This window comes from Schistocerca gregaria, chromosome 5, assembly GCF_023897955.1.
Source record: "Schistocerca gregaria isolate iqSchGreg1 chromosome 5, iqSchGreg1.2, whole genome shotgun sequence".
In the NCBI taxonomy this organism is placed as follows: Eukaryota; Metazoa; Arthropoda; class Insecta; order Orthoptera; family Acrididae; genus Schistocerca; species Schistocerca gregaria.
The window spans coordinates 533,858,390-534,002,568 of NC_064924.1; positions in this window are offsets into that span (position 1 = coordinate 533,858,390).

The window sequence follows — 144,179 nt, forward strand, 5'->3', positions numbered from 1 at the left end:
GAAATCGAAAATGAATTGATAGTCGGAAGGACTGACTCAGCACATTAGAAAGTCAAAAGAACCTTCGGTGATATTAAAAACAAGGGTGGTAACCTTCCGAGTTCAACCCGAATTCCATTGTTAAACGTAGAGGAGAGAACGGAATGGCGGGAAGAGTACATTGAACGTCGACATGAGGGGGAGGACTTCAAAAGCAGACTAGCAATGGCAAAATGGGGAACCTGGCCAAGAGAAGTCTACTAGTATCAAATAGAGGCGTTAATCTGAGGAAGAAATTTCTGAGAATATACGTCTGGAGCACAGCATTGTATGCCAGTGAAACATGAACTGTGGGAAAATTGGATCAGAAGAGAATCGAAGCGTTTGAGATGTGTTGCTAAAGACGAATATTGAAAATTGTGTTTACTGATAAGGTAAGGAATGAGGAGGTTCTTTGCAGACTCGGAGAAGAAGGGAATTTGTGGAAAACACTGACAGGGAGAAGGAACAGTATTATAGCGAATCTGTTAAGACATCAGAGTCTGACTTGAGTTAGCTGTAGATGGCAAAAAACTGGTGAAGAAGACAGAGATAGGAATACGTCCAGCATACAGTTGAGGACGTATGTTGCAAGTGCTACTCTGTGAGGAAGAAGTTATCACAGGACGGACGTTCGTGAAGGTGTGCATCAAACCAGACTGAGACTTAAAAATATATATATTAAACGGGATCACATGTCATCTTGTCACCATCTTGGGGCAGCGGCATCATTGACATGAGAGATGACATTACACAAACTCTACTAGCTATAACTGCCGGCGATCTCTTGTAGAGGGGTCGAATGTTAATGTGTTTCGAACTGTGACATTCGGAACAAAAACGAGGATAAATGTCTATGACATAATACGACGCAACCATCGGTACGTCAGTGCAATTCCATGAATTAGTAGCGTACAAGAACAATTCTTGTACAATAGTAAAGCTGTGGGACGTGGCACAACGACGAGAGAGTTGAAGCCACATTCTCAATGTTAAGTCCTGAGCCGCCTTTGTAACCGGCAATAGAAGGTTAAAGAAGCTTGTATTACGAAAACCATGGAAAAGAAATTCAAACTATCAGTGTATAGCAAAACTCTCTCTGTGTACAGAGGAGCATTAGTCTCTCTCTGACTACTGTAGTATACACAAATAAAACTAGTTACACTCAAGATCATGGTAGGAACATGCCAATTTAAAAGATCCTTAACGGATTAAGCGTTGGAATTGTTTATTAGGGAACTGGTGCTTTAAACCAATGTTTTGCGGTTCTGCTTGATCACAGACACTAGCCAGTAATTAACACACTCTACATCATTTTCGTGAGTTATTGTAATTTATCTTACTATATTTATATTCTTGTTGCGTGGCGTGAGCTGGAATATGAATATATGCACTGAGCCGTGCCGGGGTTGCTAGAGGCGCCTTCGAATTCCTGGCGCCTCTAGCTCTATATGTCGTGTGATGTCGCTCTCGTTTGAGGCCCCTAAGATCTTTGCTCGAGGTTGTTGATGGGGACGGCTCGTGTTGTGGGGAGGGGAGTTAGGGAGTGGTAACAGAAAGAGGAGGGCGGTGCGAGAGGTCCGCTCGGCGACTAAGGCGAGCGTCGTGGGCACGGAGTCCGGCGAGTGGCTGCTGGGCATATTTGTGGGCCGAATTGAACCCGTGGCTGCCTTCGAGTGCCGTCTTCATGAGTAGGCAGGAGAGCCAGCTCTGGGACGTGGCACAGCGATGAGAGAGTTGAAGGTTGAAGCCAGTTTCTGCTGAATTCTGGGGCCCCTTCGGGAACGGCAAGCTTCTGCTCCGATTCGTCAACTTAAGTTTTGGATTTTGAGGTCTTAACTGATATTTTCTTATTGATTCCTATAGGTCCATAGCGATCATTGCGATTGGTTTTCCTTTAGCTGTGGCTGTTGTTAGTTTTCCCTGAGTGGATACTGGCCTTAGTTATTTTTTGAAGTTGTTTGTTGAACGGGTATCTTAAACTGTGTGAGTCGATGGTGTTTCCTGAGCTAGAGCGATAACGTGTGTCTGCTATGCTGAAAGTGAAACTTTCATAATAGACGATCTAGAGTGACACTATTTTTCTGATTCTTTGATAAGAAAGAGAGAGTTCATTTACGTTAGAGCAAAGTTAGCTTCATATATAGCACCCTGCCAACAAATGCTGTGATTTGCGATGGGACGAGACAGGATCCACTCGAATATTAAGCCAACTGGGAATGATGTTCATCTACTGAAAGTGGAGAAACCATGCTACATTTCCCCATATGCCATACACGTCGTTACTCAGTCTGTCAAAATCGAAAAGCTTCTGTTGAACAAAACGCCTCACCCAACGCAGTGGACATGTCGTGATGGGTTACTGTTTGCTAACGTATGGCGGACACTGCACAACCAGTGTATTTGATCAATAAATAATCCACACATGAAAACAAGACAACATGCAAATACAGATAAGTAAGGGAACGAGAAAAAGCGAGTGGGTACTTTGCGACCTCTGCAAATGGTTACAAAGAAATTTTGTCCTTGATTTACTGAGAAAAAGTGATTCTAAAAATAGTAAAATAATTGCTGTTATCTAAAATGAGTGACAGTGACAAAATATCATTGCTTTCGAAACAAGTCTTTATGTAATATTTAAATAGCTCGAGAGAGACGAGCTTCTTACCAATGTTTTACAAAGTTAGTCTCCCCTTATTTGGCGCTGTTGGCGAATCGTCGACGTCCGCGTTGATGGTCCATAATCCTTGAGCATGCAGTCCGGTAATTACCATCGTCTTGCTGTTCGTCTTGATCGTTCCACCCATTGTGGAAGAAGTTGCATATCTTTGTAGAATTATTTGAGTTGTGACGAAAGTGTGATACGTTTCATTCAGTTAACGCATGACGTATGACGACGTCGTAAAGATTTCAAACCATCACTAGTCACTGCTTTGAATTTTCGATTCCCATTGGGTCGCGGCGCGGAAAATTTCAGACTACCTCCGCCCGCAAAAAAAACCTACCTTAATGTATTTGTCATTTAACTTAGCACTCCGCTCTCCTCGCCAAACAATCCGTACTGTGCACAATCGTAACAGTACACACACGTCAATTGCGTGATGTTTCACACACCATACGTATATTCAAAATTAATTTTTTGAGTATCCGTCCATGGCGTAGACACGGGTAACCATACTTCTTTTTAATTTCACGTTTGCGATATGCACTTAACAGTCCATGTGGTCTAAAATGAAAATCTTATACTTACATCATTCACGCAGCTTGGCGATCCACAAATCACAGTTTCTTGAGATTAATATGCCGAGTAGAAATTTCGACTAATACCAGTGCGTCTCGTCTGGTTATTTAGCTCATTATACGTGGTATATGCGCCGGGTTCAGGGGACATGGGTGTTTGGGGCACTGAGAGGGTGGTGGGGAGGGGCGTGGCCTTCACAGGGTCAATGAAATGTCGTGTCTTTGGTGCAGTTCTCCAGCTGGGTTGATGTCAGAATTCCAGGAGTATTGCTGTTGATGTCAGTGAAATATAACGAGTACCGTTCCCCGAGCACCAGATCCCACGACTTCGGAATTCCAGGAAAGCTAATGTTGATGTCAGCGATTTAGGACAGAACCGATGGTGATCCTATACTGCCAGGCTGTGTGTGGGTGGTGAAATATGAATTTGGATGATACCCTAATGACATGGCCAATTATAGTACTTAGCAGATGTTGGGGTATGTTGTCGCTTAGTTGAGAATGTGGAGTTTACCGTTTCATCCAGGTTAAGGGTCATGAAGGAGTTATCTACTAAACTGCTGTAATTAAGAAAACTGAATGGAATCCAAATTTGGTAAAAGACCACTTCATCTTTCAGTTTTGCAAAAGTAGTACATTCTCGGTTTGCCTTCATTTTGAAGTTCCTTTTGTGGCATCTCAATACAGGGGAAGAGAGGAGTGATATAGTTCAATTACCTCATGTGCTGCTGAGTTACAGGGAGCAGGAACAGCGATAGAGGCGATGTGCTGACATATAGATTGGGGCTGACTAACGTAATTAAGTAACAAGTAGAATTACAGTGAACTGTTGAGGTGAGAAAGTCATCCTATCGTTTGCTGCCGTCACACGTGAAGGTATTGAAAGGTCTAGTATGATTCATGTTGCTGCAGGGAGTTATTAGTCCTTCCAGATCACCTCATTCGTGTCTCATATTCACGGCGCCCAACCTATCTGGCAAATAGAGACTAGTAGCTGATTACAGAGAACTTAAGATGTAACCCATCCTTCCACACCATTCCCTGATTTGCCTGTCGATTACATCTGTTTCGTAGGCGCCTTTTTTCCACCACTTTACTTTCAGTCAGGCGTACTGTCATGTACCATTGTATGAATAATCGAAATGCTAAACGTCGTTTATCACTGATTCAACTTGTTTGATTTTAATATGGTTTGGGTTCGCCACAGGCACAGTAGTGATACCACAGCTCTCAAATATATTGTTCTCTGGTCTCAAGTTCAAATTTCTTGTACCGATATCTGTACAGTGCGGCAATTTGTAGTGAAACTCGACAGTAGTAATTTGAACACTTGAGGAAAGTGTTCACATGCTTTAGGAACGCGGGAATTGGGATCAGGCCTGTAAAGGTGAGGGTTGGGTGGCCTGACATCTCATTTCTGAGGCATATCATGTCCACGGAGAAAATCAATATTGTTAGTAAACGTACGAAGGTAATGAGGCAAGGTCCTCCACCCAGAAACGATTGGGAAACAGTAAGATTTGTGGGAAAATTAATTCTTTTTAGAATTTTTAGATAATTTCGCGCAATTGGTCAGTCCATTGAATGATTAATGGAAAAAGGGTCGCCAATTCGAGTGTGGTGAATTCCAACAAGCAGTATTCGGAGTCTTGAAGGAGTCGCTGGTGGATGTACCCTTTCTTGGCAGTGTTCGACTAAGGTAAAGAGTCATTTCATTCAAATTAATGTCTCAACCAATGGCATGGCACTTTATTGCCTGAAGAGTACATGGAAAGGAGTGGGCCGGGATCATATGCTTCTAGAGGACTAACACCTTTAAGGAAGTAGTACTCCACTTATGAACTTGAGACATTATCAGTTATGCTGAAGCTAGAAACATTTACTTCCTATCTAGAGCATAGTCCCTTCCTGTTTGAGACCGACAAGCAGGCGACGTGTTGAGTGATGGCAGTGTTATTGCAGATCGATTGACCTGCATGTTTGAAGGGCATTCTGAGGAATCTTAGATTATTGAGTTAGGACAGTATAGTAAGTTACAGAGAGTGAATCATCAGTTAGTGGGCTGAAACTCTGGAATGGATAAAGTGTCACTTTAATACAGCCACACATTAGATACCAAAGGACAGTCTGGTGGCATTAACGTTTGCGTTTAGAATCAACTCCCTTGCGGCTAAATTGTGGTTGATCGATGATTTGTTACACAGCAAGATATCACCTGAGGAGGTAAGGGAGAAGTGCATGGGGACTGGAAAAATGTGTGTGCGGATCATGAACAAGGGTTTCAGACTTGCAACAGGGGAAGGTGTTCGAATCCCTATAAAGTGGGAGATCGGGTATACATTAGGAACTTCGGAAAGCTGAGTAGAGCAGAGGCCTAGCTGATAGGAAAGCTCCCGCTATGGTTTGTGACCCCAGGCATGTTAACTGCGAATGTTTCTACTGCTAAGAAGTACAGATAATTATAATTAGTGACCATGTTATATCTATTCCTTTCTATGTTGCTACTATTACAACTGCAGTACCCTGTTCTGCCAACTGGTTGAGGAAACAAAATTATTGTGAGGCATCGTGAGTGGCATGTTTGTGCTGCCAGCCGCTAGAGAGCCGTGCTTGGTGTGGGGGTGTTGTGACAGCGCTGTGAGAGGATATGCCACACATATACGTTATTTCTGTGAGCATTGCTGGATCCAAGGCTGGTGTGCAGACACAAACAACCTTGTGATATGGTTGGTGTCTTCTCTTACCAAAGCATGGAGATTCCGGTTGAGATGAGGAAAGGGACTTCCGCATTTCAGTAGCACTACATAAATGCTTTAATTACCTGATGACTGCATCTTATTAGTTAAATGGTATAATATAGTGTACAGTGCAGAGTACAAGAGGTGCTGTGAGGTGGGAAGGAAGAAGTCATAGATCAATGTTTAGCTGCGTGAAGCGTGGTTCATGTTAATTAAGTCCAACAGTTGTCTTACACTGAGATGACAAGTATGGGATAGCGATAGGCACATACAGAGTCGGCGGTATTCTCCAGTACGCAAGATACAAAAGAGCAGTGCATGGCGGAGCTGTCATTTGTACTAAGGCGATTCATGTGAAAAGGCTTCGAACGCCGGGAAAAAGGAGGTCCACTCGATATTAAAAGGTATCCCATGACTTTTATCATCTCAGTATAGTGTTGTACACTTAACTGCAGAATCTGAATTTGTTGCCTTTTCTTGTTCCTTGGCAGGTGTCGTATATTGCAGTATATTGTAGCGGTCATGTAACTAGTTTTAGGTGTGCTATTAAGAAATATACTGAGTTGCAAATGAAGTTCTGTTCGATTATTATTTTTCTGTTGTATAGAAAATTTTATATTCAACAAAAGTTAAACCGAGTTCTCATTTCCACAACCGCAGCTTGAACCTCACTCTACCCAAATCCTATGTTACACACATTAGGCTGTAAGTCCGATCTGCTGTAGGACCCAGGTGTGTGTTTTGGAAGCTAATTTTATTTATTTAGATGAATTTAATGTGTGGCACAGAGATAAAATTGCGGTCATGTACTAATCCATAATTTATTTCATTAGCGTAAATAAGAGAGATACATAAGTTTTAATAAGATATACAAACAATTTAGAAGCGGAAATATTTACTTTGAAGGTCCATTGTGCTTGAAAAGTGTATTTTATGCTCATAAATCTAGAAATTTTGATTAGATGCAAGGTTTGATCTTACTATAACTGTAATTGCATTTGAGCGCAACATTTATATGTTTCTGGTACTCTAGCAGTCGTAAATAATTTTACTCTTAAGATATACTCTATTATCTTGTTTGCAGGTGTTAAATCTTTGTCATCTTTGGTCTTCTTGTGAGTAAACAAGGCAGGCGTTTCCAGTTTTAGTGACATTCTTCCTTCCTTCCCTCCTAAAATCGTGTTTCGTTACGTTGTATGCGTGGTGTTTCACATCGTGCATTTTTGTTATATGTTGGTGTTATTTAATAGTTGACTACAGTTTTGGAGAGTCGTTACTGTGACTTCAGGACGTTGTTTCGTGTGTATATCTACTATGCCTAGTTCAGAATCTGTATTAGGAATTGTTTATATTTTTCTAAAGATATATTATCTACAACCCTCCTAAAATAGTACTGAAAAATTTACAGAAACAACAGGTGATATCAGTTCATTCTATAAACTACCAATAACGTACCTCAGTTTCAAATGTCAATTCTATTTGCTTATTTTGATGCGATTGTAACGTTTTCAATAAATGATCTGGACAGCCAACTGTATTTTATTGTAGTAAGCGTTAAGCAAGCTTCAATATCACTAAGGGTATCAACTCACCTATAATGTTTTAAACGCATTATAAAATAAACATCTCAAATATTAATTACGTTACGAGAGTGAAATGGAGTACATGGAATAAAACTGGTTCATAAATTAAGAGATAAAACTCTCAAATTCTCCGTAGAAAACAGGAAACATTATTACACAGGTATAGCTTTTTATAAGAGCGGACGATGAACTAAAAGTGTGGCAGCTATTTACGAGGCCAAGGACACTTGGTACAGAGCGCGCAACCTGCTGGACGCTAGGAGCGTAATGAGCACACAGCCATATGAAATACGTAATTGAACCAGCAATAAATCAGTATAATACACATTTAGGTGTTTTGAACAGAAGAAACAGTGTTGTTGTTGTTGTGGTCTTCAGTCCTGAGACTGGTTTGATGCAGCTCTCCATGCTACTCTATCCTGTGCAAGCTTCTTCATCTCCCAGTACCTATTGCAACCTACATCCTTCTGTATCTACTTAGTGTATTCATCTCTTGGTCTCACTCTACGACTTTTACCCTCCACGCTACCCTCCAATACTAAACTGGTGATCCCTTGATGCCTCAGAACATGACCTACCAACCGATCCCTTCTTCTAGTCAAGTTGTGCCACAAACTTCTCTTCTCCCCAATCCTATTCAATACCTCCTCATTAGTTATGTGATCTACCCATCTAATCTTTAGCATTCTTCTGTAGCACCACATTTCGAAAGCTTCTATTCTCTTCTTGTACAAACAATTTATCGTCCATGTTTCACTTCCAGACATGGCTACAATCCATGCAAATGCTTTTAGAAACGACTTCCTGACACTTCAATCTACACTCGATGTTAACAAATTTCTCTTCTTCAGAAATGCTTTCCTTGCCATTGCCAGTCTACATTTTATATCCTGTCTACTTCGAACATCTTCAGTCATTTTGCTCCCCAAATAGCAAAACTCCTTTACTACTTTAAGTGTCTCGTATCCTAATCTAATTCCCTCGGCATCACCCGTCTTAATTCGACTACATTCCATTATCTTTGTTTTGCTTTTGTTGATGTTCATCTTATATACTCCTTTCAAGACACTATCCACTTCGTTCAACTGCTCTTGCAAGTTCTTTGCTGTCTCTGACAGAATTACAATGTCATCGGCAAACATCAAAGTTTTTATTTCTTCTCCATGGATTTTAATACCTACTCCGAATTTTTCTTTTGTTTCCTTCACTGCTTGCTCAATGTAAAGATTGAATAACATCGAGGAGAGGTTACAACCCTGTCTCACTCCCTTCACAACCACTGCTTGCCTTTCATGTCTCTCGACTCTTATAACTGCCATCTGGTTTCTGTACAAATTGTAAATAGCCCTTCGCTCCCTGTATTTTACCCCTGCCACTTTCAGAATTTGAAAGAGAGTATTCCAGTCAACACTGTCAAACGCTTTCTCTAAGCCTACAAATGCTAGGAACGTAGGTTTGCCCTTCCTTAATATGGCTTCTAAGATAAGTCGTAGGGTCAGTATTGACTCACGTGTTCCAACATTTCTACGGAATCCAAACTGATCTTCCCCGAGGTCAGCTTCTACCAGTTTTTCCATTCGTCTGTAAAGAATTCGTGTTAGTATTTTGCAGCTGTGACTTATTAAACTGACAGTTCGGTAATTTTCACATCTGTCAGCACCTGCTTTCTTTGGGATTGGAATTATTATATTCTTCTAGAAGTCAGAGAGTATTTCGCCTGTCTCATACATCTTGCTCACCAGATGGTAGAGTTTTGTCAGGACTGGCTTACCCAAGGCTGTCAGTAGTTCTAATGGAATGTTGTCTACTCCCCGAGCTTTGTTGCGACTCTGGTCATTCAGTGCTCTGTCAAACTCTTCATGCAGTATCATATCTCCCATTTCATCTTCTTCTACATCCTCTTCCATTTCCATAATATTGTCCTCAAGTACATCATCCTTGTATAGACCCTCTATTTACTCCTTCCACCTTTCTGCTTTCCCTTCTTTGCTCAGATATTCATACAAGTTGTTCTCTTTTCTCCAAAGGTCTCTTTAATTTTCGTGTTGGCAGTATCAATCTTACCCCTAGTGAGATAAGCTTCTACATCCTAACATTTGTCCCCTAGCCATCCCTGCTTAGCCATTTTGCACTTCCTGCCGATCTCATTTTTGAGACGTTTGTATTTCTTTTTGCCTGCTTCATTTACTGCATTTTTATGTTTTCTCCTTTCATCAATTAAATTCAATATTTCTTCTGTTACCCAAGGTTTTCTACTAGCCCTCTTCTTTTTACCTACTTGATCCTCTGCTGCCTTCATCACTTTATCCCTAAAAGCTACCCATTCTCCTTCTGCTGTATTTCTTTCCCCCATTCCTGCCAATTGTTCCCTTATGCTCTTCCTGAAACTCTGTAGTCAGTTTATCCAGGTCCCATCTTCTTAAATCCCCACCTTTTTGCTGTTTCTTAAGTTTTAATCTACGAAGAAATAGTACCCAGTGTAAAAGGAAGGGTATAATGAAGGAAGATTTACCAGAACAGTAAACCTTTCTACCTCCTTAGAACTCCTCGTATGCAGACTTTTCTAGTGACCTGAGTGCTAATTGGGTTCAGTTGGACTTCCCCTTGAGATACAAAATTCATCAAAAATGTCATCTCTGGAAAAGAAATTTTTACCTTCCGAAGTTGTAAGTTTAAACCTGCGTACGTAGTAGACTGAAGACCTCTCTTCCCAAATCGTACTAAAAGTGACTAATTTGTCTACGTAACGGCAGAGGTACTTAAACTAGATGTCAGAAAACAATAAATCACACAGCTTGGAAAGGACCACAGCACCCGTAGAAGGCCAAAAGGATCAAGATTGACTTCAAAAAGCTGAGAACCTGTGTCGAAATCAGTAATACGTTTGGACCCCTAATTCAGCAGAATTTGGTTGTATGCTTCGTTTAGATCCAACGTAATAAGAACCTGAGGGTAAAAAAACCAACCAAACCATGTGTGCAGATCAAGTAATGGTATGGACTGAAGGGCCACATTTTTGTTCATCTCTCGGTAACCCACCACTAGTCTAGACTTATCCAATGGTTTCAGTACCAGGAAAAGGTTACTAAATACGGCGAATGACAGCTTCACATAACATTTCATCTGTAATCTCCTTCAGTTCCTTCTTATGCTGTGGGCGCAACCGATAAGGTGACCATGTCACATGTTTGCCTATAATCGTATATTTACCCAAATTCATTAGCCTCAATCTCCTCATTAACATACCCTTAAATACGTTCCATTCAATTTTTCCTTCTGGTGTAGCGGCAACTGATCTAATTGTACTGTGCTGTTAACGTTTTCCTTTAGTTATGTGGATGCCACATGAGACATGATCGCGTGATGTTATTTCTCTAGTCACACTTATTTCTGAACGTAATATTATGTGTTCACTTAATTTGATGGAAAACATAAATTGTATAATAGGCTGTAAAATATTCTTCGGGGAATTAGCAATTTATTAATGCAGTTTACATCTAAATCCAGTTTCTGGTTCAGAGTTATGGAATTTACAATTGAGCAGCACAATGGAATTTTAGGAGGTGCAAAGCAAGCTCTTTACGAAATTGTTACGAAAGGAGACGATGAATGCCAACGAGAGGAAAGGAGGTTTCTAAAGTGGGCGGAAATCGTGACTTGGAGAGAGGAAAGAGTGGCGTCTGGAATGTTATAGGAGGTTGGCGTAGGGGTACTTCCGGGGAAACTAAAACGAAAGATGCAGTTTAAGGTGAGCGCCGACCTTTGACCTCATCAGAATGGACTCCTCCCTGTCTCTGCATTGGGGGTGACGCGAAATAGTCTGGGAGAAAAAATACTGTTTACATGAGAAATATACTCGGGCATTCTAAGAATAGTTGCGACGTGAGAGTGTAACCGATAGTCGCCGTTGCAGGCAGCAACAATATGTTAAATAAAAAAAGTAAAAACTATTTTAGGTATTTTTTCTTTTCTTTTTTTTAAGTGATGCATCTGTCACAGGTGGCGAACAGCTGACGAAAGAGGCGCCCAGGAGCAAAATGCAGTGAGTTTACCAGAACAACTTTTTCAGGTAATCCGAAAAGGTTCTTTCGTCCTACGCATATGGCTGATATTCTAAATTCGTTTTCCTCTTAGCTTTATTTTTACCTAAGGAGCCACAATTAATAAAATGTTCAGGGCTATTGTGTCGTGGTCGAATGTTTAAACTCAACGACAAACGTTGGGTTTAAATGTGAAATTCATTCGAGCACAGCATAATAGCCCAGAACATTTTATTAATTGTTACACTTCTAGATGCGAAACTTCTCATTTTACAGTTAGCAAACGAATATATTTCAAACAACCCCTGAAATATTCTGCTTTTCTTTCGTTAGTTATAGCCTAAAGTAACTTGGTTAAACAGAATTCTGCTTCTGTTCCCACGGATCTACAGTGTTTGCTTGTGTAGAAATGGATGAGGATACATTATCTTTACGTAACAGTAAAAAGGGACCTTAATGCTGATAAAAAGGAGCAAAGGAAACAGTTTAATAACTACAGTTGGCATTAAAATTATGAAAGTATTTAAAATGTCACAATCTTGCAAGTTCTGTTCCGTCCCGCCTAAATTACACCAGCAACTAATTATCCTCTGGATGAATTTTGGAGTACTCCTCTGCATTGTTCACAGCTGTTTAACAATCGATCATATTCTTGTCGAGAGCAAGATTTTCGTCTTCTTCCTAAGTCAGCTAGAAGTGTTCTTTGAGTAGGAAATTAATGTTATTCACTTTCTCTGCCTTTAATGCTCCTCCACCACTTCATGGATGGGTAGGCTTTGTCTCATCTACGTCTCCTTCTTTCATTAGCTTCCGTTCTACAGGCCACTTCACCTCTCACCCGTGCGTCCCCATGTTTACTCCTTGCGATCACAAGCCGTTTTATGTCGGTAAATATGAAGTGTGACTGACTAAGTGGCTTAACGACGTAGACAATTGCATCCTTCCATCACCGTGTGTCGACATCTATTCCTAACTGGAAAACTATTCTGTGCGCCTTGAACACTTCTTCGTTGTTCCGGCGTAGCGACGAGCGCCGGCACCAAGATAAAGAATGATACAGCAGAGAGGGCTGGGAGACGACGTCAGCCAATAGCACGCTGACTAGTCACCACGACAGGAGCGACATCTACACGGAAAGAATAAAAGGGAAGAGCCGCCTAGCCTAGGCCGCACGAGAAGCGACGCACTAAAAGAGCCGCAATGATACAGGGTGTTTCAAAAATGACCGGTACATTTGAAACGGCAATAAAAACTAAACGAGCAGCGATAGAAATACACCGTTTGTTGCAATATGCTTGGGACAACAGTACATTTTCAGGCGGACAAACTTTCGAAATTACAGTAGTTACAATTTTCAACAACAGATGGCGCTGCAAGTGATGTGAAAGATATAGAAGACAATGCAGTCTGTGGGTGCGCCATTCTGTACGTCGTCTTTCTGTTGTAAGCGTGTGCTGTTCACAACGTGCAAGTGTGCTGTGGACAACATGGTTTATTCCTGTTGGATTTTTCTGGTGTTGGAATTCCACCGCCTAGAACACAGTGTTGTTGCAACAAGATGAAGTTTTCAACGGAGGTTTAATGTAACCAAAGGACCGAAAAGCGATACAATAAAGGATATGTTTGAAAAATTTCAACGGACTGGGAACGTGACGGATGAACGTGCTGGAAAGGTAGGGCGACCGCGTACGGTAACCACAGAGGGCAACGCGCAGCTAGTGCAGCAGGTGATCCAACAGCGGCCTCGGGTTTCCATTCGCCGTATTGCAGCTGCGGTCCAAATGACGCCAATGTCCTCGTATCGTCTCATGCGCCAGAGTTTACACCTCTATCCATGCAAAATTCAAATGCGGCAACCCCTCAGCGCCGCTACCATTGCTGCACGAGAGACATTCGTTAACGATATAGTGCACAGGATTGATACGGCAATATGCATGTGGGCAGCATTTGGTTTACTGACGAAGCTTATTTTTACCTGGACGGCTTCGTCAATAAACAGAACTGGCGCATATGGAGAACCGAAAAGCCCCATGTTGCAGTCCCATCGTCCCTGCATCCTCAAAAAGTACTGGTCTGGGCCGCCATTTCTTCCAAAGGAATCATTGAGCCATTTTTCAGATCCGAAACGATTACTGTATCACGCTATCTGGACGTTCTTCGTGAATTTGTGGGGGTACAAACTGCCTTAGACGACACTGCGAACACCTCGTGGTTTATGCAAGATGGTGCCCTGCCACATCGCACAGCCGACGTCTTTACTTTCCTGAATGAATATTTCGATGATCGTGTGATTGCCTTGGGCTTTCTGAAACATACAGTTGGCGGCCTGGATTGGCCTCCCTATTCGCCAGACATGAACCCCTGTGACTTCTTTCTGTGGGGACACTTGAAAGACCAGGTGTACCGCCAGAATCCAGAAACAATTGAACAGCTGAAGCAGTACATCTCATCTGCATGTGAAGCCATTCCGCCAGACACGTTGTCAAAGGTTTCGGGTAATTTCCTTCAGAGACTACGCCATATTATTGCTACGCATGGTGGATATGTGGAAAATATCGTACTATAGAGTTTCCCAGACCGCAGCGCCATCTGTTGTTGACAATTGTAACTACTGTAATTTCGAAAGTTTGTCTGCCTGAAAATGTACTGTTGTCCCAAGCATATTGCAACAAACGGTGTATTTCTATCGCTGCTCGTTTAGTTTGTATTGCCGTTTAAAATATACCGGTCATTTTTGAAACACCCTGTATAAACGATAGCAGTGACTCATGAATAAATGATAATTAATTGAAATCCTCAGCTGCCGGTAGATGTTGTTGATATACTTCGACGGGGACAGCTGAAAATGTGTGCCCCGACCTTGACTCGAACCCAGGATCTCGTGCTTACATGGCAGACGCTCTATCCATCTGAGCCACCGAGGACACAGATGAACACCATGACTGCAGCGACTTATCCCTTGCACGCTTCCCGTGGGACGGACATTTCCATCTGTCCACAATCTACATACGTAATGTACTTAATAGATATTTGCCCATCCACTCATTACTGGCGCACACTAAGGTGACGATTCCTGTAAGAGTTCGGGCAACCTGGTCTTATATATAGTAACTGTTCCCGAAAGAACACAACCATTGATGACCGTGCAGCTTCTCCAGAATAAATGATTAAATGATAATTACTCTAGAGAAGCTGCATGGTAATCAATGCTATCTGTTCTTTCGAGAACAATTACTATCTTCATATATATAGTGACTCATGAAGTTGTGTGATTAGCTTGAATGGAAATTGTGTATACAAAGGACACTGATTATTTGCATGTTGCCAATTGCTTGCGACTCATCATGTATAAATCAAAGTTAAGTATTGTCAATTCAATTACTGTAATAAACTCAATTTATATGATTTGCTTGTATGTTGTCTAGCTATCCGAGGAAACAGTTTCCTAAGTACCCTATAAGGCACGAGTGGGCAGGATCCCACATTCGTAGTAACTAATTGTTAGTTTAGACCTGAAAATCTTCTCGATTCGCCTAAAAACGCTGGCCACAGAAGCGACCACCTCCACCCAGTCGACAACTGGTTTCAATAACTGGCGGCGGAACTTAGAAAAGCTGTCCAAATTGTCGGAATGCAACCCGCTGAAGATGTGGTCAGCTCCCGGCAGGCACTCTCTGCCACCCGCTCTGAGAAACGACTTCACCCATCATCATGGAGGTTAGGAAGAACTACAAAGGACTCCTGTAGCGCCTCAAAATGATGGATGAAACTCGTCTTTGAGGACTGTAGGAGACGACAATGTTGGAGTCCACCTGACAAACATCAAAGACTTCAGGAAGGTCACAAGTGAGGCAGCATACTTTATTTCTACACTGATGCTGTTTTCCCTGACAGACCCATCAAATCTATCTTAAGGGTGCGCAGACGTTGGTCTAAAAAAAGTCCAGGAGGACATTGCAGAAAGAATCACATCTACTCCTTGTGATCGCCTAGAGGAGATCGAAGAGAGTGACCTTCACCTAGGTCACTGCCGAACGTCTACGGAACAAGAAATGTTCGCCCCAGAGTTTCCACTGCCATGGGGTGGGACAAGTCACATGCAACTGAACCTTCAACGACGCATGCGTGATGTACACAGGCGAACACGTGAGCGCAATACGGCCCCTACTGAAGACGCGGTCTCCCATCTGCAAGAACAGTGAAGTTTCGCACTTCGCTAGCTACCATGGCTGAGAAGTATATAAGATGGTGGTAGGGAGCCAACGCAGAGTCACCCTCAGAAAGAAGGCCGATCGTGGGGATCCACATCTGCGCCCAGGCACACAGACCCCGGTCAGGTTGATCAACACCACCAGCAACGAACAGACGCCGGGCACCGATCCATCTGGGGCACCACTCTAGAGGAACAAGAACTCCTCAAGGGGAACATCTACCCCTCATGAACACACCATCACAGCGACAGGAATCAGCAGCTGAGCCGCTACCAACGCCGTCGGCGCCGATGCTCTGTCGATCCACGCCATTTGCCACCATCAATCAATACCTGGCCAACTTTCGTCTCCACGGTGATGCCGGCTGCCCAAGCATCACAGTGGACGGCACGATAAGGTGACTCCTGACGCAATATGCCTTGCTGGCAACGGTCATACTGCGCTGTCAGGTCGGCGTCCAGCTGCAAACGGCTCATAAAACCTGAAATCGAAACTCTGGGGGACAAACATAGTGAAGGCACACAAAAATGCCTTTCGCAGAATCTGAAGGTGAAGCACCATGCGTCAGTACTCAACAGCAAGCATGGGGTGGAAAGAATGTCCTGAACAACCTAACACACCACAGCATAAATTACTGTTTACAGATATGCTGATAAAGAAATTCATATTTTTTCCATGCAGTGAACAGTATCTTACCTCATGCGTTTTACTTTATGAATGTTTTGGTCAGAATGATTTGCTGATATTTTAAGGTCTTTCCCGTTTGGAACTAGTTGTAAGCGTATTTCACCATTAACGTCCACGATAACGGAGGAAATGATAAACCATTTATTTTTCAACAAATGCACCATAAATGCTCTACTTGCATTCATGAACAAGCAAAGCCAAGAAAAGTGTCCCAATATGACTAGGTAACATTGGTGTACCATTCTTTTTTATTTCACGGTATTGTCCAGTAGGGACAACTCGACGAAAATGGCACACATGGGTTCAAGACTAATGTTCATCAAGCAAAAAACTGGGAAAACAGCATTACTTATACAAAATACATAACATGTACAAAGCGAGTTTTGCATCTTCAAACCGTCTTAGATAACGGCGCTTGCTATGGATGCACCAAGTTCTGCTACCTTGTCGTGTAACGGATTCAATAGGTTTCGCTTTGCAACCAAAAGTGGAGAAACCTACTTTCCCATCCGTAGTCAGGTTTTTATGTACATTTTAGTGCAGACAAGGAATTTGGGTCGTGTCTGAAGCTTGTAATCGATAGACGATGGCATAGGGAACAAAATGGTGGCAACAACTTATTTTCGAGGAAACGTGAATTTACCACTGTTTGCTACTGCATGTTCCAAATAGGAGTAGTGTACCCTAGTTTGCGGCAGGTCGAGATGGTGGTTGTCTGAGAGCAGATTATGTTGCTGATGGTGGTCAAACTTGAGTCGTTCTTTAAGCTGAATTTGTGCTTTATCTGATGTTACATGGTAAAACCACGTATGATTTTGTATGACGTGACTTTTTCACTGACAGACCGAAGTTTTACTTTTAATGCTGACAATCATTACGGAATGTATTTCTTATATTTCCGTCAATGAACACAAAATTTTTGATCTTTACATTACAGTTTCGGTCAGCTATGACCATCTTCTTAAGTTTGTGTTCTGCCTTACGGCAGATCTGGTCATCGGGTAAGCCTCGTCAGAGAGGTCCAACGCGTGAGCGTCTAGGGAAGTGATTCCAGTTGTGGTATCCCGTTTCCTTCCACTGATGATGGTGATGAAATGATAATGAGGACTACACAACACCCAGTCCCTGAGCGGAGAAAATCTCCGACCCAGCCGGGAATCGAACTCGGGCCACTTGGCGTGACGGACCGCCGTGCTGACAACTCAGCTATCGGGGCATGACCATCCTCGGATCTGCAACAAAATATGAGAAATGAGAAACAAGTAGTGAACACAATATGTCTTAGAATAATAATGACATAACGAAAACGTGTTATTTCCATGGGTATGAAAACGGGCGTTTAAACTATGACTAGGTATACCTGTTTTATAACATCTGCTAATATAATAAAGCCATAGTGGCATCGGCACAAAATATACACAATATCAGCTTAACATGGTCCCATATATTTGAAATATGATGCAAACTAGGGCACAGTCCTGGCAGAGTCATCCTGTCTCTATCGCTGCTGTTCGTAACAAACTGCAGTAGAGTAGCTTTGTAATATTTTAATCGCATGTTTACACATTCTTGAAACTAATAATTTTTCGTTATCGCATATTTTATTGTTGTAAGACGTAATCTGTTCACTAGTTCTGTTTCATTTCCAAGGTTTTGCTCCAGACCTGAAGATCGTCGTTGCAGACCGAAATTGGTGGTATTGTGGCCAAAAGTTGTCTAATCATTGGGGGAAATGAAATAAATTCTTTCTACATTTCCTGTTCACTGTTTTCATCTGCGACAATGTCACAACTTGTCGGCCATTACAGACTCGGACGTGGTTAGCCGAAACGTATAAATGTTACGCAGACCCACTGCGTCATGTCTATCGCTGTAGTCGTAGGTAGTGCTACATTCACTAGCTTCCTGCTCAAACCTTCCTGCCATCATTACTGTTGGCCTTATCGTCGTAGCTCGGTGTGGAAACACGATAGTAGTGGAGAACATTTTGTGAGAGGTGCCAAGCAGTATTCACTGTCCTGGTCAAGAGTATAAAATCCCGCGCGGCATATTTTATGCAATAAAACGAACAGAAATGAAGCAGTTACTGGAAGACAATAATTACATGAGCTCATCGCGATTTGTACGGCTCCTCTGGGCAATGCAAAAGGCAGGGCGTACTTTTTTCATAATGGTTCAAATGGCTTTGAGGACTAAGAGACTGAACTTCTTAGGTCATTATTCCCCTAGAACTTAGAACTACTTAATCCTAACTAACCTAAGGAAATCACACACATCCATGTCCGAGGCAGGATTCGAACTTGCCACCGTAGCAGTCATCCGGTACGAGACTGTAGCGCCTAGAACAGCTCGGCCACCCCGGCCGGCTTTGGACCATCAAAACTGTCATGATCGATAACGTTCCCGCCTGTCGCTATGTCACGGTACGTCCAGAATCACTACAGAGAATAATCTAGACTAATCCATGAAGAGCACACGACTCAATCTCTCGTCCGTCCAGTGCCTGCGCTCTTGGCACAATCGCGAAATGTATCGCTGATGTAGGGGGTTCAACGGAAATTACACAGATATGAAAACAGGCAAAACACGGCGCTGCGGTCGGCAACGCCCATATGAGACTACAAGTGTCTGGCGTAATTGTGAGATCGGATACTTCTCCACAATGACACGTTAACAAGATTTAAGTGAGTTTGAACGTGGTGTTATAGACGGTGCTCGAGCGATGGGTCACAAAATCTTCGAGGTAGCCACTAAGTGAGGACTTTCCCGTGCGACCATTTCAAGAATGTACCGTGAATATCAGGAATCCGGGAATAAATAAAATCTCCGACATCGCTGCGGCCGGAAAAGGGTCCTGCAGAGATCAACGATGACTGAAGAGACTCACTCAACGTGACAGAAATGCAATCCCTCTTCAGATTGCTGCATATTTCAGTGCTCAGCCATCAACAAGTGTCAGCGCGCGAACCATTCAACAAAACATCATCGATACGGGCTTTTGGGGCCGAACGCCCACTCGTGTACTCTTGATCACTGCACGACAATAAGCCATACGCCTCGGCTGGGCCCATCAACACCGACATTGGGCTGTTGCTAACTGGAAATACACTCCTGGAAATTGAAATAAGAACACCGTGAATTCATTGTCCCAGGAAGGGGAAACTTTATTGACACATTCCTGGGATCAGATACATCACATGATCACACTGACAGAACCACAGGCACATAGACACAGGCAACAGAGCATGCACAATGTCGGCACTAGTACAGTGTATATCCACCTTTCGCAGCAATGCAGGCTGCTATTCTCCCATGGAGACGATCATAGAGATGCTGGATGTAGTCCTGTGGAACGCCCTGCCATGCCATTTCCACCTGGCGCCTCAGTTGGACCAGCGTTCGTACTGGACTTGCAGACGGCGTTAGACGACGCTTCATCCAGTCCCAAACATGCTCAATGGGGGACAGATCCGGAGATCTTGCTGGCCAGGGTAGTTGACTTACACTTTCTAGAGCACGTTGGGTGGCACGGGATACATGCGGACGTGCATTGTCCTGTTGGAACAGCAAGTTCCCTTGCCGGTCTAGGAATGGTAGAACGATGGGTTCGATGACGCTTTGGATGTACCGTGCACTATTCAGTGTCCCCTCGACGATCACCAGAGGTGTACGGCCAGTGTAGGAGATCGCTCCCCACACCATGATGCCGGGTGTTGGCCCTGTGTGCCTCGGTCGTATGCAGTCCTGATTGTGGCGCTCACCTGCACGGCGCCAAACACGCATACGACCATCATTGGCACCAAGGCAGAAGCGACTCTCATCATTGAAGACGACACGTCTCCATTCGTCCCTCCATTCACGCCTGTCGCGTCACCACTGGAGGCGGGCTGCACGATGTTGGGGCGTGAGCGGAAGACGGCCTAACGGTGTGCGGGACTGTAGACCAGCTTCATGGAGACGGTTGCGAATGGTCCTCGCCGATACCTCTGGAGCCACAGTGTCCCTAATTTGCTGGGAAGTGGCGGTGCGGTCCCCTACAGCACTGTATAGGATCCTACGGTCTTGGCGTGCATCCGTGCGTCGCTGCGGTCCGGTCCCAGGTCGACGGGCACGTGCACCTTCCGCCGACCACTGGCGACAACATCGATGTACTGTGGAGACCTGACGCCCCACGTGTTGAGCAATTCGGCAGTACGTCCACCCGGCTTCGCGCATGCCCACTATACGCCCTTGCTCAATGTCCGTCAACTGCACATACGGTTCACGTCCACGCTGTCGCGGCATGCTACCAGTGTTAAAGACTGCGATGGAGCTCCGTATGCCATGGCAAACTGGCTGACACTGACGGCGGCGGTGCACAAATGCTGCGCAGCTAGCGCCATTCGACGTCCAACACCGCGGTTCCTGGTGTGTCCGCTGTGCCGTGCGTGTGATCATTGCTTGTACAGCCCTCTCGCAGTGTCCGGAGCAAGTATGGTGGGTCTGACACACCGGTGTCAATGTGTTCTTTTTTTCCATTTCCAGGAGTGTTTGTTGCCTGGTCGGGCGAGTAGCGTTTCAAATTGTATCGGACGATGGACGTGTACGGGTATGGAGACCACCTCACGAATCCATGAACCCTGCATGTCAGCAGGTGGAGGATCTTTAACAGTGTGGGGCGTGTGCAGTTGGATTTATATGGGACCCCTGATACGTCTAGGTACTACTCTGACAGGTGGGACAGACGTAAGCGTCCTGTCTGATCACCTGCATCCATTCATCTCCGTTCTTCATTCCGACGGACATTGACAATTCCAGAAGGACAATGCGACTCCCTACAAATCCAGTTTTTCTAGTGTGGCTCCAGGAACATTCTTCAGAATTAAACACTTCAGTTGGCCGCCAAACATTATTGAGCGTATCTGGGATGCCTTGCAACGTGCTATTCAGAAGAGATCTCAAGCCCCTCATACTCTTACGGATTTATGGACAACCCTGCAGGATTCATGTTTCAATTCCCTCCAGAACTACGTCACACATTAGTCGAGTACATACCACGTCGTCGTCCATGCCCAGACGATATTTGACAGGGGTACCAGTTTCTTTGGCCATTTAATATAAGGGAGCACGTAAGAAGTAACACCCCTTTTTCACATATCGAAACGATGTTTTCGTCAAATGTTAGATCATATAGGGACGCGTATTATTTTGTTTGCTACATTTTTTGTGCTGGTATCTGCATGTACAGCGAAGCAAGTACTTTTTTTAATGGAATCGTATATTTTAATAACTTCTTTCGATAGGTATTGAGAAGATAATTATAATGACACAGCTTTCGTTAATGTCGAAGTTGAAACGTCTCGTAAAAAAGTTCTTGCAGTGTACTAAAATCTGGGAGCCCGATGGCCGGAATCGGCAGTAGCAGTGCAAACACAGCCAAGCAGAGCTCTCGTGCTACGCTGTGTCACTATGTCCCCGCATTTGCCTGTTTACTTGTCTGAACTGCAGGCCGCTCGTTTCTGCTCAACATTCGTAGAGTAGAAGTCGGTTATACTACTTTTACATAAAAACTGTTTTCTGTACCCTTGGTCTAGGGGTAGCGTTTCTGATTCATAATCAAAACGTCTTCGGTCCTGGGTTCGGTCCCCGCCACTGCCTAAATTTTGATAAATAATCAGCATTGGCGGCCGAAGACTTCCGGCATAAGAAGTCAGCTTCATTCTGCCAACGGCCTTGTCAAAAAGGGCAGAGGAGTGGATAGAGGTTTAGGGCACTCTTTTGTCCTAGGGGTGGGAAATTGCCCCTAAAGGCGGAAGAATCAGCAATGATCAACGACATGAGGATGCAGAAGGATATGGAAACCACTGCATTAAAGACACGTAACGTGTATCCACAGGACATGTGGCCTGTAGTTGAAGAAGTGTCATGATGATCTCTCCATTGGCCAAAGATTCCGGAATAGTCCCCCATTCGGATCTCCGGGTGGGGACTGCCAAGGGGGAGGATACCATGAGAAAAAGATTGAATAATCAACAATAGGATAATGTTCTACGAGTCGGGGCGTGGAATGTCAGAAGCTTGAACGTGGTAGGAAAACTAGAAAATCTGAAAATGGAAATGCAAAGACTCATACTAGATATAGTAGGGGTCAGTGAAGTGAAGTGGAAGGAAGACCAGGATTTCTGGTCGAATGAGTGTCGGGTAATATCAAAAAGTAGCAGAAAATGGTATAACAGGTGTAGGATTCGTTATGAATAGGAAGGTAGGGCAGAGGGTATGTTACTGTGAACAGTTCAGTGACTGGGTAGTTCTAATCAGAATCGACAGAAGACCAACACCGACAACGATATTACAGGTATACATGCCGACGTCGCAAGCTGAAGATGAACAGATAGAGAAAGTGTATGAGGATATTGAAAGGGTAATGCAGTATGTAAAGGGGAACGAAAATCTAATAGTCATGGGCGACTGGAATGCAGTTGTAGGGGAAGGAATAGAAGAAAAGGTTACAGTAGAATATGGGCTTGGGACAAGGAATGAAAGAGGAGAAAGACTAATTGAGTTCTGTAACAAGTTTCAGCTAGTAATAGCGAAGACCCTGTTCAAGACTCACAAGAGGAGGAGGTATACTTCGAAAAGGCCGGGAGATACGGGAAGATTTCAATTAGATTACATCATGGTCAGACAGAGATTCCGAAATCAGATTCTGGATTGTAAGGCGTACCTAGGAGCAGATATAGACTCAGATCACAATATAGTATTGATGAAGAGAAGGCTGAAGGTCAAGACATTAGTCAGGAAGAATCAATACGCTAATAAGTGGGATACGGAAGTTCTAACGAATGACGAGATACGTTTGAAGTTCTCTAACGCTATAGATACAGCAATAAGGAATAGCGCAGTAGGCAACACAGTTGAACAGGAATGGACGTCTCTAAAAAGGGCCATCACAGAAGTTGGGAAGGAAAACATAGGTACAAAGAAGGTAGCTGCGACGAAACCATGGGTAACAGAAGAAATACTTCAATTGATTGATGAAAGGAGAAAGTACAAACATGTTCCGGGAAAATCAGGAATACAGAAATAAAAGTCATTGAGGAATGAAATAAATAGGAAGTGCAGGGAAGCTAAGTCGAAATGGCTGCAGGAAAAATGTGAAGACATCGAAAAAGATATGATTGTCGGAAGGACCTCTTCTAGAAGAAGTACCACGGGATATTCTACAGTGTATGTGGATGCAACACGATGGTTGTCCAAGTCACATGTCCTATACCGCAGTTCAAATATTGAATTAGAACTTTCCAGGATGTTGGACAGGACGAAATTCTATTGTCAAATGGCCTGCGAGTTCACGTGATTTGACTTCTCTCGATATCTATCTTTGGGGAGCGCTAAAAGATTCAGCTTATTAGGAAGCCCTAACAACACCATGCAATGTGTGTCATCGAATCGTCATTACATGTTCTGCCATATCAGCACTGTAATTATATCTGTTCATCGTTCTTTTGCAGGCCGACTGCAAATATATGTTAGTCTATGGTCAACAGTTTGAACACACGCTTAAATAAAGGATAAAATACACTACTGGCCTTTAAAGTTGCTACACCACGAAGACGACGTGCCACAGACTCTAAATTTGACCGACAGGAAGACGATGCTGTGATATGAAAATGATTAGCTTTTCAGAGCACTCACACAAGGATGGCGCCAGTTGCGACACCTACAACGTGCTGACATGAGGAAAGTTTCCAACAGATATCTCATAAACAAACTGCAGTTGACCTGCGTTGCCTGGTGAAACGTTGTTGTGATGACACGTGTAAGGAGGAGAAATGCGTACCATTACGTTTCCGAGTTTGTTAAAGGTCGGATTGCAGCCTATAGTGATTTCGGTTCATCGTATCGCGACATTGCTGCTCGCGTTGGTCGAAATCCAATGACTGTTACCAGAATATGGAACCGGTGGGTTCAGGAGGGTAAATCGGAACGCCGTGCTGGATCCCAACAGCCTCGTATCACTAGCAGTCGAGATGACAGACATCTTATCCGCATAGGTGTAACGAATAGTGCAGCCACGTCTCGACCCCCGAGTCAACCATTTGCACGAATAGGTCGACGACGTTTGCAGCAGAATGGACTATCAGCTCGGAGACCATGGCTGTGGTTGCTCTTGACACAGCATCACAGACAGGAGTGCCTGCGATGGTGTACTCAACGACGAACCTGGGAGAAAGAATAGCAAAACGTCATTTTTTCGTATGAATCCAGGTTCTGTTTACAGCATCATGATGGTCGCATCCGTGTTTGGCGACATCGCGGTGAACGGTAATTGGAAGCGTGTATTCGTCATCGCCATACTGGCTCATCACCCGGCGTGATGGTATTGGGTGCCATTGGTTACACGTCTCGGTCACCTCTTGTTCTCATTGACGGAATTTTGAACAGTGGACGTTACATTTCAGGTGTTTCACGACTCGTGGATGTATCCTTCATTCGATCCCTGCGAAACCCTACATTTCTGCATGATAATGCACGACCGCATGTTGCAGGTCCTGTACGGACCCTTTTGGATACAGAAAATGTTCGACTACTGCCCTGGCCAGCAGATTCTCCAGATCTCTCACCAATTGAAAACGTCTGGTCAATGGTGGCCGAGCAACTGGTTCGTCAAAATACGCCAGTCACTACTCTTGATGAACTGTGGTATCGTGATGAAAGCTGCATGGGCAACTGTACCTGTACACACCATCGAAGCTCTGTTTGACTCAATACCCAGGCGTATCAAGGTTGTTATTACGGCCACAGGTGGTTGTTCTGGGTAGTGATTTCTCAGGATCTATGCACCCAAATTGCATGAAAATGTAATCTCATGTCAGTACTAGTATAATATATTTGTCCAATGAATACCAATTTATCATGTGCGTTTCTTCTTGGTGTAGCAATTTTAATGGCCAGTAGTGTAAATATTTTAGGAAGACAAAATTTAGCCCGCAGCTCGTGATTGGCGGTAGCGTTCTCACTTCCCACGCCCGGGTTCCCGTTTTCGATTCCCGGCGGGGTCAGGGATTTTCTCTGCCTCATGATGACTGGGTGTTGTGTGATGTCCTTAGGTTAGTTAGGTATAAGTAGTTCTAAGTTCTAGGGGAGTGATGACCATAGATGTTAAGTCCCAGAGTGCTCAGAGCCATTTGAACCTGAAACGTCCCCTTTGAAAAATTATACACGACTGTGGTTAAACTGACACACAATATTTTTAGCGCAACGCAATCTGACTTCCAAAAATCCCTACGAAAGAATGGCCCTGACTAACATGAACTTATACGTTTCACAAATCACTTACCTCACAAAAATCTTCGTTACTCAAGCTACTGCAATACAGCGAGCGCCACTACTGCCAGCTAAATAAAAATTCAAACTACTGAAGGCACTAACTACTGATAGGCATAGTTAGCAAATGAAAGATTTTAATACAGAACAAACAATGTATTTACCTTAATAGTCGTAATATATATATCAGTTCATGACACCAATTCTTACAAATTTCAAAACTCCGCCATCTCTATCCCCACGTCCACCACTGCTGGCAGCTCACCTCCAACTGCGCAACGCTACGCGCTGTTAGCATTCAGCTGCCGCTGCCCAACACTACAATGGCAGACAACAATACAAACCAGCCACAGATTGCACACGGCACAGCCAGTGATTTTTATACAGAGCGCTATGTGGCGGCGGCGTTACCAATAAAAAAACCTAAACAGCCTACTTACATAGCCCCCATGCTCCCCACAAAAAATTTACAAATTGTTTTGGGCAGTGGCCAATACAGATTTGAAATTTTTTTTCATAATTACAATGACAAAGAAATGAAATGCACACACTTATCGATACAATGTTGGTCAAAAGCTAAAATTTTCTCACAGTCCATAAAGACAGTCCTGATCATTCATCAAAGTAAAATTGCAGTGTTTATGTCAAAGTCTGAGTAGTAAAAGAAAATGCACACGGAAGTAGTGGGTTTCCGTGCAGTCTTGAAGAAGTAGTGTTGTCCTTCCAACGGAAAGACAGTGCTGACTCTTGACATGCAGACAGGTAATGGGCCACAACAGAGCAAACCCACAGCAGAGTCAGTCGAAGTTTTGAAGAATATTAGTAGGTAGGTCATCACAGAGTAGACCCCTTGTAGTCCTGGTAGAGATTACAGTATTGGTGGGCAACCAGAGATACCCACTGTAGACCTTGTAGAAATAATGGTATTGGTGGGTCATCAAAGGTGTAGACCCACTGTAGTCCTTGTAGAGATGGCCAGCAGCCATCTGTTTGACTGTGCAGGCGCACAATCACCATTGAAGAGTCTTGCGGATAATATAGCAAGTCCATAACCACCACTTGTGCACTCACAAAAATTGTTTTTGAAATGTCCTTAGAACCAGCAATGCTGTTATCCAGTCCCTTACTGAATTATTAACACACGTGCAAACACTATCAGTCCCTATGTCCCACATATTGTCCATATACTATGACCAACAGAAATGTGTGCAGTGAAACGTAATTTACAAATTACTTAATTTGATGAACAGATGTCAATTACAATTTTATAACATGAGAATACAATAACAAAGGTACAAAATATATCATTGAAGAACATTATAGTACAGATAACATTTGTAGTAGTACAGGCTTTACAAAAGAATCGAAATAGCAAATACATCAGTGTTACAAAAATTACGACATAAGTACATACATAAAAGATCAGAATAACTTTTGAAACATCTGCTTCACACATGAGCATTAGAACAAAACAGAATAAATAATGTGTAAACATCTTTACAAAGTAAATAACATGTTATTAACGCAAATTATATTTGAGGATAACAGTATTCCTCATCATAGTGAATGTAGCTTAGTATTAGAAAAATTCTACAACATAAGTCTTACCAGATAAACATATAAAGACAGGAAGAACATAAATACACAAGGGTACACAAACACATAGTGGGATAACAGAAGGAAAGGACAGGGTTTGTTTTCAGTGTAACATTTGGTACTGCAGTCCAACCCAAAACTTCATTCTGTAGATCTTTCGTCATATCTCAACATTTGTTTCCACCAAAAATATCCTATCCAAGCATGCTTTCTGTATTTTGTTCACATCCTCTATAAAAAATAGTTTTTCTCCACTGTACACTACTTTTTTGGCCAAATCATTTCTTATAGCTTCTAAATGCATTTCTTCCAATTCATCACAACTCGTTCTCTTTTATAACCTACCCCATCTTAAGCTAACTTAAAGCTACTGAGCTCAGATGCTAAACTAAGGGATGAGGCAATGCAGCAGCACAAAACAATTAATACAAACAGCACTAACAAAAAAATGGAAATTGGCAAAGGAAGCAGCAGTAAATGTAATAACTTATATGTAAACATGACAAACCCACAAGCAGAAAAAAATAGTACACTAAAGACAACAATGCAGATAAGGGAAAGTTATAATCACATCTTAATGTCTATGTAATTAAAGTGGTGCACCACAAAAAACTAATGCTACAACAAATTACCAAGTACTTGAAAAGAAAATTATATATACAGTTACTGTTATTAGTCGCTTCTTATTGCTCTTTCCATTCCAAGAGCTCCTTTTTCGAAGAATTTGATCATAAAATAATTATTTAATAGATCTGTTGACAGAAAGTGTTCACATTAGCAAATGCATTTAATTTAATTTTATAAAACCAATGATGCTACACAGCTGGAAAACAGATATCAAATGAAATAAGCAACTATGTACAAAGCATAAAAGTATCATTCAATAGTCATGTCACATTTCATAAGTTAGTAGAATTCTCTCAACTCTCGTAGAAAGACGTTTGTTATAATCAGGTGTTAGATGTAAGTGTCTTTCCAAGTAATGAGCGTGTCGTTTTTGCGATGCTTTCTACACAGGAATGTCAATAGCGAGAATAATGGCCTCTTTTTTTTTACCTGTGCCTCTGAAAGGCACACACTAATGGCTATTTTTCCCAGGCGACTGTCGCACAGTTGGGTGCCCACGACGCATTACGTGCAAGGGGTCACTTACCTGTCTTACTGAAAAAATTACGACAGCAGTTTCCGCTACAGTGACAGTCTCATATAAAAATATTTTCACAGGTTGAGAATTTGCGTTACAAATCTGTAGAAACAAAATCCTTTAAATATAATAGTGTCCAAAAAATTTTTGTCGGCATTGTAATACATTCACGCATTTACATATATTTCATAACTCTTAAAGTACGATTCTTGGTTTCCAACAACCTTTTTCACAAACCAGAGTCCCTAACCACTACTCATTATTCCTTACCTTATTCATCGACACTTCTTCAGTATTTCATCATAATAGATACGTAGCATAATCAAATAACTCATATAGCATCAGCTTATTGATCATAAATAATACCGCAACAGCATAATACACATAGTCATCGTAATAATAATATCATAACACCTCAGTCAGCTCTCAAAAACGTCATTGCTTTCTGCAATAATTTCAAAACCTAAAAAAAAATTCTCTGCTCATGTCAAAAGTGTCATCTACCTCAAACATACTAAAAAATCATGATCTCATACCAAATATGTCATTCAAAGCTCTTATAGTATCACAATGGTTCCAAAAAATTTGAACAGTTCACAAAGTACAGACAAAATACAATTTCATAAGTTTGAAGCTATTCAACTGTGAAATTGCGTAAATATCTGTCACTGACGTAGTAAAAAAAAGTTGGTTTCTCTGTTAAATAATCAGATAGCTGTGTAATTTATGTGTTAGAGAAATATGATACCGATGTGTAAAATTGTATAAGCAAGTACCATATTAGCTAGGGCTCCTTGTGCTTGCCAGACACATTGTACACAAAGTAAGCATGTACCCCCCCCCCCCCCCCCCCCCCCGAGGATTAATGTAATTATATCCTCAGGTGTTACAGATTACAGCAATGGAATGAAATGTATCACAGAAAACCTTTATATCATTGTACTTCCAATGTCTTTAAAAATAAATGTTTTAAGTACAAAATTAATCACTCAAATACATTTACTCTAGCGCTAAACTGTGCGTCTTGTTGTAAGATAATCTCTGTGGAAGTGTCGTAGTTATCCTCCTCCGAAAGCTAAGTTCTGCCGAAGTCAATGTACTTACCTCATGATAAACAAAAGTGAAATGCTTTGCGTATAGATATCGTAGTTACTACGCTTATTGCTGTGATGAAGTAAGTACTGTACTGTAACGTATTGTTGCGCTACAGAAAAGACTGTCTCATTGTAGCTATACCACAAAGTTACTACTAAAACATGTTTTCCTTTCCAGAAGAATTCAGAAAAACTGTGCAGATATAAAAAAAGATACACCGCAAAAGCACAATGTAAATTGTGTCACACATTAGTAGCGTCGTGATATAATCGTGTAGCTATCAAAGAAACCAAATGCTAAGTCATCTTTAATCTCACAGAAAGTACTTCAAATAAAAAATGTCTTTTCAACTAAACCAAAATGTTACATTAAAACCTCATTAACAGTATATGTTCTAAGTATGTAAGCCTTATAGTCGTTGCGTAATCGTGCAAGAATGTACACACACAGTAACACAGTGTCCTCTGTTCACTATAACAGTGCATTCGTAATTTCTGTTTAAGTATGTTCCCTTGGTTCTAGACTGGATAGTTAACTTCAAAGCATTGTTGCATGTTATCAGTTTCTCAGTGTGACAAAGCATACTAGAAATGTGAAGTGAAATGTTTTATGGCAAAGACAAAGTTAAAAAGCAGATTATATTTCAATAAACGGTTTTACATGTGAAATGTAGTACAATCCTTTACTCTTCCTAGTGCTCAGAGTTAACTTGAACGCAATTATCATGAGGTATACGTCGGTAAAGAATACTGGAATTTTGCTCAAGGTTAGCTTATATTATTTTTCTCTGAGCCAGCCGGCGCACGCGGCTGCCTGCGGTGCGAGTCATTGTCTGTTTCTTTGTTGGCGCGCGTCGTTATTGGGATTAGGAGACCTAACTTCTACAAATTCACCTTGTCGAGAGGGCCCAGCTCTGTTTGAATCCCGCCAGTTCTGATGAAATTCCAGTCTGTCGTTATGATTATATGGTTTGTCGTCATGTCGGTAGCTCCTGTAGTATCTTTCTTGTCGGTTAAGTGGTGGAGAATTTCTCCCTGAATTATCACTGCGCGGTGGACACTTGCGTCTGAAATGATTCTGTCTCCCGTGATAATAATAGTTCTGGTTGCCATATTGTCTCTTTCTATGATTGTCTGTGTTATATTCATTACTACGGAAATGCGATCTTTCTCTGAAACTATTATTACTCTGCCAGTGGTTGTCATACGGGTGGTGTCTGTTTTGGTCACGATTTGTGTTGTGAGAATAGCCTTGTCGTGTCCAGTTGTTATTTCTTTCATCGCGGAATTGCGACGGATATGACCTGTAATTATTGTGCTTCTGTTTTTGCGTTCCGTGATTGTCAGTGTCAATTTCCAGTTCTTGTAAGAGTCGCTGAAAAGCGTCAGTGTCGTCTTTGCAACGTCCTACCAAAATAATGTGTCGTAAATGTTCAGGCAATTTGATTAAGCACATGCGGATGAGTTCTGAGGGGCTGTATGGGTTAGAAAGATACTGATTCTTATGCAACATGTCTTCAAAATATTTCATAGGACTGGAAAATTCAGATTGTTCGAAATGTTTCATCATCATGATGCCATGTTTTACTCGATCTTGTGTGGCTCGGGACCAATATGCTGAGAGGAAGGCATGGTAAAATTCTCCTTCACTATGACAATCGTGAATAACCGATCGCATTCTTACAGCTGGTTCATTCTCCAAGTAGCCACACATAAATTCTAATCTGTGCTCTAATGACCAGTTGGGAGGAAAACAATGAGAGAATTGATGAAGCCACGCTTGTGGATGAATGTCGTTGCCAGAATTCTTAAATGTTTTGAATTTACGTGGAGTAATGAACAGCTTATAGTCAAAATCATCGTGTCGGCGGGTAGCATATCAGTCATTGTTACGTCGTGTCGGCGGTTCCATCTCAAAATTCAGTGCACCTTGCCAGTTTCTTTCATGATCTCCAAAGTGCCCTGTGTTACTATTTTGTGGCAGTTCCGTATTTTTATGTCCCTCTTCCCGTATTGGTGTGCGAGTGTCCTCTGAAATACGTAATTCTTGTATTACCTGTGTCAGCTGATCTTGTACTTCACCGATTTCTCTTTGGTGTTGAGTATTAATTTGATTCTAATTTTGTTTGAATTTCCTAATTTGTTCGAACTCTTCTGTGTCATTAAAGACTACCGGTTTTGTGTCATTCAGATTATCATCTACCTTCGTAGATAAATTATTTAGCTGATCCGAAAGTTCAACTACTTTCTCTGATAATGAACTAATGTCCTCCATGTGTCTTTCTGAACCAATTTTCAGAGTATCTACTGTGTCCTTTAAGTGCGCTTGAGTTTTTGCAAGTTGCGTAACCGAATCGGTAGATGCAACTGAGTCAATTTTAGCTTGCAAGGTCTCATGATTTTCATGAACAATAGTTTGCAGTTCTTTTATGGCTGCTTCGAGATTCTGTAATGCATTTTCATGCCGCGAAAATATAGGTTGGAAATGCTCACAAATTTGTGTTTTTACGTCATTACAGACTTTTTGACATTTCAATTCGATTTTATGTAATTCAGTAGTTAAATCTTCACGTGTTTGTTCAAGCGTATGTTCCACTGAGTCTAACTTTTGAAGCTTTTGTTCCATTGCGTTTAACTTTTGAAGATTTCGTTTCATTGTGTCTAACTTTTGAAGCTTTTGCTGTGTTTGTCTCTGATTTTGTTCCATTGTGTCTAACTTTTGAAGCTTTTGCTGTGTTTGTCTCTGATTTTGTTCCATTGTGTCTAACTTTTGAAGCTTTTGCTGTGTTTGTCTCTGATTTTGTTCCATTGTGTCTAACTTTTGAAGATTTTGCCCCATTTGTTTCTGATTTTGTTCCATTTGTTGCATTAATTGCAATAATAATGTATTAGTGTCTGGAATCTGTTTTTCTATGCTTTTTGGCAGTGCATTTTCACCGGCAACATTTACATTTTGACAGGCAGAAAATGTGTCTTGACTCATTTGAGGAAACGGTGAGGACCCATAACCTAAGTCTACAGTATTTGCAATATTGTGTTCTGTCATTTCGGATGCCTGAGGCTAGCTGTTGCCGACTGATCGATCGATAATTGTTCCCTGTTCACTACTTATTTCACTGTCTACACCATTGTTTGCAGCCCGCTCCATTTCCCTATGTACAATTACCAAATTACTACTTTGAACATTAGTTAATTCATTACTCGGTGGCGCTAACACACTGCTTTCGTCTTCACTCTCATTTCTCAGTTTACTTAGGAGCCTAGTATTACGTTTTTCACACGCCATTATTGTCACAATATTTCACACGACAACACAGAAAAAAAAAAAACAATTTGAAGAGCAAAAATAAGAGAATACATTAACATAGAAAATAATATCTAGTTAATTACAAGCGCAGCTGCGAAATACTTGGTGCAACTCTACATGCATGCTACAACTGTTGTACTGTACAACAATGAAAGACTACAACTACAAAGGAGATTCACTCTACAATTACGCGCTAGCAATAAACAAAATCTACATTAATTACACAAACTACAAGAAAAAATCAGAAGATTCCAGTGAGGTATCCGTTACCAATAAAAACACCTAAACAGCCTACTTACAAACCATTTCTTAGACAAAATTTATTTTTGGTGACTTGGGTGGTTAGGTTACCACATCATTATTAATAAATTGTTTATTTTATTTACGTGTGTACGAAAGTGAACTACAATGTCAAATGAGTGCACATCGTGTACTGTACTTAGCTGGTAAACCAGTCATTACGCGCTTAACGTTCCGCATGAAATGACGCTTCATTAAGAAGAATATTTATTTTCCGGTGTACAGTTGGTCACCAAAGTATTTTTAGTAAAATGTTTAGTTCAACGAGTGTATCCCATATGATATAATTTAGAGCAGTGTAGGCAGATACAATTGTCCTGCAGCGCGTGCTTTATTTCTATGAAGCACACAGCCACGTATAGGAAAAGAGAGGTCAAGTATTTCCTCTAATACTTAGATATTTAATACAAAAAGTGCTTTTTTAGCGTATAAGACTATTTTTGAGGAATTAGCACTTTATTTCTCAGTTTCTGCTTCGTAAGTGTGGGACGATACACAAATGTGAAGTAGTTTTCCTAAGATCTTTGTGATACGCTAGATCCTAGCCTATGTAGTATTTCTATATGCGACATTCGTAGGTGAACCGGCATCTTGGTAGTAAGTTGCTTCAAGTGGAAATAAAGCTTTATTCTCGTAGCGCAGACCTACTTTCCGGTATGCAATACGTAGCCTATCTTATGTATTGACATTCTGACACAGCATAGCACGAAATTCCATTTCCGTGCTCTCATGCACTAGGACATTTCTCTCCTTTTTTACGACGGGTTTCAACGTCAACGTGAACAAAGTGTGTATGACTGTACCTGTCTTCTCAAGAGCTATCGAACTGCAGTTATAAAAAATATACGGTTATCATTAAAGAAAGAAAAATTGTTACTTCACTATCTCAGTTGAAACCAATGCTGAAAACATTAACCAAGAAACACTACGTGTTCATTGTCGGTCTAACATTTGCCAATAACCGTGTTTCGATATGTGTAACCGTTCACGAAATAAAAAAAAGGTGTTACCTCTTACGTGACTCCCCCTAGTCCCATCTAACTCTGCTGCCTCATAAAATACAAACGTGAAAAATGCAGTTGGTCAGAAATGCAGCTAGGTCAGGGATTCACACAATGGACACAATGCACAATCCCAGTTTCAACAGAAAGTTAGGTTTTGTTTAAAACGCATGTGTATTTTTTTTACCGAAATGAAGACAAGAGGTACAATTAGTTTCGCAGACTTGGTTTCAGAGCTCTAAGCGTTATACCTTCCGGAATACATATACTTTCAATAAAAGAACCGGTGCCGCAGTTGGTACCGAAATGCTGTAATGCCTTGATGCTAGTTTCCTGCACTGTTCTGAATCCCTCTGTATGGAACCCATGCTCTGCACCTTACAGCAGGAATTTTTCCTTTAAGGCCTGCATATACCGGAAGGTATGAGGTTTAGGAAAATGAAAGCAAGTCTGCCATCGCTAATTGTACATCTGGTTTTCATTTCCGAAGAAAAAAGATGCATGTGTCACTTATCAATCGTAACGTTGCACTCAAAGTGTTTATATTTATCGACTGGCCATTGTGTGAGGTCTTGACATTGGTGCATCCCTGGCAAACAGAAAAAAATGGTTTAAATGGCTTTAAGCACTATGGGACTTAACATTTCAGTTACCAGTCCCCTAGACTTAGAACTACTTAAACCTTACTAATCTAAGGACATCACACACATCCATGCCCGAGGCAGGACTCGAACCTGCAACCGTAGCAGCAGCGCTGTTCCGGACTGAAGCGCCTAGAACCGCTCGGCCACAGTGGACGGCGGCAAATAGCATTTTTAACATTTTATTCGCTACTAAAATATGAGGTGGTAGGATTAAAGCAATCTCTCATACTTTCTTGGCACAGTTGATTAACACGCTGATTATGGGTTGTCTACTGAGATGGTGTTTAGGTTCTATGCATTATATTTTGCTACCAACCCAGTAGTCTTCTTCAATTGCTAGTTTTAAACAGCAACTCCTGTCAGCTCACTATTAACTGAATGTAGCGAAAAAAATCTACAATAAGAATAAAGTCGTTTAAAGTTCAAGTGAGAACATGTGGTACAGATGCGTATGGAATATTCGCTACACGGTCTGCTTCAGTGATAGTACCGCTATTTATAGCAAAAACAGTAGTAAATAAAGGCGGACAACGTTGTGTGAGTGGCTACGACGCCAACAATTCTCGAAATATTGAACACAAAAATGGAATCTGTGATCGAGGGTACACCCAGCAGTATACCGTGTAACAGTGTTTCTCGGTATTGATCTCTTTCTTTCTGAGACTGGAAGCTGATGTAAGAAATATTGACGGTTTGTTTCTGCTGTCGATTTCCTGACTCGGCGGAAAATCCACGCAACACACGATATTGAACACCGGGAGGAGAAAGCAATGTGAGTGCGCTCGGGCGGCCACTTTGATCTACGCAGACGGCGCGGTGTCGGACCCCCAGGGGTCCCCCTTATTCTCAGCGGTGTTTCCCGCGTCCGCCGCCGCTGGTTCTGAGCCTGACGGATTTGCAGCTCAGCCGTCGCAGCCGGGCCTGGCGTGACTCGCTGGCCGCTGCAGGGGCCTACCCTACCCTGCTCTCCTCTGCTATTGGATTTCTCCCGTGCGCTGCCTTGGTGTGTGCCGTGATTGCTTGAGTGAATCCAGCTGCTGGTGAAACGTGGCGTTCGTACCTTATTTTCCTTTTCCCTCCTGAATGCCACCGCTTGTGCTCTGCTGGCACATCGGTTGCTGGGAGGCTGCTTCCCTCCAGGCCCTACCTCTTGCTTGTAGCGTATCTTTTACAACGTATTTGTGAAGATTCCTTTTCGTCCAGTCCGGTAAACGGATTGTGAGAAAGAATATTTATTCAGAATACACGGCGGTGCGAGTGGGATAATTCCCACGCACTTTTTAAATAGTTCAATATTTCGTTGATAAATATATTTGGTGACTAAAGGTCTTGCGCTTATCTTGGGTTTTTATTTCCAAAAGCCCCATCGACATAGTTCCCAAGGTGTACTGGAGCATTTTCGTCATGAACTGCTCAAGCAGGTACACCTGCATATTGCGAGAAACGTCTCACTGGGGGTAAGAAGATATATCGATTAGTCCAGTTTCAGATTTATTTACGCAGGGAGCCTGTTCACTTATTTTCACGACGTTGCACGGTTTGTTGAATTTAAAAATTATGAATGGAGTATGAGTTTGTTCATTCACTTTTTCTAGCGAAAATCTTTTACACACTCTATGAACGTGTGTTATTTTGTCGCATCCAGGGAAAATTATTTGGAAGTATGTTATTCGAAACTCAATGCAGATAGAATAATTAATTATATCACTTTCAAACCCTTAAAATAGGTTTAAAGAAGTTCTTTTTATACTGGTAGTTGTAGCGCAGAATTCCCAGCGATAAGTTGTGAATTGCACTTAATTTCATAGCACTGAGACGTATTTGTGATTTCTCAGCAAATCGGTGGAAGGAAATTGTAGCTGTTTATGAAACAAATATTTTATGTGATGCAAAGTTAAAATGGACTAAAGCATCATTTTATTCTGGAATATTAGATTATCTTAAAATATTTGAACACGTGAGACTGAGAAATTTGGATGAAAATTGGCTATGTCAATGAGTGTGTTAAGTAAGCTTTAGTTATAATGCTTGTTTCCGATTATTTTGTCAGAAGTGTTAAACAGTGGTGCTATTTGAACGTAGTGCACACAGAAAATGATTATTCATTTTAAGGCGAGAACGAATAGGTTCCAATCACGACGACCAGAAGACTCTTCCATGTAATCCACCTGACAAACATTCCGAGGCAAACTCAGTGATATGGCATGTGTAATGATGTCAAGAACTGGGGAGGAAACCAAGAAAAATTCTATTCAAACCAGTGTGCACACCTATTATTCCACACTTTTTGTAGAATTTGTTTCCACTTGTCAAAAGCACACCAAAAACGTTCAGTCGTTGGCACTTTCAAATTCACGTCGACAAGAAGCTATAAATAACAATGACGTTGATGAAAAATGGCAGTGGTGAATTGCTATATCCTTAGAGAAACAGAGAAACACACACACACACACACACACACACACACACACACCAACACACACACTCCTGTAATTCTTATCATTAATACTCTTTCACCTATAATTTTAAATCACTACTGAACCTTCCCTTTATTCCCATTATTGCTGCTTCGATGTACAAATTGAACAGGAAGAGCAAAAGACTCTATCCCTGTCTTACACCCTTTTTAATCCGAACACTTCGTTCTTTGTCGTCCACTCTTATTATTCCCTCTTGACCCTTGAATAATTCTATATTACCCATCTCTCCCTCTATAGCTTACCTCTATTTTTCTCAGAATTTAGAACATCTTGGACCAGTTTACATTGTCGAAGGATTTTTCCAGGTAAACAAATCCTATGAAGATGTCTTGATTTTTCTTTTGTCTTGCTTCCATTATCAACCGCAACGTCAGAATTGCCTCCCTGGTGCCATTACCGTTCCTAAAGCCAAACTGATCGTCATCTAAGATATCCTCAAATTTCCATTCCATATTTCTGTACATTATTCTTGTCAGCAAGTTGGATGCATGAGCTGTTAAATTGATTGTACGATAATTCTCAAACTTCTCTGCTCTTACAGTTTCGGAATTGTGTGGATGATATTTATCCGACAGTCAGATGGTATATCGCCAGATTCATACAGTCTGAATACCAACGTGAATTGTCTGTTTGTTCCCACTTCCCCAATGATTTTAGAAATTCTGATGGAATCTTATCTATCCCTTCTGCCTTATTTGATCTTAAGTTCTCCAAAGCTACTTTGAATTGTGATTCAAATAGTGTATCACATCAGATAAATCTTATCCCTCATAGACTTCTTCAATGTACTCTTTCCACCTATCGCTACCTTCTCCTAACGCGATAGATCCTTTCAGTCATTCTGTCCGTTCCCTAGTCGGCTCATCTTATTGCAATGATTCCATACTAACAGACTTCCTCATAGATATCACTTCACTGCCGTGGTTCACGTCACAGCTGGAGTGTTATACAGTATGATGGTCTCACACTATTTCCACACTACAGCTCTCCAAAGCAACCACTGCTGTCTTTCGAGTGGGTGACTAATATTTCACCTTGGTAGCTTAGATCATAGAACAAATACTTCGTCTTTTGCACTTTTATTATTTTTAGAATCCATTGACTGTCGTGACTATTGCTTCAGTTTTGAAGTGATGTAGCAAAATATTCTTTGTACACTGTTTAAGTCCGCGCTTAGATTTGTCATGGAAACGACAGGATAAAACAATAACAAGCATTTCGTGTTAATGTGTAATTTAATAATCAAACTCCTTAACACAATGGTTCAGCAAGTTCGTTGAATGGTTACATAATAGATATATTACAAATCTGGACTATTGCTTACCGTTGTATGGCTGCGCCCGTTTTTTCATTTTCGTTTCAACGTTGCCGTAATTCACGCCGAACTGCAATTATCTGCTTGCAACTGAGTTTGGTTCCTACACTGTATCTCTCGTCTGTTATTGTGTAAATTATCACGGAGAACTCTAAATTAATTTTAGCTGGCGAGTATTTTGTGTATAGTGATCAAAAAATGAGCTTAAGTTTTCCATACGGCTCGGATGACTCTTAAGCTTGGTGACTCCGCCCCATTCGGTGAAGCTTTCAACGCAGCTTTACTGAATTTAATAAGGATATTTTCTGCCAGTATTTTAAATGGACATCGTAAGATCACTTTACCTTTCTTCGAGATTTATCTGCATGAATAGACATAATATAACATAGTTCTCTGATGTCGTCTACATCAATTGCTGACGTTAGAATAGAACCACTTTATTTATTCTTCGTTGGTCTTTTATTTAATACTTCTGTATATTTTGCTAATTCGCTATTCTGGCCAAGAGATAGATTATATGGCTGCAGACTCACAGCTACAGGGTGCTAATTGCAGCGAGTTAGCTTCTGGGCCTGAAAACAGACATGTGCGGCTCGACCCTACACCATTATTGAGCTACTCATCGTAAACAGAGCTACGCGTAGCCCAGTTACATGCGGTTCGAGCACCATCACGTAAAGTCGCAGTACGTTTGCTCGAATGGGATGCTTGTTAGGGAAGCTAGTTAGCGGCATATCCTTTAGGTAAAGTCGCAGAGTTTATTAAGAAATCGAAGCCCATAAGGAACCACGATGTTGTGATGAATCTTGCATGTTGAATAATCGCTATACTTCGAGGAGAAAATAATTGTTTTCGTAAAACTCCTTCCCATTGATTATGATTCGCTTGACTCTTTGTCTACGTGTATCCCATCACCTGTGATTAACGGAGATAGCAGTACTTGCTTGAGATATGTTGATTTAAATCATCCATAAAATCAGGGATAGTGCTGTCATTGTCAGATTCCAGGCTCATTTTCTGATAAATGATTTAGTCAGCTATCAGTGTTACCTTACTAACTTCAGGCAACATTGCACTCAGTGGAATTTACCAATACAGAGTCACTGCCTCTCTTGATAGAAAGCACAATAGCACCTACAGGTCCGTCTCATATGGGAAAAGATTTTATATTTATTTACATGTCAAGTTCCGTAGGAGCAAATTGAGGAGCAAATCTCCAAGGTCATGGAACGTGTCAGTACATGAACTTAGAACATAACAGTAATAACAGAAAAAAATAAATGTTCATGAACCTGAAAGAAAATCAATCCATAAGTTTAAGCAAACGCTATCAGCAATACAATGAAAATCAACTTAATTTTTGAAGGACCTCCTCGACAGAATAAAAGGAGTGACCCATGGGGAAAATCTTCAGTTTCTATTTGAAAGCGCGTGGATTACTGCTAAGATTTTTGAATTCGAGTGGCAGCTTATTGAAAATGCATGCAGCAGTATACTGCACACCTTTTTGCACAAGAGTTACGGAAGTCCGATCCAAATGGAAGTTTGATTTCTGCCGAGTATTAACCGAGTGAAAGCTGCTTATTGTTGGAATAAACTAATATTGGTAACAAGAAACGACAATAAGGAATATACATATTGAGAGGCCAATGTCAAAATACCCAGACTCGTGAAAAGAGGTCGACAAGAGGTTCGTGAACTCACACCACTTTTGCCCGAACCACCCGTTTCTGAGCCAAAAATATGCTTCTACAATGGGAAGAGTTACCGCAAAACATAAGATGTGGCGCAAATCTATAAAACTGCATAAGTTCAGCATTAAGGTTAAATCCAAAACAGTCAGGTAATAAAAATCCGAATGGGCGTCTTTTTAAACTCTTTTTCTGATATATGTTTTGTGGTGTCACCACCAGACACCACACTTGCTATGTGGTAGCCTTTAAATTGGCCGCTGTCCGGTAGTATACGTCGGACCCGCGTGTCGCCACTATCAGTCATTGCAGCCCGAGCGCCGCCACACGGCAGGTCTAGAGAGACTTCCTAGCACTCGGCCCAGTTGTACAGCCGACTTTGCTAGCGATGGTTCACTGACTAAATACGCTCTCATTTGCCGAGACGATAGTTACCATGGCCTTCAGCTACGATATTTGCTACGACCTAGCAAGGCGCAATTGTCAGTTAGTATTGATATTGTGAACTATGTACCGTCAAAACCGACGTTCATCATTAATGGATTAAAGTTAAGTATTCCACCAGCTACGTCCGTTGCTTCTAAATTCTAATTTCCTTGTCCTGTTCCAGACGTCAAGCCAGCCTGCGTGAGCTAAATCGCGTGCCTTCGGCCTCCTCTAGTAACACGTTGTTGGCTCTCCTGCTAACCACAAAATGTTTTACATCTACATCAATAGTCCGCATTCCAGCTGGCCGTGTGTGGTGCAGGGTACGTGTGGAACGACTAATCGATCCCCGTCCACTGTTCCAGTCGTGACTGGTGCATGGCTTTCGCGCCGACCAATCGATGCTGTGAGGACAAGCGCCGCTTTTCGTTTGATCTTCTCTGTGTCTTCTATCATTCATAGCAGGTAAAGGTCCCAGATTGGCGAACAGAAGAATCTGCCGACGAAGGGCCTTGTAAGCCACTTCTTTCTTGGGTTAGTTACTTTTCCTTAGGGTTCCACCAATGGATCTCAGTCTCGCATCTGTTTTTCCCACCTTTTGTTTCATGGACCTTGCCGTTGGTGGGGAGGCTTGCGCGCCTCAACGATACAGATAGCCGTACCGTAGGTGCAACCACAAAGCAGGGGTATCTGTTGAGAGGCCAGACAAACGTGTGGTTCCTGAAGAGGGACAGCAGCCTTTTCAGTAGTTGCAGGGACAACAGAGTGGATGATTCACTGATCTGGCCCTGTAACACTAACGAAAACGGCCTTGCTGTTGTGCTACTGCGAACGGCTGAAAGCAAGGGGAAACTACAGCCGTAATTTTTTCCCGAGGGCATGCAGCTTTACTGTATGATTAAATGATGATGGCGTCCGCTTGGGTAAAATATTCCGGAGGTAAAATAGTCCCCCATTCGGATCTCCGGGTGGGGACTACTCAAGAAAGAGGAAGCTGCCTGGTAGAATTTTACACAGAGCGTAACTTAATCATAGCTAACACTTGGTTCATGAATCATGAAAGAAGGTATATACATGGAAGAACCCTGGAGATACTAAAAGGTTTCAGATAGATTATATAATTGTAACACAGAGATTTAGCAATCAGGTTTTAAATTGTAAGACATTTCCAGGGGCAGATGTGGACTCTGACCACAATCTATTGGTTATGAACTATAGATTAAAGCTGAAGAAACTGCAAAAAGGTGGAAATTTAAGGAGATGGGACCTGTGTAAACCGAAAGAACCAGAGGTTGTACAGAGTTTCAGGGAGAGCATAAAAGAACAATTGCCGGGAATGAGGGACAGAAATACAGTAGGAGAAGAATGAGTAGCTTTGAGGAATGAAATAGTGAAGGCAGCAGAGGGTCAAGTAGTTAAAAGACGAGGGCTAGTAGAAATCCTTGGGGAACAGAAGAGATACTGAATTTAATTGATGAAAGGAGAAAATACAAAAATGCAGTAAGTAAAGAAGGCAAAAAGGAAAACAAACGTCTAAAAAATGAGATCGACAGGAAGAGCAAAAATGGATAAGGAGGGATGGCTAGAGGACAAACGTAAGGATATAGAGGCTTATCTCACGAGGGGTAAGATAGATACTGACTACAGGAAAATTAAAGAGACCTTTGGAGAAAAGAGAACCACTTGCATGAATATCAAGCGTTAAGATGGAAACCCAGTTCTAAGCAAAGTAGGGAAAGCAGAAAGGTGGAAGAGTATATAGAGGGTCTATACTGGGAAGATGTTCTTGAGGACAATATTATGGAAAAGGAACAGGATGTAGATGAAGATGAAATGGGAGATATGATACTGCGTGAAGAGTTTGACAGAGCACTGAAAGACCTAACTCCAAACAAGGCGCCGGGAGTAGAAAACATTACATTAGAACTACTGACAGTCTTCGGAGAGCCAGGCCTAATAAAACTCTACCAACTGATGAGCAGGATGTATGAGACCGGCGAATTTCCCTCAGACTTCAAGAAGAATATAGTAATTCCAATCCCAAAGAAAGATGTGAAAATTACCGAACTATCAGTTTAATAACTCACAGCTGCAAAACACTAACGCTAATTCTTTACAGACGAATAGAAAACTGGTAGAAGCCTACCTCGGGGAAGATCAGTTTGGAATCCGTAGAAATGTTGGAACATGTGAGGCAATAGTGACATTGCGACTTATCTTAAAAGATAGATTAAGGAAAGGCAAACTTACGTTTCTAACATTTGTAGACTTAGCGAAAGCTTTTGACAATGTCGATTGGAATACTCTCTTTCAAATTCTGAAGGTGGCAGGGGTAAAATACAGGGAGCGAAAGGCTACTTACAATTTGTACAGAAACCAGATAGCAGTTATAAAGTCGAGGGACATGAAAGGGAAGCAGTGGTTGGGAAGAGAGTGAGACAGGGTTGTAGCCTCTCCCCGATGCTATTCAATCTGTATATTGAGCAAGCAGTAAAGGGAACAAAAGAAAAGTTCCGAATAGGTATTAAAATCCATGGAGACGAAATAAAAACTTTGAGGTTCGCTGATGACATTGTAATTCTGTTAGAGACAGCAAAGGAGTTGGAAGAGCAGTTGAACGGCATGGACACTGTCTTGAAAGGAGGGTATAAGATGAACATCAACAAAAGCTAAGCGAGGATAATGTAATGTAGTCGAATTACATTGGGTGATGCTGAGGGAATTAGATTAGGAAATGAGACACTTAAAGTAGTAAAGGAGTTTTGCTATTTGATGAGGAAAATCACTGATGATGGTCGAAGTAGAGAAATATAGAATGTAGACTGGCAATGGCAACGGAAGTATTTGTGAAGAAGAGAGATTTGTTAACCACGAGTATTTATTTAAGTGTCAGAAGTCGTTCCTGAAAGTTTTTGTATGGAGTGTAGCCATGTATGTAATGAAACGTGGACGATATATAGTTTAGACAAGAAGAAAATAGAAGCTTTCGAAATGTGGTGCTAGAGAAGAATGCTAAAGATTAGATGGGTAGATCACATAACTAATGAGGAGGTATTGAATACAGTTGGGGAGAAGAGGAGTTTGTGGCACAACTTGACTAGAAGAAGGGATCGGTTGGAATGGCACGTTCTGAGGCATCAAGGGATAACCAATTTGGTACTGGAGGGCAGCGTGGAGGGTAAAAATCGTAGAGGGAAACCAAGACATGAATGCACTAACATTAAGCAGATTCAGAAGTATGTAGGCTGCAGTAGGTACTGGGAGATGAAGAAGCTTGCACAGGATAGAGTAGCATGGAGAGCTGCAGCAAACCAGTCTCAGGACTGAAGACCACAACAACAAAAACATAGTCATTACACCTAAGATCACTCGATGTACTGTTTCCAGTAATTTGTCGTACACAGTGTGGTCGTACAACAGGAAACTCTTTTTACATATGTGCATTGTCAACTGCCAGAGTCTGCATCATTTATTAGTCCTGTGTAGACCATTCTCCAAATCTACACCGCCTTCAGGCTTTACTATACACTTAATTGCATCATCTGCAAACAGTCTTAAAAACCTTCCGACGCTTTCTACTAAATCATTTATATACTTTGTAAATAGTAACGGTCCTATTGCGCTTCGTTGTGGTAATCTCGAAATTACCTTTACATCTGTCAATTTTTTCCGTTAAAATGGACGTGTTGAATTGTGTCTGCAAGGACGTATTAAAGCCAGACGCAAATCTGGTACGATACTCGGCAAGCTCGTATTTATTCCATTAACAGGTAGTTCGTAACAGTGTTAAATACGTTACTGATCAAGGAAGATGGCATCAACAAGAGTGCCGTTGGATACAGCACTATGGATCTCAAAGAGCGGGCTGAGGTTCGCTCGAAACAGCATATCCAGACACACCGGGATGATGATGGCATTGAAACAGAGGATGGCACGTGTAACGCTGAAATACTATACATCTTTTTCCAAAGCTGTTTCACAGAGGAAGACTGCACTGCAGTTCCTTCTCTAAATCCTCGCACAAACGAAAAAATGGCTGACATCGAAATAAGTGTTCAAGGATAGAAAAGCAACTGGAATCACTCAACAGAGGAAAGTCCACTGGACCTGACGGGATAACAATTCGATTCTATGCAGAGTACGTGAAAGAACTTGCCCCCCTTCTAACAGCCGTGTACCGCAAGTCTCTGGAGGAACGGAAGGTTCCAAATGATTGGAAAAGAGCACAGGTAGTCCCAGTCTTCAAGAGCGGTCACAGAACTATAGAGCTACATCTCTGACTTCGATCTGTTGTAGAATTTTAGAACATGTTTTGTGCTCGAGTAACATTTCATTTTTGGAAACCCAGAATCTACTCTGTAGGAATCAACATGGATTCCGGAAACAGCGATCGTGTGAGACCCAACTCGCTTTATTTGTTCGTGAAACGCAGAAAATATTAGATACAGGCTCCCAGGTAGATGCTATTTTCCTTGACTTCTGGAAGGCGTTCGATATAGTTCCGAACTATCGCCTGATAAACAAAGTAAGAGCATACGGAATGTCAGACCAGCTTTGTGGCTGGATTGAAGAGTTTTTAGCAAACAGAACACAGCATGTTGTTATGAATGGAGAGACGTCTACAGACATTAAAGTAACCTCTGGCGAACCACAGGGGAGTGTTACGGGACCATTGCTTTTCACAATATATAGTGTCGGATGATCCATGCGGCTTTTCGCGGATGATTCTGTAGTATACAGAGAAGTTGCAGCATTAGAAAATTGTGGTGAAATGCAGGAAAATCTGCAGCGAATAGGCACTTGGTGCAGGAAGGAGCAACTGACCCTTAACATAGACAAACGTAATTTATTGCGAATACATAGAAAGAAGGATCCTTTATTGTATGATTATATGATAGCGGAACAAACACTGGTAGCAGTTACTTCTGTAAAATATCTGGGAGTATGCGTGCGGAACGATTTGAAATGCAATGATCACATAAAATTAATTGTTGTAAGGCGGGTACCAGGTTGAGATTCATTGGGACAGTCCTTAGAAAATGTAGTCCATCAACAAAGGTGGTGGCTTACAAAACACTCGTTCGACCTATACTTGAGTATTGCTCATCAGTGTGGGATCCGTACCAGATCGGGTTGACGGAGGAAATAGAGAAGATCCAAAGAAGAGCGGTGCGTTTCGTCACAGGGTTATTTGGTAACCGTGATAGCGTAACGGAAATGTTCAGCAAACTCAAGTGGCAGACGCTGCAAGAGAGGCGCTCTTCATCGCGGTGTAGCTTGCTCGCCAGGTTTCGAGAGGATGCGTTTCTGGATGAGGTATCGAATATATTACTTCCCCCTACTTATACATCCCAAGCAGATCACGAATGTAAAATTAGAGAGATTCGATCGCGCACGGAGGCTTTCAGACAGTCGTTCTTCCCGCGAACCATACGCGACTGTAACAGAAAAGGGAGGTAATGACAGTGGCACTTAAAGTGCCTTCCGCCACACACCGTTGGGTGGCTTGCGGAGTATAAATATAGATGTAGATGTAGAAGATCTCCTTTTGCAGAATCCTCGTTGAATTCTATATAGGAGATTTTCGTTTTTCAAAACGTCATAATCCTTTAAAATAAAACGTGCTCTATAATTCCACGACAGATCGATGTTAACGACGTAGACCTACAATTTCGCACATCTGTCCTACGACACTTCTTTTAGGCGATAATGACCGCTCTTTATTGGAGTGGTTTGGTACCCTTTCTTGCTCCAGCGAACTACTATAAACTACTACAGTGTGGGACAAATGTAAGTGGCCCGGTGTACAGAGTTGCAGGGTACGAAGAAACACAGCAGAGGAAAAAAAAATTAATACTAACCTGAGTATAATAGATGTTGAAAGTGACTATCGTTCATCTCTTGGCACTTCTGGGCCCTGGTCACAAACTTGTTGAAGACAAGGTTTGCTGTACTTGCTACAGTCTCATTCGAAATGTTCTGCTGCATTTTCTGGTGACTGAGTGGTTTCTTACGGCACACCTTCGACTTCGCTTCGATAGTGTAGAGCGCTATCCAGAATCTTCACATTACAGTCCCGAATAGAATTGGTGAGAAGCTTCTCCAGCAGGTTAAGGAGCCTAATCTTATCGAGTGCTTCATCTATATCTATGAAGACGCGGAGGGTAGAGCTGGACCTGTTAAAATTATACTGAATAAATTTAATGTCCCGGATGAGCTGAAGTTGCGCAGACAAGTCTGGAAACCTACTGTTTTGGGCACATGATGTGACGTTGTTCCAGTTGAGTGGTGATCCTTTTAAGAAGAGCTCGTTAATGCACTTTCCCCATAATACCGAATAAGCTTATCGGGATATAGTTGTCTGGTTGAGAATGATCTTCCCCAGGGTTCGGAATTTGGGTAACGTGAACTGTGTTCCATGAGTACGGGAAGTACTCCAGTAAAAGACAGCTTTTAGTAATCTCGTCCAGCAGTACCAGCGACCAGCGGCTTTCGCGGGAGATGTTTGAGTTCAGCATTGCCGATTTCGCCCTGGCCAGGCGATCTGTTCGTAGTTTTGCGGATAGCTGTCTTGACTTCTTTAGGCGTTGTCTGGAGAGGACGACCCTGCGTCGACCACCATCGGAAGTCAGTGACTAGGTATAGCAGCCTGTTCGTTTGTTGCTGAGGCTGATGGAGAGGACTTACTGGTGGCTGCCGATCTGCCGGAGTCGGTGGGCGCCAAACTGGATCTTGGCCTAGTTTCCTCAAACCGAACCATCGTAGCTTTTGCTCACCTAGCTTAAATTCATCACTCCCAAAAGAGACACATTGTAAATAATGAGCATCTCAACAAGTGTTAATTGGCAGACGCACAGATGCCTTCGCATAACTGCATTTTGGTGCTTGAAAATTCTTCCATTTGTGAGCGCAACGACCCGAATTGCTGAAGTTAAAACTGCTTAAATCGTAAGCGTTGCGGAGTAACCAATTTTTTTCTTAATATTTGTTTCTCAGTACCACCCATCCTTCAACACCATTACGAGCCTGTCAGACGATTTCTGACCACCATGTATACAGGACAAGTCGCACAAATTACTGATTCAATATTCCCAGTAAGGACCGGTTGCAGCACAGTATCGAATATATTTGGCTTAGAACTGCAGCAACGATATTGACAGCTGTTGATAGTACAATACAAGACTTGCACTGCACTTACATTTTCTTGTCTCGTTCACCATCACACTAAAGTAACCAAATTTTTCGTTACCGGAATTTATACGTTAGCTATGTTGTGTTTGCAGAAGTATGTTTATCACTTCATCAAATTCCCGGTAGAGTGACCAGGCTGCTGCAGTTGCCGATGACCGCAACTGACTGAATACTCGAGAGCAATACAGACACGTGAATCTTTTTCTGCAGTTGCCTGAGATTGTTTACGTGCAACGTGGAAATTTGAAGGTTGTTGTTGTTGTCTTCAGTCCTGAGACAAGTTTGATGCAGCTCTCCATGCTACTCTATCCTGTGGAAGCTTCTTCATCTCCCAGTACCTACTGCAACCTACATCCTTCTCAATCTGCTTAGTGTACTCATCTCTCGGTCTCCCTCTACGATTTTTACCCTCCACGCTGCCCTCCAATACTAAACTGGTGATCCCTTGATGCCTCAAAACATGTCCTACCAACCGATCCTCTCTTCTAGTCCAGTTGTGGGCAAACTTCTTACCTCCTCATTAGTTACGTGATCTATCCACCTAATATTCAGTATTCTTCTGTAGAACTACATTTCGAAAGCTTCTATTCTCTTCTTGTCCAAACTAGTTATCGTCCATATTTCACTTCCATACATAGCTACACTCCAAACAAATACTTTCAGAAACGACTTCCTGATACATAAATCTATATTCGATGTTAACAAATTTATCTTCTTCAGAAACGCTTTCCTTGCCATTGCAAGTCTACATTTTATATCCTCTCTACTTCGACCATCATCAGTTATTTTACTTCCTAAATAGCAACACTCCTTTACTACTTTAAGTGTCTCATTTCCTAATCTAATTCCCTCAGCATCACCCGATTTAATTTGACTACATTCCATTATCCTCGTTTTGCTTTTGTTGTGTCCATTCCGTTCAACTGTTCTTCCACGTCCTTTGCCGTCTCTGACAGAATTACAATGTTATCGGCGAACCAGTTTTTACTTCTTCTCCATGAATTTTAATACCTACTCCAAATTTTTCTTTTGTTTCCTTTACTGCTTGCTCAATATACAGATTGAATAACATCGGGGGGAGGCTACAACCCTGTCTCACTCCTTTCCCAACCACTGCTTCCCTTTCATGCCCCTCGACTCTTATGACTGCCATCTGGTTTCTGTACAAATTGTAAATAGCCTTTCGCTCCCTGTAATTTACCCCTGCCACCTTTAGAATTTGAAAAAGAGTATTCCAGTCAACATAGTCAAAAGCTTTCTCTAAATCTACAAATGCTAGAAACGTACGTTTGCCTTTTCTTAATCTTGCTTCTAAGATAAGTCGTAAGGTCAGTATTGCCTCACGTGTTCCAACATTTCGACGGAATCCAAACTGATTCTCCCCGAGGTCCGCATCTACTAGTTTTTCCATTCGTCTGTAAAGAATTCGCGTTAGTATTTTGCAACTGTGACTTATTAAACTGATATTTCGGTAATTTTCACATCTGTCAGCACCTGCTTTCTTTGGGATTGGAATTATTATATTCTTCTTGAAGTCTGAGGGTATTTCGCCTGTTTCATACATCTTGCCACCGGCAGGTAGAGTTTTGTCATGACTAGCTCTCCCAAGGCCGTCAGTAGTTCTAATGGAATGTTGTCTACTCCGGGGCCTTGTTTCGACTCAGGTCTTTCAGTGCTCTGTCAAACTCTTCACGCAGTATCGTATCTCCCATTTCGTCTTCATCTACATCCTCTTCCATTTGCATAATATTGCCCTCAAGTACATCGCCCTTGTATAGACCCTCTATATACTCCTTCCACCTTTCTGCTTTCCCTTCTTTGCTCAGATATTCATACAAGTTGTTCTCTTTTCTCCAAAGGTCTCTTTAATTTTCCTGTAGGCAGTATTTGTCTTACCCCTAGTGAGATAAGCTTCTACATCCTTACATTTGTCCTCTAGCCATCCCTGCTTAGCCATTTTGCACTTCCTGTCGATCTCATTTTTGAGACGTTTGTATTCCTTTTTGCCTGCTTCATTTACTGCATTTTTATATTTTCTACTTTCATCAATTAAATTCAATATTTCTTCTGTTACCCAAGGATTTCTAGCAGCCCTCGTCTTTTTACCTACTTTATCCTCTGCTGTCTTCACTACTTCATCCCTCAGAGCTACCCATTCTTATTCTACTGTATATATTTCCCCTATTCCGGTCAATTGTTCCCTTATGCTCTCCTTGATACTCTGGACAACCTCTGGTTCTTTTAGTATATCCAGGTCCCATCTCCTTAATTTCCCACGTTTTTGCAGTTTCTTCAGTTTTAATCTACAGGTCATAACCAATAGATTGTGGTCAGAGTCCACATCTGCCCCTGAAAATGTCTTACAACTTAAAACTTGGTTCCTAAATCTCTGTCTTACCATTATATAATCTATCTGATACCTTTTCGTATCTCCAGGGTTCTTCCATGTATACAACCTCCTTTCATGATTCTTAAACCAAGTGTTAGCTATGATTAAGTTGTGCTCCGTGCAAAATTCTACTAGGCGGCTTCCTCTTTCATTTCTTAACCCCAATCCATATTCACGTACTATGTTTCCTTCTCTCCCTTTTCCTACACTCGAATTCCAGTCACCCATTACTATTAAATTTTCGTCTCCCTTCACTATCTGAATAATTTCTTTTATTTCATAGTACATTTCTTCAATTTCTTCGTCATCTGCAGAGCTAGTTGGCATATAAACTTGTACTACTGTAGTAGGTGTGAGCTTCGTATTTATCTTGGCCACAATAATGCGTTCACTATGCTGTTTGTAGTAGCTTACCCGCATTCCTATTTTCCTATTCATTATTAAACCTACTCCTGCATTACCCGTATTTGATTTTGTGTTTATAACCCTGTAGTGACCTGACCACAAGTCTTGATCCTCCTGCCACCTAACTTCACTAATTCCCACTATATCTAACTTTAACCTACCAATTTCCATTTTTCAATTTTCTAACCTACCTGCCCGATTAAGGGATCTGACATTCGACGCTCCGATCCGTAGAACGCCAGTTTTCTTTCTCCTGATAACGTCATCCTCTTGACTAGTCCCCGCCCGGAGATCCGAATGGGGGACTAGTTTACCTCCAGAACATTTTACCCAAGAGGACGCCATCATCATTTAATCATACAGTAAAGCTGCATGTCCTCGGGAAAACTTACGGTTGTAGTTTCCCCTTGCTTTCAGCCTTTCGCTGAAGGGGGATAATCAAATGCAACATTGAGCCTATTGATCTAGAATTCTTTCCCGTTTGTGGAGCATCTATGGTGCGCTTCAGGTTGTCCTACAGAGTGTGTTTCAAAAAGAGGAACAGTGAGAGCAGGAACAACGAAATATTACCTTTTCCGGGTTAATATGGACTAATTGCCTGTGAATATTAAAATAAAGTAAGTCCGCCGAAAAGTTTTTAACGACCTAACGAGGCGAGAGAGGATTTCGCATGTTCATTGCGTAATCAGCAAGAAGAAAAAATAAGGAAGGAGACTGGGAGTGACTATATATATTTGTAATGCGGGGTGCATTTGTGCCAGTGTGTGTGCTTGTGTCTGAATGAGAGAGAGAGAGAGAGAGAGAGAGAGAGAGAGAGAGGGACTAACAGACAAGACTAGAGAGTTAAAAAAAGAGAGAGAGACCCGAAAAACGTAAATCTAAAACGAAGAAGAGGCCGCTTCCATCACAGAGCTATCAACTTCTTTGATTACGATGGTGAGTCATCTCCGAGCAATGAGAAGTTGTAAATTTGTGGTAAGGTCTTTTGGGACAAAACTGCTGAGGTCATCGGTCCCTAAACTTACGCACTACTTAATCTAAATTCAGCTAACTTACCCTAAGGACAACATACACACCCATGCCCGAGGGAGGAGTCAAGCCACCAACCGGGGTAGTGGCGTGGGATGGGGGGTGGGGGTGGGGCGGGGGGGAAGCTGCGCGGACCTTCGTGACAAGGCGCCCCTGACCGCGCGGCTACCCGCGTTGCGATGTAAAGTTATTCATCGTGACAGATCTGCAGCGGGATGCACTGATAGATGTAATACTTTAAAGCGACTGTGTGGGAAGCTGACAACCGCCAGGAGAGCGGTGTGCTGACACCATGTACCTCCACAGCGATCAGGCTGGCGGCCTTCACTCGGTGATTCGTATCGCTCGTTCCCGGATGCCTGATCACGGAGACAGCTTTTAGAGTACTTTTAGAACAGAGTAAACGTTAGGTAACGACGCCATAATAGTATATTTTTTCAACACCCTATCAGTTATTTCACAAGCAAAGTCATATGAAATTGAAGGTACCAGTGTGTTCGAAAAGCAGCGTAAATGTACACTGAGGTGGCACAAGTCACCGAATACCCTCTAATATCGTGTCAGGCGTAGTTTAGCAGCTCGGCGTGGCTTGGGCTCAATAAATCATTGGAAGACTCTGCAGAAATAGTTAACCATGCTGTCTCTAAATCCGTCCATAGTTGTGAAAGGGTTACCTGTCCCAGGTTTTGAGCACCAATTGCCCTCTCGATTATGTCCCATACACGTTTGATGAGTGGCCAATTCGTTCACTTGAATTCTCCATAATGCTTTTCAAACCAGTCGCGAACAATTGTGGCCCCAATATATGAAGCATTGTCGTCCACAAAAATTGCAACCTTGTTTCGGAACGTGAGATCCATCAATGTTGGCAGATGGTCAACAAGTAGCCGAACATAACCATTTGCCGTCAATGATCGGTTCAACTGGACCAGAGGAACAGTCTGTTACATGTAAACACAGCCCACACCATTATTGAGCCACCATCATCTTTCACATTGCCTTGTTGACAACTTATGGCCATAGCTTCGTGGTGTATACTCCACACTAGAAACTCACCATCCGCGCTTACCAACTGACATCGGGACTCATTTGAGCAGTCATCGTCATTTCCGACGCCTAGGGTCCAAGCGATATGGTCACGAGACGGGAAGCGCTGCAGGCGATGACGCTCTGTGATCATAGTCACTCCTGTCGATCGTCTGCTGCTACAGCCCACTAACACAAAATTTCGCTGCACTGACCTAACGGATATGTTCGTCGTACGTCCCACTCTGTTTGAATACATAGTAAACTTTCTTGCGGCTAAGCAGCTTATGTCCACGAATCAGCATGATTTTAGAAAGCGTCGCTCGTGCGAAACTCAGCTTGCGGTTTTATCACGTGATGTACTGAGAACTATGGATGGAGGGCAACAGACAGATTCCATATTTCTAGATTTCTGGAAGCATCTGCCATGGTGCCCGAGGATAGCATTTGAAAATGCTATATATTTTCTTCAGTAAAGGATGTAGGCAAGGAACAAAACCAACGTTGTACTAGGAAACATATTAAACTCCTTTAGCACGATAAAAATAACGAAACAATCAGGAACGACTACATAGTTCGTAATAATGTTCTGTTTCACCGTTCTCGCCCTGACAGCATCCAAAAAGAGCTGGTTAATAAATTAATGTGGTATATGCATCTAAACTACGCTCATTATGGTTCCCGAAAATCTTTTGTTGTTGTCAGACAGAACTGTTATTTCAACAATATGGTGAAACGCATACGTCGAGTTTTGGCAACATGTAAGATATATCAAAAAGGAAAATCTTCCACTACATCTGATAATGCTCCACTGTATCCTACTGTTCCATTAAATTACACCATCAGGCCACTATTGATATTTTTAGATCCATTCCAAGGGATAGCAGAGGAATTTGTTATATTTTTGTTGCAGTTGAACTTCGTTGAAATTCGCTACCTTGACGCCACTACTCAAAGCAACCACCGAAATCGTAGCAGCAACATTTACTAAAGATTTTTTGATACATGTTAGTCACGTCCATAAGCTAATTTCTGATAACGGATTATAGTTTCGAACAGTGATTTGCACACACATGTTGAGAACTTGAAATATTTCTCCTATTTACTTTTGCCGATATCATGTATCATCCAACCCTTCAGAACTTTTAATAAAGGAAATGGTACACTTTGTAGCATTCATTGACACAAAGAAGATACCTACTGCATGAGATAAACACATTTCAACATTTCAAGATGTCATCAGTTCCACTCCTAATGAATCAACAATGTTACCTCCATATCTTATTTTGAAAAAATGTAGATCGAACGAAAAAATTAGAGAAGTAGTGTCATTCCAAAATCGTGCCTATTACGCCACCATGAAATGATTGACATTGCCCTCAACAACATTAAACGTGCAGCACAGCGCCGAAAGAAACTACAGAAACAGGTGAGTAATTTTTGCGACTTCCATGCCGGACAAAAAGTATAGGCACGCAAACTTCATTTGTCGAACAAAGGTAAAAGCGGATGTAGCAAGTTTAAACTTATTTATTCAGGCCCTTACAGGATGCATAGTTCACCATACCCAAATGTGGCTCATATTGGACGTTGCGGACAAGGAAGTCCAGAGGCAACCATCACGTTTCTAACATAAAAGAAATTCACTGAATAAACTGTCTTTTCTCCTTATAGTTAGCATATGTATCACAAATCGACATAAAATTTATTTCATTTACATAGATTTTCTACCTTAACATTTTTTTGCAGGATGTCTTATGCCATTAACGTGTATTATCCATTTTCTATGTCCTTTTGATATATTACTATGATCTTACTTACATTAAGATTAAGACCCTTTTTCACATTGTAATTTTTGTTATTACTGTACACTCATCTTCATCATTCTTGTTCAAGACTTTTATGTGCTATCTAATTATACCAACTGAGATATTACGTCTTTATTAAAATCGCGCATGGATCGTACGAAAATTAAAGTAAGTCAATAAGACATAAACGCAGAAATATAAAACAAACAAAATGGTGTACAAATAATTCCATTCACGAATTAATATTTTTTCTTCAGATCTCGCAAAGAAACAAAAAAAGTTTTCCCTCCTAAAAAAAATACAAAGCTAAAACACTACTCACTCCATAACTTTTCCTTTGCTTACTAACTGTTCCTTTCAGCTCCCCACATGAACTAAGCAAGTCTCCTTCAGGAATTCACTGTATACATTTGTATATTTAGATGCTTGATGCTATATGATGTAATGTTGTAAATAATACAAATATACTTTAATCATAAAGTTCTCACTCATTTGTTACAAGCTTAGCTATAAATATTTTCTTTGATTTCTATGGTAAATTATTCAGTCTTTAACTAACTAAGGGTTGTCAAACATTTTGTACTAAGTAACATTACTTAGGACTGTAATATTAACCATTAATTATTTATGATACAGGAGTTGTCTATGTTTCATACTAGTACAGCCTTGATTGTCCAAGTGGGTAACCCGACCCTGGAAATCTTTATCTTATCTACTGGTATCCTTGCCCATGCATCTGAAAACCCACCGAACGATATGGAAATCGATGACAGCCACTATGTGGTATGTCTGTGGGAGCTGCTGTCGCCAACACAAACGCCACTGCATGCCAAGCCTGCCTTACTGGCCTATTAGGGCTCGCGCTATCTCTTCAATGCCAGCAGCGTGGTTGCTTCATCCAACAGTTGCATTCTTGGTTTAGAATTCACTGCTTCTAGGTTTTAGGCCTGGTTTGCCCGTTTATCCAGCCGAGGTGTTTCCGTTGGCTGTTGCTCTCTCGTGTTGTGGTCTTGTTCTTTGGCGACTCGCTGTCCATGCTGTTGACCTGTCAACAAACCACCACTATTTATGAAATTTTTTCCAAACTTTCTTCATTCCAGTCACTATAAATCTACCGATAAGAAGCCCCTTATAACAGATCCTGGGCCGGGATTTGCACTGACAACCTACTGATTTCTCTTACAGATTTTCTTATCTACAGTTCTTTGAAGTACTATGGAGATTACGCCTTGATATTCCCAGACAAATCTTCAGAGAACCTCTTAGTTGCTTATCATTCCACCTAGTTTTCAGTGTGCTTCAATGTTCTTCTTTCTGGTGTTCCTACAGTCCACAGTCGTTTCAATACAACGTTGTGCTCCAGACGTACATTCTCAGAAATCTCATACTAATATTTGGCACTAGTATTTCTACTTCCCAGGATTGCCTTCTTTCCCTGTTCTAGGCCGATTGTTATGTCTTCCTTGCTATGTCCGGCATGTGTAATTTTGCTTACAAAATAGCAGAATTCCTTCACTTCTTTCACTTTGTGGTCCATAATTTTGATGTTTATCTCGGAAAGGCAGCAAGTTACACTCTCACGTTTTACTACTCAGTCGGTCAGATTAATATACATATTTTATGTTATGATCAACTGTTCCCCAGTACTACATTTGTCAAGTTTACTTTATGACTTTTTTATGTGAAGAAATTTTGAGCAGAATGTTCTTATAACTGCATCTGTAGCCATTAGAGAACTTGTACCCGAGGGACCGTACTAGAGGCGATGGAGAACAGGGAGAAAGACGGATTGTGGGCCCTAAATGTTGTGTCCGCAACTTAGCTGCTTTAGTGGTTCGAGGAAACAACGCTCAGTGAACTGTACACGACCTCGTGCTGTGATACTCCTCTCTTCCCACTTAGAATTGGAGCAGGGGATGCTGGTTCGCAAACATTTTACCTGGACCAGGCGACAGTCCATCATGAATGTGACCAGATAACGGAAAGTGTATGGGGGAAGCCATTTAAGAGAAACTACTGTATCTCAGCGAACGGTGGGACGATCATAAAACTAAGCATTCTCATGTTAGAACTTGGGACGATATGATCAGAGCAGCTGGTGCATGTGTTTAGTGGAGGAAAGACAACTCCTCTGACGCCAGGAACTTTTAGAGAGCAGAAAAACATATAATTCATGGGCATGGCTGTCTGGGAACTTAACAGCCTTATTTCAGAAATTGGGAGTGGTCTGTGTGGAAATACTAGGTCTCTTTGTAAACGTGAGACTATGGTCCCATCTAGGTACGCTTCTTTTGCCGAAACATGGCTATCCTTACAGTGAGAGCGACGCCTCCTTAGTCGATGGGCTACTTTTTTCGGACAAGACGGATTGTGGAATCGCTTCCCTCATGGTGCGCATGGCGAGGTTTGTTGTACCAATATTGACTGCCGGGTAGGATGGGGTGACCGGGTGGGAAGGGGGGCATTCGGTGAGCGCCATATACTTGGACTAGATTTGCTGCTAGAGAGTGCCGTGTTAAACAGGTTTAAAGTGGATATATATTGCGAGGTGCCATGTTTCGCCTTCGCGAGCGAATTGTTTACTCCTTGACTCCTCGTTGCTCCATGGCGAGTGAAGAAAATCGGAATATGACTGGACTTAGTTACGAGACTGGATAACGAGGGGACGTGTAGAAAGTGTGTCATTGTTGGCCGCCGTATTGGATAATTTGTGTTCCTTTGAGATTCACAAGCGTTATGTAATGTTGATGTGGATTTAATAACGTTCATAATACAGTCTGTGGCATTTCAAACGTAATTGCGAGTATTTAACTTTGATCAAAGGATTCTGTGACGAACTATTATGTAATATAAACTTGTATAAGACTTCGAACATTTCGTGGTTGATGTTCGCTGTAGAACCTGCTTTAATAACGCGGTCAAATGAATAGATAGCTTTCTCAGCTAAAAAGAACTCATTTCACTCGCAAATAATCATCGAATGACCAAATGAAAATGTCAGTGTCACAATTCGAGAAAATCCCATAGACGTTTTCTTTCTATTACATTTCAAGAATTTTGCGAATTGTACATATTGTATATTATCTATCTTTCCCTCTAAATAACACCTTTTTACATTGTCGAAAGTATTTTCTAGGTCCACAAATAGTATGAAAATGACTTTTTCTTTCTTAAATCTTGCTTCCATTCACAACCGCAACGTCAGAAATGCCTCTCCGGTTTATTTCTCAAGAAGCCAATCTGATCGTTGCCTAAGAGATCCTCCATTCTGTTTCCCATTCTCAACCAATATTATAAATGACAACAGTTAAATGTTTCAGCCATTAAGATGATTGTGCGATAGGTCCCACAGTTATTCGATTCATCTAAATTGTTTGGATATTAATTTTAGAAGGTCAATTGATCTGGTTCCATTCCCTTGGTTTCTATAAAAAAAACTAGATAAATGGTTAGTTTGCCATTTCCCCCAAAGATCTTAAGAAATCCTAGGGAGTGGCTGCATGAAACCAGACAGAAGATTGATCATAAAAGAGAGACAGAATCCTCTTTGTAACTGACTCCAGAAGCTGCGAAAGCAAGATGTTCGGTGAATGAGATGCTCGAGAAAGATACCAGAAGTGAAACATTTAATAATGTATATTCTGTTATTTAGTAATATTTCTGAAACTTTAAAAAATGAGGCATCGATGGTTAAGGCAATTGATTCACAATCTGGAGGGCTGAGGTCCAAATCCGGATTTTGATTTTACATGTCTTGTCATGAGCGTTCGGCCCAACGTTCTTTTACAAGCCTCTCTAAACTCTTCTTAGCTGCCACATAGTAAAGCATTTCGCCTGCTCCACTTCTCGCATCCTGCATCCTCTGATAGTGACATTGCCAGGTTACCACTTCTTTTCTATCGTGGGGCGGATTGATATCGTACCCTTCCTTTTACAAGTTACACTGGTTGTCTGTTCTATACTAAATAAAAATATCTGCACCATGCATTCGCGGAACGATTCCTGCTTTTTTTAGGTATCAGTAATAATTCTCTTTTTGTCCTGTCACCAACTGTTATTAAGTTAATGCAACTGGCAGGTTAAGTAGGGATCGGCCATGCTATACAAATCATTACGATACTAGGTTGCTACCTCTACTAATATCTGTGATGCTCTTGCATGCTTCTGGCTGGATGAAAAGAGTCAAAAATGGTTTCCTCTTCCTGCGAAAAAGTCAATTTGCAGATGTACGCCTCAGTGTTTGAGAACACTCTGATGTTCATTTGTGTGAAAGCAACTATTGATCCTCATTTAATATAACATGTGGAAGTAAACAGCCAGGAAAACAGTCATTCTCAAAACAATATTCCAAGGACAACAGTTCTGGTACAAGTGCTGTCTACGGTAAATGGAAACGAAAAGGAAGAAGCGAAGGAAGTATATGTCTCTCATGAGTACAGTTAATTAGAAAAGGAATATTTCAGATACTCAGAATGGGAAATTAAAACAAGAAGATCAAGCAAGAACATATACGGTAAGATGATTTTGTAAATATATTTACATTACGAAACACACTGTTATTGTAGCTGAGATTAAACATCTGTCGACATGAGTCCTTTGTCGAACGCCAAAGCACACCACTAAAGATTATCGCGAACAGCGATGCGCAAGATGATACTTGTACGCAATTCCCAAAGAACCCCCCCTGGCTGGGACAGTAGTGCGAAACGGCTTCGCTATCCGGCGCATCTGCATTGCTAATGGTCTGTAGCTGCGGAAACAGCGGGAGTCAGTGCTCTGTGGGGCGGCAGGATGCGACGGACTGGGGAGGGAGGGTGGGGGGGGTGGGGTGGGGGGGGGGGGTGTAGGCTGGCTCATCCAGCAGCCAAGTCCTGCAGCCATTTCGCAAAATTAGCCGCTGTTGGAGAGGCAGTCGCTCCCCGCTGGGCACTATCCGACTGTCTCTTTGACGTGAAGTCTACATCAACAGGACATGACATATAGCATCTACGCTTTCCAGCTACCAACTTTCCTTACCAGACTTCCTCAAGAGAACCAACATTATTATTTCAACACGAAGCTATTTGTTATGCTATACGTAAGTGACATTTATATACTGCCAGGAAAATATTAGAAAGCTTTGTAGAAAGAATGATTTCACAAGTTATTTAGTGTGAACACGACGTTAGTTCTCCATCTTTTGGGACCATTCATTGATAAGTCATACGAAAAATTACGTGACAGAGCTCCGCATAACATTGGATCCATAGCAGAACTTCTAGCATTGTAAATGTTGTTGTTGTTGTTGTAGTGGTCTTCAGTACTGAGACAGGTTTGATGCAGCTCTCCATGCTACTCTATCCTGCGCAAGCTTCTTCATCTCCCAGTACCTACTGCAACCTACATCCTTCTGAATCTGCTTAGTGTATTCATCTCTTGGTCTCCCTCTACGATTTTTACCCTCCACTCTGCCCTCCAATACTAAATTGGTGATCCCTTGATGTCTCAGAACATGACTTACCAACCGATCCCTTCTTCTAGTCAAGTTGTGCCACAAACTTCTCGCCAATCCTATTCAATACCTCTTCATTAGTTATGTGATCTACCCATCTAATCTTTAGCATTCTTCTGTAGCACCACACTTCGAAAGTTTCCATTCTCTTTATCGTCCATGTTTCACTTCCATACATGGCTACACTCCATACAAATACTTTCAGAAACGACTTCCTGACACTTCAATCTATATTCGATGTTAACAAATTTCTCTTCTTCAGAAACGCTTTCCTTGCCATTGCCAGTCTACATTTTATATCCTCTCTACTTCGACTATCATCAGTTATTTTACTCCCCAAATAGCAAAACTCCTTCACTACTTTAAGCGTCTCATTTCCTAATCTCATTCCCTCAGCATCACCCGACTTAATTCGACTACATACCATTATCCTCGTTTTGCTTTTGTTGATGTTCATCTTATATCCTCCCATCAAGACATGTAATATTAACCATAGTCTGAAGTAAGCTTCTTGTTGGTGTCAGTTCATTTCACGAAATCAGTTTCATCGACGGTATCTACTATAGTATAAAAGTAGTAGCCTTTTATGTGCATGTACAGATACCACCGATGATGGGCAAGGAATGAAACTGGTCCGGTAAAGTAAAGTAGTACTAACAAGCAACTTTCGTCAATCAAATAATAATAGGACATATTTCAATTTCTGGAAGCTATCTAATGTTTTCGTGTGTTTTATAACATTATAAATAAGTAACCTTTCCTGTACTGGGACAAACATGAACGAGGGCGTTGCGCGAGTAGTGAATAAGATCCTTCACTCTGTATTCAAGTTTATCTAAGGTTCGGTTGCTGGCTTGTTAGTTGTGCAGCGCTGGAGCATTCCTGCTGGAGACATAATAGTGAGCAGTTGTCTTTTTAGAGAAGGAAAGTTGATATTTGTGAATCTGAGAAAAATTACTTGGATTATTTTATTATGGAGATAAAAACTTCTTTGCAAACATATATCATTGATTTTACTGATGGAGGAGACCATTAACTGAAGGATATCTTCGCACCTGATATAATTAATAACATTCATGATCAGTGTTTATTTGATCACTTTGTCTCTATTATGTCACTCATAACGCAACTGGTTGGAATTCCTGAGGTTTTTGTGTTGATAGAATTGCGTAATTGTTTGGGTCATCTTATCTTGTACAGCCTCCTTTGATAAATATCAGCATTTAACTTTTCAAGAACGACTCTCTTTAAAGTAAAACCCTCCTCCATAAAAATAAATTTTGTTGTTAGTAGTTTTTTTTTCTTTAGTTGTTGCATCTGCTGAATTCTGTTTGCTTTCGAGAATGCAAATATACTAGACACAAAACAATATACTCAGGATGAGGTAAGTTACTTTTATTTCATCTCAGACCTCACTTTGCATTCATATTAGCAAAACGGTTACACTCAGATTTATCAGAAGCTATGCTAAGCTGGTAGATTAATTTACAGTGAGCAGTATAGGTATTCTTCTTCTTCTGAGCAGTGCAGTATTTTATTTTTGTAGACATTTTCAGCCAGAAACTGCAATTGATGTCACGCAGCTTTGATAATGCACACTACTGGCCATTAACACCAAGAAGAAATGCAGATGATAAACAGGTATTCATTGGACAAATATATTATACTAGAACCGACATGTGATTACATTTTCACGCAATTTGGGTGCATAGATCCCTAGAAATCAGTACCCAGAACAAGCACCTCTGGCCTGGGCATTGAGTCAAACAGAGCTTGGATGGCGTGTACAGGTACAGCAGCCCATGCAGCTTCAACACGATACCACAGTTCATCAAGAGTAGTGATTGGCGTATTGCGACGAGCCAGTTGCTCTGCCATCATTCACCAGAAATTTTCGACTGGTGAGAGATCTGGAGAATATGCTGACCAGGGCAGCAGTTGAACATTTACTATATCCAGAAAGGCCCGTATAGGACCTACTGAAATGTAGGGTTTCACAGGGATCGAATGCAGGGTAGAGCCACGGGTCGTAACACATCTGAAATGAAACGTCCACTATTCAAAGTCCCATCACTCCGAACAAGAGGTGACCGAGACGTGTAACCAATGGCACCCCATACCATCACGCCGGGTGATACGCCAGTATGGCTATGGCGAATACACGCTTCCAATCAGCGTTCACCGCGATGTCGCCAAACACGGATGCGACCATCATGATGCTGTAAACAGAACCTGGATTCATCCGAAAAAATAACGTTTTGCGATTATTTCACCCAGGTTCGTCGTTGAGTACACCATCGGAGGCGCTCCTGTCTGTGATGCAGCGTCAAGGGTAACCGCAGCCATGGTCTCCGAGCTGATAGTCCAAGCTGCTGCAAACGTCGTCGAACTGTTCGTGCAGATGGTTGTTGTCTTGCAAACGTCCCCATCTGTTGACTCAGGGATTGAGACGTGGCTGCACGATCCGTTACAGCCATGCCTATAAGATGCCTATCATCTCTACTGCTAGTGATACGAAGCCGCTGGGATCCAGCACGGCGTTCCGTATTACCCTCCTGAACCGACCGTTCCAGATTCTGCTTACAGTCATTGGATCTCGACCAACGCCAGCAGCCATGTCGGGATACGATAAACCCCAATCGCGATACGCTACAATCCGACCTTTATCAAAGTCGGAAACGTGATAGTAAGCATTTCTCCTCCTTACACGAGGCATCACAACAACGTTTCACCAGACCACGCCGCTCAACTGCTGTTTGTGTATGAGAAATCGGTTGGAGACTTTCCTCATGTCAGCACGTTGTAGGTGTCGCCACCGGCGCCAACCTTGTGTGAATCTTCTGAAAAGCTAATCATTTGCATATCAGAGAATCGTCTTTCTGTCGGTTAAATTTTGCATATGTAGCACGTCATCTTCGTAGTGTAGCAGTTTTAAGGCCAGTAGTGTGCTTCAGTGTTGATTTACCGGTAAATACACTCCTGGAAATTGAAATAAGAACACCGTGAATTCATTGTCCCAGGAAGGGGAAACTTTATTGACACATTCCTGGGGTCAGATACATCACATGATCACACTGACAGAACCACAGGCACATAGACACTGGCAACAGAGCATGCACAATGTCGGCACTAGTACAGTGTATATCCACCTTTCGCAGCAATGCAGGCTGCTATTCTCCCATGGAGACGATCGTAGAGATGCTGGATGTAGCCCTGTGGAACGGCTTGCCAAGCCATTTCCACCTGGCGCCTCAGTTGGACCAGCGTTCGTGCTGGACGTGCAGACCGCGGGAGACGACGCTTCACCCAGTCCCAAACATGCTCAATGGGGGACAGATCCGGAGATCTTGCTGGCCAGGGTAGTTGACTTACACCTTCTAGACCACGTTGGGTGGCACGGGATACATGGGGACGTGCATTGTCCTGTTGGAACAGCAAGTTCCCTTGCCGGTCTAGGAATGGTAGAACGATGGGTTCGATGACGGTTTGGACGTACCGTGCACTATTCAGTGTCCCCTCGACGATCACCAGAGGTGTACGGCCAGTGTAGGAGATCGCTCCCCACACCATGATGCCGGGTGTTGGCCCTGTGTGCCTCGGTCGTTTGCAGTCCTGATTGTGGCGCTCACCTGCACGGCGCCAAACACGCATACGACCATCATTGGCACCAAGGCAGAAGCGACTCTCATCGCTGAAGACGACACGTCTCCATTCGTCCCTCCATTCACGCCTGTCGCGACACCACTGGAGGCGGGCTGCACGATGTTGGGGCGTGAGCGGAAGACGGCCTAACGGTGTGCGGGACCGTAGCCCAGCTTCATGGAGACGGTTGCGAATGGTCCTCGCCGATACCCCAGGAGCAACAGTGTCCCTAATTTGCTGGGTAGTGGCGGTGCGGTCCCCTACGGCACTGCGTAGGATCCTACGGTCTTGGCGTGCATCCGTGCGTCGTTGCGGTCTGGTCCCAGGTCGACGGGCACGTGCACCTTCCGCCGACCACTGGCGACAACATCGATGTACTGTGGAGACCTCACGCCCCACGTGTTGAGCAATTCGGCGGTACGTCCACCCGGCCTCCCGCATGCCCACTATACGCCCTCGCTCAAAGTCCGTCAACTGCACATACAGTTCACGTCCACGCTGTCGCGGCATGCTACCAGTGTTAAAGACTGCGATGGAGCTCCGTATGCCACGGCAAACTGGCTGACACTGACGGCGGCGGTGCACAAATGCTGCGCAGCTAGCGCCATTCGACTGCCAACACCGCGGTTCCTGGTGTGTCCGCTTTGCTGTGCGTGTGATCATTGCTTGTACAGCCCTGTCGCAGTGTCCGGAGCAAGTATGGTGGGTCTGACACACCGGTGTCAATGTGTTCTTTTTTCCGTTTCAAGGAGTGTAGTTTTAACTGAGTACGCCATTACTTATTTTGAGTATTTAATTAGATTAGTTTTTATTATTTCAAATCCAGTATTTCATTAAGTTTAAAGTTTACTTACATGTCACTGTTATCATTCGGGACACAGGGCCAACCATTAGTCAGTAGCCTACTGTGTACCAGTTGAATATGATATCCAGAGCGCACGTTACATTATGGGAAAGTCTTTGAAACATGGGTATTAGGTATTTTCAGTTATAGGGAAATTTTTATAAAAATTTCACAACTGCTTAGCACCAAATGCACACGATACATCTATCAGTGTCTTGGGGTGGACTGTAATCCAATCAGAATTTATTTTCTGTTAGAGATGTTGGAGACTTTTGATTGGTAACTACGTCTTTAGAGATAATTCACGATGATCTGGGAGAAAATGATTAAAAATAAAAACAATAGGATATGTTTCTCATAGACTTTTAATTATATGGACAAATTAGGCTCAATTATTACTCGCAGCCCAACGTAGAATGTCATATTGCTTTACATTACCTTCATATTTCAGTTAGTTTTGTACAAAGGAAGTGATAAAGAAAGGTAAACTTAAATCAGTGTTAAAATGATACAAAATAATTTAGCAAACAATGGGTATTAAGTAATAGGCACTACACAGATAAAATGACTGCTATGTTTCTTATAATTTCTGAAACAATGATATGGAAAAAAGATTCTTCTGTATAAATATATCCATATTTCACTATCCTCTTTACAGGAATTCGTATTTACACAAGACAGTTCAGACACTTAAGCAGTTAAGGTTCATGCTATTTTGGAACAAGGAAACGTTTTTGCCGAAGAAGTTATGTAATGCTATCTCCTCATCTCCGGGATGTAATACAAAAGATAGGAGGGATCGTATCTGTCATACCAAACATGATGCTGCCATTGCTAGTTTCAATTGATAAGAATTCACCGCTGAATATTTCCAGAAGATTACAACCAATTTGTAATAAAGTATACTGAAAGCTACTCATTTAAGTTAAGAAAACTTTCATTGTGATTGTCTGATTTCAATGGGATTACATATTTTGGAGCCAATCAACAAATGATACATCCCCGTCCCTCGTTTTCAGGATTATTTTCTTTACTCGTCAACTCAGTCTTGCAGTTATCACGTCCTTCCTTCTTATCAGTGCCGTTTAGAGTTATTTTAATCTCCGTTTACTTCCGACACTCTACTTTCCAACTTCTATGTACGCATACGAGTATTTCGTGTTAAAGATGTGTTTCTACATATGTTCATGCTTCTAAACAACAACTTATGACAAACTAGGTATTAAATACCTCTTAGCCCTCCTCAGAATTCATATCACACCAACAATTCTCAACCTCACTTTTCACATCATCATTTTTGTACTGCCTGACACACGACACTCCAAAATCTGCAACTTTAACACAGCATCTTTCTCGCAATTTCTGGACTCTTAAAAACCCTCGGTGGAACTGTCAGGCAATATACAGCAACACATACAGTAGAGTAACTTGTGATATTAGTAAGCACTACCCTGAAACTTCTGAAAATAAAATTGTGCCGAATCAGCTTCCGAAAACTTTGTTACGCCTTTCTAGGGTAGTATGTTTATTGAACTAGATGAGTTATACTTGCATCCCTTATGGACTGACTCCAATCAGAGACTTGCCTGAAGAAGCAGAAACAAAAACCTCAATTTTTCAATCAGTTGTCTGCAGAACTTAGTGATACGAATTCTTATCCTGATCGGAAATTTCGCATCCAATGAACTAGACGTTGTGTGAAAGTTAAGGTGTTATCTGTACTCTTTTCGATCGTAAATGCGCTATTAATATATTTGGAACATAAAATATGCACCTCCCGAGTGAGATACATTGTGGGAACAATGTTTTTGTTAGTAAGCTGATAGCAGCTGTTTTTGTCAGTCATCGGCAAGAAAATTACGAAATTATGGAATTAGAGGATATTTATTAAATTAGGTTTAACTCTTATTTATGTCTGTAGAACGCTGATGGTTATTTTACCTTGCTGCATATACGGAAATGCACTTTCGGATGAATTCGGGATTTAAAATCGACTTTCGCTATGCTTTGTACTACTACAGCTTCTTTTCACTGCCTATGTTAGTTACTGAGCACTTAGCTGTCCAGATACTCTTAAAGTTTTATTTGTTGGTATTGCTAGAAGAGTAGCTTTGTCGTCCAGCTCTCGCCTGACCTTGGAGCAAGTAATGTAATGAAAGAAATCGCTACATTTATCACTGCTAGTAATTTGATCATTATAATGAAACTTACTTCATTGTGTTTTCCACCAATTAGTTTATCATCGATGACATTATACTCCAGGAAATTGATAACACGATAACATGTGTGCTAGAACACCAGATTTATAGATTTGAGAGTAGAATGAGCAAGAGGGATGGGGTGTTAAGCGTTTGAGGGCCTAAGGGGCATATCAGTCAAACCATGCAGAAAGCGAATGCGACATTTGCAGCCAATAACGTCGTGTTCATTTACGTGTACGTCCCACAATGTGCATGTACTCTCGCTAGACCTCTGTTAGTGACAACTGGCTCTTGCACAACAGCGTAAAAATATTGGAGTTAGTTTAGCTAACAAATTTCATAATGCACTGTGTGTAATTAGTATATAGCATTTCTTCATTCAGAATCTTAGCCCTCTCTATTACCTGAGATAAGGGTAACAATGGCTGATAGAGATCAATGATCATATTAACAATTACAACCAATAATATCTCTGGACGCCAAATTTTACGAAGCATCTTTTTAATACATAGTTGTTTGTAAAGAGCAGCTATACAGTGAACGAAATATAGAAAACTAAAATGCGTTTCCGAAACACGTCGTTAATAGGATGCTCCAAAAAACGCACGTTACTGGAAAGTCAGTGGATGCTGCAGGATAAGGAAAGAACTAAACAAACATGGGAAAGGTGCAGACAATTTATCACAAGTCATTTGTTACTTCATCAAAGTTCAGCAACCTTCTACTGGACAGATACGACAAACACTAATAAAATACAAACGATTCAGGCAGTTACTGTAAACTTTCTTCAGTTGGACCAATTGATGATTAATTAATTTAAGCGAATAAAAGGCACCTATTTCGGAAGAACTGACAAGCAAGTAGTACAAAGAAATGAAACTCAAACACCGGCTTAGCACTGAGTAAAAGTGACAGCAACGATACTGAAGATTTCAATTCCAACATTTGTCTGGTCAAAGGGGAGTCCTGACATTAATGTATATAACTTATCAGAAGCGTAGTAACATAAAATTACAGAAGTCTGGTATGCGACGAGCTGAGACCCGTTAAGAACTAATATTTAATGGAACGAGAACAGAAACAATTTTCAATACAAATACAGTGTTTGATCAATCAGAGAAGCTTCTTGGGCGTAATAAAGATACGTACGTGGAAAATAATGAAATACCATTTAACAAATGGAGCATTACACCAATACCAAACCTATTACGTTAGTACAAAACTCCAAATAGAGGAAACACGGAAGGGGCATGTACGGCAGCAAAGTCTGCATAAGATGGCTTAGAATAACTTACACTATTGGTTAAATTAGCGCCTGATTGATATGAGACAGAAACTTCCATTGTGAGGGATGAACCGGCGGGTAACAGATAATACCTCGGGGCAGTGAGTCCAAACTCTACGAACAGCTCGGGAAGCCGAGAGCAAACACGCAAACATATAATTCGTACATAATAATCATAGAACATATGAAAATTCTTAGACCAAGACAAGAAACTGAACCTGAGCATGGCCCCCAACCCCAAAGAATCCTAACATATTACAAGAAGAATATTACAATGAGAATTGCTAAAAGAATGAACTGACTAATCTTACGATGAAATAAAACAAGAAGTTAATTTAATAACTAAGAAATCATAGATTTTTCAAGCACATTAACCTAAGTGGCCTAAAACGTAACAGGCAAACCTCGAGGGCTAACACTCAATTAATTACAATAGTAATTATATTGAAAACAGTAAGTGTTTTCTTGAAAGTGACAAAATTATCCGAATGAGCCAAGATTCACAGGGCCGACAGTGTTTGCTTACCACGGCTCTAGGCAGTTTTATACTTGCTGCATCAGTCAGGGAAGCAACAACTTCCAACACAAATAAGACTCAGTCTCTACCTCACTCATCGCTAGTCTACTTGGCGGCCTAGAACATGTGACACAATTAATAAGATACGAGGACACTGAGAAGTTACAATTAAAGGAAATTTTAAAACACACGAATATGGCGCTCAAATAATTTCAGACAGAGGCACCAAAAGGTAAATTTAACACCTGAGGCAGAGTGATGGAGAACCACAGGCAATCCAGCGTAGAGAGAACAACTTAAACACAGGAGCATATGTGTCAATCAAGTAACGAGTACCTTACCTTCAAAGGGCAGCACCGACGGCCCCAGAAAATTAACAGCACTCCAACACCCACATCAGCAACTGTGCCTCCCTAATCCAGGGTAAACAAGCTGCGTCGACGTTATGTTCAAGTACTGCCGACCAACGCAACTCTACCGTCCATTGGCTTTTAGACAATCGTGCGCCTGTAAGCCCTGTGAACAGCTACCTTGCGTTACATGTTACTCCTGTCTATCTCTCCCTGACTGCGACCGACTGACTTCCCATGTGGTCAACAAACCGCTTCAAGAAACAACCACCAATGAATCAACTAACAGGCGATCTAAGCTCCAACCGTATACTTGACATAGATGGACTGCGCCAGAAGGCAAAGATGTGAAAATATAGAACGAGCCGACACGGCTCAGTTAAGTGTTTCAAGGAATTTCTTCAAGAATTGAAAATTATAGAAAACTAGGGTATTGTCAAGTAACTAGTCGGATGCTTTTCTCTTAGCTAACTCAGTTCTACGACATGATCTGTTATTGTGAATTTTTGGTATTTTAACGTATCGAGCAAACAGAATTTATGAAACGCTTTTGTTGTGAGAGTACTTGGGGCTTTCATCTGAATTAGGTATATAAATATAAGTTTTTCGTTGTCTTTTCAATACAGTCCAAGTGAATGGATGTTAGGTTCGAGGAAAAGATCATGTTTACATTTTATCCATTCTAGAAACTATAGCAATAATTTAACAAAATTTCAAACGTATATGTTACTGTCATTATAAAATCCGTTAGATATACATAAGCAAATATCAGGTTCCGACAAAAAGCCTACTACATAACGGTTAGATAAAAAGTGAAATCTGAGACTGGAAAAGAATGGGAAACCAATGTGTGATCAACATTTTTACATAAACATCGCCGAATGGATCTCATATGATATCGCGGAACTATGGTTCATTCTAGCCTGAAACACCAACTGGGGATTTTAGTCTCACTCCTCGCGAATTGAAATGCATGTCGTATCCATTTCCAGCGATCAGTTGGGTTCATACAGTTAGCTTATGGTGTGATAATGGGTGATGAAGTCGAATCACTAACTTTAAGGAATATTGGTGTAGTCCAGGAAAGGTTTTAAGAAATGCACAGATACTACGTCATACTTTCTATATTTATTATTGTGCCGATAACAGAGTTACCCTGATAAATTAGTTGCACTCTCCGAAATTTCGCAGTAGATACATCCACACGTACATTATGACTAAAAATTTACGTTTTCTACTATTCATTTAGATACCACTTAATCGTAAGTGTAGGACAAAAATTGGAACCGAACACATCATGTGGACGGATGCAATTGTATAAGGGCAGTTTCTTTGAGTGCTGGATACTTGAAAACGGATTTAACTGTGTATAGATATTTGAAGTCGAAAGACCACATGAAGTCTGTTGTAGGTAAAATTAAGAAGCAGTCTGAGACGGTAGGATGCCGGGAATTTATAATTTATCTAGAAATTTGATTGCATTGAGAACACTTTATGACACGTACACACTGGTATGAGACATTCTTGAATCTTGCTCACGCACATAGTACCCAAATCGGGCTAACGGTAGACACTGAGGGTACTCAAAGATGGTTGATGCAAATGGTGGCTGGCTTGTTTGCGAGGAGATAGCTGTTAACATAAAGCTTGAAATATTTCCACCTCCTAGAATTTGCATGGAAAAATAATACAGATACCAGTTCTCAGTTTACCTTTCCACGCTCCATTCGAGAATGAAACGGCAAGAAACCTTAGTACTGGATACAAAACATTACTCTCTAGCATGAATTTTACAGTCATGCGCAAAGTGTCAACATAGATTTAGATTGAGATGTCTTTACTATGTCAGAGATGAGAGACTAACTTATCCTCTATTATCACGTTAAACTGCCATGAAAGCATACCCTTTTGGGAGTGTACTGCAGTTTTATATGTTTGACTTAATGAATACTTAAGGACACTGTTTTTAAAAAGAAAGAAAGCTTTAAAAAACAGGCTCATAAGACAAACTACATAAAGTGTATGCCATGCCCTACTACCACGCATATTAATTATGTGAAATATTTTGTTCTCAGCGGAGGAAGCAAACGCCCAGGTGCACCCGGAAATCCTTGCGGTAACCATACTTACTTTCCTGAAAACAAAGACCTCTGCCTCGAGTGCGAGCTAATGTATCTTTAGAGTGTGAGATTACTCAGCATTAAGGCAACCTGAAAATATTGTGCAGTTCTGGGTAAAGCCTTCCTTTCTGCTTATTATGGCCCATAAAGGAGTAAGTGTGTGTACACGGCCTATCCAGTGACTCCTGAAAATTCGAATTACCATCATATATGCGTAGCTTTATCTATATGCTATATTAATATTTTTTTGTGGCGTTGCTCTTCAGTGAAATTTTTTGGTAGCTTAGGCACCAAATAAATTTGCTGTACTACTTTTTTGCGTCATAACGCTTACGACTAATGCAGTCGTTATCAGTTGTCCCTAAAGGCTTACGTTATGGAAATCAAAAATATTCTGCTATAACATCTCCTCTCTGACGAGGTAATTAGAAACGCAGTGAAAAAGAAATTTGTGAACGGATTGTGGATTTACTAGAACACAACATTTTATCTTCGATGGATAGTCATCGATTGATGTTATGGCAGTGTCAGGCGTGCTATAAGAAGTAGATTATGAAACACCTATAGGTCATGTTCGTGGTATACGGTAATGACACTAGACTCATAAGTTTTTCAGGTGGTACAATTATCTATGGTGTATACGTGTTTTATAAAGTACACTGCAGCGTTTATCTGGCTGATTGTTTAGGCTAATACCAGGAACAACTACAGGGATTTTGGTACTGTTTTTACCGATTCACGAGGAAGCTTTGCGTATATACTTTTTAGATGAGTTGCTAATCAGGACGTATCAGGATGCAGATTTCTGCACCTCGCTGTGACATTGCTTTAGATATTGAACACCAAATTGTAACAGAAATAGCATAAAACAATAGTGATAAAGTTTTCTGTTAAAAGCTAATGCTACAAAGATAACGCTGTGTTGTGCTGCGCTATGGTAATGTGCGCTTTCGTTATTATCTTTGGCAGTCTGTTTCAACTACGATTGAACATATTGTTTCTGACATCTTCTTGACATAGTAGACTCACTACACACACAGTTCGTACTTTGTACCACACTTCTATAACAGTCAAATTGAGGCACACATTTATTATAAGCTTAAATACATCACGAAAATGTCTGCTTAGAGTATTACGTATATTAATTCCCGCAATAGAACACAAATCGCTTCATTGATCAAAAGACTAAACGAACAAACTGAGAGCACATCAACACAGTGAGTATGTAACGGGTACTACACCACTGTAGGGCCTGCACAGTGTTATTACTGTTATTGTTGGCTGTTGTCAGAATGGAGGCATTGGTAACATGAAGTCTTCCAATTTCCGTCAATTATGAAGTAAGGAATCCAGCAATCAAGTGATTTGTAAACAGTGAGTATCGTGCACTTGATTTTAAATGGCGGTGCATGTAGTGGGTGTACATTGCAGTTTAAATAAACACGTATAAAAATTATGTTTCGTCATTTTAAAAATGATAGTATTCAAACACAATACTTTCAGATTGTAAAGTTTAGTTAGATGCTAATATTGATGGCGGTGGTCACAAACAGGTGGCGAGGGTAGGAGTCAGTGCTGCAGCTAATATTACACAGCATTCAGTGTTTATGGTCTCCACATAATTGTGAACCACTGCCTTTATACCAACGATCCCAGCCTATTACACATCCAAAAATACTTTTTAATTGGAGAGTTTAGATAGGCACTGTAGGGGCCACTGCTTTTTGTACTAATGATCCCACACTCTTTACACATCCAAAATACTTTTTGATTGTAAAGTGTAGTAAGGCGCTAAAGTTGATGATGATGGCCGCAAACAAATGGAAGTGAAGAGGTGCTTTACACCTATTACTAGACTACATTCAGTGATTTTGGCCACCACGTCACTGCGATCTGCAGTTCTTCAATCTCTTTTTTGTAATATGTTACAATACACCATCACCAGTCTTTTGCGGTCTTACTGTGTTGGTGAGGCAGTATATCTATCCACAGGGCAATGACACTGTGTCACTGCTATACATTTTGGAGGTGTGGCGGTGGAACTTGTAATCCCATACCACCCTCTGACGCTGACAGCTCTACATCAGTCAGGCAGAAAAATTTAGCCTGACGAGGGCAGGTAGGGTGGGAAAGTATTGGACGTAGAATGGGGTCTAGCCCCGCCAAAGGATGCATACATGGTGGGCGTGCCAGGCCTATCATTAGCCATAGTCGGAATCCGAGTCAATGAGCCCAATGCCCCAATGCATTTGTACATCCAACTGAAGCCATCGTATATATATATATATATATATATATATATATATATATAGCATGGGGGCTTAATTAAATAGAATGCAAATAACTTTAATTTTTAGTCGCTGTTATTCCGATTCCGCAGTCTCGTAACCGGTTGACCCTGAATAATATTAGTACGCAATCTGACTGCATAGAATAACAACAAGGAATGAAAACAAATTTCCGTTACTACAATTAATTAATTAAGTCCCCAGCAACTATAAAGCTACGAAACAAGAAACCATAAGTATAACTGTTCTGTGTGTGGAAGTGTGATTCAACATACACATCTGGCACAGTTCTACCTCAATAAAACAAGATATTTTAAACACGATTTACACTGAAGTAATAAAAAAAACTAGAAATACTATAATTGCACATGGAAACCAGAATTACACTCTAATACATGAACACAAGACAGATGCTTTGTTGACTGAACCTGTGAGCAAGAGGCATTGTTAGTTAGGAAGTTTGAAATAAATAAAAAAAAATTCGTTACCTTCATATATATTGACGAAAAATATACTCTGATCATTACAACATCCCCAATCGAATAACATATGGTGTCTTACCCAACAGAACAACTAGTACTCTATCGACGTCTCAACAAGCACAGATCACGCCTACCTCAGAACTACGACTACTCTCCCCAACTTCTCAGCGGCAACTGCCAGTGGAGGCGGCTGAATAATACACTTTGGCGCAATCTCTGGCGCTGTGGCTCAGTGTGGCCACCTTTGATATGACCCCCTCTACGGGCTAGAATTTGATGGTATTTTTGCCAGCATTGGTGGTGAAAATACCTCCAAATTCGTCCAAAAAAATACATACAAAAATAAAAGATAATATTAAATAAGTAAATACCACATAACTAAAGAAATTTTGGCTTTGCACTGACCCTTCCATAACCTAATATATAAAATACAGCAAGGAATATAAATGCTTGCATGTATATGATTTTACATAATAGTTTACACAAGTATCATGTGGTTAAACAATTAAATCATTAGCTTCAGCAATTATGAATAGGTGCAGGTAAGAGTCTCATAACATTTCATAAACAGTGTTTAAACAGCTCCAACAGTGGCACCCAAAAATGGAGAGCAGGCGCAGACACCAACAAGTGACATTATTTCATTAGAAGCAGTTCCATCAGTGGCACCCAGCAATGTTCAGCAGGTGCAGACAGCAGCAAGTTGCATTATCTCAGTAGAAGCAGTTCCATCAGAGGCACCCAGTAATGTTGAACAGGTGCAAACACCAAGTGACATCATCTCAGTAGAAGCAGTTCCATCATGTGGCACCTAGCAATGTTGAGCAGGTGCAGACACCAGCAAGTGACATCATTCCAGTAGAAGCATCTCCATCAGTGGCACCCAGCAATGTTGAGTAGGTGCAGACACCAAGTGACATCATTTCAGTAGAAGCAGTCCATCAGTGGCACCCAGCAACGTTGAGCAGGTGCAGACAACAACAAGTGACATCATTTCAGCAGAAGCAGTTCCATCAGTGGCACCCAGTAATGTTGATCAGGTGCAAACACCAGCAAGTGACATCATGTCAGTAGAAGCAGTTCCATCAGTGGCAACTAGCAATGTTAAGCAGGTGCAGACACCAGCAGGTGAGATCATTCCAGTAGGAGCAGTTCCATTAGTGGCATCCAGTAATGTTGAACAGGTGCAGCTAACAGTCCATAATATTCACTATCACTAATTAAACAGTTCATCAGAGTTCTTCAGCAGTAATTAAACATTTCCAAGTGGCACCCATCAATGTTGAGCAAGTGCAGGTAACAGTCCATAATAATCACTGTCACTAATTAAACAGTTCATCAGCAGAAATTAAACATTTCCAAGTGGCACTCACCAATGTTAATACGTGTAAGCGCGAACAACAGTTTGAATGCACACACAATTGCTTTTACAAAATCATTATCAATGCTCTTACAGTAAACATACAAATTAAAGCAAACACACAAATGATATCAGATAATTGTCATATTAACTATTACAAAAACACAAATATCAGTAAAGCTATAATATTTATGGGTCTCAGTGCAAGCCACAATAAACAAATAAAATAATATGTAGGAGGTAGGTCGGTACCAATTATTTGGGATTATGAAAGGAAAACACACAAAACACAATCACTCATCTTTCATCCACATTTAAGTACTACTGTGTAATTGAACGGTGTTCACCGTGTAAATGCAACTTTGTCAAAATTTGATGCTCAATATGTGTATCAAGTAGTAGTGGTACAGTGTGTAACAGTCAATAATAGTTAGTCAACGTCATAGGCATCATGTCAAGACCAATGTTTGCCAAGCCAACTTTTTCTGAACAACTGTCAGTGTGCCATGATATGCAAATACTTCCTTTCTCCAAAAAAAGTATATACTGATTATTGATTTAACAAAGTGTGTGTGTAGACAATCTTCCTTCTACTTGAGTACTCTAACTGCCATCTTCATCCTCCTTGTTCCATATAAACCAACCAAAAAATATGCTCCTCACTTACTTCACCTCTCATCCACCAAAACTCCAATAATCATCAGCATCACATAATCTCAATACCTCAATAATACCTCTTCAATACGTCGATACATATAAAACTTATCGCCAATATCATGTCACTGCCATAACAACTCTTTCCTCTCGTCAGTCTCCTAGAACAAGTACAGATAAAATTCTAGTGCAAACTTCAATTCATTATCCCATACAATCCAAAGACATAATGTCCACACACAAGCTCTATGTAATTCACCTGACCCAAATCTTCTAGTCATTATGAATTATAAAATACATTTTGGTTACCTTGTCCATCATTAAATAAAAGAAATGCATACATGAACTCTAACAGCCTTTAGTTTGAATAACTTTCAGTAAGTATGTACGAGTACGGAGTGTGAATGATCGTAATATTTCACAGTGTGTTCACCACTTCAAGAATCATGGCAAAACAGAAGCAAACATGTGGAGTATTTATTGTGTCAAGTGTCACTTGCTATTTCAATTGCTCACGAAGAATGCATTGTAGTAACTGTCAATGGTCTAAACCTAGCGTTGGTATGTCATGTCGTTAGCTTCCTTCGTATTAACATAAATTTACACAGCTTCCATAAAACCTCCAGCTCATGCGACTTCAATGAAGTTTCTTGTACTAATGTCGTTCGTAGAATTATAGCAGTTCATTTTCTTATTTTAAAATATAAAGCACTGAGCGTAAGCAAAACATGCAATATACCAGTAGATAACAGAATGTCAACAAGTGGATGCAGCACAATCTCTACAACGAGACTCTGCCAAGCGAAGAATCTATAATTAATACCACAGTGTGACCCAAACTCCATGTTCGTACACTGTACATCAGCATTCTATATACCAAATTAAAGAGCAGTTATGACAACAAAACAAAAATGTGTAAATATGCAATCCATATGCACAGCAGCAAATATATATCTTACATAATAAAAACGTCATTAGCATCGTATCAGCATAGGCAAATAAATGTTCATATGTAATCTTAATAAGTAAACATGAAAGCACAAGCAGATAATTCACAAGTATAACTTACATACATAACCATATCAGCACAATTAATCAGGTGACAATTATAATTTAAATAAATAAGCACAGCAGGCACATAATTTAAAAGAAAGTGACATTAGTGAAACGCAGTGCAGCCAAGCGATGCATAATATACATAAGTAACAACCCTGTTCATTAATAAAACATTGTCAAAATCAGCAAATGTACGCAAGCACGTCGCTTCACAAGTAAATTCATAGAACATAAAATTTAGCACAAAGTATAAATCACGTAATCGCGAGCAGCCAATTACGTCTAAAGTACGTACCTAAGTGGAAACATGTTACCTGAAAAATAAACTCAATTAATAGTTACCTTTTTAGTTTATTACTTTCTTCTTGGAAATTACATTCTTCCTGAAATTTTCTCGATAGGAAGTCCTTTTAACGTCGGACACATACAGAATTTACCTGAAGTTCTTAAATATTTTATACAACCGTGTCCTGAAAAATACTGAACGTTAATAACATAATTCATCAAGTCACTATAGCTTTATACTGAATTTATTCGGAGAAATTAGACTGTGTATTTGTTTACTGCTGTCAGTGCATTCACACTGAGCACTCGATCAGCTGTAGGTACGCGTGACGTAAGAAGTAATTGTTTGCGGTCAACGACTGCCTTGTGCGGCGCGCAGACTTGACAGTTGCTTTGAGTATGTGCCGCCGCCAGAACACGGTGCGGTATCCTTGTATTCTCTGTGTGTTTACGTATAACTGTTAGTTTCTCAAAAGTATGTCATTCCACAAAAATTTTAACGTAGGATATATCATGTATTATTCCCTTAGAGCGCCGTGATTTAAGAGTTTCTACTTCGACAGTGTTATCATGAATAATTTTGCGAACTCTATATGGACCGTAATAATGCAGAAAAATTTTGCGACACAAGCCTTTTCCTTTGTGAGACAAACGATGAGACTTATTTAACACCTTTTGACCAACTGACAAGGTTTTTAAACGACCAGAACGTTTAGCTGATTTCTCTCTTCTAGCAGCCGCAGATGCAGTATTTTGTAGAGCCAGGTTGACAACTTCAGAATGCCGCAGTTTCCGTGAATTCGGAGAAGGAACGATTTCAGAATTGCGATTTGTCGGTGCTTTAAAAATAAAGCAGGCCGTAAAGAGGTTGAATCATTAGGGAGTTCATTCAGAATGTTTTGAAAAATATGAAGATGCTGATCCCACGTTCTATGATTCTGATGACAATAAAGTCGACACAATGTATTGATTTCCTTCTACCATCTCTCTGAAGCATTAGATTGAGGCTGAAAAAGTGAAATGAAAATTGGTTTAATCTTACGACGCCGTAGAGTACGAAGGCAAATTTTAGAGCGAAACTGTGATCCGTTATCTGATATAACCTTATCAACATGTCTCACTTCTTTAAGGAAATGTTTGATGAAGGTATTAGAGACTGAACGAGCTGTTGCTTTGCGTAAAGGTGTAAAACACACACATTTTGATGTCAATTCCACTGCTACCATAATGTAGGCTGAAAAAGTGAAAAGAAAATTGGTTTAATCTTACGACGCCATAGAGTACGAAGGAAAATTTTATAGCGAAACTGTGATCCGTTATCTGATATAACCTTATCAACATGTCCCACTTCTTTAAGGAAATGTTTGATGAAAGCATTAGAGACCGAACGAGCTATTACTTTGCGGAAAGGTGTAAAACACACATATTTTGATGTCAATTCCACTGCTACCATAATGTACGCAAAACCATTAGTAGAACGAACCACTGGACCGAACAAATCGACTGCAGCTATGTCGTTTAATTTCGCTGGAATGATAGGAAACAACGGTGCTCTGTGAGAAGTAGTTGGCGGATTAGCCTTTTGACATAATTTGCATTTGGCAAGAACAGATCGAATACGTTTTTCCATATTACTCAAGTAGCAATTTTCTCGTAATTTATGAAAGCATTTTCTGGGACCAAAGTGTTCGTAACTGAAATGTGTATACCAAATCAATTTATTAACCCACTCATCAGGGATGCAAACTAACCAAACAGAATTATCGACCGATTTTCGTTTATAAATAATATCATTGCTAACTAAATAAAACGTTCTAATCGCTACGCTTTCCTTTCTCCTCAACTTCTCCTTAATGTCCTTCCAGATTGGATCCTTATTTTGCTGCTTAGCGATGTCCTGGAGCGAAGACAAAATAAAATTTTCAAACGCAACACCTTGAATATATATCAAACAATAATTGTTTTCTTTGCAGTCCTCCTCAGCTCTTTGTTTCAAACCCATAGGGGCACGTGATAAAGCATCAGCAATAATATTAGAAGAACCCTGTATGTAAATAAATACTAAAATCAAATTCCTGCAGATACAGCGCCCATCGTGAGAATCTTCCATGTGTTAATTTTGTTGACATAAGAAATTCCATAGCTCGATGATCGGTGTAAACCTTGGTATGTCTGCCATACAAAAATATGCGAAGTTTAGTGAAAGCCCAAACAACAGCCAAGGCTTCAAGTTCCGTAATCGAATAATTATTTTCTGATTTAGAGAGAACATGACTTCCAAATGCAATGGTTTTCTGTACTACAACGCCGTTTTCTTCTATCTCTTGAAATAAGTATGCACCCAGGCCTTTGTATGATGAGTCCGTCGCCAAACAAAAATCTTTAGATAAATCCGGATGTGAAAGAAATGGAGCAGCAACTAAAGCATCACGAAGTTGTTCAAATTCTAATTGAGCTGCCTCATCCCAACACCAATTAGAATTTTTTCCAGATAGTTCACACAAGCGTGGTGTGGCCAAATTATGCAATCGAACAAAACGTCTAAGAAAATTACAGACGCCAAGGAAACTACGAACGTCACGTTTTGTAGTAGGAACAGCATAATTACGAATAGCGTCTAGTTTCTATGGATCAGGAAGAATACCCTCTGTAGAAATAATATGACCAAGAAATTTCACCTGAGAACGACCAAATTCAGATTTTTTCATGTTCACTGTAATGCCAACTCTTGCAAAAATACGTAATAATGAATCCAAAATTTTGTTATGCTCACTCCAAGAACGTTTAGCAATAAGAATATCGTCAACATATGAAGTGATATTGTCACGAAGATAAACAGGTAACATTTCCTTTAAACCACGAGTGAATGCTGCTGAAGGTACAGTAAGTCCAAACGGTAAGTTCCGAAATCACTTTTGGGTAAAATAGTCATATCCGGTTACTCTTTAATGACTCTCTAGAAAAATTGATAGTTGAAGAGTTGTTTTGAGAGATACAAAGTATAGTAAAAGAGTAGGCAGCGGTGCAGAAAACTAAAAGGGAAATAGCACCACTACAGCTCGGGGCCCTGTGCACGCTACGGCACATATTCACTTAGTGTAGCGAATCCCCTGAGGACATAAAAAGCCGCACATAAATTCCAGTTTGTGACTTAGTGGCCAATTTGGTGGAAGTGCGTACATAAATTGATCTAACCATGAACATGGATGTATGTCATTCTTAGAATTGCGAAAGATTTTAAATTTCAAAACAGTTAAGAAGTGTTTATAGTCAAAGTTTTCGCCTCGTGGCGACAAAGACCTACCGCGTCTGTCCCCGTCCGAATGTCGATTATTGTCAAGTTCGCGCGCCTGGCGCTCTCTTGATGCTTCTCGTAAATGAAATAAATTATTTTCTTCAAAACTCTCTGCTATATGTGATTCTAGATTTCTTTGGCTTTCTTTACCTACGATTTCGCTTTCAATTTGTTTGACTTGCTTTCGTAACGCCTCAAATTCCCTTTTAACGCGTTCATTAAATTTTCCCTGATTTTCAACATGTTTATTTATGTTCTGGTACTCTTCGGTTTCTGCAAATGGCAATGGGGCTGTATCGTCTGAATCTCTATCCCTATTTAAACTAAGACTCGTCAGTTTATCTGTAATCTCCTCAACTCTTTCCGACAAGTAACCTATTTGTTCTTTCTGATTATTTACGTCTTCTGTAATTGTCGCGACTCGGATTTCAGTATGAACACATTTAGTAGTTACCTGTTCATACTGTTGTGTTAGATTATTTATTCTGTCATTTGGTACGGATTCCTCTATTCTTTCAAATATTTCTTCCTTATCGTGTGCGCGTTGTAAATTGAACTGTGAAATTTTTTGTACTATCACACGATCTCTTTCTTCCTGTTCTCTATGCTCTTCCTTTTGTCTGATTTCTATTGAAATTAATCTATTATCGTGAGCATTCAAAATCGGTTGTATTTCTTCTCTAATTTCTTTCTTTAATTCATCTTTCATGTTTTTAAAACATGCCCCTATCCGTGAGTCTAACCGTGTTTCCATTGTTTCCATCTCGGTTGTACTTGTTCCTATTTGTGAGTCTAACCGTGTTTCCATTGTTTCCATCTCGGTTTTAATTGTTCCTATTTGTGATCCCACTGTTTTTAATTCAGATCCTAACCGTGTTTCCATTGTTCCAATCTCAGTTTTAATTGTTGCTATTTGTGAGTCTAACCGTGATCCAAATTTAATATTGCACTCATCAACTGCTCCATATTAACTGGTTCGAAATTCTTTACGCCCCTAACATTTTCCGTATAACTAACTTCCTTCGGCATAGCCGTAAAGCTATCTGTGTCCGATACTATTTCAGAATCATCTATCGTTAATCTCGTATTCAGTGAATTTTTTGATTGAGAAAAATTTTGAATTGGTTCCGGACTATTTTCCCGACTTATTAAATTGTTTTCTACTTCATTATTGATTATACAGTTCTCCTGTGTTGACGAGTTCGCCATGTTAACAATTTCGTCATTCTCACTACCGATCATTTTTGCCTTTTTCATCGATCGCGTTATCATTTACAAAACATACAAAACTCTTTACTATACGAAAATTACACACAATATGACGTTTTATCACCAACAATAGTATTCACACAAAATAATTCCCGACAAACACGATTAACGAACAATTGAAATCTTCATAATTGCACAAAATTGTCAAACCCCTATACAAGACATCAAAAATTAAATTCTGCAAAAATACCATTAGAAGAATGACAAGATAACTACAAATGTTCAGTTACCAAATCTACACATGCAACGTAGGCTACAATTACTAAACTACAAATTACTACCACAATACTACTGTCTGCTATTTTTACTATGAAAAGAATTCCAAGGGACGACCCGAAGCAGCGGTTGCCACGTGCATGGGGGCTTAATTAAATAGAATGCAAATAATTTTACTTTTTAGTCGCTGTTTTTCCGATTACGCAGTCTTGTAACCGGTTGGCCCTGAATAATATTAATACGCAATCTGACTGCATAGAATAACAGCAAGGAATGAAAACAAATTTCCGTTAATACAATTAGTTAATTAAGTCCCCAGCAACTATAAAGCTACGAAACAAGAAAGCATAAGTGTAACTGTTCTGTGTGTGGAAGTGTGATTGAACATACACATCTGGCACGGTTCTACCTCAATAAGACAAGATATTTTAAACACGGTTTACACTGAAGTAATAAAAAAATCTAGAAATACTATAATTGCACATGGAAACTAGAATTACACTCTAATACATGAACACAAGCCAGATGCTTTGTTGATTGAACCTGTGAGCAAGAGGCATTGTTAGTTAGGAAGTTTGAAATAAATAAAAAAAAATTGGTTACCTTCGTATTTACTGACGAAAAATAGACTCTGATCATTACAACATCCCAAATCGAATATATATATATATATATATATATATATATATATATATATATATATATATATATATATATATATATATATATATTCCGAATGCCTATTAGAGCATCATTAAAAACGTTAGAGTTTTCTTGGAAACAATGTATTATGACCGTTCGATTGTCTGTTACAGCCTCATGTTGAAATCTGAAGTAAATCTGTCAAAAACTTTTCAAGAAATAACGTTAAACTACGTATTGGCGTAAAAGGTACGAGTAGCATGGATTACCGCAACGTTAGAAAAATCGTCTGGCCTTTGACACTTGGCTCAAATGGCCCTGAGCACTATGGGACTTAACAGCTGGGGTCATCAGTTCCCTAGAACTTAGAACTACTTAAACCTAACTAACCTAAGGACATCACACACATCCATGCCCGAGGCAGGATTCGAACCTGCGACCGTAGCGGTCGCGAGGTGCTGGACTGAGCGCCTAGAACAGCTAGACCACCGCGGCTGGCCAGAAAGGGTATGGCTGTGGATCGTAGGATATCAATTTTGAAGATCACACTTGCTACAGTGCCCTGGATGGGCACCAACTGCGATTTGTGGTTGTATCCAATAGCACCCCAGACCGCAGGGTCTTGATTTGGTGCTGTATCTCCAGTGCGAATGCAGTTACTATGATGCCGTCCGGGAAGGGCTGCGTATGTGCTGTTTCACCAGGAAAACGCACCCGCACATCGAGCTAACGTTACGCAACAGTTTCTTTCGTGGTAACAACTTTGAAGTGATTCCTCATGCTCCCTCGTCACCTGACTTGGCTCCTAGTGACTTTTGGCTTTTTCCAACAATGAAAGACACTCTCCGTGGCCTCACATTTACCAGCCGTTCTGCTATTGCCTCAGCGATTTTCCAGTGCTCAAAACAGACTCCTAAAGAAGCCTTCGCCGCTGCCATGGAATCATGACGTCAGCGTTGTGCAAAATGTGTACATCTGCAGGGCGATTACGTCGAGAAGTAACGCCAGTTTCATCGATTTCGAGTGAGTAGTTAATTAGAAAAAAAAGTCGGAGGCCTTAGAACTTGAATGCACCTCGTAAGTTAAGCAGCTGCCATATTTTGGTATATTGGCATGATACTGGGTAACTGCAATAAGTTTACAATGGATGTTAGTTACATGTTACTCGAGCAACCTGTCCTGGAATATTCTGAAGTGTGTTCGGCCAGTACCAACTACTATGAACTAACAGACGCTTGGCAATGTGCGCCAAGTAGGTTGCGAAAGCCAATGTGCAAAGTTTCAGAGTACGTAAAGCTTTCACAGTGACCACGACCACGAAATGAAAGTATTTATAGCATCTATGCAGTCATTCATTCCGTGATCCATATGGGAATGGAAAGGGAAGAAATCGTGGCACGATGACTAGGACCCTCTGCCGTTTACTTGAAATTGCACGTAGGTACACGTTGAATAATCCAGAAACTTTTGGGCCTATCACTATGACAAAATGTCAGGAAGAAGTTCACATTAACACGCCTGTTACGGCACGTTGCGGTTTTGATCCAGTGTTTTGCATTATCGTCTTAGATGAAGATCATGACGATGATGATGATGATGATGATGATGATGGTGACGACGATATGGTGGTGTGGGCGCGCGAAAGTAATGTCTTTAGTGTATGGTAGTAGTGAACTCACGTAAGTGCTTCTTGTGCCCAGTCATGACAGCTTAATCTTCCATTTGTAGTACCAGTAGTTTGTAGGTCCGGTGATGGTGGTATGGAAAGAAATCTTTATTGATAGTCACAGATGCATAACAAGCTGCAGGAAGAAACATTAGTACAGCTGGAAAGACGACTTAGATTCTAAACCGATGACGGAATATGCCACCTGGGTGATAGCAGATTTCCTGATAATGGTTTCAACTTCGTTTGTAAACAGATAGCGTTCTGTGTCTACCCTCTAATAGAAAATACTCACAGTGAGTATGGCGCAAAGGTGTGAAGCAAGCAGGCAACACTGCCGTGGAAACACACTTGCTTCCTACAGCCAACTGAGCGGATTCGAAAGTGGTCAAACTGTGGCTTTCGAAGTGACAGGTTCGAATCCAGCCTCGGGCATGGATGTGTGTGATGTCCTTAGGTTAGTTAGGTAGAAGATGGTAAGTACCATGGTCCTCAGAGCCATTTGAACCATTTGAGCCATCGTCTTGCCCGGCTCGACTGGCAAGTGATCAGATGGAAGATGGAATGAGGCGCCACGATCTGCAGCCATGAAAGCAGATTCTGCCTGCATGCAAGTCCTTTGCGCTTACGACGTAGCACTGTCTCGCAGAAGGCATTCGTCCAAGACACACTGGCCCCAAACACACGCCTTATGGTATGGGGTGCAATCAGCTACAACTCTCGATCACCCTGTACGTGCAAAATGTTGCTACAGCTGTTTTGCTGTTTTTCCAACGGGAAGGTGATGTACTGCTCCACTCACTGCCCGTGAAACTGAACGTGCTCTGCAAGGCGCGCAGCAACTTTCCTGTCCAGCACAATCTACGGACTTGTGTGCAGTCGGGCACGTGTGAGATATGATGAGACGAGAAGTGACTCGTGCGACTTATCAGCCAACAACTCGTACGGAACTATGGGAACAGGTCGATCAGGCGTGGCATGACATATCCCAGGACTCTACTCGCCATTTGTACAATCCACTGGATACTAGAGTCAGCGCCTACTCTGCTGCCCGGGGAGCACGTTCTAATATGAGTGTTTCATCAGGAGTCGATAAGTGGAACCTCAGAACCGCTTGTTCCAGTGATGTGTAGATGTAATAATTTCATGTACTCCATATGTAATGTTTCAACAATAAATCTCAAGTGAATTAGAAATCTCGAAAAGGGTGTCTTAGTTGTTTTTCGGTAGTATATCTCAGAAGCTTCTTCATCTCCCAATACCTCCTGCAACCTACATCGTTTTGAATCTCCTTAGTGTACTCATCTCTTGGTCTCCCTCTACGATTTTTACCCTCCACGCTGCCCTCCAATACTAAATTGGTGATCCCTTGATGCCTATCCCTTGATGCCTATCCCTTGATGCCTTAAACATGTCCTACCAACCGATCCCTTCTTCTAGCCAAGTTGTGCCGCAAACTTCTCTTCTCCCCAGTCCTATTCAATACCTCCTCATTAGTTATGCGATCTATCCATCTAATCTTCAGCATTCTTCGAAAGCTTCTATTCTCTTCTTGTCCAAACTATTTATCGTCCATGTTTCACTTCCATACATTGCTACACTCCATACAAATACTTTCAGAAATGACTTCCTGACACTTACATCTATAATCGATGTTAACAAATTTCTCTTCTTCAGAAACGCTTTCCTTGGCATTGCCAATCTACATTTTATATCCTCTCTACTTCGACCATCATCAGTTATTTTGCTCAACAAATAGCAAAACTCCTTTACTACTTTAGGTGTCTCATTTCCTAATCTAATTCCCTCTGCATCGCCCGACTTAATTCGACTACATTCAATTATCCTCGTTTTGCTTTTGTTGATGTTCATCTTATATCCTCCTTTCAAGACACTATCCATTCCGTTCAACTGCTCTTCAAAGTCCTTTGCTGTCTCTGACAGAATTACAATGTCATCGGCAAACCTCAAAGTTTTTATTTCTTCTCCATGGATTTTAATGCCACCTCCGAATTTTTCTTTTGTTTACTTCACTGACTGCTCAATACACAGATTGAATAACATCGGGGATAGGCTACAACCCTGTCTCACTCCCTTCCCAACCACTGTTTCCCTTTCATGCCCCTCGACCCTTATAACTGCCATCTGGTTTCTGTACAAATTGTAAATAGCCTTGCCCTCCCTGTATTTTACCCCTGCTACCTTCAGAATTTGAAACAGAGAGTTCCACTCAACATTGTCAAAAGCTTTCTCTAAGTCTACAAATGCTAGAAACGTAGGTTTGCCTTTCCTTAATCTAGCCTCTAAGATAAGTCGTAGGGTCAGTATTGCCTCACGTGTTCCAATCAAACCAGTCTCGGGGCTAACGAACACAACAACAACCTCAGAAGCTGGCTGTAACATTCCATAAACATTGCCTCTTCCAGTTTGTCGTGTCCATTCTTGTCTATCTGTTATAGCAACTTTGACATTGGCGATACATTTAAATATTCTTATAATGAAGCATTCATTTATCCGGAAACATCACTCGGTTGTTGTTTTATGCAGATCACACAGAGAAAAATACCACTTTACCATTAGTATAAGCTCATAAAAAATATTGCCATTTGACTGTGAGTACAAGTCCTTATTTAGTGTAGCGCAGAAGTCGATCACTTCTTCGAAGTTCTTTGCCCCACGCAGGCTGGCGCCGCTACATCTCAAAGCCACACATCAAGCAGCAGCACGCATGAGAAAACACAGACCGGCGAGAATTTCGGAGGAGCTGGGTGCTACATAAAATATAGGCACAAGTTTCGCGTGTGCCTTCAGACCGGCGAGCGTACGTTAGGGAAAAGGCACGAGGTTCGCAAGCAAATAAACAGCACTTTTTGTAAAGGCAAAGAAACTTTTCCACCAGAGTTCATTACGTTCGCTTATAATTTAAAAGTCTGTACTGCTGTCAGTAAATCGTATTTCCAAATTAAATATTTTAAAATTTGACTCTGATTTCGTATTTCGCGTTTGCTCTATATTACGTTAATTAATCAGGAAAATAAGAATTTTTATTCGGAGGAATATACGCACCTGTTACATTCTTCTTGAGAAATTAACTGATTACGAGATAAAAATATTTTCCTACAGCTGCCTACCAACAATTTTATAAAAATTTTGCTCCATTTTCCATTTAGCTTCCTCTCAAAGCTGTTTCCAGCATCAGCGTCGACATGAGATCCTGTGGCCGACTGACTAAAAAACAGCTGAGAGATATAAATGGTATCAAAATATAGTACAACGGCCAATCCTATCCAGACATGAGGTGTGACATTATAACAACATATTACCAAGTTTGTCTTTATACTTGTTTCAATAAAAGTATCTTTTAGAGTAAATGAAATAGTCTGACTACAAAGTTTGTTACAGGTAATGAAGAAATTCTCATGGATATGAAACATACAGTCATGTTGCGTTGAGTTGGAATAACCATTTTATTAGCTAAATTATCTTTGTGAAGCAATACGCATCTTTTTTGTGAGATACTTCACTTATCTTTCCTTTTTTTACTTTACTCCTCTTGACCTTGTAAGGTTTAAACGGATATATTCACGTAAGTGCGTAAAAACAATAATAACCACTACACATATTTACCACATTGTGTAATACTTTATTACTTCATGTTAATAACATCCTTTTCATGTGTTATTAATGGCTTTTGTAACGAAATGTGGGGAAGTATTACTACATGGACAGTAGGCCTAGTAACCGGCTTGGACGAAGTCTCCTTAGCCGGCATTACAGCCATCTCACGAAGATCGTTACGAATTGTAGTAATTATTAAGGACCTACTTGTTATTTAATTTGTGAAGTCCGATTTACTAGTGTGAACAATATTGACCAATATAAGATATATTCGAAGCTGACACGGTCGTGAAAACAAGAAATCAACCAGATATTCCAGAAACATTTGTACAGTATTTCGTGCAAACTGAGGATTTTCTATCCATTGTCTATTTCACTCCCCAGTATAGTTAAAACAAGGAACAACGCTCCCCAATAATCAACGCAATGGTATAACTGCATGGGCCTAATGAACGTAACTTTGACCACAGATTTGAGCATATGTCTCTCACAGTCTTACGATTTTACTGTCAATAAAACTTGTAAGAACAGACTAAAGAAAGAGATATTATATTGCAGACCATTTAATCAATGGACAAAAAATCTCCAGTAAATAAGAAACTCGAAATTAAAAATGCCATGTAACTCATATCCATCTTTATCAAAATAATTTGGGAGGGGATATGCCAACATTTATAATCAAACTTGGGTCAGTTTTAGTATAAGTAGTAGGTGTTCGTGTGTCAGGGGATTTTTCCTAATTCTTCAAACACTTCATAGAGAATATCAGATTTTCCACATTTGTGCTAATTTCTCTCTTTTGAACTTCTACTCTCTGTTGGACGACACAAACCTATCACAGCTAGTAATGACTGAGAGAAATTTCATTAATTATTGTATCCGCTGTACTTGAAACTATGAAAAGAGAAGAGCAGAAAAATTATTAACCCGGGTTCTCTCTCTCTCTCTCTCTCTCTCTCTCTCTCTCTCTCTCTCTCTCTCTCTCTCTCTCTCACACACACACACACACACACACACACACACACATGCACACCTATTAGTCTATACAAAATGTACGAAAACGCGTACTCATTGTCATAAACTGCCTTGGGCATGGACGTGTGTGATGTTCTTAGGTTAGTTAGCTTTAAGTAGTTCTAAGTTCTAGGCGACTGATGACCTCAGATGTTAAGTCCCATAGTGCTCATAACCATTTCAACCATTTTTTTCTTATGACAGCAGGACTATAGTCGTGGGTATCCCACTCACCCTGACTCCATATTTGTACGTCAATTTGGTGATTTGATCAGTTGTGCACCATAGTATTCCATAGGGTGTTTTCCTACAGGATAACGCTGCCCCACGTACAGCTGCCGTAATCCAACAGCGCCCATAGTGTATCGAAATATTGCCTTATCCCACTCTATCACCAGATCTGTCTCCAATCGAGTACAAATGGGACTTAATCGAACGACAATCCAGCGTTATGCATAGTTAGCATTAACTCTTCACGTATTGAACGACCAAGTGCAGAGGCATGGAACTCTATCCCACAGACTGACATCCTGCACCTGTACAACACAGTGAATACGCGTTTGTATGCTTGCTTTCAACATTCTGGCGGTTACACTGGTTATTCATGTCCCAGCGTTCCGCATTTTCAGTATCCAGTCTCGCGCTTATATTAACCTGTGATCTTGCAAAGTGAAATACTTAAATATGTTACCTAGACAAATGTATTCCCGAAATTTCATTACTTTACTTTGTGTTTTGGTGCTGCGGTTATTTTTTCCGCCATTGTAGAAAAAACAATCTAGAGCAAGACTGGAGAGCACTGTTGGCAACACATCTGTCTCAAACATCTCGCTTGACTGTTGCCCAAGATTCAGATTACACATCACTTGGCGTATGGGGCAAAAACAGCTGTAGTAATTGGTTTCAACCATTAAAAGCTCAACAGCTGCTAGAAAATGACTCATTAGTCATTCAGACAACATTAGTTTCCTAACCATGAATCATGTCTTCAGGTGAAAAACAGGTAAACCTAAACTAAGTACAAAGTGTACAATTAGAACTCACCTTAGCTTTCCTGCATTAACATAATGTATTGTCAATTACCATTTGAGCGCTACGGACCATAAATTGTAATAAAAAACCCCATAAGGGTAAATAACAGACGTCGCATACCTTCCCTTTTGAAAGTGGAGTATAATGAAAGCGCCGGCAGGGGTGGACGAGCGGTTCTTGGCCCTGCAGTCCTCGGGCATGGATGTGTGTGATGTCCTTAGGTTAGTTAGGTTTAAGTAGTTCTAAGTTCTGGGATACTGATGATCTCAGAAGTTAAGTCCTATAGTGCTAAGAGCCATATAAAGAAAGCACTATATAAAATGAAAGGGGACGTGAGGCAAGACAAAATTCTCAATAGAAATTGATTACAATAACAAAATCCAACGACGGGGATTCTTGTCAATTTCTTTTTATTCGGTTCTTGTCATCGTGTTCTTGCGTCTTACCCCGTGCCCTCTGTGATTTTGTGGGAGACGCGTGCGTTTTTTGAGTAGGAATTTCTAGCAGGAAAATATGAGATGTGTATTATTTATGGTCATAGAGATCGAATCGCAATGTAAGGTACAAAGTTCTCACCTTGTAATTCACACTACTGTACAATGAAACAGTGAAGCTTAGTTGTAATTGTAAAAATCGTTTCCTCTTTTGATTCATCTATTTTTCACTTGAAAATGTGACATGATGGCCACGAAACTACACTCCTGGAAATGGAAAAAAGAACACATTGACACCGGTGTGTCAGACCCACCGTACTTGCTCCAGACACTGCGAGAGGGCTGTACAAGCAATGATCACACGCACGGCACAGCGGACACACCAGGAACCGCGGTGTTGGCCGTCGAATGGCGCTAGCTGCGCAGCATTTGTGCACCGCCGCCGTCAGTGTCAGCCAGTTTGCCATGGCATACGGAGCTCCATCGCAGTCTTTAACACTCGTAGCATGCCGCGACAGCGTGGACGTGAACCGTATGTGCAGATGACGGACTTTGAGCGAGGGCGTATAGTGGGCATGCGGGAGGCCGGGTGGACGTACCGCCGAATTGCTCAACACGTGGGGCGTGAGGTCTCCACAGTACATCGATGTTGTCGCCAGTGGTCGGCGAAAGGTGCACGTGCCCGTCGACCTGGGACCGGACCGCAGCGACGCACGGATGCACGCCAAGACCGTAGGATCCTACGCAGTGCCGTAGGGGACCGCACCGCCACTTCCCAGCAAATTAGGGACACTGTTGCTCCTGGGGTATCGGCGAGGACCATTCGCAACCGTCTCCATGAAGCTGGGCTACGGTCCCGCACACCGTTAGGCCGTCTTCCGCTCACGCCCCAACATCGTGCAGCCCGCCTCCAGTGGTGTCACGACAGGCGTGAATGGAGCGACGAATGGAGACGTGTCGTCTTCAGCGATGAGAGTCGCTTCTGCCTTGGTGCCAATGATGGTCGTATGCGTGTTTGGCGCCGTGCAGGTGAGCGCCACAATGAGGACTGCATACGACCGAGGCACACAGGGCCAACACCCGGCATCATGGTGTGGGGAGCGATCTCATACACTGGCCGTACACCTCTGGTGATCGTCGAGGGGACACTGAATAGTGCACGGTACATCCAAACCGTCATCGAACCCATCGTTCTACCATTCCTAGACCGGCAAGGGAACTTGCTGTTCCAACAGGACAATGCACGTCCGCATGTATCCCGTGCCACCCAACGTGCTCTAGAAGGTGTAAGACAACTACCCTGGCCAGCAAGATCTCCGGATCTGTCCGCCATTGAGCATGTTTGGGACTGGATGAAGCGTCGTGTCACGCGGTCTGCACGTCCAGCACGAACGCTGGTCCATCTGAGGCGCCAGGTGGAAATGGCATGGCAAGCCGTTCCACAGGACTTCATCCAGCATCTCTACGATCGTCTCCATGGGAGAATAGCAGCCTGCATTGCTGCGAAAGGTGGATATACACTGTGCTAGTGCCGACATTGTGCATGTTCTGTTGCCTGTGTCTATGTGCCTGTGGTTCTGTCAGTTTGATCATGTGATGTATCTGACCCCAGGAATGTGTCAATAAAGTTTCACCTTCCTGGGACAATGAATTCACGGTGTTCTTATTTCAATTTCCAGGAGTGTAGTTGCGATGTATAAACAAACAAACAAACAAACAAACAAACATCGTCCGAACAGGCCTTGGAGGCCCAATGATACCAACTGACCGCCGTGTCATCCTTAGCCCATAGGCGTCACCGGATGCGGATTCAGCGGCAAATGTAGTTGGTACACTACTCTCCCGACCGTTGTCAGTTTCCACCGCTGGTGCCGCTACTTTTCACTCAAGTAGCTTCTCAATTGGCTTCCCTGGGACTGAGAGCACGCCGATTGCCAACAGCAATCTGCAGACGCAGAAGGTGATGCAGCCAAGTGCTAGACAAGCCCGGCAGCGATTTGTGATATACTGATTACTAAATCAGTTTATGACAGCTGTTACGGCTTTGTTAGTTAAATTAGGTTCAAATGTGTTTATGAGATACAATACGCAAATTTTCACTGCGGTACCAATATCTTAAACTGTTACTGAACTAGGAGTGTCTCACATTGAGATGTGTCTGTGCTACACCTGTCCGTTACCCACTATCACTGCTGACCTCGTCCACAATTGTTTACATTAAAATAACGAAAGAAATAACTGGAAAATATAAGCATATTTAACTACATAAAGAATATTAGGAAAATTTTGATGAAAACCGAGACGTAATCCGAGTAGCGAATCAGCTAGTTGATCTAAATTCACAAGCTGTAGAGGCGAGAAGGATTCGCCGCTGTCACAGAGTGAATGTGATGTCTGATGGCCGGGGTAACGCTGGTCTCTAGGACTCGGAGAAATCCACGATGTTGGGGACTTTCGATAGCTGGCGGACAGATATCAGTTGCCTTGTCAGTAAAAGTAATGTGTAGCTTACAGCAGCGGACCCCTCCTTTCCGGCCCGGTGGAAGAGTCCAAAATGTCGTAAAAAGGCAGAGGAATAGTTGGACAAGATAAAGTTACGAACTGTAATTGTTAGGAGAGAGTCAAAATTCAGGCAGGTATCATTCTGCAAGTGTTTCACATGGAGCTGTCTACGGAATGTATTGTAAAATCAAATATATTAACAATAAGTAATGCTGATGGTGCGGCATCGTTGTCGCCCATGGCCGGGAAGCAGTGGGTAGGACATGCGATTGCTCAAGAGAACGCGGCTAGAACTCGAAGCAATCAGCCGTGTTACGAGAGAGAGCTCCATAATAATGGCACGATATGTGTTGTATTTTTGTTTATTATATAAGAAATGCATTTGTAAGTCAGCTCACGTTGGAACTGAAATTGTTTCGTGATTGAAGTATTTTTTGATTTATAACAAATTCGCCGTCTTAGTCACCCGCAGACAATGTGAAAAGCTTATGCCAATCAAGTTTCATTTATTACATTTCATGCAGGTGCCTTTGTGTCCTCACTCTTCTAGTCTTAACTGCCTCCACATTGTGGCTATTAACGCTGACGGGCATTTGGTTGTGACAAGGGGAGTATTCTGTTATTTTGAGTTTGTTACCAAGGGGTCAGCATTTGCTAAACTAAACTGATTGAGTGGTAGGAAGACCCGCGTGTATGTAGAAGTTTCAAATTATTGTAGAATTGTGGCAGATTAATATTGTGCGTTCTGGCATAAGGAACTTTCTCTTGCTTATCGGTAGTCGCGGGGCGAGAGAAAAATGTGTTCGCGAGAGCATTGGGAGTTCTGATTGAAGAATTTGTAACTTTATGCAACTGCTCTAAGGAATGTACACCAGCTAAACTGGATGTCATCGAGCCTCAACGGTACATTAATGTTTTACCAAATATGTGTGTGATTCATTTACGGGTGCAACTGCTTCCTCAGATTATTGTTTTCGTACCACATTCGTTCTCAGAATTCACATGGTAGCGTGCAACATGCTGATAGCTGTCCAGCAAGTAAGATCAGATGCATTTGACAGGTAGGGAATAGGTGCTTGGACTTCGAAGATCCAGAACCAAAAAGATCAGTGTGCTGTCAATTAGTCCCACCTAGCCCTGTTACAGCAGTTTTCATGATGTATGTTCTTTCTTAGGGTTTGGACCTCTGTGTTCTCTCTCACAGCAAAACGATGCGATTTGTTTTGGTTGACTCGAAGAAGGATAACGAGTCAAATTCGGGTGCATACATGCACACACACACACACACACACACACACACACACACACACACACATATTCCCTTCCGCTACTGTATCTATTCCTTAATGCCTCTCAGGATGTGCGATTTAATGATACTTCCTTTATACCAAGCCGTAACATAAATTTAATTTTTTTTTTTCAGTTGGATCTAGCAGTGACCTAATCTCCCGCTTTCTTCTGTGGTATCACATTTCAAAAGCTTCTACCCTATGATTTTCTGAACTGCTTTTGGTCTACGTCTCACTTCGAAACAACACTCCTTCAAAAAAGACTTCCTAAATCATATATTTGCCAGATGTTAACTCATTCTTCTTCCGCAAAATTCTGTTTTTGTCATACTCAATCTCCATTTTACATCCTCTCAATTTCGCCGAATTAGCTACTCAAGTAGCAAAACTCACCTACTAGTGTTTGATTACCTAGTCGAATTTCCTCAGCGTCGCCCGATTTAATTCGGTTGTATCGCATTACATTTATTTCAGATGATGTTCATCTTGGAAACGCTTCTCAAGACAATAACGATTACGCAGGACTGCTCTTCCAAGCCCTTTGCCATCTCTGACGGAATTAAAATGTCGTCAGCAAACCTGGAAACTTTTAATTTCTTCTGCACTGAACTTTGATTCTTTTTCATTTATCCTTCATTTCTTTTACTGCTGTCTCAATGTACCGATTGAAGAGCATCAGGGATGGGTTACAATCCCATCTCAAGTACTACATCCCTTTAGCGTCCTCCGTCTGTTGTAAGAACAGTCTTGTTTCTGTACAAGTAATGTATAATCTTTTTCCCTGTATTTCAACTGTGCAATCTCCAGAATTGCAAACAGTGCATTACAGAAAACATTGTAAGAAGCTTTTCCTAAATACACAAATATAATAATCGTGTGTTTACAGTACTGCTCGCTTGTACCGTCACTGCTCCGAAACCCACACTACGTTATCCTGAGGTCGGTTCTACCATTTCTCCTTTCTTAAATAATTCGTCAGGGAGCGTCCACAACGAATCTTAGGGAAACGGAAAATTTTTGAAAATTGCGGTGGACGTTCTTGACTTCACACCTAAAATATATTTAATTACGTTATTACGTTAGAGACACGAAAGAATATAGTAGTAATACCTTAAAGATTGATGTTTTTTGCTGAATTATATCATGTAATACCCTCATGATCATTTAAAATGGAACTAGCTACAGTATTTGAGAAATGGCAGGAGCAGGATGGCATAAGATCGATGACATCAGGGTGGCACCTCAAGTCGGAAAAAAAAATGTTCCGGCTCAGGCGTCTAAGGTCGCCAAAAAGGCTTGATTAAAGGCGAGCTGCAGCGAACGTGGAGAGCCGTGGAATAATTAATACACTGCAGCTTCTCACACCATGTTTCCGAGATCACTGCCTCAGAAGTTAACCTCTGCCTTCAGACGTAACAGAGGACAGGAACTACGGGAACCGGTGGTTTCACGGCGGAGCAGTTTCTGCCATCTGAGGTTCTTCCTCTAGTCCCTTGCAAGTTACTCCCTGCCTTAAAAAAGACAATTGCTGTGATCCTCTCCCTTCTCATAGTCACTCTTTCCATTAATTCCTCATCAGGTGGATTATGCAAAGAATCTCATTATCTCTCAGTCCACTTAATTCCCAGCATCCGTCGGCAACACCACACGTCAAATTCCTTCGTTCTCTTCATTACTGGTCGGCCTTCTTTCCGCGACCCGTACTAAACGCATTTTCAGAAAACTCTTCGTTAAACTACGTCCTAGCAGACCTGATAAAGCGAGGAATGCTGTTTTTGCCTCTTTAATTGCTTCTTTTATACTCTTTGCTACGTCGATCATTGGTTGGTTTCCTTATAGATACTACACGGTCGCCAGTTTCAGCGTTTGGCGCTAATCTCATTTCACGTGCTCCTCAATAGTGTCTTCTTTCTTTCGTTTATTCTCAGTCGATATTATTTGCAACGTACACTGTTCAGTAGGTCCTGCAATTATACCACATTTTCGCTGAGGCTACCAATGTTACTCTCGAATTCAATCCTTGACATCGTTCCAAAGCGAACTTTAATCTCGTTCCTGTTGCTTACTATTATTAATGTTATTACAACGGTGTGTATGTAGATCAGTACGGAAGAAAGACTGTATCCCTGCCTCACGCGCTATTTTAATGGTTTTCTCTTCTTGTGGCTCGCTCTTAGGACTAATTTATTTATTGTTAATATTGTGTGTTACCTGTTATTTCTTATAGATTACACCTATATTTATGATAATGTCGAGATATTGTCTTCTAGATCGCAAAATCCTTCGAAAGGGTCCACATTTTTCTTAAGTCTTCTGTACGTTACCAAGCACAGCAACACAAATTCCTCTTCGGGTGTTTAACTTTCAAATGCCAAACTGGTAGGTTATATCTGTTACTCAACATCCTTTACCACTATTTTTTAATTATATTTCGTGTCGCAATTCCGAGAGATAATGTAGGGTTAAGCATAATAGTAATAAATAGTAAAGTAACTGTTATTGTTTTTAGCACGAGCTGGTTAGTTGATTGTGCGACAGTTATCAGAAGGTATTTTGAACTGTTGTCATAAATGATTTCACACATCACAAAGGAATGTTGCTATCACTTCCATCTTGTTAGATCGGAAATCTTCCGACGTCTTGTCAAACTCCAAATATAGTACATGATTCGGTATGTGCACCATATTGACACCAATTAATTTCACGTCAACAGGAAGCTCTTTCTCCTCTACTAGGGACTGAGTAGTAGCAATCGATTTTCAGTTTTAATCTTGACTGCTTTGTTTCTAATTTTACCAAATTTTATTTAGACTTTTGGATATGCTGAATCTCCCCTTCTGATGATCATTTCCTTGAACATTTCTTCACATTTTTCCTGCAGTATTCTGATTTCCAGAAGTAGTTTGATGACAGAGGTACGAGTCTGGCCCTAAAGAGACCGTTTTCTATTATAACAACGTAAGGAAAAAGTATCCAATACAAAGTGCCACATTATATGACGACTGAGGTGTGTGACATATACTTCAAAATGGTTCAAATGGCTCTGAGCACTTTGTTACCTAACTTCTGAGGTCATCAGTCGCATAGAACGTAGAACTAATTAAACCAAACTAACCTAAGGACATCACACACATTCATGCCCGAGGCAGGATTCGAACCTGCGACCGTAGCGGTGTCTCGGTTCCAGACTGTAGCGCCTAGAACCGCACAGCCACCCAGGACGGCAAACTACTTTCACATCTCTGGTTACGAGGATCCTGCGGTGACACAGTTCAAGTTTCTGCTGGCTCTAGTCATTGCTCATCTCGAAGTCAAATGCGTGGTTTTCCTTGATTCTGTGTTCTGCTAAGGCCAATTTCTACGTCTTTCCCAGCAGCACGCGCTTGATATGTTTCTTGCAGCATTTCGAAATGCATCACTGCGTTTGCAATGTATTGTTCACCCCATTCGCTGGCGATGCTGTAGATTCGTGGTATTCGTGGTACATTGGATTTAAATGGGTCTTTCGCAGAGCCAAGCCCTCCCTCCAGCGACGGCCAGGGTGGCCGAGCGTTTCTAGGCGCTACAGTCTGGAACCGCGAGACCGCTACGGTCGCAGGTTCGAATCCTGCCTCGTGCATGGATGTGTGTGATGTCCTTAGGTTAGTTAGGTTTAAGTAGTTCTAAGTTCTAGGGGCCTGATGACCTCAGATGTTAAGTCCCATAGTGCTCAGAGCCATTTTCCTCCCTCTCGCCTTCGGCTACAGCCGGAAGACGGATTTTACGTTCGATTTTTTCAGAAGCCTACTAATTTTGGCTGACAGCGATCTCAAATACGGAAGAAAAGCGAGTTTCATGTCTTCTTCTCCCTTTCCGTGATTTTCCTCGACCTGTCTCATCATAATCGCCATTCAAACCATCGCTGTACTGATTTGTGACAAAATCCTCTTTCAGATGCTGCAGTTCGCTTAGGAGAGTTTCTTTGTCAGATGAACTGGGCCCTGTGTACCAAGGTAAATAGTACAGTTTGCTGCTGGGCTGCATGGTGTAAACTTGTTGCATGCAGTACGGCTCTATGTGAGTCTTCTTCCTATACAGTAAATGGCCTAGTGTGCTATCTGTCTTCTTCCTTATTTGTACATCCAAATATGGGAGACATCATCCTCCTCTATTTCCACAGTGAAGGCGATGTTTTCATGGATGCTGTTAAGGTGGTCCAGAAACTCGTCCACTGCCGGCCTGTCATTCTCCCACACACAAAACTATTGTCAACATAGCGGTAGAAGAGCTTAGGTTTTCGGCGAGCAGTTTCGAGAGCAACCTACTCAAAGTGTTCGATGTTTAGATGTGCGATCCCAGGAGCAAGATGGATCCCACGGCCACTCCATCTGTCTGTTCATAAAACTGTCCAGCGCACTTGGTGCATTCGGGAATTGTCGATGACCCTGTAGGTTCCCCTCCTGATTTCCGCTGCTTCTTCCTCAGGCACGTCTGAATTGCTTGCTCCACGCTGTCAATTATGTCCCGTGCATTTGAAAGAGTTTCGGAATATTGACTCAGCAGAGCCAGCGAGTCTTGCAGAGGTACTTCAGTTACGTCGAAGCTCACTAGGAGGCCATCTATTTGTAGCCCGATGTCCTTAAATACTCTCGCATAATCAGCCGATTTCTTCAAGTGATAACGACAGTGTTCCGCAAGGGGTTTTAGCAATGTAGCCGGATAGTTGGCGAATCCGTAGCTGTGTGAATTGATAGTGTCGAATATTGGCCTTAGAGGCACCTCTTCTTCGGTATCCTTGGCGGTCCACGCAGGCGAGGTGTCGTTGCCGCTCTAGGGGTACATCCGTTTCCTCACTGCCTCTGGTAGATCAGACGTCTTCAGCACGCCGCACTTTTGCCGGTGATTGTCAAGGTCCGACCCTTCTTCAGTTTCTTGTAGGCCGCGTCTTATAGTATCGAGCTGAATTTATTCTGGTGTTGCATTTGCATTGTGTGTTGGAAGTACCATCGTGTTAGCATCATTCCTCAGAGCACGATAGTCTCCCATTCTGCTGCAGTCATGATCGTCAGTGCAAGAGTTTCATCATCTGAGGCTCGAAATGTTGATTCAACAGAGCCAAGGAATTTTGCAAAAGTACTTTCGTGAAAAGCAAAGTAACGTCGAAGATTAGTAGAAGGCCATCACTTCGTGATCTGCCGAGTTCTTGTGTTAACGACAGTGATGGTGATCAAAAAATGGCAAATAACACGGTAGCCAATAAGTCACTTTCACTTGGATAAAATACTGCCTCTTTATACTCGGTTGACTGATGAATCACTACCAACACGATATGCTCGATGTATAACACAAAATGCTACTGCGAGTTTACGCAACATTATATGGCTTAGGTGTCCCAAGAGACATATGTTTCTGCAAAGAGAGTAAAAGGAGCGGCTTCTATCAGTGTTTCTGAATGTAATGTTAGCTCCCACAGAGTTACTGCAGAAATAATGAGAAAATTAGGAGCCAGTTATACTTATAGAATAGCACAGGCGAATCAGCAAAAAAGGGCAAAGTAGGACTGCAGCAAACTGAAGTGAATAATCCGAAGAAAAATAAAGTTGTTGATTGAAATTTTTTTGTCAGACAGAAAAGAGATGAATCAGTACTCGAACGTGATAGTGTAAGCTATGGCACCATGTTGTTTTAATGTAATTTCATTTTGTTGAGATGTACACAGTGTGCATATGATGTGAAATGTTTACTGAAAACCAAGAATACAATTTTCAAACGTGTCAAGTCGTCTTTTATTTATTTGCTCTTCATGCTGGGCCAAAGTAACAATTCTATGTAACGCTAAATTCTTCTCACGTTTTATAAGAACAAGATTTTTAAAATTTGTCTACACTTTTCGTATGTATGTAGTGTTAAAAAATCAAAATGGTCTAAACGAAAAATGATACTTCTGTGTCAATCTTAAAAATTTTTGGCTCGAAATATTTTCGCGAGTACATTCCCTGATGACTTATTCAAGAATCTAAAATTCAAAAGTGATAAAAAATTTTGCTTAGTAAATTGGATTTATCTACTAAATCCGGGATGGCCGTTGTGGCCGTGCGGTTCTAGGTGCTACAGTCTGGAACCGCGTGACCGCTACGGTCGCAGGTTCGAATCCTGCTTGGGGTATGAATGTGTGTGATGTCCTTAGGTTAGTTAGGTTTAAGTAGTTCTAAGTTCTAGGGGACTGATGACCACAGATGTTAAGTTCTATAGTACTCAGAACCATTTTGAACTAAATACAGCGTCCTAAGAGATGTTATGATACAAATTTTAAGGCCCCTGTTTGAATGTTTCGCGACCGGGCTGTAATTTGACCGGTTCCTCCCCTTAAGCCGTGTACAAGCCCGGAGTGCGGATTCTGATAGCAGCGTGGCCTGGACACCGGACGTGGCCTTCCTTGGACCAGCGCAGCGCCAGCCATAGGGACCTGCCGAGGTGGGCACAGCTGATGCCGGCGTGAAAGAGGGCGTACACCGAAGAACACAACGGCCAGAGCCTGAGTGGGGAAGAGTGAGGTGCGGAGCGTGACCACCGCGTCTTAACGGCCGTCTTGCCGATCTGTAATTGGTGGGCACCGCCGAATTTGTCTGTGTCCTGCGTAAACAGCGTTTTCTCTTGCTGTGAATTTCACTGCTAGCATAGACAAGCTCTAGTGCCGCTGTGCAGACAGCGTCTAGAACATTTGTGTAGGATTCGCGGTCGGTTCTGGTGTTACTCAGGTTAAGTTTTCCAAAGAAAAGTAAAAATTCAGGTTATGTCTGTAAGGTTCTGCTCCATAGATTGATTTCCTGTCTCATCATCATTAGGTTTGTTACTGCGCCCGTCATTTGATCCAGTATTAAACTGTGCGCTATTACTTTCGTACTTTGCCGGCTGTTGTGGTCGAGCAGTTCTAGGCGCTTCAGTCTGGAACTGCGTGTCCACTATGGTCGCAGGTTCGAGTCCTGCCTCGGGCATTGATGTGTGTGATGTCCTTAGGTTAGTTACGTTTAAGTAGTTCTAAGTTCTAGGGGACTGATGACCTCAGATGTGAAGTTCCACACTGCTCAAAGCCATTTGCACTTTTGTACTTTGGTTGAAACGAAATCAATTTTGTTATTTATGTGTCAGTTTTGTGAGGCACGTCAGAGGAAATTTTGATGTAAATGATTTCTATTAAGCCGAGCACAGTTAACTTATCCAGCTTGCTGAAATTGGTTTGCTGTACTCAGTGGAAGTGAAGAGGTATTACAGGATCTGTTGAACGGAATAAACAGTTTAATGAATACAGCATATGGCGTGGGAGTAAATCTGAGAAAAGGAAAAAGTAATGAGAAATACAATAAATGATAAATACGAAAGACTTAACATTAGAATCAATCACGAAGTAGATCTGTTTAAGCAATTCTGCTACCTAGCCTGCATAATAATCCATGACGGACGTACCAAGGTAAAGAAAACCATACTAGCATGGCCACGATATGTCTACGCTCATCAAATATAGCCCTTACTTTGAGAAAGACATTTGTGCGAGGGTACGTTTGGAGCAAAGCATTGAGTGATAGTGAAACATGGACTACGGGAAAACAGGATAGAATCTAAGCTTTCGATGTGCGGTGGTGCAGAAAATGGATGAAAAGTAGGTGGACTGATAAGATCATAAATGAGACGGTTCTAGGCAAAATGGTCGAGGAAAAGAGTACATGGAAATAACTAACACGGAGAAGGGAGAGTGTGATGGGATATCTGTCAAGACATCAGGAAATAAGTTCCATAGTGCTACAGCCGGCCGGCCGGTGTGGCCGAGCGGTTCTAGGCGCTTCGTGCTGCAACCTCGCGACTGCTACGGTTGCAGGTTCGAATCCTGCTTCGGGCATGGATGTGTTTGATGTCCTGAGGTTGGTTAGGTTTAAGTAGTTCTAAGTTGTAGGGGACTGATGACCTCAGATGTTAAGTCCCATAGTGCTCATTTGAACTACAGCGAGCTGTAGAGGGAAAAATTGTAGAAGAAAGCAGAGATTGGAGTACATCCAGTAACAAGCTGAGATGAGGTCGGCACAGGAGAGAATTCGTGGTGGGTTGCAACAGTGAGAAGAGTGATAATAAAAAAAATGAAAATTGCTATTGGCAAGAACTGTTGGTTATCACACTTTGGGCGACTAGAACTAAGTGCGCCTGCGTGCGCTGGGAAAAGTGTAGTCACCTCGATTCAGATTCTTTGTGTATGAAAGCTCGGTCAAGCCTTGACGTATTTCGTTGTGCCCAAACTATTGTCAAGTGTTTCTCGCAATGTGCCCATCGTGTAGACTGCAGCATTTAGTCTTACATTCGCGATAAGACCTTTGATCAATGACGGTGTCCTTCTAGCTGAACCGGTTAAGGCGACCGCTGGCGGTAAATTTGGGTTAGAGTCCCGAACGGTCACAAATTTTCATTGGTTTCTAGTAGCTGCAGTTTGCGAATACGTTTCATGACTTTACACAGTTATAAATCGTTTGAAATATCTGTTCCTTAGGACATGCATCTACGTCTGAAGGAACGTAGCATCGAAATTTACAGTCTCTGTCAAATACTGATACTGCACTTTTGCGTATTTCACATAATTCTTTGTAACTCTGTTTTATAATTATTAGCTTACTGTCACAAATGATGATGCTGTTTGCTGTAAGGAGTGTAACCCGTTTTCTTGGTATTCTGCATAACTATGTAGTAAATCTTTATTCATTTCTATTTTTCAGCTGTTTTGATTAATTCAGTAGTGGTTTTTATTCTTTAACATCCGTTCGATACTTACGATTATGTCGTTACTTCTAACGATTATCATCGCACAGTCGACTATCGTCCTCGACAGAGGCCAAGCACAAAGTTCGCACGTTTACCTCTTTAGGGGAGCGGCACTGTACGGACAGTTTACTGCACGCAACATGCCGTGCCTGGCCGCCATACTTCTGTCAGGTGGTCAGCGGTATGTTTGTTATCACTGCTCCTGCTTCTGGTCTTTAGCATTACATGCTACAACCACTCAATTTATGCCTTGACTTTACCACAGCTCGGCGAGCATTTGGTATTCTGCTGTTGTCAGTGTGAGCTGCTTATTTCATTCGTTGAGACTGTGCACCTTTGGACAAATTTTCTTTTATGCTTAACTGCAGGCACATATTCTAAGAACGAAACCCGGCGCAACGCAATAAATGTTTAATGATACAGTGGAAGTGATCTTCATTAACCACTTAACTTATTGTCAGCTGTGGTGCTCAATACGATCAAGGTTATTTTCATGCGGCCTTGTGAAGTTATTAACAGGTAGAATCCACTTTGTTCTTTGTTTGATATCCCCTGTAAGAAAAATTACAAATGGAAGCAAGCTGTCATTTTAGCTGGGACTCTTTTTCTTTATTCACCCAGCTGAAAAACAATATTTACATGATGCATTGGTGTGTTTTAGCGTACGTACTGTTGTACATTATTGCTATTAGATAATCGCACTGTATTTTGTTGGGACCACATATTCTTTTTGGTCTCTTGTATCATTCGATTCGCGAAAAGGCTTATTAACTTTCATGTGCACTCTGTTGTTTTAACGTATTGGTTAATAAAGTATTGCACAACGCTTGCCGAATCTCTACTCAAGTTCCACTCTATCCAAATTCGGTGCATCACGTGTTATTCGTCCTGTCTGAGAGAGAAAAAATCGTAAGACCCCAGGCTTTATGGTTAGATGAGATATATTCGCAGTTGCGAATACGAACAGCCATCAGATTTATAATGGAAAAACAACAACGAAAATTTATCCCGGGCTTGAACTAAACCACCTTTCTCGCTTACAGCGAGCGGTCACTTTCGCATTAGAATATCCGATCACAACTCGAGGCCAGACCCAAACAAAATTCCTTATGTCGTCAACCGTGTGTCTAGAACCTACAGTCGTACATCGATTTTTGACTGAAAGCCGCATGCCCGCTTTCAGCGGATAAATCCGATAGTATTCATCTGCTGAAACCGGGCAAACGGCTTTTAATTAAAAATGTTTCTCCTCTACGGGAATATGATACGGCAATTTTGTCAAATAAAGACATGGAGACCGTGACTGTTATTTGAAGTAAATTTTGATGATGTTCAGCATGCAGCCACAAATTGGATTTAGGTTGCTTTATTAAAAAAGTGCCATTATCTGTTTCGAATTTTTACATTTCATTATAGACGGTTTATCTACGCTTTCAAAAAACCAAATTATACATTGGTTTCCTGTGAGATGTCCTAGGATAAACAATAATTAACCATTATAAACGTGTAACCAAATGGATGAATTCTCGCATAAACATGTAGCGCACCCATTTGGTTACCCGTTTGTAGTTGTGAATTATTGTTTATCCTACTGCAACTCGCAGGAAACCAATGTACAATTTGTTTTGAGGAAAGCATAAAGCAACCATCTACTGATGAATTAATCATTCGAAACCGGCTGCGGTGCGTTTTAAATAAAAGTCACCAAAAACCAATATGTGGCTGGTTGCTGAACACTATCAACAATATACCTAATTGTTGTACGAGTGCAGGTTGTGGACATATGGTTGACGACGTACGGCAGTTGGGACCTGGCCGCGTGTTGTGCTCGGAAGCCTAAACGTAAGGCGACCGCAAGTGATAAGTGGGAAATCTGCGTTCGAGTCCCGGTCCTGCACAAATCTGCATTGTTGTCATTTCATTATACAGTTTATGGTTGTCCATATGCTTTCTGTAAATGCATTTCTTATATTTCATAATAACTGCAGTAACAGCAATGTCTGTTTCTTGGGACATACGAAATTTGGGGAAACTTGCGTCGTAATTCTGAATGACACATGCACAGCAATATCGTAGTTTTCATATGCCGTAGTTCATTTTCATAATAAATCGTAATGACGTAGAAACATTTTGCGTTAATGTTGCACATTCAGTTGTGAACATGACTACATGCTAAATTTACAAATTGAGAAAATAAATACAGAAGTGAGTTAGCAATCCCTCCTGTAAGTCTACCTTCTCCTCTCACACTTACACCTCCTGTGGTAACTGTATATAATTTCTATTACTGAACACTTCCGTTTAGTGATTCACTTTGTGAATGGAGTCTGAATAAGTCAAGCAGATGAACCATAAATTTAAATCAAACAAAATGTAGTAATAAAAATTGTAATTTCGTTCATCACATGTGTAAAAAAGTTACTGTTATATTACTGTGTTTCTCATTTATACCTTGAAGTAATTCAGGTAAAGAGAAACTACATTTACGTCATAACAAGCCCGCAGTTCACACGGAAGTGGCGTGTTTGACCTCTTGTTTGTTGTGCTTTCTAAGAGGCACTGCTACTTTCAGTAATAGACTTTCTACTAAGGGACTGGTTGCATTCACATCCTGTAGCTTTATACTACTCACCACCTTCAACATATTACATAAACATAAATAATTCTAGGGAATAAAAGGGGTTGACAGAGACAAACTTTCTCATTTTGATTTTTAAACGTAAATATTCGTCTGTCAGACATTTTATGTCATCGGGTACCCGATCAAAAATATTTTGTTAGCATTGTGCAACTTTTTTTGTGGAAATGCCAACTTTAATAAGGAAAAAAGAACGTCGTTTTTTCTGGTATAGTAACTACGTGCATCATTGTTTCCTTTTGAACTATAACGAGTCGATCGAGTTATTCATAACGAATTTCTTAAGTGAATAAAGGTACTGTGAAGCAACATACGTCATGCCAATCTCCTTAAACAGATATCTACAAGATGATCATTTACGAGACACAACAGATTATTCTTACGACATGTTTCTGTACAGTGTTTATAACTTGTCACAACCTTCTTATTACAGTTTCATTAATTGTACTGTGATTATAGGTGCTAAATAAGTTGATAACGCACAAATTTCGATGTACTTCAATGAAAACGATACTGGAAAGTGTGCAAGTGATCATCTGAATGGTAATTTATCACACTCTTCTAAAGGAAACTTTAAGTAACTGTAATATCAATTCCGTTTAGATTGGCTAGAGATATGGCTGATTAATACTCGTGTTCCAGTTAAATGCTAGGAATATTCTAAAAGGACACTGTCACTAGTTCTAAAACGGGCAGTTGGTATTTCAAAGATTCATGGAACAGTAATTTTTACTTATACTCATGACATCACTTCCGAACTGCGCTGAAGCAAACTTTTTTGCATAAAGGATCGTATAATTCAATTGTGTCCAATTGAACTATAACAAATTTAAAGTTATGTAATACGAATAAGGAAATAATCAATAAATTATTACTGTACATAATCTGCATCATTGATCTTAATGTAACCGTTAGTGTCATAAAGCTTAGGAGACAAAAGCCATTTCCAATTTGGAAATATTATAACTCAGCGAAATATTAGCATCTTTATACAACCAACACATCACCGCTGCAATGCAACGCTGACATACGATAGCAAAAATATCTATTCAAATAACCACCATAACCACAAAAGTCAGAATTTTAAAACCGACTAAAGAATAGTATAACTTTCTGCGGACGTAAGAAGTATTACTAATCACTTAAATTAACATTCATAGCGAGATACACGGAATAAAGGGCTGTAGGATTGTCTTCGTGGTAGTAATGACTTTTGAGAAAATGGTCATCTCCGTCTACATTCAGTATTGATGTTGCAGTATTGATGTTAAAGAAAAAAATAGATATTATAACAGTAGTACAATGATAATTATAGCAATAAAAATAATTATAAGAATGAATAATAATAATAATAATAATAATAATAATAATAATAATAATAACTATGTATATGAAAGTAAACATACTTTTCTTTTGTGAATGTCAGTCCCATTGTTAGTTGGGAATTTTCTCGTTATATTCTTGCAGCTTGGGAGTTATTCTCATCGAGCAGAGACATAAGACGATAGAATGGGATGAAAGAGATATATAAGAGGTAGATAAGTTAGAGGAAGAGAAATAGAATGGTAAAATTCGAAGCTGTGATGGAGAGGAGAAAGAAAGAGATGGGAGGGGTACAACAATGGTGGCTATACCGTTTTGAGTTCCCTCTCGAATGTTGAGTAGTTCTGGATAAGACGCAGATCACAAGGGAGCGCGTTCCATAGTCGTATGGCTGAGATGGAGAATGACACAGAGAAAGATTTTGTGTTATGTAAAGGTACAGCCAAGATGATAGACGTATCCGATCTGGTATTGCGATTGTGGAATGGTGATAGGTGTTTAATGTGAGAAGATAAGTATTGGGGGCACCAGTGGCTAAGAAATCGATGAAGTAAGCACATCGTGTGGAGATCGCGTGCCTTATGTGGGCGTATCCAACCTAGCTGGGAGTATAAAGGACTGATATGATCATACAACCGAATATTGCACACGTATCTAACGCAAGCATTCATCACTAGCTCGAGGCATCTAGAATTTTCATTATTGGTGCCGTGTTGAACTACATCGCAGTAGCAAAGATTAGGTAAGACTAGTGTTTGGACTAATTTTTGTTTAACACGGGTTGGAAATATTTTTCTAAATTTTTGAATTGCATGTGGGGAGGAGAGCGATTTCCAGCAAGCTGTGACTGTTTGTTCTTCCCAGTTTAGGTGTTCATCCAAGATTATTCCAAGGTCTTGTACTGTTTTTTGGTATGGTAGCTGGGTACAATTGAGGAATATTTTAGGGACTGTTTCGCGAAAATACCGGCTGATTAACTTTGGATGAGATATAAGTATGACCTGGGATTTCTTGGGGTTTAGTTTCAGACCTAGGTTCTGTGCCCATCGAGAAACAGAGCAATGATCTGCGTTCATACTTGCTACTGCGCCAGCAATGTTTTTGGGGCTTGCACTTATGTACAATTGGATGTCGTCGGCATAAAGATGGTAGTTGCAGGAGTGAATCACTGAATAAATATCATTAATGTACAGTGAGAAGAGTAGTGGACCAAGGACGGAACCTTGGGGAACTCCAGAGCGCACGCTTTTCCATGATTACTTTCCGACACACAAATGACTTGTTGACTTCTGTTTTTGAGGTAGCTGTCGAACCAGTGTATTGCGGTGTTTGAGAAATTTAGCTGTTTCATTTTAATTAGTAATATATCGAAGTCAACTGTGTCAAAAGCCTTGCCAAAGTCAAGCAGTGTTAGGATAGTAGCTTCACGTCTGTCCATAGCATGTTTAATGTCATCAGTTACTTTGATTAATGCAGTTGCTGTACTATGGTGCTTTCGAAAGCCTGACTGCTATTCGTCATGGATGTTATGAGTTTTGAGGTAATCCGTCAGCTGTTCATGGACGATGTATTCTAGGGCTTTAGATATTGCAGGTAGTATGCTGATCGGCCTGTAGTCACCTGGCGACTTAGGGTTGTCAGTCTTGGGTATAGGATGAATTAAACTTTGCTTCCACTCAGTAGGATATGTACTACTGACAAGAGACAAGTTGAAGACGTCTGTGATAACTGGAATAATAGTGTCTACGACGTTCTTAGTCATGCCAAAGCTCACTCCATCATTTCCTACTGCCTCGGAAGAGATTCTCATAATTGACTTGTGTACTATGCCGGTAGTGACATGTTTTAGGAAAAACTTGTCTCTCGAGAGATTGATATCTTGGGGCTGGTAATTTATCGCTGCGTGGCAGTTTACAGCTGTTGAGAAGAAATCGTTTAATTCTTCTGCAGACGCTTGATAACCAGCGTCAGATCTACGCTTCCCTATACCGAAACTGCGTAGCTTTTTCCACAGTGCAGCAGGTTTTGATATGCCGCATACGACAGAGCGGGCATGTCTGATTTTGACATTCCTCACGCTTTGCTTGGTGCTGTTTCGGAGTTTCCTATAAGCTTCGTACGCCTCGGGAGTTTGGTTACGATTGAAGGCCCTATGTGCAGCATCACGTTTATTCATTAACTGGCGTAATGCAGTGGTGAGCCACGGAGCGGAAGCTGTCTTTACCTTGAGAGTGCGTTGAGGAGCATGTTTATCATACAGTGCAATAATTTTGCGACATAATTGCCGAATTTTTCCGTCTAAAGTCGGTTCATTGCTTATATCATGCCAAGGCATGTCTGAGCAATCCCTTTGAAGAGCGTCATTGTTAACATTTTTTAAGTTTCTTTAGGTTACCAGGTGAGATTTTTCTTTGGTAGTATGCATTGAGTAATTTAAGAATATCACGTCATCAGCAGAGAGTCCCGGAGCGGAAGTCTGACTGGCGCGGATTATTTTATCTGGTCGCTTTGTTGCTATTATATCTATGAGTGTGTGGCTGTGTGGCGTGTGATGAGTTGGGTCCAGCGGTGTTAAACTCATATCATTGGAGTGGAACAGTCGCCTTAGTTTTTCGGCAGAGGGAGATTTTAACTGTAAGTCGATGTTTGTGTCGCCCATAATGATTATGTGTTCATACTGTGTCACGAGTGAGGACAGGGCAGACTGAAAGGAGGACATGGCACCGATGTTTGGAGGTTTATAGATTACTCCAATTAGCAATTTCTGATTTGATGTATTTATTTCGAAAAACAAGAACTCTTCTCCTTCGCCCTTTGCATCCAATGTGCATAGTACAGTAGGTGTCAGATCAGAGCGAACATAGGCACCCACACCACCCCCGCGTCGTGTTTCACGATCTGCCCTTAGGAGAGAGTAACCAGCGATTCGGATAGCGTCGGAAGAAATGTTTGGTTTCAACCAAGTTTCAGAGACGAGGATAATGTGGAACAGCGATTGGCAGAACAGGTCACAGAACTCATCGAAGTGAGCCGTTAGCGACTGCGCGTTCGCGTGGGCCACAAAGAGCCCGCCGCCGGAACCGGTCCGTCCCATTGTGGCCGCCTGTAGGACCGAGCGCGCTCCGTTTACCTGCTGGCCGGAAGAGGGACAAAAGCTGGATTTCGCGGGGGAAGACATATTTACTGGTGTGTCCAAGGTCGTGACTGACTCAAGCGTCTGTGGACTAAAGGTGAATAACACGCTGGAAGTATCGGAGAAGGGAGCGAAAAGAAAGATGGAAAGTGGCAGTAGTGGTTACAAAAAGAAAATAGTAGTAGTAGTGGTATTCACATTTCACACAAGACATTTTTTAATCTGTGACAGGCCGGCAGGAGTGGCCTTGCGGTTCTAGGCGCTACAGTCTGGAACCGAGCGACCGCTACGGTCGCAGGTTCGAATCCTGCCTCGGGCATGAATGTGTGTGATGTCCTTAGGTTAGTTAGGTTTAATTAGTTCTAAGTTGTAAGCGACTGATGACCTCAGACGTTAAGTCGCATTGTGCTCAGAGCCATTTGAACCAATACGTGACATGCAGCTCACCAGCAAGTCTTTTAGCAAGCTAAGGCCCTGTAGTGGATTTTCTCAGTGTTTTACTACTGGAGAAAAGAAGCAGTTACTCAGCGTCAACACGTTCCGTCCTTCCACGAAGTAAGGGATCCAGATGCTAATGTACCCGCTATTCGTAATGGCCAAGGGATTGCTACCGTTCGGCAACATTCGTTCTTCCATACCTCTAGGAGCCTCATAACTAGCGGGCAATACACACTTGGCCCTTCGCATCGTGCACTTCAGTGCGCAATCACAAAAGCCTGCTGCGTCCATCTGCGCCCCGCCAGAGCGTCCAACTTCGCTTCCTCTCTCTCATTCCACCACTACTTGCGGCGACGAACTGGAATTCGTCTTCCCTAGAAGAGCTTTAGCACAACATCAAATATTGTGCATTACACTATCACTCGAACTATTTCTAGTGTGTCTTGTTTAAATGGTTCAAATGGCTCTGAGCACTATGGGACACAACTGCTGAGGTCATCAGTCCCCTGGAACTTAGAACTACTTAAACATAACTAACCTAAGGACATCACTCACATCCATGCCCGAGGCAGAATTCGAACCTGCAACCGTAGCGGTCGCGCGGTTCCAGACTGTAACATCTAGAACCGCTCGGCCATACCGGCCGGCGTCTTGTTTAAAAAGCATTTGATATATCATTTAATACAGCAGGAACAACGTATAAAGGAGAGTTGGATAATTGTTTACTGCGGGTAATAGCACGCATTCAGTAACTGAGGACCACGGCAAGCTTGACGACTTCCTACTACTGCTGCCCACTTCAAATTCCTGTAAGTACCAGACAGGGACAAGAAGCCAGGAGTCATTTTAGGTGGGTGAATTATTGAGTGTGAGGGAAATGAAAGAGGCCAGTTTCTTCGTTGTGTCTAGTACACAGTTTACATATATTTCATATGTCAAGTACTTTTGATTGAGTAACGGTGTGCAGTGAGCAATCGAAGGAGTGAATAACTGAAGCTCATGGTAAACATGACATCAGGCAACAACTGTTCCCTTACTATTCCCGTATGTAGCAGAGTCAAAAAGGCAGGCATCACTTTAGGTGTGTAATTAGTGAGTGTGTGGCAACCGAAACACTCCAGTTTCTTCGTATTTCCAGCATACAGAGAAACGAAGGTATGTTTACAGTTTTTACTGATTCATGTTTATATCAACATGTTATTAAAATCCTTAATTCGTTGCATAATTGCTTGAACATAATTTCTAATATCGCAGTTTAACATTCAGAATCTGTGCTTCAGGGAAAAGAGAAACAACAATGGACTAAAGGGAGTAGAGGCAGCAGGCGGTAAAATGGTGAGTGAACCACAAGAAATAATGAGAAGATGGGAAAAATATATAGAATGGCCATACGAGACAGACAGCCGACTAAATGAAGAAGAGCTTGGGATAGAAGAAGATTGTTGTAGACGATGACAAAGGAAATGGAATACTAACTAGTGAGATTGAAATACCTATGAAGGAGAAGACAAATTGGAAAGTCAATAGGAATTGATGATATTCCTGCGGAACTGTTAAAGTCATTGGAGAAAGAAGGGAAAAGGGAGTTGATTCATGACACGAAAATGGCGAAAGGTCTTTACAGAAAGTATCTTAATACCTATGGAAAAGAAAAAGAACAGCAAAAAGTGTGAGGAACATAGAACAGTGAGGCTGATATCGCATGCATCCAAAGTCTTGCTGAGGACGCTCAACAGAAGGCTATATGGAAAGCTGAATTGCGTAATATGAGATGATCAATTTGGTTTCAGGCGAGGAGTGGGAACTATAGATGCCTTTGGTCTACTGATAGGGTTAGGGGACAGGTGCATGGAAAAGAAAAGGAAGGTGTATGTTGTGGTCATTGATCTTGAAAAGGCTTTTGACTGTGTCAGATGAGACAAATTGATGTAAATCTTAAGGAAACATTAAGTTGACTGGAGGGATATAAGGCTAATTAGAAATTTATATTTGAACCAGAGAGCAAGAGTGAGTTTAGGAGGTGTGATGAGTGAAGAAATTAAACTGGGAAGGGGTGTAAGAAAAGGCTGTTGTTTATTACCAACACTGTTCAATATCTGTCTGGAGGAAATTATTAATAACAGTTATGATGGAAGGAGAGGATTATGTATAGAGGGATGGAGAGCGGAATGTATAAGATTTGCAGACGACAAGGTTGTGATGGCAGAGAATGGAAGAGATATTGAACCAATGTTAGGTGATCTAAACATAGAATTAGAATGGAATGACGATTAATAAGAAGGAAACCGAAAGCATGGTAACTGGAGAAAAGAGGAGAAAATGCCGTATTAAAATGGGGGGGGGGGGGGGAGAGGAAATACAGCAAGTGAATAACTTCAATTACTTGGTAAGTGTAATAATGGGTGATATGTATTGCTCGACACAAATTAGGAAAGAATTGTAATGGCAAAAGAAGTATTCAAGAGGAAACAGAAATTACTTTGCGGACCACTAAACAAAGATCTGAGGAAAAGACTTGCCAAGTCTTAAACCTGTAAGGTGCGGAGACCTGGAAGTTGAGGAAGAAAGATGAAAGAATATTGGAGGCACTAGAGAAGTGGATATGGAGAAGAATGGAAAGAGTGAAATGGAAAGACGGAGTAAGGAAAGAAGAAGTATTAATAAGAGCTGGAGAAGAAAGAACATGCAAAAAGTCATGAGAAAGAGAAACTGAACTGGACTGGTCATTGTTTGAAGAGGAGCTGTTTATTGAAGGAAGAAATAGAAGGAATGGTGGAGGGAAAAAGGAGAAGAGAAAAAAGAAGATATCAAATGCTGGACAATATCCAAGGAGACAAATACCCAGAAATGAAAAGACGGGCTGTGGACAGACAAAAGTGAAAGAGGCTTAACACATGACAAGACCTGCCGTAAGGCAGAATACTTACTAATAGTGTGGTACTTGACACAGTCAGTTCGATAAAATATCTTGGCGTAACGTTGCAAAGCGATATGAAATGGAACGAGCATGTAAAGATTGTAGCGGGGAAGACAATAGTCGATTCTGGTGTATTGGGAGAGTTTTAACAAAGTGTGGTTCACCTGCAAACGATCACTAGTGCGATCACTTCCTGAGTACTGTTCGAGAGCTTGGGTTCTCCGATAGGTCGGATGAAAGGAAAAAGTCGAACCTTATCAGAGGTGGGCTGCTATATGTGTCACCAGTACGTTCGGTCAACACACAGGTATTACGGAGATGTTTCGGGAATTAAGCTGGGAATCCCTGGATTGAAGGCGACTTTCTTTCCTAAGAACACTGTTGAGAAAGTTTAGAGAACTGGCATATGAAGTTGACTGCAGAACGATTCTACTACCACCGACGTACATTTCGCGTAAGGCCCACGACCATAAGCCAAGAGAAATTAGGGCTCATACGGTGTTAGGTACACAGTTGTCATTTCCATCGTTCTATATGCGACTGGAACAGGAAGGGAAATGAGCAGTAGTGGTGCAAGGCACCCTCCCCCTCGCACCATATGGTGGCTTGCTCAGCACGTAAGTAGTTGCAGATGTAGAAATTGTAATAACAGATAACCTACTGGCCGGAATGCACAGATAGTATACCGATCTGGTGCAAAAACTAAATCTGTTTCTTCCTAGTATCGTGCAAAACATAGGAATGCTTCGTTTGCCCTTACGCTGTTTGAGATGCTATACTCTTTGAACTCACTTACCCAGCTAGCTTTAATGGCAGGTAATGATTACAGTGCTCACGAATACGTAGTGGGTTGTGGCATTTTGGTAAAAAAGCCGCAAAGGACATACAGATTACTGAGATCGACTAAGGACTAGACTCAAAGTACTTTATTTTGTAGCCTAACACTTATCCAATACAGCAATGAGTCTCTGTTTGATTCTCCGTTTGAATTGTTCCATTATTGAGAATAAAAGCGTATAGATCGTTAAATATATTTTTATTTATTCTGACGTTTTGGCCATAATCACATCAAGCGTGAAACGAAACGAGGGTGGGCTTTGTGTAGACGTGGCTAGGAAATGATACAGACAATCATATTTCATATTAAAACCTAAGCGTAAGCAGCATGTTTAAGGTGGCAGTGCGCATCCTAATAAATGTAAAGATGTTTAGCAACGTAGACGGCTTCGTTAGCAACACAAGAAAATAATTATCCTTTATTAGTAAGAAGTTGGAAAGCTTGCATTTAGCTCCAGTGTCCATTATAGCACTGATTTTCGTAAGTTGACACTGGACGAAGGTACAAGAAGGCAGTATGTTCAACAGACTACTGTCCTGGTGATTAACATTCTATGACTAGCATCTTATTTTGAAATAAGAAGGAAACCGAAAGCATGGTAACTGGAGAAAAGAGGAGAGCGAGTAATGGTCCTTTTTATCTGCAAAATATGCTGGTCTGTAGGTTGTAAGACACAATTTCCTAGCCACGTCTACGTAAAGCATATAGACACTTCATTAAAACAAAAGCATGGGATAGCGATATGTTCGTGTACAAATGACTGTAGTACCGCGTTCACAACGTACTAAAGGGCAGTGCGTTGGCGGAGCTGTTATTTTTACTCAGGTGAGTCACGTGGAAAGATTTCCAACTTCATTATCGTCGCACGACAGCATTTAAAATATTTTCAACGAGGAATGATAGTTGGAGCTAGACGTGTGCGATATTAAATTTCGGAAGTCGTTAGTAGAGTTCAGAATTCCGAGACTCGCTGTGTCAAAAATGGGCCGAGAATACCAATTCTCAGATATTACTTCTTGCTATGGATGACGTTGTGGCCGACGGCCTTCACTTAACGACCTAGAGCAGTTGCGTCTGCGTAGAGTTGTCGTGCTAACCCACAAGTACCAATGCGTGAAATAACCACAGAAATCAATGTGGGTAGTGCGACGACCGTATCCGTTAAGACAGTGCAGCGTCATATGAATATCTTTTATTTTCTTCCATTACTAAACTATCTGATAAGAAAAAAAATGTACTGCTACCGATAACACAAATCACTTTCAGTTCAAGTTCACTTGCACCGTAAGTGTAATTGACACATTATAGCCATTCTGTGTTTATGTAGGCGGGGTGGGAGGGGAGCAGTGTTGGCACCTTGTGAATCCCCGAAACTCATCGGTGCACAACTTCTGCCAGTTGAATCCAATGTTGCCAGACAGGATGGGTTCCCCGGGGCATCGAATAATGGCCAATTTTAAGACTGGAAAAAATTGTAAATCACATTCTGGACTTCTATAATTTCGAGTATAAGACGCACATAAATTTTGGAGGCACGTTTTTGAAGAAAGAAAGTGCGTCTTACAGTTCGTTAAAATACGGTGAGCGGGAAATTTCAGCTGAATCACAGCCGACCTCCAACGTACGCTGTGCACACATCACAGTAATATAGCAGAACAGGTTGTATATCTAAACGGAAAATAATTTATATTTAACCTTCCGGCCGGAGTGGTCGTGCGGTTCTAGGCTCTACAGTCTGGAGCCGAGCAACCGCTACGGTCGCAGGTTCGAATCCTGCCTCGGTCATGGATGTGTGTGATGTCCTTACGTTAGTTACGTTTAATTAGTTCTAAGTTCTAGACGACTGATGACCTCAGAAGTTAAGTCCCATAGTACTCAGAGCCATTTGAACCATATCAAACCTATGGTTATCTGTATATCTGAATTGAGCAATAGCCATTTATAATGTATGTTTGAGAAATGCTCTATATTTATAAAGATAAGATGCAGTAAAAGAATTCAGAAGAAACGTGTTTTGCCAGGTAGCCTTCTCTGATTGATCAAATATGTTTTCAGAATTGTGAGTTAGCTTTGGCCAGTGTTATAAATAATTTGGTTATTCGTTTATAATGAACCTATTGGTGTTCTGTTTACCTGTAAATCTGAACTGAAGAGTTTCCGTTTGTAACGTATGTTTGAACAACGCTCTTTATTCATGGTTTTAAAATCGAATAAGAGGATTCCGTTGAAATGTGTCTTCTAAGGCAACTGAATTATAAGTTTTATCTATGCAATAAAATATCGTTGAACACTTGTGGAGTAACAAATGAGCTGTGTTAAATAGCCTGCACCTTCGTATGTCGGGTTTGTTGTTACTTTAACCTGAGACGTCCACTGACATTTCATTCACCTTTATCTGTTTAACAACCACTCTCCTGGGATATTTGCGTTTAACATATTCATTATTTTTATCTGAATCTTAGTTATCAATGTGATCGTCGGATTTGTACAAATCGTCTCTGAAAATAATTTTTCTGTACGAACACCACATACAGTCTCAATACTGGCTTTCGCAATTTTAGCACTTACCACTGTTTACATCAAGTAAAATATGTAAATCAGCGCCCATAGCAATAATAAGAGTAATAATAATAAACTGTTTACAAGCACACGTCACTACAAGACAGAAATTAGTGAGAATCAGAAAACTAGAGATAAATTTTGCATTTCTTGCTTTATCGTAGAACTATCAACTTACGTGAACAAAGCACATCACATGCCATCTTTTAAATGCAACAATTCTGTTTCTCATAGATTCTCCCTCACCGCTGTTTACAGCCACTGTTTACCGCTAAACAGAATCTTCTTGAAGTTTACCTCGCGTTCAGAATGTTCACTCATGAATCTGATGCTCGTCCGAGACAGCGGCCCTCGCTCTTCCAATATTTAAAATAAATTCCTTACAGCCTTCATCTGTGCAAGTAGACTACTGAGTTCTCAGTGTCCTCAAGTGTCTATTTAAATGCTTAAATTTTAAAACCATTAGCCACATCCACCCTAAATGTGACAATTTATTTTTTTCTTAATTACAAGCGACTTATTTTTAGTGGCTGGAAAGTAAGCTGTTTTCATTTTACAAATACATGACGATTACCACGTTTCAAAATTCAGTAATCGAACCGCATATATGGTGCACGTTACGAAATTCTGGTCACGGAATGTGTAACAGAATGGCATTCGTTAATTAAAACGACCAGCGTTAGCTAATACGTGGAATTCTGTCAATGCGATGACGTTTCTCCCCCAGTGTCCTGTTAGCTGAACGACGAAACAAAAGCTCTCTTCTCACTCAAATTTGCGTGATCGTGAATAGGGTCCGTAGAGAAACTACGATTTATAACGGATGAAGTAATGTTTTTATCTATCTCAGCCACCTGGCATGAAATAGTGCTCATTATTACACGGTAGTTACCTGAACTGGCCGGTCACTGTTCCATGCGTGGTATTTATCACGTTGGGGTAATATACGCCCGGACTCATACGTCACGGAGATATGAAGTTGCGTGAGCTCCAACGGTGCGCGTAGCACACGAGCAATACAGCGCTCTTTAGGTAAACACACTAACTTTCATAGTGTCAAAGTTGAAGGCAAACAGCTAAAAAATCCAGTGAATCTAGCGGTTCGTCAAGAAGCTACGCGGAGATACAGTGTGGACATTTCGAAACATTAGAAATTACATTCGTCAACTACTAGTACATTTTTCGCGATTCACTAATTATTTGCCAAGTAATCCTTTTCTAGTTGCAACAGAATTTTCAGCCAATTGCCCCAAGTAGTAATTCCCACTGTAAACTGATTTTCCTAATTAATTTCCAATTATGAAACTTCCTGCCTGAGTAAAACTGTGTGCCAGACCGAGGCTCGAACTCGGGACGATGGCCTTTCGCGGGCAAGTGCTATACCGCCTGAGATACCCATGCACGTCTGACAACACGCCCTCCCAGCTTTACTTCCACGAGTGAGTACCACGTCTCCTAAATTCCTTCGGTCCAGCACACAGCTATAATCTGTCAGGAAGTTTCTTATTAGGTCCCTGCTTAACATACAGTACAATACAATACAATACAATACTGTCTGTCCGGGTCTCAGTGCTGCTGCGTCCCGACTCCCTTCGGACGCATGCCGACCCAGAGACACTTGCTCGGTCCCAACCATGGAAAGGGAACAATTGCCCATTGGCCATACGACATATCTACACAAGGAAGGAACCGACCAAAGTCCCGCAAGATGATCGATAGAAGGGGCCCAGAAGCGATCGTAAGACCAAATACACGTCGCCCTATGAGACGACCGACCGAACTACCAACCAACGGTCGTTCCCGATCGAGTCTCCTTCCGTCGGACAGTCCACGTGTGTCGCAAGCGGCCGGCGAGCACTGGCTGTCAGCACCTCGCTGGCGCTGTGTCCCGGCTGAACTACCTACACACGACGAGCCGGAAATACTAGCGGTCGCTTCAGAGATAATACGACAGTGCTCTTATTGATACGCGCTGCTGCTGCCATTCACGGGCAGGCACGTCAGCAACTTAGAGACGCCAGTAAATCGAATAAGAAAAGGAGACGGCGGCACGGCAAGGGCAAGCTGTCAAGCAATAAACGGCACGAAAGCGAGCTGCGCACGACTCAGTCCACTGTTTCTTTTTCTCTTTACATCTGCGCTCTTCTGGGTGACGATTACATTTTTCCTACCACATTCGATGTTTTCTGATATACAAGGATCCGTGTTTCTCTCAGTGTTGTAAAACAGGGTTACCACTAGCACAAAAACTTACAAAGATGGAACCATAACATACTCATTACAGTGTAGGTGCAAGGCATAAATTATATTTAATATGTATAAAAGAAGGGAAAATGTGCAGAAGCAATAACTATATTGGACAGCAAATCTTCTTTGCTTATAACTAATAAACCAGTCTGTAACACTTTTATGTTGGTACGTCTGCAATTCACTTAGCAGACAACATCAGTAAGTGGAATACATCCTCATTTGAAAATGATCATAAGGGCGCATTCAGAAACTTAAAGTAATTGCTGCAGAAAGTGCGGGAATTATGCCAAATGGTTCCAGTTTACATAATATACGCCAAATGTCAACAGAAAACTGAAAACGGCCAAAGCTCAATTTTTCATATTTTGTGGCGCAGCTTTCTCTTTTACTAGCCCCATCACATGACCTTGGCTAAAACCCAAACTTCTTTGCACTTTGTCGTGGAGGGCCTGTAACACACACAGTTGACGCCGCTGGACGCTTACGATGTTGGAAGCACCCTTGGAGCTGTTCCAGACGGGTGGGCTGAGTGCCGACACCGTGTTCCTGGTCGCACCCCCCACCCCCCCCCCCCCTCCCTGTTTCATCTGCAACAAAAAGTCAGCTCTACTCTACACTGCACTCAGTCGGTACAGCGGCCATTGTACGACAACTAAAACAAGCCACAAACATAGTCATTCCACAAAATAAAATGCTATACAAGTGTGAATACGAGAAACCTTATCGAATTAAGTACGTGAACCCACAGCGGACTTCCTAGCCAACAACTATTTACTTTTTTTCCCCCTTTGTCGCGACGACTTACACTAAACATTTCAGCAGTACTGTTCGCTGCTGCACTGTTAATGTTGCACTAGACGAAAAAGTTCCACGATTTTGGAAGCACCCTTCGAGCTGTTCCAGATGGGTGGGCTGAGTGCCGACACCGTCTTACTGGTCGTATCCCCCCCCCCCCCCCCCCCCTCTCTGTTTCATCTGCTATACCATAACCTTAAAGTTGGAGACAGGTCGTGAAATAAAAACTATCTTGTTAAAGTAATTGTGATATAAAGCAACAGAGCAGTGGTACCCTCTGAAAGGAATGTTGTTAAGTTGGCCGCGTTGTACCTAACGGAGGTGGTTTATCGGGAGTGAAAGTAAGAATCACGTAAATATTTAAAGAGTAACAAACAATATTTTACATATCTAAATTGTTCAAAGAATAAGGAAAATGGTCGCCAGCCTAAATAGGCAAGAGAATGATTGACATTCTTGTTCAAGAAAATAAGTATGAGAAACGTTAATGGACATAAACAAGCTATACTTTGCCATACGCGAGTTCAAAGAACTCTGACAGCTGAATACAATATGTTCATGCTTAGGTTGGAGCTACCAGATCTGAACAAACTATTCGCATAAATATAACACATAACAAAACATACTATTACCTTGAGGACTTAGTCAAACTGAATGGTCTGAATAACGTTACTATTAATATTCACTATATAATCGTACATTGGACATAGGTATAATAATACTTTTAAAACAAATTAATATCTCACGTGAAATATGGATATGGTCCTGTTGTGTACATAGTTCTGCATAGGCAGCGCATACACAACTTTCCCACTAGAGCGCGCCCCGCTAAGCACAACAGCGCAGGCGCAGTGCTCGTCCGTCTCCGCACTATGAGATGGCGCTGCCTTAGAAACGGACCAAATTCTGCTTCCGCCGATCCGCGTAATACGTAACACAGCCAATGAGACTGCTGCTAACTTAGAACCTTTTCTCCTCGCGGATCACACTCGCGCAGTGATACCTGAACATGCGAGGTATTATAACAAGTGTACAGACCTCCGATCGTTCAGTCTTCATTTGTCTGCTCCAGTCTGTACGAGTCTGCAATTGTCTGAACCAGTCTGTACCAGTCTGCATTAGTCTGTACCACTCTTTAGTCAAGTTTCAGTCTGCACCTAAGAAGATTATCATATTCCAGTATATAGCCATGAAGATAATGTATAGACATGTTGTCAAGTATCAGAGATATGTGAGAATAAGATTAACGTACCAAGACCAAAGGAACTTCAGATTGTCAAATGTAAATAGCATCCAGAATCAAGTTAAGTAATTTTATGCTTGTTATAATTTAAAAAAATGTGTGTGAAAATTAATCAAATTCTGTTTAAAGTTGGTCACCGTCAATCTGCTACTCTAAACGTGCAAGTGGCATTTGTGTCGTCTGACCTAACGGCAAAAGATAAACACGCCACAATAAAACCATGAGACATATTGCTGACACTCACCTACTTCATTAGAGCGACAAGTAAAATAATGTGTAATCTGATGGTGTGTGTATCGAAGGTCTTACAGTACGCACACCACAGGTCCACAGCAAATTTAGTTACAGTGCATAGATAAAGTCTTTCGCTACTAAACACCTTTCTACTTAGAATGAAAATTAAATGGAATTCACTAACAGGTTACTTCTTACTGTTTTTTGAATAAAGAAATTATTGTTTTCCTAATCAGTGGTATTTCTATTAATCTTTATCTAGCATGAGCACAATAGACAAACTGTTGGTCCTGTTACGCCATTAATATGCACGTTTAATATACAAGAGGAGCTCTATATTGTACAGAATTTCACTTGAATAGCAAGAGTAATTGAAACTTGCTATAATGAAGTAACTTTGTGCATCTGAACTACTTTCAGTGGAGGGAGGGGAGGGATTTAATCTTGACCACTGTAACGGAGCATACTAAACACACTTTCAATACACTAAAGAAACAAGCCCTTAACAAGCATGAACACATAACTTTTAACAGTAATAGTCTTTTACTACAGTAGAACATAACTTGATGTTGTTATAAGATAATAACTAACCTTTGGGTGATTATCAACAGACTGGACTGTGATCATTTGATTTAAAAAACTCTATAAGCCACAGTTTTGAGAACATTCACTTTAGAAGTTGGCGACAAAATATTAATAAACAGTTTTAACAGAAAATTTATTTTCAGCAAGAATTATTTACTATATTACTCAGTTCTGCTAAAACACTGAGTTTTTATGTTCTTTCAATAAGGACACTCGGTAATCACATTAACATGGGAAGGACCTTAAGTGATTGTGTGATTACGGATAAAATATCAAGGTAGATATAAGAGTTCAAGTTACCTTATATTTGTGCACACTAAAACATCCAATAAGCTGATCCTTCACAATGCATTTCTACTATTTCTTGGTTTCTTTTCAGTGATTGCGCCATGTGGTAGGTGGATTTGCAGGTAGAATTACTGGACAGTGTCATTTCTTGTTGGCGATGATAGATATCATTTCAAGAATAGTTTCAGCTCTTTATCCATCTATCCGAGGCGTTGGAAAGCGGCACGTAAAGCCTCTCTCGGCACCAGCACAATATACAACTTTTACATGAGCAGTTGACTGTTTGGTAGCTCGTCCCTGACTGACTCTTTGTTCCACCGATTCTGCCTAGGCCAACCACAATTTTCGCGCGCTACACAGTTCGGTTCCCGAGGGAAACCACAACACCTTTCACATACAACATAACTAAGAACCCTAAGTGAAGGTCAGCAGCTTACATAACAGCAAACAAACATTTTAAATAAAACAGAACATTTGTATAGTTCTACAAAAAATTATTTAAATAAAATTATTTAATTTTAACCATAACCAAAGAGATTATATGACAAAGACAAAATATATAATTAGCTCATATTGTACATATTACAAAGATTACACTTCTTACACTATAAAAGCTATCAACGTTTTTTTACAAAGAAAGGAGTACACAATTTTGTGTTAGAGATCCAATAAGAAAAGCATTTACAGAAACTCAACGATGTAAGATTCAACAAAAAAAGGGCAAAATAAATCAATAGAGCATTAGAGCTATGGTGTTACACACTGCGTCTGTTTAATGCTGCAACACCGATCTTCGTCATTCAGGCAGTTGCAATTAATCCCCTTAGCTTATTTCTTATTGGATTCTTCAGATGACAGACATATCCTAACGTGCCGTCACGTCTTCGCACCTCCAGTTTCTTTCAGATTCCAAGTTTGGTAGCCTACTTGCTATGTACACAAGATTTCCCGTCTAGGTTTTTGGACCACTCATTACCACAGTGACCGTTTAACCTCTTGTCATATCACACGCTTGGAGACGCTGCCTGGTCAAAAATATGTAGTTCAGAATTGACCATTAAATCTCACGAGAGGCGCACCCAACTGTAGCAGTGGAAACGGTGAGCATTACACTGGCAGCAGAGAAGCAGAAAGAGCAGAATGAGTCGGTCAGGAAAGCTCGCCGACTTAAGTCTGGCCATTGGCTGTCATCTGAATATGCCGGCCGGAGTGTATGAGCGGTTCTAGGCACTATGGTCTGGAACCGCGTGACCGCTACGGTCTCGGGTTCGATTCCTGCCTCAGGCATGGATATGTGTGATGTCCTTAGTTAGGTTTAAGTAGTTCTAAGTTCTAGGGGACTGATGACCTCAGATGTTAAGTCCCATAGTGCTCAGAGCCATTTTCATCCTAGTAACAGATCCTTCAGCGACGTATCGGACCTCCTAAATCTTTTCATATCTTCTATTGGCGAAGGGATTGTGAAGCGAAAACGCGAAGGAACATCTGCGGCTAAATGAAGACCAAAGAGACCTAATGTGCTGACGCACAGGGACACTCGAGCAGTGCGTAGGGTGGTTATAAAAATGGCATGAAATCAGCCAATTACTAGTTTGTTCCATTGTGCTACTGGCTAGCGCAAAGACTGCTCTTAGAGAGATGAAAAGAATGAGGTATAGTGATCGAACAGCTCCTCATAAGCTACACATTTTTGTCGTCAGTTTCAAGCGACGCTTGATGTGGTATAAAGTGCGACGCAATTGGACCATGGAAGACAAGAAACGACTATCAAAAGTGAAGAATCCGGCTGTATCCTGTAGCAGTCGTGTGGTGAATTCCTGGAGACATGTGAAATGTGTGTGTGTGTGTGTGTGTGTGTGTGAATTCCTAAGGGACAAAACTGCTTAGGTTATCGGCCCCTAGAATTACATACTACTTTATGCTAAGAACAACACACACAGCCATGCCAGAGGGAGGACTCGAACTTTCGGCAGGAGGGGCAGCGCAATCCGTGACATGGGGGCCACAAACTACGCGGCCAATCCGTCATGTGAAATATCAGCGGTGGAATTCGGAACAGGTGGTGTTACGATATGGGAGTTTTTTTCGTGTTTGGGTTTTCTGTGCCCTTATTCAGCACAAGAAAACGATATATTCGGAAGGGTACGAACACATTTTACAGCACTGTGTAATTATTGATGCAGAGGAGAATCTATTGCTTGTATCAGCATGACAATGCACCGTGTTGTTAGTCAGTATTTGTGAGACAACGGACAACAACTGGACTGACGTGTCCAGAGTCTCCACTCACATATGCCTTTGGGATGAGCTGGAACGTCGACTTCGCTCCGGACCCCATCGCCGAAATTACTGCCTTCTCTGGTTTCGGCTCCTGAGGAAGAATGGTCTGTTGATTCTCATCATGCTTTCATACACGTCACTGAAAGTATTCCCTGCGAAGTTCGAGCTGTCGTAAAGGCGAAAGGAGAAGATCCCACAATAATGTCCACTGATCAGTATCCCAATACTTTTCATCCTGCCAGCGGTTGAAAATACCGCTATAGTTGTAAGGTTATTTTTATTTAACACACAACCGTTTCGGAATCCATCTTCAGGTGTAGTAACTTAGTACTGTGACCCCGAGCGCCGCGGTGGACGTGTGCAACACGCGGTGTGCTACCAACAAGCGCAGAGCTAGGGGTCACAGCCTAAGCTACGATACAAGATGAGAGTATAAGGGCCCGAAATGGTTGTGTGTTAAATAAAAAAACCTTACAACTGTAGCGGTATTTTCAACCTCTGGTATAATGCTCAGTTGAGGACGTTCCTCCTACAGGATTGTTTGTACTTTTCATCCTATTATAGACAAGTTTGCAGTGCACCAAAGATACATGCGGCATGCGAGAACTAGCAGTGACCGAACCACAAAGAATTTTGGTTCATAAAGAGAAACTTTCATTAGTTTCATGGGTTGCTCAAAAATACGGAAACGCAGCGAGAAAGGTATGTTTCAACATATACACATGCCATCCACGTTTGAACTATTCACTGTTGATTTCACTACGAACGTGTTGGTAACGTCAGTCATGCTGAAAAGAGTGTTCTGTGTCGTTGTGTGTGTTTTATGTGAGAGCTAAGGCCGGTTTTACACTATCATATTTCTTTGACAAAGATTATATCTACGATATGATCAAATATTCGTAAAATTTTTTTTGACAAATATATTTGACATGGCGCTAAAAAGGGGTTATTACACCCTCGTCATATTTTTCATCAAGTTTCAAGGTGGCGGAAAACAACCTCTTATTACGCGCTGCATTTGCTAATGCAGCTATTGCGCTGTGTGTGTATTTGGAAGAAAAGCGTCGGAAAAAAAGGAAACGTACTTGGATGAAGCCATAGGTATTACGTCGAGATAGCAAAAGAATTCAGCAAAATGTGTTACGAAAGCTGCTAGTGGAAGTCGTAAATCACTTATTAATGGATGAGAATGTATTTCAGTATTTGCTGAGTAAAATGGCTTCTCATATTACAAAAGTGAATACTCTTTTGAGACATGCTATACGTGCAGAAGACAGACACACTGTGACACTGGGATTTCTTGAGAGGAGAGGCGTACTGTACTTTACAGCACATTGCACATTAACGAAAATAATTCCAGGAAAGGGTGAAGCGATTTATAAAGCACTGAAGGGGGAATAAGTGAATGTAAATAAATGTTTAGTACACTATATGGGCAATAAGAAGTATTTTTATGTTTGAATAATTTAATTAATGGAATTAGTGTTCCAACAACTAAAAAATTAATGAAAAGGACGAAACAGATAAAGCACTTTTTAACTTCTGGCATCTGGAGTTCAACAATAAACAAAGTAGAACAGAAAGCTAAGAAAGAATTATTTGTTTCCTATTTCCTATTCCTGCTTTCTGAAAAGCTGCCTGTTTCCAGATATAGAGGTGGATGGCTGTAGCTGTGATTGAGGGCATGAAGTGGCCTGGAGCATCTTTCATTTTCCCATCAACACACAATTAATAGCATGCACTATGCCCCTTGCTCACTCCCACCCTCGTGGAGGCAAGTGTATAAAAAAACAATAATAATAAAGAAAAAAGAGTCGAAGGAACACACCAACTTTGAAACCATATTTACAAACACACTACAGAGACGTCAAATAGCTGTAGCCACGCCAGTGCTAAGGTGGTTACATTTCACATTGCAGTGAACAGAAGACGAACGACTTCTATGTTCAAATCTACCGCGAGGCCCTAGATTTGATCATATTTATTTGACCCCAGGCGACATTTGACAAAGTTCCCTATTAGACCAACAAATATCTTTGACATAAATATTTGACATATCAACTTTGACAAAGAAATATGATAGTGTAATACCGGCTTAAGTGAATTCGAATGTGGACAAATTATTGGTGATCGTATCGTGGGTGCTTCCGTAACCTAGCAAACCGAAGTGTTTGGTACTTCAAGAGTCACGATGTGGAAGATTTATATCGCATACAGGGAAAGTGGAAGAACATCATCCACGAAGTCGTAACGCGAGCGAAAATGTTTGTCGAGAGACCCTGACAAACGGTCAGTTTTGTGACGAAAAGTAAGTGGACAATACCCGAAAAATTCACTGCAGAACTGGATGTCCCACTCGCGAATCATATCAGCACAAAAAAGTAGCAATTAGCAGGACGAGCCAGAATGCCGAAACCACTCATCAGCGATGCAGTTGCCCATAACAGGAATATTTGTTGCCCAAACCATAACACTTTGGTCGGAAGAGTCTTGTGCGAGTTTATTTCCCAAAGATGAAACATGGGGCGGATAGGTGTTGGTCTGGGCAGCCATAAGGTGATATTCCATGAGCCGTATGGCTACTCTGCTAGGAGGGTTAACTGTCAAGGACTGAATGGCGATTTTGGCTACTCACTTCCATTTCATGGTACAATGTTTGTTTCCCAATACCGATTCTGTATTAGAAGACGACATGGCCTTTGTTCACTCAGCCTACATAGTCCGGTAAACGTTTTGGGAATGCGGGGATGAATTGTCGCTTCACCCTTCGCCAACGCAGTCATCCGATCTCAATACCATTGAGCGAGGAGCATTTATGATCTATTTTGGAGAGAAGGCTCCCATCACTATCCACTTCCACATCGTTACTTAAACTCACCACTATTTGGTATTAAGGATGGTGTAAGATCCCCTTCAAGACCATACGGTATTTATATTTAGCCATTTCGAGTTGATTAGAAGCTGTTTTGAATGCCAATGTGGTTCCTACACTGTATTAAGCATGGTAATGTGTCCTGTTTTCGGTGTTTTCACATTTTTGTCTGCTCCGTGTAAATAATCTCCATTTGATTTTGGTGTCCGTTTTGCATCATACTTTTTATTTATTGCACCCCATCCACATTTAAAGGGCACTTTGATATTGCGTTCCTTTTAAATAAGATTATTGTGGAAAATTTATTCGGTTAACTGCCTTAGATATGTTGTCTTTTTCTCATTGTCAAGCCTTGTAAAACTCATTATTTGAATTGATGCTGGCTGTTCTATTGTTTAACGGCTTCTGGGAACAATTCGTAGGGCAAAACGCAGCGTGTGTCGTCGTACACAGCCTGGTTGGAGTCCAGACAATGAGCAACGAAATAGGAGTAAACTACAGGGAAAGGCGGATGATACAGAGTGTATACAAGAACCAAGAGGGAGCAATAAGACCGGAAGGCAAAGAACGAAATGCTCGGCTTAAAAAGTGTGTAAAATAGGAATCTAGTCTTCCACTGTTAGTGTTCAATCTATACATTGAAGCAGTAACAACGGAAATAAGATTTAAGAAGGGGATTCAAATTCAGGGTGGACAGATATGAATGACAAGATTTGCTGATGTCATTGATATTGTCAGTGAAAGTGAAGAAATGGTACAAGATCTGTTGAATGGCGTTAACAGTCCAATGAGTACAGAATACAGATTAATGAAATTATTGATAAGTATCAGAAATAAGAATGGCGAGAAACGTAACATTAAAATTTGTTGTCACGAGGTACAGGACGTTAACAAAACTCGGTACAGTGGAAGCAAAATAACCCATGACCAACAAATCAGGGAAGGAATAAGAAGCAGACCAACACAGGTAAGTATGGCGTTACTGGCCAATGGATGTCTACTAATCTCAAAAAGTGGCCATAATTAGAGGTAGAAATTTCTGAGAATGTACCTTTGGAGAACCGACGAAGAAAGGATCATATGGAAAACACTGACAAGGAAAAGGGACAGGATGATAAAAACTTATATTACGGCATCAGGATATAGCCTCCATGGTACTGGAGGATACTTTAGTGGGTAAAAATTGAAGGCGAAGACAAAGATTGGAATACATCCAGCAAATAATTGAGGAGTAGAGTGGAAGTGCTAATGGGAAATGAAATTGCCACGCTAGAGCAACTCGTGAAGGGTCCCTATCAGTCAAGTCAGAAGACTGATGAATATTAAAAATAGAAACAACAACTACATGTCTATGTGATTTCAGCGTCGTTGGAAACTGTGACATGTGACAGAAAGAAAGCCTTGATGCTGCAAGGATTTCGGAGTAGAAAGTCAGGGAGAAACATGGCTCTCATTATTAGCATTTTTAGTCTATACTTCAGCTGAGAGTAACAATTAAACGTAATTTCTTCCTTCGTTTATTGGAGATATCTCTCTACAGTCTTTGCACACTACAGCTCCCTCTAGAATCACACAAGTTATTCCATCATTTCTTAAGACATCATTTCGGGACGCTTTGTACTCAGTGTCTTTCGTTCATGCCTTTCCTTGACGGGATCTGCAGAGGATCTGGTCTTCAATATTTACATCTACAGCTACAAAGATACTCTGGAAGCCACAGTACGGTGGATGGCCGAGGATACCCTGTACCACAACTAGTCCTTTTCTCTTCCACTCACAGATAGAGCGAGGGGAAAACGATTGTCTGTTTGCTTAGTATGAGCCTTAATTTTTCGTATCCTATCTTCGTTTCGTGATCCCAACTCGAAATGTATGTTGGCGCCAGTATGGTCGTTCTGCAGTCAGGTTCAGTTGTCTGTTCTCTAAACTTTCTCAGTGGTGTTCCTCGGAATGAATGTCTTCTCTCCAGGCATTCCTGCATCAGCTCTCGAAGAATATCGGTGACACTTGCATGTTGATCAAACCTATCGGTAACAAACAAATCTAGTAGCTCGCCTCTGTATTGCTTCTGTGTCTTCTTTCAGTCTGACGTGGTACTCAAGATCAGGTCGCACTAAATGCGGTCAACTTTTCAGATGCACTACATCTTCTGAATTTCTCCGAATAATCCGAAATCTACCATTCACCTTCACTAACACAGTCCTCCAACGCTAGTTCCATTTAATATCTTTTCGCAAAGTTACGCCCAGATATCTAAACGACTTGACTGTGTCAAGCAGGACACTAGTATCCGAACACTACGGGTTTGCATCTGCTACTCATCCGTATTAACTTACATTTTTCTGTGTTAAGATCCATCTGCCATTCATCACACCAATTATAAATTTTGTCGAGGTCATCTTCCATCAACCTACAGTCATTTACCTTCAACACCATCCTGTATACCACAGCGTTATCAGCGAACAATCGCAGATTGCTACCCACCCTCTCTGCCAGATCATTTATGCATACAGAAAGTAGCAACTATCCTGTCACACTTCCTTGGAGCACTCCTGAGGTTACCCCTGTCTGCGATGACCACTCGCCGTTGAGGACAATACACTGAGTTCTAAACTTCAGAAGTCTTCGAACTAGTCATATAACAGGTAGGCTATTCCGTGTGCACGTACCTTCATCAACAGTCTGCAGTGGGGTACCGTGTTTCAGAGATCTGGAAATATGGATCCTGTCTGTTATCCTTCATCGATAGTTCACAATATATTACACTACTGGCCATTGAAATTGCTACACCAAGAAGAAATGCAGATGATAAACAGGTATTCATTGGTCAAATATATTATACTAGAACTGATATGTGATTACATTTTCACGCAGTTTGGCTGCATAGATCCTGAGAAATCAGTACCCAGAACAACCACCTCTGGTCTTAATAACGGCCCTGACACGCCTGGGCATTGAGTCAAACAGAGCTTGGATGGTGTATACAGGTACAGCTGCCCATGCAGCTTCAACACGACACCACAGTTCATCAAGAGTAGTAACAGGCGTATTGTGACGAGCCAGTTGGTCGTCCACCCTATTTGACCAGGCGTTTTCAGTTGTTGAGGGATCTGGAGAATGTGCTGGTCAGGACACCAGTCGAACATTTTCTCCATCCAGAAAGGCCCATACAGGAACTGCTACATGCGATCATGCATTATCCTCCTGAAATTTAGGGTTTCGCAGAATTCGAATGAAGGGTCGAGCCACGGGTCGTAACATATCTGAAATGCAACGTCTACTGTTCAAAGTGCCGTCAGTGCGAACAAGACGTGACCGAGACGTCTAACCAATGGCACCCCATAGCATCACGCGGCGTGATACGCCAGTATGGCGATGACGAATACACGCTTCCAAAGTGTGTTCACCGCGATGTCGCCAAACACGGATACGACCATCATTATGCTGTAAACAGAACCTGGATTCATACGAAAAAATGACGTTTTGCCATTCGTGCACCCAGGTTCGTCGTTGTGTATAGCATCGAAGGCGCTCCCGTCTGCGATGCTGCGTGAAGGATAACCGCAAACATGATCTCCGAGCTGATAGTCCCTGTTGCTGAAAAACGTCGTCGAACTGTTCGTGCAGATGGTTGTTGTCTTGCAAACGTCCCCATCTGTTTATTCAGGGATCGAGACGTGGCTGCACGATCCGTTATAGCCATGCGGATAAGATGCCTGTCATCTCGACTGCTAGTGATTCGAGGCCGTTGGAAACCAGCACGTCGTTCTGTATTACCCTCCTATACCCACTGATTCCATATTCTGCTAACAGTCATTGGAACTCGACCAACGCGAGAAGCAATGTCGTGATATGATAAACCGCTATCGCGATAGGCTACAATCCGTCCTTTATCAAAGTCGGAAACGTGATGGTACGCATTTCTCCTCCTTACACGAGGCATCACAACAACATTTCTCCAGGAAACGCCGGTCACCTGCTATTTGTGTATGAGAAATCGGTTGGACACTTTCCTCATGTGAGCACGTTGAAGATGTCGCCACCAGGGCCAACCTTGTGTGAATGCTCCGAAAAGCTAATTATTTGCATATCGCAGCATCTTCTTCCTGTTCGTCTGTAGCACGTCATCTTCGTGGTGTAGCAATTTTAAAGGCCAGTAGTGTATGTGAAAAAAGAACAGGCTGGGTTTCGCACGAGCGATGCTTTCTAAAGCTTTGCTGGTTCGTGGACATGAGCTTTTCGGTCTGTAGGAGATTTGTAATGGTCCAACTCAGAATATGCTCTAGATCTCAGCAGCAAACCGATGTGAAGGATATCGGTCTGTAATTTTGCGGTTCTACTCTTTCACCTTCTTATATATTGCGAATCACCTACACTTTTCTCCAATCGCTTGGTACTTTGCCCTGGTCGAGAGATTCTAGATAAATGCAGACTAAACATGCTCATACAGCTACACAAACGCATAGATTCTTCTCTTTTCCGACTTATCCCAATGTCGATTACAGAAAGGTATTGTTTAGAAAAAGCCGTTTCAGAGTCTGTTGCATACAGGAAATGGTAAGAAGAGAACACTAAGCGAGCAAAAACGTATACTGCCTTAATGTGTAACTACCAAGAGAAGAAAATGCAAAGATTGGCACGCTGCACTCGTACTCGTATTAGGATGGAGGTAAGTACAGGCGTTGTTCCCTCCTGTTCATTTTGATTTAAGGGCATCTGCTCGACCAGTGGAGGCAAATAATCGGACGGTTCGTCAAACAGGATATGGCCGCCTCTATGTCAGCATTTCTGCTCCGTAACGCATCTTACTTCTGGTACTATTATTATTTTTAATTGCACTTCTTGTCCCATTCGCGTAAAAACACATTAGGTAAACGACAGTCAATTAATTGCTGTACGTCATCAAGTTCTCCCTTTCTTCTCTGGTGACTGCTACGGGAGAATCGCCTGGGACGAATTAAGGGTTAGGTTACCTGACTCTTCACGGGATGTACATCTCTTCGTGATGCACAGCACCTCTCTTGTAGCGCCAACTACTCGAGTTTCGTTAGCATCGTAATGGTCTCGCGCTTACCAAACGTTTACATGAAACCCCACATTTAAGTACTTCTTCTCAGGCGACCAATAATAAAGAATTTCGTCAGACAATTCTTCAAATGAATCTAAGCCTGTCACCTGATTTTCGTACAAATAGTATTGAGAACTAATTCCTCTTAGGTCACTCGAAAATTACTTCCAATTATTTTCAGTGATTTTATTTACCGTCCGGATCTACATAGTATTCTGCAAACCGCTGTAATGCGTATGTCACAGGGTACTTCCCAATGTACCACTACGTGAGAACGAATAGTGATGGACAAAGGTTTATAGCTCCTCCCGTAAAGATGTCAACTTCTAGTGTTGACAACAAGTGTGGATCCAATACAGGTCATTTTCCACAGTTATCTGACATTGAATCTGTTAACTATAATCCATCTCAGCTTGCTACCCACGTTTAACGATGACAACGAAAGCTATAATCTATTTCTTCCTCCCTACACAGTTTTGTGAGCACTCTAGTCAGGCAGAATGACATAATATCACTACGAGTTAATGCTGTTTGGTGTTGACTCTGACCCTAGAAACTATAGAACTGTTTTCAGAGTGTGTCAAGAGATACAGAAACGTTCAGAGTTGTGCCATAACCACTTTGGTACGTCAAGGCTACCCTCGTCGTTCATGACAGTATGTTGTGACTAGATGGCTGACTAATCAATTCACTTGAGTGGTGACACAAAGATGCGTCTAGGAGCCGTAGAGGCTCCGGTTGAAGATAGAACTTGCAGTTATGGTAGGAAAGAAAAGAAAGCTGTTAAGTCATAACACTGAAATAGGAGAACGTGTAATGCGGTACGGGCTAGCTAATTTCCAGGAAATATGTGCTAACCAAACATTTCTCTTCTCAAGGGAAATAAGGCAGAGGTCGGAAAATAGCTGGCGGGAACTGCTGGGTGATTGCTTAAGCTAACTCAGAGGTTGATTTCCCTGACGTCTACAAACTTTTTTGATGTGTGATTAAGCGAGGCTATCGCTCGACACGACGATGAAATCTTCCCGGGAGGAAACAACATAATTGTCGTTATTGCCTATGAATCTTTCGTGCCAGTTCATGACAGATATACTTCCACATCTAAACATCGAAAGCCACCCGACGGTGTCTGGTGAGGCGTACCGCTGGTACCGTCTAACAGAGGAGACTCTACAGACAGAATCCATATTGCCCACCACTACAGCTGCACAACCAGGCAGGACAGAATATAACGAATATTTGTACTGCGCTTATACACCGTAGTAGGAAGAATGCATGATAAATTTTTTAGTGATTTGCAACAGAGTGCAAATTTTAATTCATATAGCCAACACCTCTGACGAAAACAACGGTTCGAAGTGGGTTGGTTATTAGTTCTAAGTGGGTCGGAAAACAGGCACAGGTACAGTATTCCATGCTGCTTCCACTCCGTGTCGGTGTTCGTCTGCGGTATTCTGGGGGAAGTGATGTCTTGCCAGTTATATGTATCCCTTAACACTCTGATGAAATACATTAATCTATATTCATTCCCTGTAAGTGCCTACCACTACAACTCAAACCTCAGTAGTAAATACTTAAGAGAATACTTTGTGACGATTTCACATTTTTTACTTAACTTATAGCTGACATCAGTGTCCTGGAGTTGTGATGTGTGCATAACCTTCTTAACAAAGAAAATACATTAAGGTTTTTTCAATTATCTTTCTGATGTCTGTCATTTACTTCCGCTTCTTACTGTTCAATGCACACAGAGTGTGTACTTACCTCTGGTAAGTTACAATCTTGTTATGAGACATAATATGTGGTTGTTCATTGATAACAAGCAAAGAGCTTCCTGCATTGTTCATCAGTACTGTTGGAACACGGGTAGTGAATTAACTACTTTAGCACTAGATCTACCAATTTTATTAATTATGAATTGTTCCAGAAACTTCTAGAACTACCAGTTACTTAATTTAAAAAAATCATTGACCTTTCCTGCTTAATATTACACGTAATTCCAAAATAATTATTGCAATTATTATCAAAGCAAAATATATTTATGAATGCAGCAAAATAAATTACATATTTTTTCAGTTACAGATGTTATGTAGTGACATTAATGTAAGGTAATATCTATTGGAAAGATATTTTTGACATTTTTCTTTAATAATGAATGACTTTACAAATTAGAATTGAAACTGAGATCGTGTTCCACAAGCCTCTAGTGAGTTTATAGGAAAACTAATTTTTTGTGGTAAAACCTGGCACCATGTGAAACTATCGATATTTAATCGGTAAAAAATATGCATAGGCTGAAGCTTTGCCCAAGTCTAAATAAACTAAATAAATGTCTGAAACACGTGTCACGTTCTTTACAACTAGAAATAGATGAAAACAGGTCTTTTTTATAAAAAAAGGTGGAATTGTACACTTCTGTAATTAAGCGAAATTCCCAAAGATCATCTCTAATTACGAAATTCCCTCACACACTACTGAACATGGAGACTGTGTGATTTTTTTGGAACATATATGAAAATTAGTCAGTCCACGAAAAGTTTGTGCATTGATTTGTATACTATAATTTTTAAGGTGTTAACTGTGGATAATTATTTAGTGAGGAACATATAAAGTGAGTAGAAATATGTGTTTTTTAATAGAAATAGTACATGAAAGTTTTAAGAATATTTTAAGAAATTCTAATTATTAAGCAAACGAGAGTTTACCTAGAATTGTTCACTCACAATAAAAATGATTAAAAACCACGAAAAAAATTTAAATTTTCTTTAGTAAACGTTAAGTTATATGGCATGCTGATTTTTCATGTAGCAGAGTTAAAAGAATCACAAAAAATATTCCTAAGTAGCCACCTTGCACATATAGTATCAGAAAGGTCCATTAAATCACTAAAAGTTTCTAAGTGTACAAAAACGTTCACCAGTCACCTATAATACGTAACAATGGCCTCCATGACATATTCAGTGTCAAACAAATTTTCAGTAGGGGAAGGTGGGGAAACTGAATTTTCATAAAATCATTGCTATTAACTGAAACTTGTGGCATTTGCATGTCGGATCTACACACGGTAATGTATCACACCAAATTTTTGTAGCTAAGGCAAGAGTATATTTTAAAGGACATATAAACATTTTTCTCAATGCTTACGTAGTGGCGACTTTCCCCTACCTAATGGCGTAAAGTGCCCAGACCTTTGACATCATTCCCAGGCAGATTGTTTAGTTTTAAAACATGTGTAGGCTTATAGTTTTTATTTCAACATCGATTGTTATTAGAACAATAATACAAATGAGAAAGAAACATATTGGAATACCTTGTTGACACAAAAAGGTCATCAATTCCTAATGATATTAATAGGGCAATAAACCGTTAATTTTGGGTTACTATTTCAATCTAATTGATTCACAATTTATTCACTCAGAAGCAAAATTAAGTCGTGTAGGGAACCCGCTCATGAAGTTGATACTGTCCTCATCACATCCAGCACATCCCAGCTGTTCATGAGCCCAGTGTAAAAAGCTCCGGCATCTTACCCATCCAGTCTTTGCCTGCCATTTCAGACTCTCTCTTGAAACGATGTGGTAGTTTGTTGTGCTCTGCCAACTGGAATGCTGATCGCCGCAAGTCATTCGCTGTAATTCCATAAAATTGCTTTCTATTTCACAAATGTAACTAAGGATTTCTTGCTCTTGTTCTTCACTGACCGTTACCCTTAAGCTGTCCATAACCTTTTTACTGCACCTCTATGTACCCTTAGAACTCTTTGTTTTAGCGTGTTACGTGCAAAACTGAATTGTTTTGTTGCTGCTGAGAAAGACATGTTATCATTCGTTTCAGCTTCAATTACCTTTAGCATCGCAGCAGTGTCCCACGTCTGTTGCTCTGTTTTCTGGACGTATTTGCTTGGTATATTGAAACTCAAGCAAAACCTTGCGGAATAGCAGTACAACGGATATTAGTTTTGTGTATAAAACGATTTCTAATGTGTTAATTAAAATTGTTACACTATGCAGAAAATATGGAATTAGCTAATTATCACTGGCAGTTTTCCCGATCGAACGCCGTGTCTGTATCAGTGGCTCACACTCGAAACAAAGAATCCGAAGGAAACGACAATGGCTTACATGTTTAAACCAAAGGGCAGTGCGTGAACCTTGATCTCGTGAAAACCTATTGCTCTAGATGAAAGTGAAGCAACTAAAGTAAAATGAGTGATTTATCTTATATCAAACGATCGAAAAACCTAAATGTTGTCACAGAAAGATAACGGAGAAAGCTCCCTTCGTTAGCGTCACTAGCAACACTAATGGTGTCGACTGCAGCTAGTGTGGACACTTCTCGGTAGGTAGCAGCACTCTTTAAAATATCAAATAAACAGTGGCCACTTTTCCCAACCTAGCCACTTGTCCTTCTTTCCCCTACATTTACAAAAGCGAAAATATTTCCAACAGAAAGCTGTTTTTTTAAAATTTTGTCTAATGTACATTTTTTCCTCTAAACGTATGCTCTGACTTTGTTTTGTGTAGTGAGAACGTAAAAGAACGCCACGGGTGACGACACACGTGGAAGAGATTGATGTTCTTGCTACTGTTGCAGCTGAACATGTTAGCTCCTGCATGATAGCAGGATTAAGAGTCAATCAGATGTCCTACACACTCTCCATCGACATAGGTTCCATCCCTGTCACATTTCTCTCCATTATGACCTGCATGGAAACAAATATGAGAGTCCTGTTTACTTCTGTACATTGGCATTAAGACATTAGACTGCAGATGCGTCATGTATCTTATTTAGTGAAGAAGTTACATTTCTTATTCCTGGCCAGGTAAACCGCCGAAACATGGGCTTTTGGTCTGGTGACAATCCCCACTGGGTTAGTCAGATGGACCGTCGGAGTCCATGGAGTATAAACGTGTGGTGTGGGATTGTGAACCATCAGATATTATGACCGTTTTCCACAATTTTCCTAGACGGAAGACTGAACACCCACAAATATTGCAGCATCACAACAGACCATCTTCCATGGATGCTGGGAGACGTTTCTTTGAAGACTAGGTGGAACCTGTGACACCAAATGATGGCTGTCGAGCCCACAGTGTACAATGCACCATGTTTGCATGAATCACTTCCAGATTGTTGGCACTGACGAGCTGTATCTGGGCCGGCCTATTCACTGGATTCGACGCCTATAGATTTTTTTCTGTGGGGAAAGCTGAAAGACTCTGTCTACCCTTGATGATTTGCATCGACATATAAGTGTAGCCTGCTCGGACATCTCCACTGAAATGCTAGCACATGTGTAGCAGTTGTTTCATACCAGACTGGAAGCGTTTATTGTCACAGTTCGGTCAGTTGTCTCGTTACTGCTCAGAATCCTCGTAACTATTGTATTATACACTCTTGTTGTTCCTTAGTGTGTGCTACCACATGTGTTGTACAAGTGTCGACATGGGAAGTTTTAGAAACACTATATCTCCTAAATGACTCGCACTGTAATTTTTCAACAAACGCCATGGACATTCTGATTCACAATACTTTTAGTGTGTGACCGTCAATAGCCATTTTTCCATTTAAAAAAAGTGTATATTCGCATAAAATACAGTTTCGAAGTACTGTTGTACTGTTACAATCTGTTGCCTGGCTACCACACATCAGTAGCACTTTCCATTTCCGCAACATATTATCTACTGTGAAGCAAGTCAACGCTGCCTGTGTTAAATTTGTTTTAAACCATGATGTATATGTGATATTTTTAAACAAGAACAGTCCCCAGTCTTGTTTAGTATTGAACAGTTATTTATATTCAGTTATGCATGAAGTACATCAGAAAATTTCAAAGTTTGTTCAGCAGGTACTACATTTACTTAGTCTGCAACAACAGTATCTTTCGCATTTCACATAAAGTTTTTCAGTGAACACATCTTTTGAAAACTGTGAAATTACCATAAATTCACTTACCACCTAATTGTCAGACCCAACCTAAAGCAATGCACAGAAATCATTAGAACACCCACAGAACGAAACGTTGCTTCACCATATCTACACTTACGTGAACTGAAGACATTTTTTTGCATCAGTTTATATATATGTAGGCTAATCTCAAGAACTTCTGTAGTTACCTACCCCCGTTTATGACTAATAGATAAACTACAAATAGTCCGAATTACAATAAATTTAGGTTGTAAAACGATGTCACTACTACCTAATGAACAGCTGCTACATGTTTTGAAAGCAGCAACTGCTTATGAATACAGCTGTTGATATATAATTTCGTATGATGTGCTGGTATACCGATAGAACGTGTGTCTCGAAACCAAAAGGTTGAGATTACATTTTTCCATTCTGCCTCTTAACCTAGCATTCATCTCTCAATGTGTGGACATAACCATTGCAAAATATGACAACAGTTACCGACTGCCAGTTTCTGCTTACTGTCTTTTTAACAATCGTAATTCTGAATCCTGATTCATAGAAAATTCTTGGAAAAATGGGCTGTGATATTCAAATTTGAAGAATCGTAATAAATAAGACAGAAAACTGGAAGAAAACCGTATAAGCATCAAGTTACCATGTGAGAGCTACATTTTCAAATATATAAACACTGAAACTTCCTTTCAGATTAAAACTGTGTGCCCGACCGAGACTCGAACTCGAGACCTTTGCCTTTCGCGGGCAAGTGCTCTATCATCTGAGCTACCGAAGCACCACTCACTACCGGTCCTCACAGCTTTACTTTTGCCAGGTCCCGAGTTCGAGTCTCGGTCGGGCACACAGTTTTAATTTGCCATGAAGTTTCATATCAGCGCACACTTCGCTGCAGAGTGAAGATCTCACTCTGGTATATAAACATTGTTAACCAAAAGTTTCAATGCAGTCGTTTTAGGACAGTTGGAAAGGAAAAAAAAAAACATGTGGGCCATAATACACTCCTGGAAATTGAAATAAGAACACCGTGAATTCATTGTCCCAGGAAGAGGAAACTTTATTGACACATTCCTGGGGTCAGATACATCACATGATCACACTGACAGAACCACAGAGCACATAGACACAGGCAACAGAGCATGCACAATGTCGGCACTAGTACAGTGTATATCCACCATTCGCAGCAATGCAGGCTGCTATTCTCCCATGGAGACGATCGTAGAGATGCTGGATGTAGTTCTGTGGAACGGCTTGCCATTCCATTTCCACCTGGCGCCTCAGTTGGACCAGCGTTCGTGCTGGACGTGCAGACCGCGTGAGACGACGCTTCATCCACTCCCAAACATGCTCAATGGGGGACAGATCCGAAGATCTTGCTGGCCAGGGTAGTTGACTTACACCTTCTAGAGCACGTTGGGTGGCACGGGATACATGCTGACGTGCATTGTCCTGTTGGAACAGCAAGTTCCCTTGCCGGTCTAGGAATGGTAGAACGATTGGTCCGATGAGGGTTTGGATGTACAGTGCACTATTCAGTGTCCCCTCGACGATCACCAGAGGTGTACGGCCAGTGTAGGAGATCGCTCCCCACACCATGATGCCGGGTGTTGGCCCTGTGTGCCTCGGTCGTATGCAGTCCTGATTGTGGCGCTCACCTGCACGGCGCCAAACACGCATACGACTCTCATCGCTGAAGACGACACGTCTCCATTCGTCCCTCCATTCACGCCTGTCGCAACACCACTGGAGGCGGGCTGCACGATGTTGGGGCGTGAGCGGAAGACGGCCTAACGGTGTGCGGGACCGTAGCCCAGCTTCATTGAGACGATTGCGAATGGTCCTCGCCGATACCCCAGGAGCAACAGTGTCCCTAATTTGCTGGGAAGTGGCGGTGCAGTCCCGTACGGCACTGCGTAGGATCCTACGGTCTTGGCGTGCACCCGTGCGTCGCTGAGGTCCGGTCCCAGGTCGACGGGCAAGTGCACCTTCCGCCGACCACTGGCGACAACATCGTTGTACTGTGGAGACCTCACGCCCCACGTGTTGAACAATTCGGCGGTACGTCCACCCGGCCTCCCGCATTCCCACTATACGCCCTCGCTCAAAGTCCGCCAACTGCACATACGGTTCACGTCCACGCTGTCGCGGCATGCTACCAGTGTTAAAGACTGCGATGGCGCTCCGTATGCCACGGCAAACTGGCTGACACTGACGGCGGCGGTGCACAAATGCTGCGCAGCTAGCGCCATTCGACGGCCAACACCGCGGTTCCTGGTGTGTCCGTTGTGCCGTGCGTGTGATCATTGCTTGTACAGCCCTCTCGCAGTGTTCGGAGCAAGTATGGTGGGTCTGACACACCGGTGTCAATGTGTTCTTTTTTCCATTTCCAGGAGTGTATGTGGTGTTTTGTTTTTTATGTTAAAAGTAAATAAATTCCGAGAAAGTACTTCAGCAACTTTGCTTCAGTCTCTCAGCAGTGCAGCAGATGACTAATTTCAGCTTTCTGCCTGCCCTGAATCAAACTTATGTGTGGAGACCATTCCTTATGCGACATGGCGAAAATGTTTGCTACAAAGAGTCCACGAGTTTCAACACCGTATCGCAGTGGACACAAAGCTTCACAAGAGGGGTACCATAACACGAGATGAACATATATATCATGCGCGTTGTTCCTATTTCTTCTTTGATTTGTACAACCTCAGGTAGCTTCCGATACATACAGAATCTCTTGCGAATACATAAACCCACGATCTGCACAAAGTATGTTTTAAATACATTAAAATTATAAAGATATTGCTCCCATTGCGAAGTGCTCCCGCCATGAGTTGCCACTCTAAACGCCAGTTCAATATGGAACACGTAACATTTATGCCACTAGAGAACTTTTCTGGTGTGCGCTGCTCACATCGCTTAAGATATATTAAAATGATGGTTTTCAATTACTTAACATTGTCCTCTGATGAAATGTATTCGTGGCTCTACGCTGTGTTCCGCAAACAGAATACACTACACCGCACAAGCCATCTGACCACAGATACTTAATGGTCCCCTGCGCAGCGGGGATGGGCCGCTACTATAGTAAAAATCATCAGGGTCATTCTTCAGAACTGTACATAGCAAACTATCACAAATAAGATGGTACAAAATCACAAATCAGAACATCAAAAAGTCCATAACACATCAATGTATCTACCTTATCACCATTATTTTCATTATTATGTCCATCGCAGAAGGTCAAACCATTTCGCGACAGCACAAGTCACAAAGTAGCGTAAGCCTTCACAACACAAATAATACGACTAGATACTACTTTACAGCTTCAAAAAAATCCCAGTATTACCCCAAGTAAAGGAAAAACAATCTGAATATAATTCACATACCTCACTAATGTCAGTAAAGGATGATTTTGAACCAAGAATCCGCTTACAACTGACCTTCGTATATTCTTTTGATATGAAAATTCTCCTCTATTGAACTTCCCTGTTACAATTTCATGACAATAATAAAAACATTTTCTTTTCCCACTATCATTTCTAATTCACAAGGACTTGAGGTGTTTTCATGAAGTAAAGAACAACTGACTATAATCACAAAATATGAAAATATTCTCACTTTGATATTTCCGTTAGGTTAAACCAACGTTTCTTTTCAAAATTCCAAGTAAGTTCCCCAAAATGACAGTAATTCTGATTTTTTTACCTTCAAATGTTTCAACACACAAGAAATACAAAAATTTCTAACCTCTGTATACTTAAACTGATAAAAGGTAAATTACGTTTCAAAAGAACATGAAAATCTTTCCATGGGGAGGTTTTATTTACATTATCTCCATAACATTTAGACACAGTAAAAATTTAAAATGCCAGAAATATTTCTGTGTCATCAAAACGTTTCTCAGCGTAAACACTAACAGATATTACTTCTCTCTATTTCCCAGATAAATATCAGTGTTATTACGCGTTTCAGCCTAAACATTTCCAGAGCTGTGAGATGTACGTAACACCTCTCTATACTTACACGATTTTTGCATTAAGACAGTAGCAGACAGATTTATAATGGAATGGTAACTGTAAAAAAATAAAAAAGGCTTAGCTAGAGGATAACCAGTAGCATGGAAACCTAAGTTTCAGAAATAATACTGTCAGATAAACGAGGCCCCCGACTTGCCACATGCGTGTAACAAAAAGGCCTATGCACACCGGATTTAATAATGTCCTTTTCACTTCTCAGTTGGGAAATTTCGTTAGCCACTACTAAAATCACATTCTCTTCAACACCATTTTCCTGATACTGTTCTAACAGCAAGCTCCAGTTTAACCACTTTTCTGTTTATTACATGCACAACCAGATAGCGATTGTGGAAATATACGAAAAAAAATATATTAGTTACAAACTATAGCGTGCACACACTTCATTCAACACGTAAACGTCACTACAGATATTTGAATTTAGGTTATGACATGTTCGATATGCCTGCCAGCATTGGCGTCTGTGGAACTGACAAATAGCGAAATTCTGCATGACCCGCTGAAATATCGGAAGACTGATGCTGTCGATGTCCTCTTGAAAGGCTGTTTTCAGCTCAGAAATGGTTTTGAGGTACTGTTATACACCTTGTCATTAGTGCAGCCCCACAAATAGAAGTCTCATGTGTTCAGGTCCGGAGAATAACATGGCCAATCGAGGTCCAGGCCAGTTGCTTCTGGGAACCGCACAGCCAGATTGCGGTCCGCTAAGTTCTCCTCTCCTCTCCTGTTTCGATGGGTCTGGCTCCGCCTTGCATGAACAACATCTTGTCGAAATTAGGGTCATTTTGGATAATGGAGAAGAAATCATCTTCCAAAACCCTCACGTACCGTTCGGTATTCACCGTGCCATCAAGGAATATCGCACCAATTATTCCGTGATTGGACACTACACACCATACAGTCCACCGTTGAGGGTGAAGAGACTTCTCGATCACGAAATGTGGATTCTCAGTCATCCAGATGCGCCAGTTTGGCTTATTGAGGAACCCATCCGAATGAAAGTGTTTCTCGTCGCTGAACCAAACAACAACCCGCACAATAATTCCGATCATGCCCCGCAGCCAACCGTGCAGTCTGAACGCATTAACGCAAACCGTTCCGAATTTATGACGATTTAATTTCATACAAATAAATAATTCTAACCCTCTACTTCCAAGAAAGGTACCAAAACTCCCTCTTTGTTAATTTGGTCCAAAACATGTGTTCATCAGCCTTTTGAAGTCATATTGAGGAGCTACTGGACTGAGAAGTAATGACTCCGTTTATGAAAACTGACAACGGCCCGGAGAACGGTGTGCTGACCACATGCCCCTTCGCATTTGCATCCAGTGACGTCTATGGTCTGAGGATGACATGGCGGTCGGTCAGTACCGTTGGGCCTTCTGACGCCTGTTTGGATGGTGTTTAGTTTTTTATGTTACCCACAATTGTCCGTTCCACTTCCAAACTTGCTAATTTTTTAAGCCACTACTAAAATTATTTTCCACTGAAGTCTACCATAGGTAATAGTATAGTCTGAAGTTTCAGTATTTGGCACTGCAGTGTGACATATCTGTCCCTCCTGGCAGATAACAATGTTAAAGAAATATTAGAATTTTGTAAAATGTAGGCAGTGTACGATTAAAGATTTCCCTCGCGAAAGACATGTCATAAATGCAATGGTACGATGTGGTTAAATCACACATCGAGAAGCAGTCAAATGTTTTGTGATACTGCATCATTCTCATTACTCCTTCTTCGTGTATTGAGCTCTTTTGATACGTCAG